This window comes from Pithys albifrons, chromosome 1 (assembly GCF_047495875.1).
Source record: "Pithys albifrons albifrons isolate INPA30051 chromosome 1, PitAlb_v1, whole genome shotgun sequence".
NCBI classification, from domain to species: domain Eukaryota; kingdom Metazoa; phylum Chordata; class Aves; order Passeriformes; family Thamnophilidae; genus Pithys; species Pithys albifrons.
In genome coordinates this window covers 15,881,301-16,025,479 of record NC_092458.1, presented here as the reverse complement: position 1 = coordinate 16,025,479, position 144,179 = coordinate 15,881,301, and the positions used below count along the sequence as shown (strand labels likewise).

Here is a 144,179-nt window from a genome sequence, read left to right as displayed (position 1 = left end):
TTTGCAAAGAAAAACACCAGTGTTTCTCTGTTTTCGTGAACATCCACCCTAAGCCATTCCAAATTAGTTTGAGTGAGTTTAACTGACAGTGCTTCAATGCCTTCAGTGCCTTCAGTACATTTGCTCAAACTATAACAGCAGAGGACTTCATCATCAATGGTAGATCAACTATTGTGAAAATGGGAGTTTGTTGGGTTTTTTTAGTGTAGGAGGCTTTCCCACCCTTATTTACATAATTTTTCTAAGAAGACTAAGATAACTAGAAAATTAAGAGTCCTTTTCCAGAAAGATAGCAGTAAATAAGACAGAATTATGGCAGCATGACAGTTCAGAGATCCCGGACGGAAGACCTTAGAGCAATTATGCAGGGACCCCTCTCATAAAATCAACAAAACCTCCAATAACCAGAGATAACTGTATGAAAATTGCTGGATTTTGAAGACTGTAAAGGTTCTTACTCCATTTATTATTCTTTTGAGAGCCTTGTTTAATCTCTTTTTCTCTTCCCAAGTTTCAATGAAGGGACATCAGAAGGTGAAGCAGTACATGGCATTCTCCTAAAATACTGTTTTCTGGAAGGCTTCATATAAAACAGGCAAGAACTTATTGCTAGCAACAATATCATTAACAATGAACTCTGTTATATTGTTATTCCCCTCACTTTCCCCTCTGTAGCTACGTTCATCTGTGAACTGGCTATTCAAAGGGGAAAATTCATTAGAGTATGCTTTATAGTGCATCCACTGAAATCACAATCATTACTATTCTTGGTAGCAATTTCGGCAATATAAAGCAGGCATCATGCTGACTTACTGTACTCCATTTTGCTTGGGGGTCTATTGTATTATTAAAGCAGTGGAATGTAGTAAAACAACACCTATTTTAATGTTCATATAAAATATTCATCTCTGATGGATAAAGATTTTCATTTTTAATGCACTGCATAACATTCCTTAGTGGCAGAGGTTGTTTGAATTTATTTATATTTTCTCATATGAAAAAATATTTTCTCTTTGGTTTCTGTATAACAAGCAAAACTATTGAGATGGCTGTCACTTCTGTGCTCAATACAGAGTCAAATGTTTATTAATAACAGATACAGTTTTTGTTTCTTAACTGGTGTATTAGAAGTTCTCAGTTCTCAGGTAATGGGGAGGCAACTTAGGTCTATTCTGGAAAAAGATACAGGTATGCACCGCTTCCCAAGAGACTGATTTCTGTAGCAAGGTACATAGAATCATAGAATCATAGAATCGATTGGGTTGGAAAAGACCTCCAAGATCATTGAGTCCAACCCTTGGTCCAACTCTAGTCCATTTACGAGATCATGGCACCCAGCGCCACGTCCAATCTGTGTTTAAAAATCTCTAGGGATGGTGAATCCACCACCTCTCTGGGCAGCCCATTCCAATGCCTGATTACTCTCTCTGTAAACAACTTTTTTTCTGATCTCCAACTTAAATTTCCCCTGGCAGAGCTTAAGCCCATGCCCCCTTGTTCTATTGCTGAGTGCCTGGGAGAAGAGACCAGCCCCCACCTGGCTAGAACTTCCCTTCAGGTAGTTCTAGACAGTGATGAGGTCACCTTTGAGCCTCCTCTTCTCCAGGCTAAACAACCCCAGCTCCCTCAGCCTCTCCCCATAGGGCTTGTGCTCCAGTCCCTTCACCAGCCTTGTTGCTCTTCTCTGGACTCGCTCCAGCACCTCAATATCCTTTCTGGACTGAGGGGCCCAGAACTGAACACAGTACTCAAGGTGTGGCCTCACCAATGCAGAGTACAGGGGAAGGATCACTTCCCTGGTCCTGCTGGCCACGCTGTTTTTGATACAAGCCAGGATCCCATTGGCCTTGTTGGCCACCTGGGCACACTGTTGGCTCATGTTGAGCTTCCTGTCAATTAGTACCCCAAGGTCCCTTTCTGCCTGGCTGCTTTCCAGCCACTCTGTGCCCAGCCTGTAGCGCTGCAGGGGGTTGTTGTGGCCAAAGTGCAGGACCCGGCACTTGGCCTTGTTGAACTTCATCCCATTGGAATCAGCCCATCTACAAGAGATTCTCAGAACCAGGGGACCAAGACTATGCAGCCTCTCAATGGGAATGGAAATGTTGTATTTTTGATGAAAATAGAAATTTAGCTCTTGATCAGAGCCAGAGCTCAGGTTCTCTGAACACAGGGCAAGTAACGAGGTGAGAAGCCCTTCCCTCTATGCGCTTGCAGCTAAGGGCACCCATAGTGCTTCTTTGTCTCACATGGTTTAAGAATGGAATGAGTTAAATAATTCCACCTGACAACTGGACCACAGATGCAGAGAGTCTAGTGAAGGCAATGATACAAATCCTCATACAGAGAAGTATGTGCCCCTTGCAACTCATCCCCTAAATCCTGATCAAGATTTTGGAGCCTTTATGTGTTACAGGCTCCCATTCGTCCAACATCAGACAAATGTTAGGAATCAAATTATTAAGATGTCAAAATGAATTACTGTTTTGTAACCTGTGATTGAGTCAATCAATAATAGAGAGTGACAAGCAAGAACTTAAAGTTAATGCTCATGGAGAAATGTCCTCCTCTGTGTATTCTCTTCGTTTTCTCCACTAGTGTTTTTCATATTTATGTCCTCCCTTTATGTGGTTTTCTCATCTGTGCACCATGAGTGTAGGCTGTGGACATTTCTAGGATGAGACTACCTGTATATGAAACCTAGCAGAGTAGGGTCTAGCAAGGATTTGTAGTTGTAGTGCAAGGAAAATAAACATAATTAATAAAAAGATTTAATTTTATTGAACTTTACAACTTAAGAACCAAGAAAATTATTTCATAGGCTTTTCTGTTTACCAAATGTAGTATAACTATAGATAGATTTTCTTTTTTTGTCATCGATAAGTATATTCCTGCATATGCTGGGATTCTAGAAATATTATGATGGACAGGTTTCTTTTGATTTTTCATGTTATTTAATGTGTTCAACTCAACAGGATAAATGGAACTTTTAAATCCTGCAATATATGTCTAGTTCTTTACATAAAACTAAACATCACACAACTGCACCTAAGGAATTTACAAGGTAAGAGGGAGTTTCAGAAACTTGTTCTGAGATAAAGCTGTCATGTTAGAAAAGAAAGACAGTGCAATGCATACACATGTGGTGGAAATGTGGCAGTATATCTGGAATATGACTTCATAAATACCACTTCTGTATTGACTGGGTGAAAAGCCTTAAAACATCAAAGTATACTTTGGGAGAACATTGTTTCTCTGAAAGAATAACTTAATGAATATGGAGTTTATGTCCTAGAAAACAAAGTCAAGATGAGAGGAAATTCATGATACCTCATAACATACTCAGATCACCTAAGCATTCCTTCTGTTCAAAACAAAACCGATTCCTTTTGAATAGGTTTGATTTGCTATTTACTACCTTTATTCCCTTTCACTATATATTCATCATAGTGGCCATTTCTATTAAAAAAAAAAACAAACTAACAGGGAATAGTCTAGTAACAATATGCTTAATTTGTATTTCATATTTTTTAGTGTCCTTCTTAGACAACATGATTTTGGAAAAAAGGTAGGTGAAGAGCAGGTCAAAACCCCTGGAACAGGCCTGAGCTATGGAGTCTCCTTGGGGGTGATGGCAATATAAATAATAATAAAATGCTAACAATTCTGCCTGCCAGGCTTCCTTCTTTAGGATATTACTGCAGCCCATCAGACTGTTATTTGACCTGCTCAGTGCTTTTTGATTCCCTATTCTGGGAACTACTTTTTCTTTCATACACATTTCTGTCTTTTCATTAAGAGAGACATTAAATGATTGAACAGATTTAATCTTATGTTTGGTCAACAAAAGTCAATGATTGTTGAAGATTTCTTTTTAACTCTTGGTTCATGGAAGCTTCAAATATGTCAAGATATAACCCAACACAAGTTTCCTCTGAAATTTTGGGAAAGTCATACCTTTATTCATTTTCTTAAGTACCATCCACATGCAGTTGTTGTAAAATTTATAATGAGAACCTACCTTAATTAAAACCTTACTGCAACAACAGAGAAACAGTGGGTTTTTCCACCCAGCCAAGTGGAATCTGCACATTCTGTTTTATAATTCAGTTTTTACAGTGCCCTTTCCAGAGGAGACTCTTTTTCCTGTCTGTCTTCGATTATTCCTGGGCTGGTGCCACTATCATGGTCTGCTCTGCAAGACCAAATCTGAGTTTAGGCAACACAAAAGAGCAGGTCCAGCTCCTCAGTCACTCCAGACTTGCATCTGACAGCACTCTGGAAGCACAGACCTTGCACAAGCTGCCAATAAAAGCCAATCTTCCCAACTGCATTCCTTTAAAAGCCACTATTGTTCTCATTCATGACTGAACAACTCTGCCTTCATTTCAAATGAAAAAAAAAATAGTCCAGGCTGCATTGAACAACTTCCAGACATTTCCTCCACCCTCAGAGCATTTCAATCCTATTGTAAGGCTTTTGTGTGTAATAGTCCTGAAATGGAGATGGCTGTTATTATTTTCTCCAATAGGACAAAATCTCTCTGATTAATGCCAGCACAATATTTCTTTAATGTTTTAAAACAAAGTGACTGTAGGTATTAACATGCAGAATTGGAAAAGCAGAGCAGTACTGCATGAAAGGCACAATTTTACTGGCAGACAAATAGATGATGGATTAAATCTGGTGTTACTTCAGCTCCTTCAGTAATGAGCAATTTTCATTGCAATCCCAAATTGTTTTTCTAAGTCACATTCTGGGCTTCAAGACAATGCAAGTGGTTATAAATTATTTTCATTTTGCACAGTGTTATGCTAGAAAAACAATGAGCTCCAGGAAGATGTCATGAATGGAAGTGTTTTTAACATAAAGACATCTAGATAGCTTTTTTCACCTCTTTCTTGAATATATTTCTGAATTTATTGTTTTACTAGAATTACTGCCTAAAAACAAGCTACCAATTTCCAATGTGCTAGAAATCAAAAAAGAGGGCATGTTCCCTATTGAGAAGACATAATGTTCTAAAATACAAAGCAACAGATTTATAGTGAGCTATAAAACAAACATGTGTATATTTTTAATATCTATATTTTTTTTAAAAAAGGTGTAATTTTCCTCAACTGCTTTGATTTTTTCACACAGGTATTTCATAAAAAGAAAAAATAGGGGTGGAGATTATTCATACTATATACAGAGTATCACCAAAGGGGTGAGGGCAGAAAAGACATTTAGTCCCTCTTCAAGCAGTGTCCTCCAGAGCAGATTACTCAAGATTTCATGCAGATGACATTTTAATATTTACAGTGAGAGAGACCACAACCTCTCTGGGCAACCTGTTCCAGTGCTCAGTCACCCACACAGTAAAGAAATTCTTCCTCATATTCAGCTGCAACTTCCTGTGCACCAGTTTTTGCCTCTTGCCTCTTGTCCTATTGCTCAGCACCACCAAGCAGACCCTGACTCCATTCTCTTGACACCCTCCCTTCAGATACTTGCAGACGTTGATGAGGTCCCCTCTCATTGTCTCTTCTTGAGGATTAACAAGCCCAACTGCTTCAGCCTGTACTAATAAAAGAGATGATCCAGTCTCTCAATCATACTTTTGCCTGCTGCTGGACCCACTCCAGGAGCTCCATATCTCTCTTGTCCTGAGGAGCCCAGAACTGGACACAGCACTGCAGATGTGGCCTCATCAGGGCTGAAAAGATGGGCAGGATCACTTCCCTCTATCTGCTGGCAATGCTTTTCCTAATCCACCTCAGGATACCACTGGCCTTCTCAGCCTGAAGGCACATTGCTGGCTCATGGATAGCTTGTTGCCTGATTTTAATTTAGGATTGACAAATATTAAAAAACCTCCAACAAACTGGTTTCTCTGTGGTGAACCAGCAGAGGTGGAAATATCCATGGGCACATCAGATAGACTTTGGTACTTTGCTTTCTATTGGAATAGGGAGCAAAGTACTGATGTTTCCCTTCACTGTGCAAGGGAAAAACTAAGTAGATTCAAATAAAATTATTTTTAAAATCCAACCCAGTAAGTAAGGAAATATTTACAAGAAAATGCTGAAATAGGAATGTGTCTTCAGTTCTGCTTTCTGGTTCTTCAATGTCTTTTACTATGAGGAAAACTTCCTTAAAAAACTGAAGCCTCTGCTAAAGTTGAGTCCAGGCACAGTTCTTCATTAAGAATGGCCCATGGAAGATATAAAGCAATTAAGCTTCTGTTGAGCACACTCCTGTACAGAATTATTCCCTTTGTGCTAAAGCATTGAAAGTCTCCTTCCACTTGGAGGGATTCATACCCAAAGCTCGCATTAAGCTGGGGTGAGAATACTCCTCAAATACCCCAATGAAGCTGCATGTGAACATCCCTTAAAACACACTCTAAGAGGAAGCACAGAGACACAGTGAAGTTGTGAATATAAAGCACACTGATAGAGACACTTAACTGTGAGGCAGGCAGGAGAGTAGTTATTGATTTAGTTTTTGTACCAAAATCCGATTCGTGTTCCCAGCACAGAACACTCCTATGAAAACCAAAGACACCCAAGCAGGAGATCCATACAGCCTTGTGGTGAGCTAATTGAGCTACCCAGATGTAAATGTCAACACTAAGGAATTATTCCTTGTCTTTGGGATATGATTTTGTCCCAAGTAAACAGTGCTTGTCCTGATGAATAGGGCATCTGTCCCAGCTATTTTCTTTTTTTTTTCTCCCCCTTCCAATTACTTGCTTGAAATAACCCCTTTTTATACAAAATGAAACAACTGGCATCTCTGGTATCTAATGCTTTAGTCACTCAGCATTTACATTGAAAGTCATAAAGAAAGACACTCTTGTAGAACAGCTTTCCCCAATAAAAGCAGATATGCTGGACTACATTCCCCATTTGCTTGAGTATTAAAGAATTTTATACATAGTGTAAGTAGCATAAGTTAAAATTACAGGGAAACCCACTACTTTGGGCACAGTCTTATTTAATCTAGATACTCAGAATATATCTCTAAAGCCAGACCCTTGGACAACATGAGCAACAACATACTGATTACTGTGTCCTGCCAGGACAGTGATGGACTAAATGTATGTATGCTGTTTTGGCAGCAGAGGTTACATGCCTATGAGATAAGGTGGCAGTTGAAGGAAAATTTTGTGCATCTGAAGTGCACATGATACTGATGTAAATTCCTTCATGGTAAGGAGGTGCAAGTCACCTGGGGAAATCTGTATGTAGTGGGATAAATAAGATCTGCTAACCTGATCTCTCTGAATGAATAATATAGTAAAGCGTTGTCTATCTCCATCTAAATTTGACATGAAGCATCCTAATTGTTTATATTTAGTGGATTAACAGTGACCTTACCCAAACATCCTCTTTCATAGAATCATAGAATCGATTGGGTTGGAAAAGACCTCCAAGATCATCGAGTCCAACTGTTGATCCAACTCTAGTCCATTTACGAGATCATGGCACTCAGCGCCACGTCCAATCTGTGTTTAAAAATCTCTAGGGATGGTGAATCCACCACCTCTCTGGGCAGCCCATTCCAATGCCTGATTACTCCCTCGGGAAAGAATTTTTTTCTGATATCCAACTTAAATTTCCCCTGGCAGAGCTTAAGCCCGTGCCCCCTTGTCCTATTGCTGAGTGCCTGGGAGAAGAGACCAGCCCCCACCTGGCTAGAACTTCCCTTCAGGTAGTTCTAGACAGTGATGAGGTCACCTTTGAGCCTCCTCTTCTCCAGGCTAAACAACCCCAGCTCCCTCAGCCTCTCCCCATAGGACTTCTGCTCCAGTCCCTTCACCAGCCTTGTTGCTCTTCTCTGGACTCGCTCCAGCACCTCAATATCCTTTCTGGACTGAGGGGCCCAGAACTGAACACAGTACTCAAGGTGTGGCCTCACCAACGCAGAGTACAGGGGAAGGATCACTTCCCTGGTCCTGCTGGCCACGCTGTTTTTGATACAGGCCAGGATCCCATTGGCCTTGTTGGCCACCTGGGCACACTGTTGGCTCATGTTGAGCTTCCTGTCAATTAGTACTCCAAGGTCCCTTTCTGCCTGGCTGCTCTCCAGCCACTCTGTGCCCAGCCTTTAGCGCTGCATGGGGTTGTTGTGGCCAAAGTGCAGGACCCGGCACTTGGCCTTATTGAACTTCATTCCATTGGAATCAGCCCATCTCTCAAGTCTATCCAGATCCCTCTGCAGAGCCCTCCTGCCTTCCAGCAGATCGACACTCCCTCCCAGCTTGGTGTCATCAGCAAATTTGCTGATGATGGACTCAATCCCCTCATCTAAATCATCAATAAAGATGTTAAACAGGACTGGACCCAACACAGACCCCTGGGGAACATCACTGGTGACCGGCCGCCAGCTGGATGCAGCTCCGTTCACCAGCATTCTCTGGGCCTGACCCTCCAGCCAGCTCTTAATCCAGGAGAGGGTACACTTGTCCAGGCCATGGGCTACCAGCTTTTTCAGGAGTATATTATGGGAGACAGTGTCAAAGGCCCTGCTGAAGTCCAGATAGACCACACCCACAGCCTTCCCCTTATCCACCAGGTGGGTCACCTGATCGCAAAAAGAGATCAGGTTGGTCAGACAGGACCTGCCCCTCCTAAACCCATGCTGGCTGGATCTAATCCCTTGTCCACCCTGAAGGTGCTGTGTGATTGCACTCAGGATGAACTGCTCCATAACCCTACCAGGCACGGAGGTCAGGCTGACAGGCCTGTAGTTGCCAGGGTCCTGCTTGCAGTCCTTTTTGTGGATTGGGGTGACATTCGCCAACCTCCAGTCATCTGGGACTACCCCAGAGAGCCAGGACTGTTGGAAGATGATGGAGAGCGGTTTGGCAAGCTCTTCTGCCAGCTCCTTCATCACCCTGGGATGGATCCCATCTGGTCCCAAAGACTTGTTAGGATCCAGCTGGCTCAGTAAGTCAGTCACTATTTCCTCCTGGAATACAGGAGGGCTATTCAGCTCCCTCTCCCTGTCTACCAGCTCCAGAGGCCAGTTGTCTTGAGGGCCACCTGTCTTACTGGTGAAAACTGAGGCAAAGTAGGTGTTAAGTACCTCAGCCTTCTCCTCATCTTCCTTAACTATATTTCCCTTCAAGTCCAACAGAGAATGGAGGTTTTCCTTGCCCCTCCTTTTGTTATTAATGTATTTATAAAAGGACTTTTTGTTATCCCTAACTGAAATAGCCAAATTTACTTCAAATTCCACTTTTCTTTCCCTAATTTTTTTCCTGCATGACCTAGCTCTATCTGTAAATTCTTCATAAGTAGCCAGACCTTTTTTCCATAGTCTGTAAACTTTCTTTTTATCCCTGATTTCTTGCAGAATCTCCCTATTTAACCAAGTTGGCCATCTTCCCTTCTGGCTGGCCTTTCGGTACACTGGGACAGCCTGTTGCTGTGCATTCAAAATTTCCTTCTTAAAACATGTCCTGTCCTCCTGGACCCGCTTGCCTTTAAGGGTTGTTTCCCAGGGTATGCTCTGAATCAGTTCTTTGAATAGGCCAATATCTGCTCTCTGGAAGTCCAAGGTAGAGGTTTTAATGGTGGCTCTCCTTACATCCCTGAGGACTGAAAATTCTATTATTTCATGGTCACTGTGCCCCAGGCGGCCTCCAACCACTACATCATCTACCAGCCCCTGTCTGTTTGTAAACAGTAGGTCTAGCAGGGCCTTCCCCCTGGTAGGCTCATTTACCAGTTGACGAAGGAAATAGTCCTCTCTACACTCCAGGAACCTCCTTGACTGCTTCTTCTCTGCAGTATGAAGCTCCCAGCAGATATCTGGCAGGTTAAAGTCACCCACAAGAACAAGGGCTGGAGATTTTGAGACATCCGCCAGCTGCTTGTAGAACAATTCATCTCCTTCATCACCCTGGCTGGGCGGTCTGTAACAGACTCTCACAAGGATGTCAGCCTTGTTGGCCTTGCCCCTGATTCTGGCCCACAGGCACTCAACCTTGTCACTGCTGACTTCAACTTCAACAGAGTCAAGAGACTCTCTAACATATAAAGCCACCCCTCCACCTCTCCTTCCCTGTCTGTCCTTTCTAAAGAGCTTGTAGCCCCCCATAGCAGCACTCCAGTCATGTGAGTCGTCATACTTTTCCTGCTGCACTATGGCTTCCAACTCCTCTTGTTTGTTTCCCATACTGCGAGCATTGGTGTACATGCACTTCAGCTGGGCCATTGATTTCATTCTCAACTCGGGCTCTATGCCCTTAGGCCTATCTCTGGAGAGCCCAGTTGCCGTCCCTTCCCCCTTCAAACCTAGTTTAAAGCCCTCCTAACCAACCCTCTCGTTATTTCCTTCCCTGTTGCCTGTTTCTCCTCTACAGCTGGGAGCAAGCATCCCTTGGTCTCACAGGACAGTCCACTGGGTCATACTGTGCTCAGCCAGGGCTCCTCATCCCAGTTGAAGCTGAACACACATATCTTAGAGGAGTTAGAAGGCTAAAATATATGGGCAATGGCAAATAAAGATTAGGCACCTGGAAGCAGGGAGAGAGGGAGGAAGCATGTAATAAAATTCCCTTTCCTGCCACCCATGCCCAGCTCTCCTCTAGGTGCTAGAAGGGAATGAAGCTCCTGTTTCTTGTTCTCTTTCTTGTTCTCTTTCTTGTCCTCTTTCTCATTATCTTTCTTTTTCTCATTCTCTTTCTCTATTTATTACTGCCTCCCTTCCTACCTGGACAGATGTCCCCTGGACAATCTTCCAGCAGAGCACCCTTCAGCAGGTCTGAGGACTGATGCTGCCAGGTCACTGGGATCTGTGAGGGACTGGCCTTTTTCTGAAAATCCTGGTGACATGGGGCCAGCCATTCTGTATATAAACCCCTGGAAATTTCTAATGTGTTCAGCATGTGCAAGCTGATTAAGTTCTGACTACAGGGAAACATATAATTGCCTGTATATAGTTGGAGGTAGTAAGAGGAGAAGTTATTAAACATGGTATGAGGGAGTTTATTAGCAGTAATAGGATGGAATTGAGAAAGAAAACACTTGAACATATGGAAAAACTGCCTGACAATGAGATCAACTCTAAGTATGAAAGGCTAGTGTAAGAAAGTGGAGCAAACCACATTTAAAATTAGACTTAACAGTAGAAAATGTTCTATGGGCAACATGCCTGCCTGGCAGAGAGATCTGCAGACCGAACAAGTAAATCTTTCTCTCTGCACACAGCATCCCTGGGTCTGAAAACAAGTTCAACCATAACAGATCCAAAATCCATGATTTGGCTTCATGCTATCACTGCTATGATCAAGGGAAAAATCTTAATATATGTTATGGGCTACTGAAAACTGCAGCTGAGCTGATAGTCATCAAGAAGATGGGGAAAACCAACAAGGGATATGAGGCCATCTTTGCACTTATAAAGGCCAAAGAGCACTTTACAGGATTGTAATATTTATTTTCAGACTTGCCATCTCCTCTGGCTTTGCCTAAAGATTTTGTCATGCATCCAGTATTTTCTGGTGGAAAGGGGGTGAAAGGAAACTAAGGTGTGTGAGATTAAAAAAGAAAGTCCTTAACATTATGTCCAGGGTGTGGAAAGTGCAAGCAATTTATTTGCCTTTCTTCCTTTCAGTGTAAGGGAAAGAGATCTCTCGGGAAAGTCTGGCTTGGTTATTTTTACAGCTACATGACTATTGCTAAACACAGCTTGTAGACACCACCGACTGGAAACACCCACCCACCATCTATGTATTTATTGTGAAACCAAGGCAATTGTAGAAGGCATCAGGGCTGCTGCTATCAAGACAGCTGAGAACACCAGCAATTTGCATATTTTCTCAGCAGCCAGGCGATTCTGCAGCTCCAGATCAGCAGCAGAATCCTGGTTCTCAGCTGATAGTGCATATATGGCACTAAGAAGGCTTGAATTAACTGTCAGCCATTGCCTCAGGACACAAAGATTTTTCCATTCTTCTTTTATTTGCAATCTCTCTGCCTAATCCCACACAGCAGTTTCAGTGAAACCCAATAGGTCACTGGTGAGCTGCTTCCTACAGCTCCTGTTTTCTTCCTCTGCAGACAGTCTCAAATGGAGCAGATAAAACAGGTTTAAATGTCTGACACACAAATACCAGCAAACAGCAGAGGTTTGTGTGGATATAGTAATGGGCATATCAATTTCCATGACTGAATAGTGCTTTTTAGGAAGTTAAACACGGAAATGGCTACAGCTATTGTTGCAATTGGTATTTTTGGAGGGTATTCTGTTTTTAGAATGAGACATTTGTATTTTTGAAAAAAAATTGTCTCTTTGGCTTTATTTTATGCTATATTGCAGTTTTACACCCTCATATATGGACTCTGGGAGTGTTCTTGGCCTCTTGTACAGTTTTAATGATAAATCAAGAGTATTTCACTGTGTAAATGCATGTTCAAATGAGGCAAGTTGAACTATTTCTGTTTCCAACCAGCTGTTCTACCTCAAAGTCCCTAAAAAGCAATTGCATAGTTGAATATAATGTCTTTGATGCTTTTTGATTACAAAATCTTGGCTGAAGCATTCTGAGTTTATATTTATCATCATTATTGTTACAGACTTTGGCAGCATTACACAAGGAAATCAAATAAGGTCATTTTCATTATTTCATCCAAATGATAAACATTCTCATCACATTGTTTGTAGAAAATATTGTAAATACAAATCTATGGGGAGTTGATGGAATGCTTACTAACCACTGTATCCAAAAAACAATTGCAGGTGGATACAAAAAAACATTCAGAAAATGGTCTAAAGAATCAAGAAGCTGTGTAACTTCACTGTTAGTGAAAAAACGCCAATAACATTTGCATTAAACTCAAACATTGTTCTCGAAAATGCTTCTACCAAAATGCTTCTACCAAAATGCACAGTCAAAAGAAAGTCAGGAACTAGTACAAGATTGTGTTTGTTCTTCTGTAAGTGAGCAAAAAGGTCAGTGTGTGTTCACCTCAATTTTTCGAGTTATGTTTTCGGACAGCCTGTAAGTGCAATGCATTTGTCTTTGCTTCCATACAATCTGAAATACTGTTAGGGCTGCAGAGCACATTCATAGAAGGTTGTCTTAGAAGAGTTATTTCAGTTGTCCTGAAGTCTTTGATAATTCAACTCTATCATATTTCTTGCTTTTCACTTTAATATAGGTGGACAGGAACAGAAGCAACATGGTGCCCTATTTTCTGCTGTGCTCCTGTGTCATGTGGTATGAACAAAAGATCAGTTAGAGAAACAGGCTTTGGAAGTCAGGAGTCTTGGATGGCAGGCTGACTTTGACCATTTAATTAGGTGACCTTCAGCAAGTCATTTCATTTTGCACATCAGTTTTCTCTTATGACTATCATTTGTAATACCCAGGACACTGAGATTTCTGGATGGGTGGCACAGTCATTAATTATTTGCATGATTCACATCCGAGTAAACTCATCTGCACTGAATGCAGTACAAAACTGACAAACATATATACAGATTGTAAAATTGTGTGCTAGGGACAGTCACAACAATCCATAACACAAACAACACTAACATTAGCTGTCTTTCATGAATCTTGCAATAGAAAATCCTGAAGGAAGCAGAGCCTTGAAAATGAGGCAAATTGATGAAACATCCATTAAAAATTAATTAGTCACAACAAGTTCCCTGGTCACCAGCAGATTGTTTTGAGAAGTTTCTATGTGGAATATTTGAGGCAAGGCAGCTGTTTCCAGCCACCCCTCTCCACAGTGAACTCTGCATGGAAAGTGTACAGTGAGGATATGTGAAGGCAGTGAGTGCCTGTATGATGTCACTCTGAATGGATCAAACATCTGAGTTTTGTTTTATTTCATAAAGCTTTTTTCATTAACAAAGCCAAATGACTTAGTCTGTTGTCTTAGTCCTTCCCAAAAAAAGGATTATAGCTGTCTAGTTTATTGGGGTTCATTTTTTTCAACTAACATTGCCCATATTTCCTTCTCTTTACTGTATGATAAGACATTAATCTTCATTTTTCTACTAATCGGTCCAAGGGTTTTAACACTTAATACTTTATGCATGGAAAGCAAAAGAACTGTCAGCATGATATAATTAAATTCTCTCTCATTGACCCTTAACATGTTTAACAGCCCCTCTTGCAGTGACATAATTACAGTGAATTGGAAGGAAAGCTTCCAAATTCAGTCAGATCTGAACAGTAACTGTATTCTTCATTCCTGAACCCACAGCTGTTAGCATGGCTGTTGAGATGTATTTAAAGAATCTTCAGAGTTACAACTACATAACCATAACAATATTAGGTGGAAAAGCTGACTTACATCATTGATGATGTTAGATATCAAAGACCTTTCTGCAAAATGTTTGATTTTTCCATTTAGAACACAGAATTTGGGATTTAATAAAAATAATTTAGTAGCTACCTCTCTGCTCTACCTTCTCAAAAACCAAATGTACACAAACAGACATGAGTAAAAAACATTTCTGATTAGAGATACTTAGGGGGCTATCAATGTACCAGGCCACAGGCTTCAGGAAAATTGAATACCATCTCAGGTCATTTAGAGGTAAGATTTAGGAACAGGTATAGAAAAAATTAATTATCAAAGCAAGCTTTAAGCCTGTCTGTCATTCTCACACACAAAGTAAGACAGAATAAAATTGCCTTGGGTCCTGGTAGAGTCCACCCTTCAAGTTTGAGAGAGGGCCATGTGGTATGACTGTCACAGACACCTAAGTGAAGATTTTTCATTTTGCTTGTCGCTTAATGTCAACAGACAGTTTCAAATGGAAAAAAACACCAAACAAGCAAACAAAAAAAAACCAAGTTTTTTTTTACTCAAATATTCTCTTCCATGATGCAAAACTTTAATGCAGTGACAGTTGAGACCATTACACACACTAAAAAATCCCCTGCCAATATTATCATTGAAAATAACTCTGAGAAGACACTGGTTTGCCACCTGCATCCTCTGCAGGTCCATTTTTTGACTATTGATTTACCAGAATTTCCCTCCCTCTCTGAGCAGAACTAAGAATGCACAGCTAATCCACTGACCAAGTGAAAGAGACCTGCATTTTAAGGCACCTCACAGATGAACTAGTGCAGCCACCCTTCTGATTCACACCAGAATGTGTTCTCCATAAAGAAATTCCCTAGGCTTTTCCTACTGATCAAAGTATCATCCAGTGATAACATGGAGCAGAAATGGAAGTTTCTTGGAGGCTGGAGGCAGACAATAGCACTCGAGGTTAACAGATGTTTTTGTTTTATCAGAAAATGATCTCAGCTTCCACCCCCTAAATTTCGCATCAGGAGAAAATCAGACAAAAATCAAACAAAAATCAATGTAGCAGGTATTTGAGGAGTGGGAGGAGAGCCGTGTTTCCTTTAACCTAAGCACAATCAAGAGCTCCAGCCAGCTCTGGCACGTCCATTTCCTCTTGTTGCTCTGAGCTTTTAGGATGGGCAAAACCAATTTTCCTTTGTGTCTTGCTCCACAGTGTGTTCAGGGTCGATTTCTAGGCTGTTATATGCTTCCCCCTCCAGACCTAGGAGTTGGGCCTGGGGCCAGGAGTCCAGCTCATTGTCCAGAAATATGATTCTGATTTGGACTTTGTGATGGGTGAGGGAGCTGTGCTGAGCTTCCTTGGGGAAGAAGGAAGATTGGCCAAAGCCTTTGTAACATAATACAAGTGTAAACCCCAGAGCTGGAGAAAGCATTGCAATAGAAGGAGCTTTGGCCAGCCTCATTTATATCTCTTGCAGCACTCCAGAACTTGCAGCTGTACCAAAACTGTATGTAAGTGTTAATAGATCATCTCTGTGTTCAAAACCATGAAAGGGCACAGGAACTCTTCAACATATGACCTAGAGCAAGTGATTCATGCTCTCCTCACAGCTGTTTGCTTCTCCTTTGGAATAACATTAAAAATATAGAGAGCAAGGAAAAATGCTTTGTGCTGGTATCCTGCTTGTGCATAGTCCTTCCCTTCAAAACTGTTAAGTGTGGAAGGGCACAGAGGCAGGCAAGCTCCCCTTCCATGAGCATAAACTCAATGGGATCTTAGGTGGACACAGCTGTAATTATTTGAGCTGTTTGCACTTCGTTCATTTTCTTGATTGATATATGATTACACAAGTAATCTATTTTTCATTATTTATTCTTTATCCTTTCAGTTTTCTCAAGAAAGGAACAAAAGAACTTTAATAAGTGAAGAAAGGGACACATGGTATTTCCAAAGTCTTTTGTCCTACGGGCTCAGAACTAGAAAGAGGGTAAGTTCCCAAGTATACAACTACAAAATAGGCAAGATGCTGAGAAAGCAGGAATGTGCTTCTCAACTAGACTTGTTTACCTTGCACTGTAATAATCTCTGGTGCGGGGATGGAAAGGAAGACTCCCTGCCAGGCTGCAAAACCCTGAGCTTTGTCTCTCTTTCTCCCTCATTCATTTTTGATCTTATAACATTCCCTAATTTCAAGAAAAGCATAGTCAGAGCTGAGAAAGTAAATGGTGGTCTCTAAACTTCTTCTTTTTTTTTTTTTTTTTGGTTGTTTAGTCACTATTTAGCAAAAGATGACGTAATTGAGAGACTGTGCTTTCATGGTTACCTGTGCCAATCTGTAAGAGAGGATTTGAGGATTTCACTCAACCAGACTGAGACATCTTGTGAGTGTGAGTGTCTGTGTCTGCCTGCCTAAGCTCAAGAAAGGAGAGGAAGTTCATCCCCACTGCTCCATTTAAAAATCTATTTCACAAGTAGCTATAGTAATAGCTAAGTTTTTTTAAGTTACCCACAACATAATAGAATAGTATTCATTAAAAAAGAGAGAGAGGTCTGCAAGGAGAGTACAAACAACTGTGCATTTACAGCCTCCAGAGCCAAAGAAGCCAGGTGTTCCCAGCAGGGCAATCAGCTTTGCTAAAGTGATAGGAGCAGCCCCCAGAGGCAGGAGCCCTGCCTATTGCTGTGCTGCAGAGCTGGGTGACGTGAGACAGGTCTGTTTTCACTTCCCAGCTCCTCTTGGGAGAAGGGGATTTTTCTGCAGAGAGACGTATGCCATAAGAACAAGCCAACTTCTCGGGAGCAACACACTAAAACCACTTCCTTTCTAGGGAGGGTGCTTTTTCATCCAATGAAGATGGGTGCAAGGCAAATGAAATCTGTGTATTCAAGTCCTTTGTCTCATACTTTTTATAATTAATTATGGCTTTGTGACAGCTTCCCTTTACTGCTCCATTGCTCTTTGAGATCTCACCTCTTTCCCCTCACCAGCTGTCAGAGCTCTGCTTTCACACTCTGGCTCTACCTTCCAAGTCTCTTTTTCCTTTCTTCCCCTTGGACTGTGCTTATAGACTCTCATCTCACTAAAATACAATGGAAAAAGACCACTCCTTATTTTGGCTCCTGTATTTATTCTACCATTATAGAAACAGTCTGCTGAGAGGCAGAACAGCCATGTGGGTGTTTGGATTTGCACGTTGCACAGCAAGATGCTTTGACACCTTCACCATGCTCACAAAGATAAAAGTATCAAAGAGTTTTAAGTATTAATTGTACTAATTTAAGTACTAATTTGACTCCGGAAGGTAATTTACAGCGACTATGCTGAATAACCACTAGGAAGGTACTAAGCCTTGACTCAGATTGAAATAGGCAACTCAGGGTACCAGGCTCCCTTCAGTGGTATCTGACAACATGCAAAAATCCAGTGTACTGCAGCCTTGGGAGAATTTTCCTCACTACTCAGATGTTATCTATAGGATACTGTGGAAAGATCAGACTTAAAAAGCTCTGCAGAAGCTCTTTACTGGATCATGGCACTGGTCTAGGTGCAGATGACACATCACACTTTTTTAATTACCACAAATTGGACCTAGATCTAAAAATATTTTGGAATATTAGTAAAGCTTTTTCTTGTCTGTGAAATCATATGATGAAGCATTCTTATGAATCCAATAACTTAAATCACTTTGCCCTTAACTTATTTCCCAGCTGCTTCTCTGTTGGATTATTTAAAGTAAAAAAAAAAACAAAAAACCCCAAAAAACCAACCAACCAACCAACAACAAAAAACCCAACAAAAAACCCCAAACAAAAATCCCGAAACCAAACCAAACAAAAAAAAAATTTTAAAAATTGATTCAGGTTAGTTTTTTTTGTTGTTGTTTTGTGGGTTTTTTCCCCTCCTCGCAGTGCTCTGGTTCTACCCCAAGTACAGGACATTTTTCCCTTCAAAATGCTGGATTTGTACATTCAAAATTAATATTCAGAAACTGTATGTTGTTAAGTGTCTTGGTTTCATCCTGGCTCCGCAGCCTGAGCTGCCCACCCTTTCCCCCCACTCCTCAAAGCAGGGAAAAGGAAGAAAAAAAAACTTGAAAGAAACTGAGCCAAGTCAGTATAAATATATATGCATATTTTCTCTAAATATCTACGATTATATGTTAACTATTTGCACCCATAACAGAGAAAGGTAAAGGAAGGGAAAAAGGGAAGGGGAAAAACAGGGGTGACAAAGAGACAAAACAAAAAGCAATGGCACAAAAACACCCCCGCCCACCCACCAAGCAAACCAGCACAACATAATCCCACCAACCAATCCTAGAAGAAAGCTAGCCCCCTTTCTCACTTGGGCGTCCCACCCAGGTCCTTTCCCCGATCTTCTGCGCAGCTCTGATAAGGGATCAGGAGCAGCTAAAGAACTCCCTGCACTCCACCCTCACCAGAAACTGAAGAGAGGCTAAACTTCCTATCTCCTGTCTCATATATTTCTTTGTCCCGTAGGAGGGGAAAGAATGGGTGAGGAATATCTAGGAGACAAGCCCCTCTCTAGTTACATCTGGTTACTAGGAAAAAGCCTGGATCAAACTATCACTGAATAGCTTAAAGGAGATGGGCTTGAAGATGCAGGAAGAAATTTACATTCTTCATGTGCTTTGAAAGTACTAAACTATTACAAGAGAAATATTTTTTCAAATTTCATGACCATGTTCAAGTAGTAGCCAAATTTTCAGGTGCTGTTACTGTGATGACAAAACTATTTTACAGTTGGTAAATGCAACCTCAAAAGATAGCAGACCAAAGCAACATCAGTCTTCTTAAATCACAACAGAGCTATTTGTATGACTGTGAGTTACCTTAATAGGGAGTCTTTAATGATTACTCAGCTAAACAGCAGCATGGTTTTCCCCTGGAAAAACCTGCAATTGCCACTCTAAGCTAAAATTTCTTAGCAAATACCAGAAGAAACAAACAAATAAAAAGAAAGAAACCCATAAAAGAAAAATTACTTTTGTTTCTCAAAATGGTTCCAGTCAGATATCTCCCAGTTAAATGGACTATGTTTTGTGACATCATCCCCATTGACTCAGTGATGCTGTCATTTGCAGAATCACTATTATTTGCAGGCATAAGTGTCAAAAGATATATATTTAAATAATATATTTTTTTTTCAGACTCAACACAAGAAAGTCTCAAAAGTCATGAGACTCCCTATACTAAGTCCACACTTAAGACCTTAAGTCCTTGATGCCCCAAGTGAGCAGAGACACAGCCCCCCCAGATATTGGGGAAATCTCCTTTTGTCTGAGGACATTTTGACGTTCCTTGGCCATTTGCCTAAATTCTTAGGGCAATCTCCATCTCCTGATTCAGTTATATCACTCAGGAACATTGGGAGGAATCAGAGCACTTGGCGCATGACAGCTGCTGTTCTGGCTACCTCACGGTGCTTGCTGTGCTTTTATTGCAATGTATTATAGTTCTAACATTGTGATGAGCAGTATCAGAAGGCAATGCTTAATGTGTACAAAACATAGAAAGCCAAAAGTGGAATCACTTCTGTATCCAGCAGGACAAAACCACTGAAATGCTTTCAGTAGTGCTGTGGCTCATTTTTAAAGAAAAAAAGCCTACCTTTTTTACAATACACACTGGATTATAAATTCACGCTTTGCATGGAAGGACTTTCTGTGATCCTTCGCTAAATGGCAGTTCATGAGGGAGCAATGCATCCAAATTAACTAAAGAAGAGCCTAAATTCTCATCACTTCAAACAGGAAATGAGAGAGGAAGAGCACTTTGTTTTCCTGCCCATCACTTCAAGATCAATTCTTTTAACTCCAAATTTAGAACTGCTTGGAACTGAGCCTGGTTGGAACAATTGAATGATTAATTATTGTTTAAAAATAAACATGACTATGGAGCACACTCTAAAATACTTCTGTTTTTATTACTTTAATTTTATTTTTTATTTAGAGGAAGAACAAATCTTCCTTTATTCTGGTTTCACCAAAAGGACAAAAAATAACTCAGGCCTGTTAATTAACAGTGGTAAAATGTTTCTTAATTTTGGAATGATTTTTTAAAAATTATTATATAGTATTTCAAAAGTGGATTAAAAACATATGGTGTTATTATAGTATGTACATAAACTGATTGCTAAGTAAACAAGGAGTATATCACAAGAAAGGCATAACTTGGAAATGGCATAAGTCACCTTCTGTTTTCAATTATACATATTCCAGGCCAATTCCCACAGTTTTCAGTGGAGGGAGAAGGAAGATGCACTTTCTGGATTAGCAAAAGCCAAAATATTAAAGGAAATTCCTTTGTACTTGAGGCACCCTGAATGAGCAATGTGGTAGTTATATGTTTGGGGTGCTTGCATGAAGCTAGGTGGGTGCAGGCTGGCCTGTGTCTTTAAAAGCTATGGCACAAATCCATCAGCCAGTCCTAGGAACAGACAGATGTGAGGCTGCTCCAGCCTTTCCCTTGAATGCCTCCCTGACCGAGGTAACGTCTTCTTTTTTGAGAGGTCTTGCTGTGCTTCACTCTGCTTGTGATGAAAGAGCTGGCTGGCAAGCCTGACACCATCATGCTGTGGTTCCTGGACAAGGTTTTTTGTGATGATGCATTCTCTTTCTACCCTCCAGCCTGCTGTATAGGAGCTCCTCAGCATTTATTAACTATCCAGACTGTGTCTGGTGGAAATACAAGCATAAGTGCTACAAGACTTCATTATTTATTAGCTTGTCAAATCACCATGGAAAGAATTGGGTGTAAGTTGGTTTCTGGTAAAACTTCTCTTAACTGATAGAAGTATGTTTTGTACAGCATCCAGTACTCTTTGGATTCAGTGTGTGTTCAGCAAAGTGTGAGCACAACAGTCCTTTGTCCCTCAGTTTGCTAAGAGCTGGGTCCTGCACTGACTTCAAGCCCCTTCCACAATCCACAGAAAGGCCACACTAGACTTCCAGACTTGAGAGAATTGAGGTTGAATGACATGGCCATTACATCTCTGAGGTAAAAGATGCATGAACTACTGGAAACTGTGGTTCTACACATGGAAGTCACTGAGGTTACATTCTTTCTACCATGAGCTGGTTGACAGACAAAATCAGTTTTCTTCCAAATGAAAATCCAAAGCTGTCTGTAGACACAGCAAATCCAGCACCCCCTTCAAACATGACTTTCTTGTCATGAGCAACCAGCTTGCAGCAGCTGACATCAACACAGTCTATTTTGTGATTTCAGACCTCTATTAAGTCCAGAGAGGTTAAATGCTTCCTTCCACAGCATTTGATAAGACAAGGAACTGAACAAATCTCTTTAGCTTGTTATTTCAACTCTCCTGAAGTTTTTTTATTATTATTAGTGGCCATTTGAAAAACTTTAAAACAGAAAGATTAAAACTAAAAGCTTTATTTTTCAATGAGATAGAAAAATAAAACAAAGAGCAGTGTACATTTTATTTTCTCAGCTTTTGAGTACAATTATAAAAATATCATTTGAGATGAATGCAAAATACTATTTTCCATTTTGACTTTAGATGGCTCTGTGTGAGCAGGAGCGCTGAGCCAGATGACCACTGGAGATCCCTTCCAACCTCAACCATCCTGTGCTTTGTGAAAAGGTCAAGTTAAAGTAAAAACTTTTCCTAAGTATTTCCTTCCCCTGCTTCAAATTAATCTACTTAATTTGATCCTTGAAGTCCTGAGTCTCTCTGGTGTAACATAAGGGACCACATATGAGATTCTGATAGAAAACTTTCAAACCCAAGGATATAACACTTCCTCTCCCATTCCTGAGACATTGCTTTTCTTTAGTTCCAAGTACTCTTTCCAACCCTAGAAGCTACATCTGCCTTAAATCAACTACTTCATGTGTGGTGGAATTTTTTTAGTTGGTTTTGGTTTTATTCTTATAGAATGGGATACAGTATCAAAGGAAACAAGTATTGAACATTTTTATTTCACACAGCCCCTTTTCCAATTTGAAAAAATTAAAAGCCCAAGCAAAGAAAGGCACACTGCCTACATGCCGTATGGTGATACAAGACAACAAATGCAATGCAGATATATTTTTTCCCCCTTCTTGCCACAGGTAAACATTTGTTCTGCAGTGTTACATTTCTGTTAGAACATCTTATGGAAAGCAATTTTTTCATTTCACCAAGAGACCCTTTTCCCAGTCTGTTATATACACCCCCACTGACTGACTTCCCACTATTCAAAACATGCAAAATGAGGCAGATGGAACAAGTGACAATAGGAGAAATTGCATTTGATTCTTAAGCTTTGTATCTTTAAGACCTGATTTTAAAGACTTTTAATTTAATCATGTTACTGGAAACCCATTGAAAGAATCTAGCATGATAGGATTTTTTTCTCTCATTTGTCTCTAACTCATTCATAGTCTTTCATGTGACTCAGAATAATGCATTGTTTCAATCTGTAATTTATTGCTGCTATCTCCTGGAACACCTTGAGAAGAAACAGGATCAGAGATTTTTTTTCAATAGAAGAAACAGAAGTGAACTCCACTGAATGTCACCCTCGGGGCAACAGGGAAACAAGCTCGAACATGAGGCAAACACTTCCGAAACAATACAGGAAAATACAGCTATGGATGTCTTTAAAGGGAACTAGCCAAAAAAAAAAGCCAATAAATGCAACAACTTTTTTTGCAATATACAAAACTATTCTGTAACTCAAACCTGGTTTTCAACGTAGTTTGTATTTTGCCTTCCAATACATCATATGGTATATGGCCCTATGCAGAGGAAAAAAAATCCCACACTTTTGGACAACATATGTTCAAAAAGCCAGTGACTGCTTCTATACTCTTCTTGCAGATTTTCTCCTTTTAGTTGCTTGAAGTTATGCCAATCTCAGATCAACCAAAGAGACTTAGAGAGAAAAAAGTTATGGAATGAAACATTTCAAGTAGAATGAAATCTCCACTCAATGTACAGAATACTCTAGAAGCTTATAAACATTACAAAGTAAATGACTCCTCATTTGCATTTTATTGTATTAATTACTACTATTGCTGATAGTATGAAAACAGAAAAAAAATCCTGCCCAAAGACTCATAAAGTTAAGTAAGTTTCAGTATTGCTCATGATTTTGGCACTGGCATGGTAAGAAAGTAAATTTGGTTTTACTGTTTAATCACAATAACAAAAATAATCACTTCACTGTTTGATCATTGAATCTTCTTATATTTGGGAATCTGAAAAATCTTTTCCAAGTCCAATGGAAGTTTGTTCCCTGGGCTGATATGTCTTCTTAATTGTGCTGGTTTGAAGGTGAACCAGCAGGGGAAATGAACTCACCACGAGAGAGATTATAAGTCAGAGCTAAAATTTAATAATAATATTACAATAACAACACTGATACACAAGGGAAATTGCTTTCAACTCACAAAACCCCAGCAGTATAACCCAGTGTCCTGGGGCACAAACCCAAGGGGGTTTGTTTGCCCTTGTGCTGAGACCCCTGTGGCTCCCCCAAGTCCAGAGCAAAAGGAAAAGAAAAACCTGTTGGTGCAGGCGAGGGCTGTGGTCTGGGCGAGAGCGGTGATCTCCTGCTGTCGAGGTCCTGCTGCTGCTCTGGATCCGACGAGAAGGTCCTGAGGTCTTCTTACCCCCCACTTATGTACCCTCAGGGAGCACTCAGTCCCTCCCCCTGGGCGGGGACTCACACAATGGGTGATTAACTCTGGGAGCCAGGGGTTGTTGAGCTGTTGATGGCCCATTAGCAGCTCCGCCCCCCTCAGGCTGGGTGTGAAGTGATAATGGCTCCCTGGGCAGCTGCTGCTAATGGCCCATTGTCCTTGGGGAATGAATAGAGGGGGTGGAATACACAGGTTTGATCACCACCACACAGGGTTAGCTGGTCCCTCCAGCTGAACTAGGACATTATCCACCCCTTATTCCACTCCATCTAGTCATTCCCAAATTAACCCCCTCTTTACCTATACATATATATACACATATATACAATGAAACATTACAAACTCTTCTCGCTCAAAATTAGGTCCCCTTGTGGTACACAACGTGTTTCTCCATCTTTTTGCATTACCCACCAAGTGCAACCAGGTCCTTGAGCAAAGACAATCCCTCGGATGGGTTTGCCTTTGTTTGAGGTGGGACTAACCCAAACAGTCTTTCCTAACATACCTCTCATATGGACCACAGGGACTTTATCTCCATCTACAGTATTCAAGAGTTCTGATTGGGCAGGGCCAGCTCGATTGATGGAGCCCCGGGTGTTGACCAACCAGGTGGCCTTTGCCAAATGCAGCTCCCAGTGTTTGAAAGTTCCCCCACCCAACGCCTTCAAGGTTGTTTTCAGCAGTCCATTACATCGCTCAACTTTCCCGGCAGCTGGAGCATGGTAGGGAATATGATACACCCACTCAATGCCGTGCTCTCTGGCCCAGGTGTCTATGAGGCTGTTCTTGAAGTGGGTGCCGTTGTCAGACTCTATTCTCTCTGGGGTGCCGTGTCTCCACAGGACTTGTTTCTCAAGGCCCAGGATGGTATTCCGGGCAGTGGCGTGAGATACGGGGTATGTCTCCAGCCATCCAGTGGTTGCCTCTACCATGGTCAGCACGTAGCGCTTGCCTTGGCGTGTTTGGGGAAGTGTGATGTAGTCAACTTGCCAGGCTTCCCCATACCTGTATTTCGACCACCGTCCACCATACCATAGAGGCTTCACCCGCTTGGCCTGCTTGATGGCAGCACATGTGTCACAGTCATGGATAACCTGTGAGACACTGTCCATGGTTAGATCCACCCCTCGGTCACGAGCCCATCTGTATGTTGCATCTCTGCCTTGATGACCAGAGGCATCATGGGCCCATCGGGCTAGAAACAATTCACCTTTATGCTGCCAATCCAGATCTACCTGAGAGACTTCAATCTTGGCAGCTCGATCCACCTGCTCGTTGTTACGATGCTCCTCATTAGCCCGGCTCTTGGGTACATGAGCGTCTACGTGACGGACCTTCACACTCAGCTTCTCTACCCGGGCAGCGATGTCCTGCCACATCTCAGCCGCCCAGATGGGTTTCCCTTTGCGCTGCCAGCCGGCCTTTCTCCAGCGCTCCAGCCATCCCCACAGAGCATTGGCCACCATCCACGAGTCAGTGTAAAGGTAGAGTCTTGGCCACTTCTCTCGTTCAGCGATATCCAAAGCCAGCTGAACAGCTTTCAGCTCTGCAACCTGACTTGATCCACCTTGTCCTTCAGTCGCTTCTGCAACTCGACGTGTAGGACTCCATACAGCTGCTTTCCATTTCCGGCTTGTCCCTACAATGCGGCAGGAGCCATCTGTGAAGAGAGCATATCGCTTCTCCTCTTCTGGTAGCTGGTTATATGGTGGGGCCTCCTCAGCTCGTGTCACCTGCTCCTCTTCTTCTTCAGAGGACAATCCAAAACTCTCACCTTCCGGCCAGTTGGTGATGATTTCCAAAATCCCAGGGCGATTAGGATTCCCTATCCGGGTTCGCTGTGTGATCAGAGCAATCCACTTACTCCATGTGGCATCAGTGGCGTGATGGGTAGAAGGAGCTTTTCCTTTGAACATCCAGCCCAACACTGGTAGTCGGGGTGCCAGGATGAGCTGTGCCTCAGTGCCTATCACTTCTGAGGCGGCTCGAACTCCTTCATAAGCTGCCAGGATCTCTTTCTCAGTTGGGGTGTAGCTGGCCTCAGATCCTTTGTATCCCCGGCTCCAGAATCCCAGCGGTCGTCCTCGAGTCTCCCCAGGTACTTTCTGCCAGAGGCTCCAGGATGGGCCATTCTCCCCGGCTGCAGTGTAGAGCACATTCTTCACATCCTGTCCTGTCCTGACTGGCCCAAGGGCTACTGCATGGGTAATCTCCTGTTTAATCTGCTCAAAGGCTTGTTGTTGTTCAGGGCCCCACTGGAAATCATTTTTCTTCCGTGTCACAAGGTAGAGAGGGCTTACAATCTGACTGTACTCAGGGATATGCATCCTCCAAAAGCCCACGGCGCCTAGGAAAGCCTGAGTTTCCTTCTTGCTGGTCGGTGGGGACATAGCTGCTATTTTGTTGATCACCTCTGTTGGAATCTGACGACGCCCGTCTTGCCACTTCACTCCTAGGAACTGAATTTCCTGAGCAGGTCCCTTGACCTTACTTCGTTTAATGGCAAAACCAGCTCTTAGGAGAATCTGGATTATCTTCTTTCCTTTCTCAAAAACCTCCCCTGCTGTGTTCCCCCATACAATGATGTCATCGATGTACTGTAGATGTTCTGGAGCCTCACCCTTTTCCAGTGCAGTCTGGATCAGTCCATGGCAAATGGTGGGACTGTGTTTCCACCCCTGGGGCAGTCGATTCCAGGTGTACTGCACCCCCTTCCAGGTGAAAGCAAACTGCGGCCTGCACTCTGCTGCCAACGGAATGGAGAAAAAGGCATTGGCAATGTCGATGGTGGCATACCACTTGGCTGCCTTGGACTCCAGCTCATACTGAAGCTCCAGCATGTCCGGCACAGCGGCACTCAGGGGGGGTGTGACCTCATTGAGACCACGGTAATCCACCGTCAGCCTCCACTCTCCACTGGACTTTCGTACTGGCCATATGGGGCTATTAAAGGGTGAGTGAGTCTTGCTGACCACCCCTTGGCTCTCCAGCTCACGAATCATCTTGTGTATGGGGGTCACAGAGTCTCGGTCAGTGCGGTATTGCCGACGGTGCACTGTGGCTGTGGCCAGCGGTACCAATTGTTCTTCAACTTTCAGCAGTCCTACAGCAGAAGGGTCCTCTGAGAGGCCAGGCAAGGTGCTCAGCTGTCTGATTTCCTCTGTCTCCACAGCAGCTATGCCAAAGGCCCAACGCAGTCCCTTTGGGTCTTTGAAATATCCATTCCTCAGGTAGTCTATGCCAAGGATACATGGGGCTTCTGGACCAGTCACAATGGGGTGTCTATGCCATTCCTTGCCAGTCAAGCTGACTTCAGCTTCCAGTACAGTCAGCTGTTGGGATCCCCCTGTCACCCCAGAAATAGAGATGGATTCTGCCCCGACGTATCCTGATGGCATCAACGTGCATTGTGCGCCAGTGTCCACTAAAGCTTTGTATTTCTGTGGGTCTGATGAGCCAGGCCACCGAATCCACACAGTCCAATAAACCCGATTGTCCCTCTCCTCTACCTGGCTAGAGGCAGGGCCCCCCTAGTTCTGGTCATGGTATTCACTGCGCTCTCCCTGTGAATATGACCGGGAGGTTCCTTCAAGAGGATCGGGCATAACATCATCATTCCTACACTGTCTGGAGCCTTGCCCACGAGAGACCGGAGCAGCCTTCAACCTTGAAGAATTCCCTGTGTTACTTGTGCCTCTTTGCAATTCACGTACCCGAGCTGCTAAGGAAGAGGTGGGTTTCCCATCCCACTTCCTCATATCTTCTCCATGCTCATGGAGGTAAAACCACAGATTGCCGCGTGGAGTGTACCCTTTCTCCTTAGCTGGAAGACGCCTGCTTCTGATGGCGGAGACTCTTGTTTGTTCTGGAGAGATATGGAAGAGTCCTTCCTTAATCTTCTCTTCCAGTTCAGCCAGTTTTGTTTCCACAGCTGAGACATGGGCTCGTAATGGAGCAGTGACAGTGTCTTCATAAATCCTGAGTTTGCTGACCAGTGCACCCACCTTGTCTTCTCCCTCTCTCCACTGCAATGTTGCAAGGTAGCGAGAATACATTTCTGGCCCAAGTCGTGCAAATTTTAACCACATCTGGGATGTGCACTGGACACCATCTGGACTTTTAGGGAATCTCTCATCCTCTGAAAAGATTATCTCCAGTACGGCTAATTCCCTTAAGCACCGGATACCTTGTTCCATCGTGTTCCACTGTCCTTGCTGTACGTGGAGGTCCTCCTTACAAAGATATCTCTCCCTCACGCTTGACAACAGTCGCCGCCAGAGGCTGAGAGTTTCCTGTCTCTTTCCAATGCCCTGATCAATGACAACATCTCGAGACAGGGATCCCAGCTGCCTTGCCTCACTCCCATCTAGAATTGTATCATTGGCTGCAGCATCCCAGATTCGAAGTAGCCAGGTCAAGATGGACTCATTTGCCTGTCGTGTGAACTCTCTCCGGAGCTCACGCAGCTCTCCCAGGGATAGGGACCGGGTGATTATTTCTGGCTCCATTTCTTCTGCTTGAGATGAAGGTCCTGACTCTTCCTCGTCATGCACTATACGAACTGATTTGGTCTTTGATTTTCTTTTCTGGACAGGGGCAACTGCTATCGGTTTCTGTTGTCCTTCTGGCTCCTCCATGGTTTGTGTGGACATGGCGCTGGTTGATGTATCTCTCTTCCTCTCTAGCTCAGTCATGGTCTGGGTGGACATGGCGCTGGTTGATGTATCTCTCTTCCTCTCTGGCTCAGTCATGGTCTGGGTGGACATGGCGCTAGTTGATGTATCTCTCTTCCTCTCTGGCTCAGTCATGGTCTGGGTGGACATGGCGCTAGTTGATGTATCTCTCTTCCTCTCTGGCTCAGTCATGGTCTGGGTGGACATGGCGCTAGTTGATGTATCTCTCTTCCTCTCTGGCTCAGTCATGGTCTGGGTGGCCATGGTGCCTGTGGATTTGCTCCTTTTCTCCTCCTCCTGATGATGCTGTACCACACCAAGCAGTGTGCGGTAGGCAGTGGCCAGGGCCCAGCAGGTTGCTGTGAGCTGCACATCTCTGGGACTACCACAGCATCTTCCTTTCACATAGCTTAGCATTTTGGCAGGGTCCTGCAGTTGTTCCGGGGTGAATTTCCAGATCATTTGAGGAGAGAAGGTCTCCAAATACTGGCCCATATCTTCCCACTTCCCGTGCCACTCAACATCATCCACTCCCAGGGCAGGCCTCCAGCAAGTCTCCTTAGAGAGCCCAGTTCTGACCCTAAACATGGTGTATACAGTACAGAGGAGACAAAGCAACACTAACAGCACTAACAGTAGGATTATGCTGTCCCTAACATCAAAAGGAAGCTCAATATTTTCAATGATTGTTGTAGCAGAGGTGAAAAGGTGGAAGTAACCATCTCCGCCTGTTTTCCCCACAGTCTGGGTGCTATTTTTAATGAGACCCCAGAGGTAACAACCCAAACCAGGACAGGCAGACCAGACTGAATATACATTCACAATGAAATTCATTGCTTCTGATGTTATGACAACATAAACATAGTATATTAATAAAGCAATTTTGATCCTTCTCCCTGGTATTAAAGAGAGCATCAAAACAGGCACATGGTTCCCCATGTGTCGAAATATGAACAGGCCCAGATACACCATCCACATGAATACATCAAGCAACATGGTAGTCAGGGAGTTTCTGTACCCAAATACACAAAATGAAATTGTAGTTCTGACTTCTCTCTCGTGGCCCCACGTTGGGCGCCAAAAGATGTGCTGGTTTGAAGGTGAACCAGCAGGGGAAATGAACTCACCACGAGAGAGATTATAAGTCAGAGCTAAAATTTAATAATAATATTACAATAACAACACTGATACACAAGGGAAATTGCTTTCAACTCACAATACCCCAGCAGTATAACCCAGTGTCCTGGGGCACAAACCCAAGGGGGTTTGTTTGCCCTTGTGCTGAGACCCCTGTGGCTCCCCCAAGTCCAGAGCAAAAGGAAAAGAAAAACCTGTTGGTGCAGGCGAGGGCTGTGGTCTGGGCGAGAGCGGTGATCTCCTGCTGTCGAGGTCCTGCTGCTGCTCTGGATCCGACGAGAAGGTCCTGAGGTCTTCTTACCCCCCACTTATGTACCCTCAGGGAGCACTCAGTCCCTCCCCTGGGCGGGGACTCACACAATGGGTGATTAACTCTGGGAGCCAGGGGTTGTTGAGCTGTTGATGGCCCATTAGCAGCTCCGCCCCCCTCAGGCTGGGTGTGAAGTGATAATGGCTCCCTGGGCAGCTGCTGCTAATGGCCCATTGTCCTTGGGGAATGAATAGAGGGGGTGGAATACACAGGTTTGATCACCACCACACAGGGTTAGCTGGTCCCTCCAGCTGAACTAGGACATTAATAAAGGCTATTGCACTCCATGAATCCCACCCTTTGGTAAACATTACCTACGAAAATATTTTTACTCTGCAGAAGCCGAGAACTGTCTTGTATTAGCAACCTCCTTTGACATCCATGTGTCAGATATACAAAACAAAACCAGTGAAAAAGCCCCATCTTTCAAAGTTGCAAAGCCTCCTTTGCATGAGAAATGGGACATGGGACATGTCAAACTTCATTTAATACTTCATGTAGATACTGTAACAAAAAAGAAAGAAAAAAAGACAGGGTTAACATTATTAATTCAGCAGTTCTTTTTCCAGTCAGGTCAACATTGCTCTTAGGGTAATAAGCCAGATCTTACACATCTATCAAAGACTTACATTTCAAAGTGACACAAAAGGCATTTCGAATATAAGTGTATGGCAACAACAAACAATCTGTTTTCAGAAGGTAGGTGACCCCAGCGTGTCTCACCTCATCCATTTTTTAATGAAAGCACGCAAATAAAGTCTGATACAAAATGGAGAACAAGCTGTGAGGCATTCACCACAAGCTAGACTGCATTTTTGAGAAATGCCGTGTAGGTATCTCAGCTTCACTCTTGGATATTAGCTAGTGCTGTAGTTACACTTCTTCTACTACATAATTCTTGACATGTGGATGGAAGAGAGAAATGGAAATAAAAACTTCCTCTTTTCATTCATCACAGCTCCCAGTGTTAATCCTCAGCTGAAGAATTAAAATCAGTCTACCTTCCTGGTACCTATTTATTCAGACAATATTACTCTATTTCCAACATTAAATATTTTGTATCCAAAGCTTTCATCCAAATATTTTGTTTTTAAACTGAATGCCCAGATTTTATTTGATAACCAGTACAGTGTATTGAATAACCAAAATTTTAGACAAATTAATATATTAATTTCAAACCTGCCATATTTTGTATGTAATTAATCCACAGCAATATAGAAAAAAAAATAAAATAGGAAATTACAGACAGAATCTACAGTCTCCAAACAGATTTCAGATATTTTCACAATCCAAAAATTCATTATCTCAAAACCAAGGGTCAGCGAGAAAATCTGACTCAAGAGTAATGATTACTCCTGTTTGGATGGCCTGCCTAGAAAATTTATTTTAAAAATAATAATAATAAAAACAATTAAAAGATCTCCCATTCCTCAATGGCCAGACCATGATATTAAAGAACGGATTCAGTCCCCAACAATACTTGTCTACGTGATCCACCACCACACTTTCCTTTTTGCATCAGCAAGATTTTGCTGGAGTCACAGGAGTTCTATGTAAATATTTTAAAATGGATTCAAAATGTGCTGTTTGAATTTTGTGTTATTTTACAGCATGTTGCCATAGTCTTGCTCCCTGGTGGCAAATACCGGCAGGGAGAATAGAAGGGCTTCAGCTACACTTAGCAATTGAAAACTCCTTCTCAGATAAACTAGGCAGAAGCAGTGCTTTTGATCCAAAGTTCAGGTCACAGCAGGGAAACATTTCTCCCTGATCCCTCACTGCTGCTATGGTGGTGATGGCAGTGACACCAGGAGCAAGTGTCACTGCACAGGACTGTACACTGCACTGCAGTGCTGCTCTAAGTCATAGGCCAGTAAGAAAAACCCTAAATCTGAATACATTCAAAATACAAATTTACTTATCTGGAACAGATTAATATTCCTTGATAATGCATTTCAATAAAAACTCCCAGCTCAGTTTTATTAATATGAAGACAAAATAATTTACCTACTTCAATTTACTTACCTGTGCTTATTTTTGCAAAATCTGTTACTAGAATGGGCTTGACCAAAAACTCAGATCAGAATGTTCAGCCATTTAGTTAGCACACATCAAAGGAAACTTTTTATCAGTACAAATAAAAAACAATACAGTAAACAAAACATTCCCAACTGGCATAACATAGCCTACCAGCCCTGCTTCAGTTAAATGGTTTTCATAAACACCTTAATTAAAGAGAGTCCTAAATTCAATAACAATCTTTGTAACTGAGAAGTTAAAATCAGACCAAAGAAGTTACTAGATATTATACACGTTATGGGTTTGGCTAGGTATGGGCCTAAATCTGGGCTTTGGGTTTTGGAGTGGGCCTGAAATTATCAGCTGACTGCTATGGTCAATGATATTCTATACCATATTCCAACATCATCTCAAAGTGTAGGAGCCGGTGTGAGAGTGGTTTGCTCAGTTCCTTCATGGCTGTGGAGCCAGGAAGACGCACTGTGCCATCCCAGGAGGGACGGGAGGCCCAAGCCCAGTACTGACTCACCACCATGTTATCTTAGTGAAGTAAAATGTTCTTAGTTTTTCTCTCTGCTTGGGTCTCTCTCTGGGGAATTGAGTTCTCCAGAGGGATTTGTAGTTAGAATGGTGGGATTTGTGATCGATGAGGAGTCGGGAGTTTTTTTTTGTTATTTCTAACTTGTGTAAGTGTGTGTTATAGTGCAGTTTTCTTTTAATTTTCTCTTTTCTGTATAAATATATATAGTTAGTTGAAGTTTAAACCTGTTTTGAAGGTTTTTTTCTTTCCTCCCTTTTCTTGGCCAGGGGAGAGAGGCCGACACTCTGTACTGGGCAGTTGGCATTTTGCCAGCTCAACCCAAGACAACAAACAATTTGAAATACTCCATATTTTTGGCATTTGCTCACCAAACTTCAGAAACACCAAACAGCTCAGTCTTTTATTTTTGTATCCTAAATCAAAAACTGAGCTGTCTAATATTAGTTATTAACTTCTGAAGAAATGTGGACTCAGAGAAACCTGCCATTGTAAAGATCAGTTTTTCTAAGGCTCAATATTTGCTAAGGTGCTCAGATGCACTCTCACAAAGCTGCTGACACAAAAAATGCTTGGGCCTTCAAGGTGAGAAGACTTAAGTTTAGGCTCTGAAAAAAGCCTGACACTGCAGGCTCCATCAAGCTGCTGTTTCCATGTGAGTTACACCAGTATTGGCACTTGGAGCACAATCACCTCCTCTGCAGTTTACACCTGGGGAGAACAGAAAACTAAGAGGATGAAGACTGTAAAGCACTCTCCTCTGACCAAGAGATTTTAGTATCAAGGATTCTCTAAACTAAACCAATTACTGACTAAAGTTGAAATAACCTCTGGCAGTTACAACTGTCTTCTTGTGTACAATATTGAGAACAACATCAATTATAGCTTAACAGCCAGCATAAACCTAGAACTAGCACAATTCTTCCTACAACATCTAGTGATAGAACAAGTACATGTGCAAGCATGTGCTGGTCAGGCATATTAAGTTATTCCTTGAATTCAAGTCCAACTCAAGCTTATTTGTTTTCACAAAAGAGTTTTCTCTCATTCATTTGCCTTCTTTATTACCAAAGCCCAGAACAGGGACAATATGCTGGTGGCAAGAACTAAAAAAAAAAAATAATCTCTAGTTGGTTAGTTGTTTAAGCTGACAGGTATCTACAATATGTACTCTGATTAAGTGAAGACCAGTACAATAGAGACAGCACATGCATAGCACCTTAGAGCTTCATATACTAGAAGACAGGCCTCCATTCTGGTGTTGTGGGTTACATATCAGTTTTGGGATGTCCCTCAGAGACTTCAGTGGCCTGAATTAGAGATGCAGTAAGAGGTGTTCAACTCTCAACTGCCCTTATTAGCACTGAAACAAATGCAGCAAATCAGACAAAACTACCTTACGTCAAAGTTGGTACAATAGCCACAGTTAATGCTGTAACTTTCACAGAATAATAATTTGCAATATTATTGCACAAAACTGGAAAAAAATATTAGGATACATAAAGAAATTCCTACAATTCAGCTTGCTTAAAGTTTACAGTATTGCTGGTTTCAAGGATAAATATCAAACTTCACATGCATTCATGCACAGTGGATTTTGAAGGGTAGACAAAAAAGGGGTGTGGAAGACAGACTGGAAAGCTAGTCTTCTACTGAGGACAGCAAAAGAGGCTTTTACTTTTCCTGTGAAAAGCTGTCTGAATTCTGAAGCCGAGATTGTAGCAGCTAGCAAGAGTTTGCACATGAAAAATTTTGATATGTGAAATTTGTAAGAATTCACGAAATAATGGGCAGGATCCAGTTGCAAGGGTGCCAGTTGCTATTTCTTATAATATATTGTAACCAGTTAATAGTAGGTCACAGAATCGTGGGTTCTTGTCAAATGCTGTTTTAAGAGTGTTTTGAACTAAAACAGGCTAATGAAGCATGAAGTGAAAAAGATTCGGGAGTAGTGAGTAATGCTATGTGAGTATGGTCCAGCAAAACTTATCTGCCCTCCATGACTGAAAAAGTGTATTTTAAATGGTCTTTACTGGGTAAGATAGAGAGTAACATGTGCAGCCAAAACTCTACCACATGACTGGGATAAGAACAAGATGTTAAACCAAATTCTTTTCACAAACATCCTGCATGTTACCATTCAAAATTTTTGTATGTTCTGAGCAGTTCTTTTGATTCATGTCAAAGACAAGACTAGAAGCTTGCCAGGGCTCATTGCAGTGTTTCTTCACTTTTCATTAGCAGTTTCTCAAAGCACATAACAGGGGTTTACAAGAGAAAAACATCAATGCACAAAACTTAAGAGGCATAAAGAAAAATTCTCTGTTAAAACAATGAACCTTAAACTAGTCCAAACTGCATCCAGTTGGCTCTATGACTACTTAATTATCTCTGCCAGAATAAGATATTTAGTGGGCAAGAAATAAAACAGTGGAACCAGGAGATGTAATTTAACACCACCAGCTAAACAAATTTTGTTAAAAATGGACTTTTCAAGTTTTTGATGGAAGATGAAATAAAGGTTTACTTAGGTGTGCTTGGCATCCTAAGAATAATTTTTGATGCTTGAAGAAACAGATTGAAATGAGTGTTCTGGACAGTGTTCAGGTCATTAAGTTCTGAAAATGTCAATGCAATTAGGGTAATACAATCAAAGTTTAATCAGAAGTCTGAGTTAACACTTTTCATTATGGGTGTGCTACCTGATTTTGAAAATACACTTTTTGGTGCTTCTTCCACACCATCTGAAGTATGTTCCAACACTTGTGTCTTGTTCTGAGAAGACTTAACTCCTGAAAACAAGGAACAGCTGTTTTTTCTACTCCTCTCCTCTCCCTTTCATAATTTTCTTGAATGAACCTCAACCTCTTCTAAACATAAATGGAAGCAAACAAGGTTTAAACATTTAAAAAGATATAAAGGTTTATTAAATGAATCCAAGATTTGACAGGTATTACATAAATTAAACAGCAATAAAGTTTTACTAGGGTTTATGTACAGATCACAGTGATTTTCATTGTGCAATGAGGGCTGACTTTGTAACTTTGAACAGTACTTACACATGTGAGCTACAACAAGCAACCAGCAACATACAACGTTAGTCAAAGTTAACCTTGCAAGTCTAGCAGTTCAAACTGATTATGGAGCACACAAATGCCTGCTATCGCTATCACTACTTACTACACAACAGAGTATTTATAAAGCAGTAAAGGTTTGCCATAGAAAAGTGCAAAACATGGAAAGTCTGTACACAGTACAGTACAAAAAGGAATCATGCTACAGTCATTGAAAGCTGAAAAACAGTTCTATAGCATAGGAAGCATTGCATCACAACTCTTGTGAATGGCAAGCAGATGGACTGAGGAACAGCCACAGCTTAATTGCTTTCAAAACTGCAAAATCCCTGTTCATCCATTTAAACATAGTTTAGTACCTATATTTGATCCATTAACAATGACTTTCTACAGTGGAAGATCACATTTGTTAAAGCTCAGTAGCACACATATTCATTGATCAAGCTAATTTACAGGAAAATTTACAGCATGTTCTTCATTGAAACCATGAAGCATTTATATCATTTGGTTACAAGGCAATTGAGTTTACAATGCAAGTTTATCACTTAAAATCTCAAATCGGGCAATTAAAAATATATTTATATATAAAAAACTCAAAAATAAAGGTTGGTTTTTTTAATGTTTAACATTCTTCTTCACTGACATAGAACACCAAAAGCCTATGGGTTCTTGCCAGACAACAGTCCTTATGCAACAGTCTGTACTCAAGAACACATGTTAACAGAAGCAACCAAAATAAAATGAGCTTCAGAGAATACTCTACTTGAACAGAAAATAAAAAAGTGGTCTAGTCTCCTTAAAAAAAATTCCATGAATCCAGAGTTCTTAGTGCAGTGTGTATCTGCATGAACACTCAGATAGAACTACATTAGTGTGCCACGAAGTCCTGGCAAAGACTTAAAATAAAACAGACTCACTTGTACAAATAAATTAACGGGCAGGTAATAACAGTTCATTAAGTCTAAGATTGTAGAAAAAAATGACTGATCACTTAAAATAATGCTTCAAAAATGTTTTAGTTCTATTTTTTAATTCAGAATCTGAACTAAAAAAATTTGAAAGCAGTTTTGTACTAGAAAGCATATTGACGAGGTCAGTAGTTAGGCGTATATACACATGGCTCTGGAAACAATGGATCAGCATTAGTTATAACATTGTATTCGTTTCTTTAGTCTCTATCATAATGAGTGTCATGCATCCACTGCCAGCAATGGATAAGATTCACAAAATGAAAATCCACCAGCTCCTGTTGTTCAAGCATTCAAAACTTCTAACCAAAATTCAGCTTCATTTCCTCAGCTTTGAAGACTTAAACACAGTGCAGCTTTTATATTTGAAAAACCCCTATTATTTAGCACACTTGCTTGTTGCAGTATGTACATTTTTAAATAAGAAACTGATTTTGTAGTACTCTGATTCCGTAAAATACTGTAAGCTTATACATTACAAAAATTGCTCCCCTTAGACAAAGTAAACTGTGTTTTATGTGCTTAATTTTTTCCAATTGTTTTAGAATAACTATTTCCACAGATACAAATACAATGGGCCATATTCATTTTTTTCGAGAGTAAGGTACTTTTACTAGGATTAAATTATAAATTTCCTATGGATTGTCCTACATTTCATTATACATTCCTACACAGTCTTTATTGAGTGGTAGCTGGGGCCATCAACTTGCATAACATCAGGACAGCTTTGTGATATTCCAGAATCATAATTTTGAAGTATCCCGATTTTGTTACACATCATGCATTTTTGCGAAGAGTTATGCAATCTCTTCAAGTAAGACTTGCTTTATGAAGAAACAACCTAATAGCCTAGAATTTTAGAGCTAAACAAAAGAAACTGGAGGTCACTGTTCCACAACAAGACTCCAGATCTGTCATAAAATTATAAAAATGATGATTTCATTAGTAATTATTAGGACATTTACTCTGTAGGTATTCAGGATTTAGCTCAGAAAAACAAATCTTTGGCCTACATTTCTTATGGCATTTCAGATCAAAAATGTGGAAAATAGCATGTGGGAGAAACTGTCTGTATGATCTACTTAAACAGTATTAGGCAGAGCACCATGAATAGTGGAACTTGAGTGAGCTGATGAGCATTTGGAAAAAAATATTTTTGGTCTAAATATCATAATTTCACTAGAAGTTACCTAAAAAGATAACACCCTAAATAATGTAATTACTTTTTGCAATTGAAGCACTTCATAATCAATTCCCCTATTATTAACACAAGTATCACAATATGTAACATGAAAAAAACCCTCAAAAAATACTCTGACTTGTATACAATCTACCTTCATGTTTATGTGCATTCATATAGATAGATACATACATATGCACATAAAGATATTTGGTGCTACTTTAAATGAAGCAATACTGCAAATATTTCCAAAATACGATGTACTTAAGCTGTTGGAAAGATGTTAGTACAGGATGAAAAAAGAGACTCCTTACATCTAAGGTCTGAACTCTATACACACCAAATCCTGGCAGCAGAGACATTAGGACATTTTTGAAAAAGCAGGAGCAGAAAAATCAGGCTCTACTGTATATTCAGTCTTCAGATATTCTGAAACACCCAGCATTCAACAACAACTATTTCACTAATGAAAAAGGTCTATTATGGCTCATGCCTTACATTTGGAGAAGACAGCAAGCTTGAGACAATTCCTGTAAGAGCCAGCTGGAGCCCTTTTTTCAGTGTGCACTGAATTGCACGTTTGTAGTCAGTCTTCATGTGAGGAATCTCATTTTACACTCAAAATGCTGGCTTGCAAAGAGATATAATTACAACATAATTTCTTAAATTAGCCATTAAGATGCATCTTAACAATAAAACATGCCCTTGTCTTTCTGCTTTCAAGTACTATGGTTGCAAGTGTGAGGCATTGGAAATTTTAGGTACAAATCTCTTTTAAAACATAATTTTTTTTTACAAAGAATTATAAAATGTATATAAGATGATGAAAAACTCATTTATCCTTTTTAAGATTTTTATTCCTAAAGAACTTCTTGAAAAACATTATTTGAAAAATAAAAATCATAGACTCTGCAAAGTACAAAAATTTACATCTTTGCACAATTCCTGTGCTTTAGTTGTATTGTATTCATTATATACATATATACTAATTTGTGCTTTTAATTACACAAGTTTAGTATAAACTTATAAAATTAAGTCTATGAGTTAACTATGCAAAAAGGATCTGGGAATAGCAGGAAACTTAACCATAAGTTAAAAAAAAAATCCTAAAAATACCATTTTAGTGAGTCTGCTTCAGAGCAGACTAACATTATTACAGCTTACTAAACTAATGTCAAATATTTATGGCAAAAATCATTCTTGCCTGCCTCCACCTTTTTAGGTATTTACTATATACTACTATGCACATCTGAATGCAGTATCATTCATAGCCACAAAGAAGATCTTCCTTTACATATGGACTTCATCATTCTTCAGACTTGCTCTTAGCACTTCAATTTTCTTCCTGTTTCTAAAACAAAAAAAAAAAGAACACAAAACACACTGTAGAGTATGTGAATCAAGTAGCAAGTATCAACCTAACACAGTTAAACGACAGAATCCAGGGTACAGAATTAATCTGAAAATCTTATTTTTCTAACTGAAGCCCACATTCTTAATAGAAAAACCTTACAATTAAGAACAATCACATTACCTTACCTGTCAAGTCAACCTAGATACTTCTTTTAGCACACTACTTTAAAATATTTAAGGACAGAAGGATTTAAATATCTCTATGCAAATAACTCTTCACTACTATAGAAAATAAAAGCCTGTGAGATAAATGACCTTTGCCATTCCATAAGCCATTATAAATGAGAAGATGTAATTTCTGCACGGTTCTCACTCCCAGACCTGCAATGTCTTCAAGAGGGCTCCTGAAATTTGGACCTACCTCATATCTATGGTAGATGTTGCTTTCAGAAGTTCTTGAAAATTTCCAGATCTTTAGGGGGTACTGGAGGCGTCTTGTTCCAGTCATCTTCAGGATAAGCTTCAAAATTGGAAGTATCCCCATCATTGGATACTTTGGGTACTATGGGAGGCTAGTCAGGACAAGCAAAACAAAAATGTTAGTACAGTTTCCACAATGAGCTCTCCTCCATCATATTAAAGCAGAAATTCTGTAAAAAATGGATTAAAAAAACGGGGTACAGATTTACAGTTCACATTCTTCCCTAATGATGAATGGCATGAGAAAGAGCAGCTTGCAGAAACACATACACATTCCCACACTTTGTCTATTTTGAAGTTAAATAATGTGGTTAGAAGACACTTAAATACAGATACCTATGTTATTAACACTAGTTCTAGCTGCTTTGCAGACTGATGGCAACTACTGCAAAACATTACTACGACCAAACTTTCGGGTACATCATCATAGCATAATCTGGCACCCTTCTTCCTCACTCCTACCTTCATCTGGTGGCTATGAACAAAAAACAAGTAATCATACTAAGTATGAAAGAGTCTTCATAGCAGTGTGGAAGACTGTCTACCAATTGAAGGAGAGAAGTCTCCTCTTCTCTTCCTTGCTTTTTAATAGATTGCTTTCTTTTAAGGAGGTTGAAATGACAAACTTCTGCGTATCTCACACTACCTACTGTGCTTTTTCCTAACCTAGCAATAAATTCAAGCAGGTAAAGAAATTGCTGCACCATAACTCATTTCACAAGGATGGCTCTAGGAGAAGCTTAATTTCAATGGATCTTTTTTATGAAACCTGAAGGTGCTCAAGATCTGTTTTCTCTTGAGAAGATCTTTCCAATTTCTAGTATTGCCCATCAGTTTCACAGTACCTGTATTTTTAACTTGTCTTATATCTAGCATCAAGATTATTTTACCCTTCTGGTCATAAGCTTTGAGATAAAGCTCCTTTCTTGAACATTTAATTATTTGCAGGGGTTAATGTAGGGCAAACTCCTTTTCTGTTCTTAAGGGATATTAATCTTTCTATCCCCTTCTCAGCAACTAAGAGGTTTAACTATCATCGTGAGTCCAACAGAACACTTCAGAATGAGAAAACCTTACAGATGATCAACAAACTGGCTAATGAAAGTTATACCAGAGACAGAACTATAAAGTACATCAAAATGTTATTCTGCATCTCCTCAAAAAGATAAAAGTCTGGCTTACACTAGCTCGTGAGATCTTATCTGATATTTTGGGCTTCTCAAAATGATGTCATCAGCAGCAGGTTTTCAGTGGGAAAGCAAGGGTCCCTGAGACCCTTGCAACATTCAGCCAAATGCAGAGTTCTACTTTTGCACCTGGCAGTCTCAGTACTCTGTTCAGATGCTTAAGAAAATGTGCACAATCTGCTCTATTCTAGAGAACTGGTGGGCAATGCCTAATGCCCACCCACTCCTTGTAGGCATTTTGACAGGAAAAACAGTTTTGTGAAGTGATACACAAAAAGAAAACAAAAGAAAGAGAAATTATTTTCTCTCTTTTAGCCATTAGTCTTATACTTAAGACCTTATTAGGACCATGCATCAATGAGTCATTGTACAATAGGCAAATTCACACTTTTTACAGGGAAAATGGAGCACCGTGTGCATTATTTCATATTTTCAATCTCCTCATCAGTATGAAATACAATGAGAGAGTGAAAATGAGTTCTGAAGAATAAGCTGCCTCTAGAAATCACCAAGTAAAATTCTGGCCGAACTCACATCCCTGCTCTGAAGTTTACTTAAGAAACATCTTGTCTTCTAAGAACTTAATGTAATCATTTCAAAGATTAAGAAACAAGTTTTGGACTTATAATAATCTGAATGCTACAGTGATGCTACAATGACTATTTTTGAATTTATTTTTTTTTAAAACAAAAATGCCATACAAAGGGTGTCTGGACCTGAGATGCTTGACTGCACATCTAGCAATCAGTTTTTAATATTATTTGTTTGTTATTGATTTGGCAATACAGTAGGTTTGCACAAACTTCAGAATTTAAATACTTATAAAGCAGGTTATCATCCTGTCTGTGTTCTTTGCAGATTTTGGTGAACAGAATTTACAGTAAATAATTTGAAAAATGTGGCTTCCTTACAACACATCTATATAAAACATCAATTGGTTGTAGTAATGATTAAAAATAAAACAAATCTGCACATTTAAAAACAATGTAAACTTATTTAAAGAAAAAAGTCACCTACAGCTTTGTATTAGGACGTTGTTTACAAGAATACGTCAAGAACGTTTTAATCTTTTTTTACAAGAACTCAATTTAAAGGATCTAGCCAGAAATTAAGTGTAAGAAACTAATGGGAAAAAAAGAAAAACAAACATTAATCGGTATTTAATTGACTGCATATGGCAACCTCTGTTACAGAAAAGCACTGCTGTAAGAAATCATGAGTTAGAACTCTAGGGAAGGAAAGAAAAAAGGCGGTTTTACTTCCAAAGGACTTTAAAAAGGATTTTGCAATGTTGATAGCTTTTGCAAACATCTGCCCTGATACAATACCAGAATTCAGTGCTGTTAAAAAGTGTGTTAGAATTACATTCATAAATCCTTCTCTTTCACTTCCCTATTCCTCCTACTTCCATATGCTTTACATTTTGTTAAAGCATTTACCTGAATTGAACCTGGCATGAAAATTTAAAACCCAGAGTAAAATACTTATATAAATGTAAGGGCAAAGAAAAGAAAGAAAAAAAATCAAACCAATGAACTACCAATTCCCTCCATCCCTCCAAATTAAAAAAAACACTAACAAGTAATTACTTATAAAAAATCCTATAACTGAAAACTAAATTTTGCATTAATTGATCAACTTCAACAAACCAAAGCAAGGATTTTTTTACACATTTCGTATATAAACAAAAACACAAATAGACATTTATACAAGTAATTCTGCACTGTAAAAGGGAAATATGCATTTAATTATTGAAGTGTGCATATAGACATGTAGCCATACACGCACAAACACAGAGGCAACAGTCAACAAACCTTCAACAGATCAGCTTTAATAAACAATGACTTCTCCTTGTGATGTCCTATACAGTATTTTGCAGAATATACCTTTAGTCTCCTTTGAGGAACAGCATCCCAATCTATAGACCTGAACCATCGATGTCTCTTCACATCATCTGCTCCATTCTTTAAAGAAAAAAATCAAAATAACTATTTTGTAAGTTACATGTAAGCCAAACCTTGTATTTCATCATAAGAACTGTGGTATCAAAGGAGACTAACAGTCTATAATTTTTTCTTTTTTTCAGGTGATAATCATTACAAGATTTACAGAATAAATTCATTGTCTTAATTCCCTAGCATATCCTGAGTTCCAGCAATAAGACACAAATATTTTTTGTTTGGTTGGTTTTGTATGTTTTTAGCATTCTTCTGACACAATGGAGATCAAGAACCGGCTTTAAAGTATCCAAAAAACCATTCACTGCAGTTCTATTCACTCGTGTTTTCTCCAATATTCTAGACAATGCCTTTTATTCAGAGATACTTTCCAATTCTTACACTAATGAAAAAAATAACTGAGAGTAGACAGTGTCTTAAATAAAAATAATGTCTAGGAAGCACATAGTTTTCTCAAATATTACAGATGTATAGTCCTGACAGCAAGAGCCTCTCAGCACTGTTACAAAAGTAAATAGATTAAAACATTTGTTTTCAGTTTAGATATACAGTTAAAGGTGTATTTGCCTTGCAATGATTACTCTCTCTGGGCTGCCTGTTTTGATTAGGTACATAAGGAACAAAACTATCCCTTTTTATGATTAAGCTTGTTTCAAACACAGACTTGTTCTCAAGGCATTAAGCACCAGGGAAAAACAGCTGGTTCTCTGTTTTAGGCTTGATCACAGCCCTCAAGATCATACCACATATAAATCCACAAAACGAAGCATATCACACATTTATCTTTTCAGATATATCTGGAGTAGGACTCTCCATGCTCATATTCAATGAGACATCAAGGAAAACAATATATCACCTAGTTCCCTCAAAAGAGATCTGAGTGAATGCTTCACCAGAAAATGTACAGTGGAATTTACATCTTTTTTAACCAACTGCAACTATGGAAAAGGATCAGACACAAGTCTGACCAACTGCTCCCACTCCAAAACCCGCTTTTAATTAGAATTGGTTTTGACTTTGACATTTTAGTCAACTGTAGGGGAAAACCCCAAAACAAACCAAAGCAACCACGTTCTAAAAAACACCAAAACCAACATAAAAGCCAGCCAAACACATTTCCTAAAACCTATGTTTGAATAAATCAAGGTTTCCTTTTGTTTTTGTTTTCTTTCAAAACTGTCAAAAGATATAAAGGTTTTTACTGGTCAATAAGTTTTTACATTTTTATCTTTTGAAACCCTGCTCTCCCCACCAAAAAACACTGCAAAGGATTCTGAAGGATAAGAAAAACGTTATTTCCTGGCTTTTCTTACCAGGCTAACTTCATGCCACAAAAAACTCTGAAGGGAAATTCTGGACAGACAGTTATGGAATTTATATCAGTACGTTGCAAAAAACCCACGGATGACTGTGCACCTTTTACCTTCACCTATGTACACCATTCAAGGTGCTTTGGGCATAAAAAGCAAACCTCTAACCTCTCCTGCACAGAGAAATAAAAATGTTAGCTGTCCCTAAAGAAATAGAAGATTACACAAGCTAATTTGGGTATCTGCCACACTTGTAACAACAAGTCAATGCATTAAATTACTCTTCCAGAAGGGCAAATTAACCTACAGTGAGTTTGTGTGTTGTTCTGGCTAGCCTGTTAAAATACTGAGTTAATTCACATGCAGCCGACTTCTCGCTGAACTACCAACCACTGCTACTGCACAGCTGCAGAATCATACAAGCTTTCATCACCATCCATCAATCAATCAGCTCTCATCATCTTGGCATTGTAAGTAGCACCACAGCAGGACAGCTCAGAATTCAGAGGACTGCTCTGCGTTCCTCCTTCACATATCACAGATACAGGTGTTTTCTTAGGTAGGCTGGAGTGCTACACATGATCATATTTTTGACTACTAAACTATTGCCTTCAGAAATCTGTTCAGATTAAGATGAGTAATTCTTCCTGGTCAAAGATGGCTTGACTGTGCTTAATCAGCCCCACCAAGACAATGACCAAACATCATGGTACTACAACAACCCTTACGCACTTGAAAATAATTTTTCAACTTCAGACTTGATTAATGCTCCCTCTGTGCAACTCCAAAGAAAGAATCAAATGAGATGGCACTCTGTTCTATAGGACTTAACACTATGTTTCTGGTCAGTCTAAGTTTTTCAATTAATGAAGGGGGTGGAGGGTGTGGTGTCGTGGTGAGGACAGAGGGAAGCTATCATGAAGAACAGCATTAAGCCAAATAGAAGTACGATTTTCAGAAAAACAGAAATACACAGACTAAGCTTTGCATTTAAGATTACATAACCAAAGTAAACTGTGGGAAAATAAAATTTTCATGTGTATAAAAAGCTACAGAAGAGCTGTTTATATTTCCTACAGTTCTTTCAACCTTGTTCTGTGTTACACCTAACATTTTATACTGACCTTCATATTTCCTAGTCGTCTTGTTCTATCAACCACAAGCAGCTTCTTAATAAGGTCTCTGAAATAAAGAAAATATATTATCTGTTAAACAGAATTAATTTGTATTTGACTGTCATACAAATGTTACAGACATACTTCCCTTTGACCCATTCATTTCCTCCTATTTGAGGACATGTAAGAGGAAACGATAAAAAAGAATAACTTGTTTTAAAAGGAACTCACGGAATTCTTGGAAGTTACTTTTAGACACTTTCAAGAAACAAAGGAAAAAAACCCCTTTCTCTCCTCCTCTGCCCCTTACCAGGTAGAACCATTTCTTTCTTGGTAGTTTTGTATTTTGCTAGGCATTCCATATCTCAAAATAGATTACAAACCTGCTTGCCAGAACACAACTGGAATATATGTAAGAAAAGCAAATAAAGCTGCACCCTCCATTATATGCTAAATATTCAGAGAAACCATAGTCGTATGTAACATCTATAAGATATTAAACTCTTCCATTTTAATAGCAAAATACTTTAAATATTAAGCACAAAACAATTACAACATAAATCAAAAGTATCATAATCTACTGAATTCACTTGATTACTTACAAGTTGGGAGAAAAATATGGCTATTTCTACAAGCAGTTGCTTTATATCTCAAAGATTATATTGCTATTTAATTTTAGAAAAATGGTATTCTTGTCTAATTGCATAAAGTATTAATGACAGGAAAGAACAAAAGTTTAATGATCCTTATTTCTACAATTCCAAACAGGCCTGAAAGATGACATACTGTATGCAATGCAGGGGATCTACAGAGTGTGGCTAATTCTAATTTTTAACTTTACAATAAATTTAAAAAAAATGACAACAGCCTTATTTATGAACATAATGAGACATTTGCCTCTCTCCATCCCTATCCGTAACACCTACCCCAAAATCAAAACAGTATTGTGTCACCTATCCTTGAAATCACAAAAGTGTATGCTTAAAGAATATATGAACTGAGTGAATGTGCTGGGCTGTTCGAAAAGCTGCTGTATTTGGCAGGAATACAATTCTAAAATTCAACTGGAAAAATATTCAATTGCCAGATAAAAGAATAAAAAAGTCCATGCAGAAAGCAATTTTTAAAACTTTCCTGATCATTCCAGACAATCAATATTTGGATTAGATTCAATCACGTGACCCACTCCTTTTACAGTCACCTTTGCAAAAGTATCTCTTTCTAGTTCTTCACAAAGACAACTGTTTCTTGTAGAAGAGGCTACAAGAATGATTATAAGCATATTTTAAAACAGAAGCAGGACTGAAAAGAAATTCAGAAACCCAAAAACTGATTCACAGGGTTTACGGACAAAGATACATCACAGTTTCCTACTCCTGTATAACAAGAAAATATTTCACGGATCACTCTTAGCTTGCTTCAAAAAGTCATCACAGAACAGTTAAGGGATAGGCTTGCACAGTGGTATCATGCTGTTGCTAAAGATACTTGCTGCATTTGACAGAAAAAATATACATTAAACTGAAAAAAAAGATGGTTTAGTTCTTCATTATTATATAGTTTATAAAGATTAACTTAAAAACTACCATGTTAAAGTCAATTCAATAGGTATTTTTTTGTATGTATTTGGGGAATCAAATTCTACATCAAGATCTCTCCACACCATTAGTGCTCCATAATCATTAGTGCTGTAGCAGTAATGTTTGCTAGGAATTTTCCAAAATAGGCTTTGCAAAGAAAAGTTTAAAAAAACCCCAAAATAAAACCAAGAAATATAAAGAAATAACTCATAAACTCATTAGTGGCCAAAGAAATGTGTTATGCATAATTAATGCCTATGCTTTATCAGAAAGGGAATGACAGAAAATTCTGCTCAAAGTCTTTTGGAATTTATAATTGGTTATCATCATCATGGCAGAATTTGTTCTTCAGAAAAGGTATAAACTAACAGTCGAATGTGTCAAGAACTTTACGTAAACAGGACATAGAAAAATGTCAGCCAGTAAGTTTATGTAGTACATATATCGAGGGAGAAAAGTTTACTCAAAGTTGAAAAAAGAAAATAGTTCTGATGCCTCAGAACAGAGTTACACAGAGAGTTAAAGTTCAACTTTTAAAAACACTGTATAGCACTAATACTTCAGACATAGTCTGGATGTGGGAGAACCCAAGAAAATCATCTTTCGTGCTGAGAGGCCAATTTATAGGAAGAAGAGAGAGAAAGCAAATGGGTGAGAAGCAGACTGCCCTCTTAGGACAAAATAATCTTGATACTTGCTTTAAGCTAAAGAGGTAGAGATGTTCCAAGACTATCCAACTCTTCACACTGTGCATTAAAAGAATGATGGAACAAGACAGGTACGTTATGCTAACAACTCACTGTAGAAAACAGGTGAAGCCACAAAAATAGTGTGGACAGCAGGACTAGGGAAGTGGTTGTCCCTCTACACTTGGGCACTGCTGAGGATGTACCTCAAGCACTGTGTCCAGTTCTGGGCCCCTCACCACATGGAAGACATTGAGGTGCTGGAGTGTGTCCAGAGAAGGGCAAAGATGCTGGTGGTGAAGGGTCCAAACAGTACAAGTCCTACAAGGAGTGGCTGAGGAGCTGGGATTCTTTAGCCTGGAGGAAAAGGAGGCTCAGAGGAGACCTTATCACTCTCTACAACTACCTCAATGGAGGTTGTAGCTAAGAAGGGGTCAGCCTCTTCTCCCAGGCAAATAGTGATAGGATGAGAAGACAATGCCTCAAGCTGCACCAGGGGAGTTTCAAGGCGGACATCAGAAAGAAGTTCTTCACTGAAAGGGTGGTTAGGCATTGGAACAGGCTGCCGAGGGAGGGAGTGGAGTCACCATCCCTGGAAGTGTTCAAGAAACAACTGGGGATGTGGCACTTAGCACTGCGGTCTAGCTGACACACTGGTGTTTGGTTAAAGGTTGGACTCGATGACCACAGAGGCCTTTTTGAACCTTAATCATTCTATGATTCTAAGAAATGGATGAGATCATCCAAAACCAACGTGTGAAAAGGTGGGAAGCCCAAGCTAGAATCTCATGAGACTCCTTAAAGGCAAGAGGTTAACGGGAATGAGCTGATAAGAACATACTAAATGAACATATAAGAAAAGCTGTGAAAGAAGTGCATCAGCAATGGTTTTGATTGATATAACCTACAATTAATTGTCAGTCATGTCTAGACTGAAGAGCACAACCTGCATATGCATGCTTACTGTCGTAACTAGAAAACTACGTATCATTGGGCATCTTCTGGACAGTAGAAATCAGTGTTGGTCTGTGAATTTTGAGCACAAACAGAAAATAACAGTATCACTACTTTTAAATACTTTCACCAAGTTAGACCGGTTGCAAGTGATAACAACTTCATTTGAGGTATTCATCTTCTGGTCACAGTGCACAGAATACTATGCAAAATACTTAGTTTTCTTTCCAAGACCAGCTGGGTTAGGAAGAACAAACAATGAGAGTACACTAAACAGGAAACAGCATTGAGATAGTAAGGGAGAACTGTTACAAACAGACACAAATATGAGACACTAATCAGCTTAAGCTGATGCAGACATGCTTGATTACAGTGCACACAATAATTCAATGGAAGCTTAAAAAATCCCCAAACATTCTCAAATTATTATTTTTGCCAAAGAATTCATGAAAGTTTAGAGGAAGTTAGCTGGACAGATTTCATTAGATTTGCCATACAATATTTTATCTATTTACCTACTGGTGGCAGAAAGTAAGTGCCTCTCTAAGGTAACCAGCAAAATACCATGAATGATTCATCTAAGAATATAAGAAAAACTTTCTGTCCTCACTCATCCAATCAATTACTTCTGGTTCTGAGAAGAAACTTCAGGTTTAGAATTGCACTTCCTCTGGTCTAATTATCTCCTCATCTTTCTCCTCTTTACTTTCTTACAGGAACTTGCTATCAATGAGTCTTGTACAAGGTAGAAAAGCAGTTAATATCCCAGAATATGCAGAAAAGTAAGAGTGGGATATTGTCATACAATTGTATCACCAGTTTGAAGTCTACCAAGTTTATTTGAACTGTGAATATAAATGTAATTGAAAGTATCTTCCTAAATGGTATTTCAGAAAATCAGAATCTGGTATCTTGTCTTCTATGAAGAGCCTTTGAAAACAGTGCTTGGGAGGTGTTTAGAATATAAAATATAGCGTTGGGAGTTATGGACTTACTTTACATATAAATCCAAATGCCTTGGGAAATCAATTTTGCCAGCAAGAATCTTCTGATATATACCAAATGGATTGTCATCGAAAAATGGAGGAAACCTATTTTAATACAGAAAATTTTTAGAGGTTAGAAAAAGAAGTTTTTAAAATCATAAGCAGTATTAGGTTATAGCAATTCGCCTCAGAAACAGTTGATTATATCGTTCTTTTTGGTAGGGTACCATGAATCAAATCCTAACTTGAGGAATAACTTAATGCTGCCATTGCAAAACCGTAAACATTGTTGTACACAACATACTGAATGCAGAATTAAAATTTAAATATTACAATAGAACAAAAAAATAGAAAAATTATTACATTAATTCAGTAAAAATATAATTTATAAAACAAATTTTCAGTTTTACAAGTAAAAAATACTTTGCCTTTAACCGTAAACCCCAGGGGTACACTTTCCAAAAGAGCATTACCATTTTTGGTCTTATCCTGTAACTCCAGGCACAACCTTATTCAACAGCTTCTGTCTAAACTGTTAAAGAACCCTCACATAAATACATTGTCCAGTTGAGTTACTTATTGTACTTCTTGAATTCAAGTATATGTTTTGCTAGATAAGGTTTTTGAAAGTGACAAGACTGTTCAGAACTCTCAAAATGTAGCTGCATTTCTATGTGGGACAGATAAAGTACTTATTTCATAATTGTTCCCATGACGATCAGTAAAAATCAAGATGCAATTAAAATCCTACATTACATTTTCTACAAAATTCTTCATGAAGTTATGAGCAAAGAGAGATTGCTCCTTGCCATACAGCTTCAGTAAGAAATCAGAGTGTTCTGTTCTGCTTTCTTTCCTAATACAATACACTACCCTGATCACTGCAAGAGGCTCAGAGTACACCAGCGTGCAACAGTACAGCCAGTGTAGGCAGCTCAGCCAAGTGCCAACATGTTTCTGACTGTCAGTCATGTTTTTAAAATTTAGCACAAGAAACCTCCTAAGGGAATGGAATAAAGAACCACTCATTCACTAATCTCAGTCCCACTTTGCCTTCCATACATGACTGAAGCATCCCTCTTACCATGTTTCTGTCTCAAAAAGCCTACAGAATAAAAAAAAACCAGATTATTGGTGTCAACTATATTAATAACATCCAATCACTATTACAGCTCAATGTTTAAAATATTTTCACATCTCCTTAACATTTTATAATTACTTTCTTAGAGAACTTAACTACATATATACACACACAAGTACAGTGCTAGTGACTTTGGCAATCACTGGTAGCACAAATAGGGTGAAAACAGTTTCTTCACTTCATCTTCTTTGTTTAATTTTACAGTACTCAAACTAGTTTAGAATACAAAAAGTATTATACATTATTTCCATTATGTTTTCAGAAGTACTGATTTCTTAATTATTCAGTTGATGGTCAAATGGATTAGCAGTTTCTTTGACATAGTTTAAAATTTGGCTATGGACAAAATCAAATTCCATTAGAATAGTTAAGTAAAGGTGTCTGTTAACTCATAGTAAAATAAAGTAATAGTTCAAATCATTGAATTATTTCAAATCATTGAAATAATGACAAAACTATCTGGTTAAGGAAAGACTAAAGAACATTTCTTGGTGGTGTTCAGAAAGTCAGAGTAGTTTCATTATGAAAATTTATTTTCCAGGTAACTAGAAAACACAATCTCAGGAAAAATACTTGGATTATTAAAAATTCCTGCTTTGACAGTAAAGAACAAGGAAAATGTGATAGGTATTTAACATGCACAACATTTTTCCACACCACAGAAACTATCATAGAAAGTTTCTTTTTTAATCAGGTAACATTAATGCCATTCACAATTTCCACAGCAAGCTGACAAACCGCACACTCAATTTTCTATTTGTTATTAAATATTACCATCTATAAATGCATAAAGCTATTAGAATTAGACTTTTTGACTATGTATTACAAAAGTGCCAGCTGCAGTAAACAGATTACTGTACACTACTGAGGTGTAAAATCAAGAAGAATAAAAATTGTGTGTAATGTTTTACATATTTACATGTTTAAATTGCTCTTTGCTTTCCCACTTTGAAAATCCAAAATTACTATGTCTAGAACTCTTGAGAGAAATTTAAATCACAATACAATAATTTCATGGCAATACTGCTTAAAGTGTATTTGAACTGCATACAAAATGAGAACTGCTTTGAAAGATTACATAGTTTTCTTAGGGACAAATCAAATAACTTGATTTTGACATTTCTTCTAAATGTCTCTCTTCAACACAGCACAGTTTTAGACAAAACAACAGAAGTACTGTGCTGGAAGCTACCTAATAAATCAACAAAACCCCCCTTGAGCTTTAGACTGTCTTCACAACATAACACAAATACAAACAGCTGCCTTTTTTCCAGCAACTGAAAGGGACCTATATTAAATAGTAATATCTCCATAAATGGGACAACAGCTGCAAACCATTCCTTTTGCTAACTGATGCAAAACAATGGTACTGACATTAGTCTCAAAGATAACAGATAGTCTGAAGAACAGAACTTGTAAAACCTCAAGAGAAAACACACAGGTCTGAGAATATGAAACTGCAGACAAGAACCATTTATACCTAAAATGACAGACCAGCACATCACATACAATCACCAGTCCAAAAAACACCCCAAAACACACAAACCCTTCATTAACAGACCAAATTCAATTAGCCACATATCTGATGACAGCACAATTATGACCTAACATATTTAAGGTTAAATAAAAAGAATATTTTCCTCTATGGCAGATGTTAACAAAACTCATTTACTCAACATAAACGGATCTTCCAAACTCTTTGTATTGACAGATTGTCTATCTTGTTTAGAATAACTCTATGAACTTGTGTTCTGTAAAGATTTCTTCTCCAACCTTGCTTCTCCCTGTTCTTTCCCTTTCCTGTATTTTACTATCTTAAACCTAAATGGGACCTTGCCTTGAATCTAGTATGTGCAGAACTAGAATTACATGGGCCTCTAGAGATTAAAATAGGGAAATAAGACACCATAGAACAGGAAAGTGTGGGTTTGTTTGTTTGTTTTTTGAGAGACCATTTCCTTACGCACACATCTACCAGTTCTTTTCATTGCTTTTGGGTTTCAGAGAGACTAACTTCAGGAAATAACTACCAAATGTCTTAAGTTCACTTACTTGCAGACAGTAACTTGAAGTCAGGTTTTATTCACCTTCAAAAAATTTTGTATTTCGTAAAACTTCTTCGAATTTCAAAGGATAAAGTTACATAAGAATATTTATGCATTAAAAGCCTTGATAGTATAAATACCAAGCCACATCTTGAGTTGTTGGTGAGGAAAGGTGTTTAAAACAGTACCGTCAACAAAAGTGAAAAGCTCATATAACACTAAAAACATCCACCCTGTTTGACAACCTACCTGCCTAAAGGGAACACATACAAGCCATAATTCCTGCCCTGCTCTATCTCATATAAAAAACATTCTAGGTAGTATCAATCTACACTCCCCACCTCAACTTCCACCCCAAAAAAACCAAAACAAAAAACTAGCCACAAACAAAAAACCCCACCCCCCAAAAAAAACAAAACAAAAAACCAACCACAAACAGAAATTCCCACCCCAAAAAAAACCCCAAACCTCAAAACAAAAACACCCCAAACAAACATGCTTGCATGGAGTCCCTAGCCCAGCTTCAGATGATGACTGAATGCTGCTTTTAGTTTTTTAGTGTTGGATGGAGTCCCTATCCAAAGCAGCATTCGATTATAAACAGCAAGTCTACACAAATACTGTAGAAAATACCATGAGAAAAATCACATGCAGCAGACAGCTGCTCTGTCAATCAGCCTATATAAGACCTCAACTGCCTTTTAGAAAAGTGTAATTTATATCTATTGGTTAAAAGTCTCTACAGCCAAAGTGTTCCAGTTAAGCTACCCCTCCTGCCCCTCCCCATCACTGGAATCCAGGTCTCATCCCTTGAGCCAAACAGTGTGATGACAAAGATCCTACACAGGAGTGACTGCAGCTGCTCCCTCTTCATGAAGCCTGTATACCAGTCATACTTCAGTAGAACATACAGCAGCCATACTTCAGCACCCTGCAGTCTTGACAGTCTCTCCAGAAAAGAAATCTTGTTTGATTATCACCTGTACTCAGTATGTTAACTGTGTAAAATAGAACTTTCTATTGCTGCTTTAGTAGAGAGAATACTATCAACATGTAAGTAAGGCACACAAAGAAAAAAGGCCCAATATCCACTTACTGAGACCACACAGACCAGAGTGTCCCACTGAAATTTGTGGCAAGAAGGTAATTCACTCAGACTACAGCTGGGTGACTGCAGCACTTGTGCTCATGTTACAGCACTAGACACTTTTATCTACAGTCTTCCGGCTGTCTAGGACTAACATTAGTGGCAACAAGCCTGCTGGGCATCGCTTGTTCCTTTCATTCCCTCTGAGAAGGATTTCTCTTGACCAGCTTGGGCTGCTTACCTTACAGGGAGATGGAAGAAAGGTGAAGCCTGGACTCTGCACAAATCAGCCTACATAAATAATGACTTTGTATTAGACCATCAGCCAAGCCTGCCTGGGTCAGTCTAGAACTACTGCACATTTTTATGCTTTTCTGTCTACAAATTGCCTTGAGATTCAAAGTCAGTGCATATGCAATCCTTCAGGACATTAAGAAATCAAGCAGTGGGCAGCAATGCTGTCCTACAATAAAGTTTTGATGCTATTGGCTGGACTTCAGATCAATGGATTAGAGTTCTGAAGTGATCATCCATCCATCAGGGGAACTGCTTGATCAGGCCATCTGATGAGCTTGTCCAAACACTGGAAGAGTCACCAAAGTTACTCTGAATTAACAGTTCTGCCTAGAGAAAAAAATGAATAAATCCAAGCAAGGATATTTTTGTTCCGATCACTCTACAGGGCTGCAGATCTAGAATGACAGGCCACAAGAGGAAACCTGACACACATAGGGGCACTGAGGACACTGAGCCAGACACCAGAAAGAAATTCTAAGAACTATGAAACCAAAACGATTAAATATACTGTGTCTTTAGAACCTTTGAAGGCCTTGCTTTCACCTGCATTTGTTCTCTGGCACCAACCACGGCAAAGCCAATTGCCATTAAGTTCCACTCTTATTTGCAAGTACATTCAAACAACTCAGCCAAGGCAAAAAAAACCCAAGGAAAAACATGTATCTGCATGTCTAATACATAAGCAGAATTTCAGATTCTCCCTAAATCAGTTATGCATTGTACTGAAAACAGTATTTTGTTTTTGAAATCAGAGCAAATTAGTAAGACAATTGCATTTATATAACTAACACTAAAAAGTCATAAATGGTTCATTATATTAATGCCAGAAACTCTTCAGTTTGAATTCATATCTTCTGGAAACTCTATCAAGTAAATTACCAAACTTCAAAAGTCGGATTTGAGCAAACTGACCTTTAAAGCTTTTCCCTGTTTTTTTCCTTGTGGTAAAGAAATCCAGTGCTCACTACTCATACAAGTGTATTACTAAAAGCCTTCCTACCTGCCACTATGCATTTTTACAGACTCAAGCTCTCACTGCAAATATTATTTCACTCTGCTAGAAATTAATTACAGAAGTAGTCCTCTTCTTTATCCTTTAAATATTAATGGTTTTATGAAAAAAATCTAAACTTTGACAAAACCTGAATTTTCCAAACATACAAAAAAAGAGCAGCTTTTAAAAAATGTCTTAAGACACAAAAACTCCAAATCAAACCAAACCCCCCAAACCAAAACAAAAAGCAAAACCAACAAACACAAACCCCTAAAACATTCCCTTAACAACAGTGATATATGTTCTTTTTTACAGCTTTGCAATTCCTTTCTTCAAAGGCAGAAATTAAACTGGTGTATCAATAACAAATTTAGCCCAAATTTTATAATCCAAATATTGTAAAGAATCCTGCATTAGTGTATCACATAATATTGCTGTGATAGAGTAATTATCACTTACCCTGACAACATCTCAAATATAAGAATTCCTAGTGCCCACCAATCCACAGCTCTTCCATGGCCTTTACTTTGTATAACTTCTGGTGCAAGGTACTCAGGAGTGCCACACAGAGTCCACGTTCTGTGAGCAAAAGAAGAAAAAAAAATCCACAAAAACAACAAAACCAGATTGAAGTTAAACTGAAGTAACAGTAATAGGAAAAAACAAACACACAAGATGAACCCAACATATACCTAATGTATTTACTAGATATAGAAACAGAGAAATAAGAACGGCCTCTACAAGATCTAAACAGACTGCTTTGATGATGCTCTCCAATTCTCCTGTAACAGAGGTCTTTGGAAATTAAGAAACTCCTTAGCTGCAGAAAATATCCATGCACTGAGTTTCCCATCTCATGGTATGGTATTCTATCCATAAGGCTGTATGTTGCTTTGAAATTACTAACAGTGGTTTTCACCCTGTGAACTGCAGACCCTGGGAGTTCATGGACTACTTCTGACAGACCCAGCAGAAGACAAGCTTATTGGCCTATTCCAGAAAAAGGAAGAACTTTTGTTGAGAAAAAACAAAGGGAAGAAGGGAATTAAAAAAGTAGTAGTCTAAATCAGCAAATAGTTGCACACAAAAGAAAAATTCATATTTCAATCTAAGTAAAGTTTTGCAAATAGTATTGAAATTTAACCTGTTGTCACTTCCACAACACCCCTTAAAAGGAAAACATTTTGTATTTTTAGTTATTTAAAATACTTACAAGGTGTAGCTAAGCAACTCTGAGATATGTAAGCAATACTATTTTTGATATATTTTAAAGTCACCTTTAACCACATCTTTCTATGGCAAGGTTAGGATACAGCAATGCTATGTTGCTAACTAATTGACATGTATATTTTGAATTTCCTAAAGACATTAAATAAATCAAAGCTAAGCGTTTATGTTTACAAACACCATATTACTCCTTGAACAGATGAATATTCTGAAACCATTTCATCCAGAAACGTGAACTCCTCTTTATAAAAATGCCCATGTAGAATTTGCCTGGCTTCACTCCCTTGACTTAGGTTTAAGTTTACATTGGGGAAAAAAATGTGCTTCTGTTTTGATACTTCTTCGATACCAAGTCAGAAGATGAAACTTTGAAAAAGTGCTCACCAATTCAAGAGGAAATGAAATAATGGCACATCACATTTTAAAAACAGTTCTAGTAAGATATGATAAAGAATATAGTCACAAATGGTCACTGCACATGATTTTTAACTTGCACCAAAAACCCCTTTAATTGAGTATTTGTGAGAGCAGGAAGAATCTTCTCCAGTCAAACTGGTAAAATGCTCCTGAACAAATGCATTAAGAAGAGTAGCAATCTCATTTAGAGGTAATACTAACTCAACAACTTCTTTTCTGACACTGCAGGGAGGTGATTGTCCTGTCCTATTCTGTGCTGGTGTGGCCTCACCTTGAGTACTGTGTGCAGTTTTGAGCACCACAATATAAAAAGGACATTATTAGTGTCCAAAGGAGGGTCATGAGGATGGTGAAGGGTTGAAGGGGAAGCCTTACAAGGAACTGATGAGGTCACTCGGTTTGTTCAGCCTGGAGAAGAGAAGATGGAGGAGATCTCACTGCAGCCCTCATAAGGGGAAGCAGAGGGGTAAGTACTGATATATTCAGTCTGGTGACCAGTGACAGGGTTCAATGAAACAGCATGAAGCTGAGTCAGAGGAGGCTGAGGTTGGGTATCAGGAGAACGTTTTACTTCCTAAGAGTGACTGAGCATTGGAACAGGGTCCCCAAGGAAGAGGACACAGTACCAAGCATGACAGAGTTCAAGAAGCACTTGGACAACACTTTCAGGCACGTTGTGTAGACTCTTGGGGATGGTCCTGTGCGGGGCCAAGAGTTGGACTCAATGATCCTGGTGAGTTCCTTCTAACCCAGGATATTCTATGATTCTATAAATTATTTTAAAAAGGGCTTTTAGGAGGTTTTTTCTTGTTTTCCTTTTGTTTGGTTGTTCTTTCTAAGTCTTAGCCTACATTCATAAAAATAAGTAAGATAAAGGAAGAGGAGCTGTACAGTCAGCCAAGGCTTTAAATGAAGAATTATGACTTGAATTTCTTTAAGCCTGATTTTACAACGATGAAAGCTACTATTACTCCAGCTAAACTGTCAGAAAACGTTAGACACAGTGCATCCAGTGTGGTTCATGGTTCTTGAAACTACCTTCATTAGTGTAAATAATACATCTTTAATTTTTATCATAAATTTATCTAAAAAATATAAACTCTTATTTTCCAAATCAAATATACTGAAGAAAATTCTTACTTTCAGTGCTGCTTTACACTACTGCCATCTAGCAGTTGCCCAGATCAGCACCGCGGAATTAAGAAAAACTGCAAAGCTTTGTTCTTTTTTAAAATAATTTTTTTTTCCTCTCCCAAATTTAAGCAGCTGTATGAAAAAAACCCTGACAGTTTTACTGTATTTGGGAAGGAGGAGGCTTTCCTCCTATAATAACGTCATTTACACACACACACAGACACAGACACACACACACAAAAAAAAGAAAAAAAAAATTGACCATGACTTTCAGGACCTACATAATTTGCTGGGGACAATGTAACTGAGTGTTTATTACCATACAGGTTAAAGACCTTTTTATATAAGCAAGTAGGAAACTGCGAATTAAGTAAAGGTCTTCTGTAGACCATGTTTTAATTTACACATCATGTCTTCTTTCTATGAACATATTTGCTGATCCTGAGTGACAGGTTATCTCACAACGTTCGAAAAACATAAACACTTCATGTTTTATTTACACAACATGCACCTATCTATACACATACCCACATACATACATGTAAGATTCATGTGTACAGGTGTTTGTCGTGCATAAAAATGACAAAATTTCTCCTATACTTTTGATTAAATAGCCTATGACATGAACAAAAGAACCTACTGGAGTGCATTAGTGCATAAATGGATGACAACTCTGTGTTGTACAGTGACAAAACCAGTGTTGTGAAAATGACTTCAGCTTGTGCACCACCCAGTGTACTGTTGGAACTACTATGTAGTTCTAATAAAACCAGTAACACAAAAAAAACAAAGCAGACTTGCATAGGTCTACCTGTGCTCTAACTGATAATGTCCTTGCTCCTTCCAGTTTTATGTTCTGTATTTATATTGCCTGTTGCACATTTACAGGGAAATCAGCTATGAGTATAAAACTATCATAGTGGTCTATGATTCAATTCAACACAAACTAATCAACTTCACTTCCCCACTCACACAATATAGGAAAACAAAAACTGAATTAAAACCAGTAGTGATAACTTGCTTTCATGTCCTAAATCACACTTGAACAAATTTACTCATAGTAATTTATCTTCCAGGTTGAAAAATACACTCTCTGATGTGAACTGTCCCCATATTTAACTAAGGGCTACTTCTGTTGTGCCTTAAAGCCACAGAAATCCAAATCAAAAATAACCACTAAGTGGCAGTATCTACATGTCATGAGAAAGTCATGAGAATTTGCATGAAGACATCTTATAAAGACATTGTCCTACTTTCTTATATGGAAATACTGTTACCTCTTTCTGCAAAAAGTTATTTTGATTTAAAAACAAAGTATTAAAAGGAAAGGTCAGCACTGGGACATCTATTTGCTTGGCCAGTGGAAAGTGAATTCAACCAAATGTGTTGATATTAAAACCTTATGGTTTTCAAACAGATTTGCAGACCTTAAAGGTGAACAGAACCAGCTTATCACTAGTTGCTTACTATGCTGTGCCAAGGCAACTCAGCATTGTGTGCATGTAACTCATGAAAAAGCAGCTTTTATGACCTCTATAACACGACTTAATTTTTCACCTTTTACTTTGTAAGGGTCCATTGACTGACTAGCTCTCCCATATCCACTCTCCTTTCAAATTGGTGATGTAGAATTATCCTCACACCCTGAACCGCTTGTTGGAAAAGCAGCACCAAACAGGTACAGAGATGAGTACAGAGGATGAGCACCTATGCAACACAATCAAATACCGTCCACCTCGAGAGATGGCTCAAGGGCATGAGACCAAACCTTGTCACACTGCTTTCTGATATGACAGGCTAGTTTTTATCTCCCTTTTCTCAAATCTCAGTGCTCTTGCTTCCTTTTAAGAACATGCACTATGATCTTGGAAGAGCAGTCCAAACAGAGAGAAGAGAGAAATAACTGTGGGGAAAAAACCTCTACATTATCAAAAAGTTTATATATGCTATTAAGGCTGACAGTAATGTAGAAGTTACAGTTAAATAAATCCAGTTCTGCTGAAGCTGGCCTTATTGTTTCTATCTAGATTTTTGCAGTTTAATTTTAGCAACAGGCTAGTGAACACAGAGTATGCAGTTTTAAAATTTTATGCTCACACTTCAAAAATCTCTAAAAGGAAAGCAGAAGGAAACATGTTATAGAACATTTAGCCATTCAATATGTTTGGAGGATTAATGTACCTATCTTAATATTTACTCATATCACTTTCACCTTTTTACAAGATGATTGCTGAAAACTTCAATACACAAAACCACTCATAAAAAAAATAATTTTTGCTACTGCTGCTTACGTGTGGTATTTCTCCTAGCTAGACCTAAGGGCTAATACTGGTTTCCACTCAGCCATTTCAAGATGATCGTTTCCTTCATATTAAGTGATTTGACATGTTTAAACCATATGGAGTGTTAGATGAAATTTTTTCTTCCAACTGTTTAGCATGCAAAGTGCAATTACTGTAACAAAATCCCACTTACCTATCCACCAGCTTTTTAGCAAATCCAAAGTCGGTAAGCTTGATATGTCCTTCTTTGTCTAGTAATATATTTTCAGGTTTTAAGTCTCTGTAAACTATTTCTTTGGAGTGCAGGTATTCTATTGCACAAATAATTTCCGTAGAGTAAAACAGTCCTGTGCTGTTGTTGAAACGCCCCATGTTGCGCAGGTAACTGAAAAGTTCTCCTCCTGGCACATATTCCATTAACATATATAAAAAACGCTCATCATGGTTGGTCCAAAATCTGTAATAAAAAAATTTATTGAATAAAGAAATTATGTCTCTGATTTGCTTTAGAAGTAAATCTCTGTAAAATGGCCTCTGTTGCCCCAACCACGTACGCAAATAATTTCTGATTCTCAGTCTGCAAATATCCCCAAGAATCCAGCAGGATTATGTAGCAGACATTCAAGTAGCTGACAACCTACAAGGTAAAACAGATAGTTGAGGATGAGAAAGAAAATTAACTGGTAAGACTGTTGATTTGTATAAAATAGGTCTCCACTAAGCACCAAGTAACTGAGTTGATACAATGATACTTACGCACCTTGCATTTATTTAATCAAATATTGCCAAAGTGATTGGGGCAGGGGAGGAATGGGGCAGAACCTGCTTTTGTGAAGACTTTCATGACAATATGTTCAAAACTAGACGTCACAGAGTTGTCCTTCTCTCCTACCCCTTCTTTCCTGGAAATACACAATTCCAGCTAAAGCATCAGATCACAATGCCTGCTCTTGTACAGTATCTTTTACAAAAGCAACAGGAAAGCAAAAATGACAGCAAAACAAGATTCACTTCTGTACCTCAGAATTAAGCTAATAACAAGTACCTTCTATTCCTCAGACTACTGCCTTTAATTTAAGAACTATTATTGTGGTACAGTCATTATTACGGTGCAGTAAAGAACAGGAAAGGAATAAAGAAAATGACTTTAAAGTGACTTTAAAATGCTTCATTACAGAATACAGGAATCTTCACTCCCACATTCTTCTAAACTAAGTTGTTTTTCTTTTATCCACATTAAACAATTCAAATATCACACATCTATATGTAATTTGACACTTCAGAAGAAAGTATCTGGTAACATCCTGAAGAACACTACCATATAAAACAAAAAGCTACCCTTAATTCTACAATAAAAGAATTGTATCCCTATCTATATTGTATCCCTATCTACTTATTGATACCAGAACACAAGTTACTTAAGCTTCTAGTAACTGCTACACAACTGACTAACACACAGGTTTCTCTGTTTTCACTCTTCCTGACAGACCTAATTAGGTGGGGGGTTTTTGTTGGTTTTAGTAGGGTTTATTTTTTTAAAGAATTTATGCATGTACACAGATATATAAATCCTGTTCCCCGTTTTCTATCCATACTTCAATCAGTCTAACCAAATGTACTCACCCTCTCCATCTTGCTTTCCTCCATGCATCTCAAACTCCACATACTATACAACTCATCTTACTGATACTGTGGCACACAGAGGATTTTTCAACACTAGGTGGAAACTAATAACATCATGCTGTTGGAAAAATTAACAATACACCAGAGAAAAAGCCACCTAATGCAGGGTTCATTCCATCTTCCAGATGACGGCTTCTTTTCCCTCTGATACTTTTTTAGCCCTGGGAGAAGACTGCACTCCCTACAGCTAGAGATTAACTAAGGCTAATTTTGTCTAATTTTATGTAAAACTGATTAAGGCAGGTAAATGTGAAAAGAATCTTGGTCAGTAGCCCTGTATCCATGCATGAGAAAATATAAATGGAAATAAAATCTGCAATTATCCAGAGCTTTAGTTATCCCATTAATAGATGTGGGCTTAGATACACACAAGAAGTGTTGTGGTGCTGTGAACTGAAAAGTATGACAGATTCCCTCTTTAACACCTGGATTACTGAGATCATTAGAATTACTGTAATTCCACTAAAAAAAGTATTCTTCATGAAATGTGTTTAAAACACATTTCTCAATAGGTTCCATCATTTAACAACCTCAAATATGGGAATATCAAAGTCCAAGAAGTGCTGCAGTTATTTAAACTCTTTAAAACTGAAGTTTGGAAAAGCACAGTTCACAAAAGTTTTTTCAAAGTAGATACTTGAATCTAATAATATCTTTAGCTAGATACCTACAAGACATACAAGTAGAAATACTTTCATCACATTTCTCACATGAAGAATCATTCTAGAAATCATTTTGACAAGAAAATCCTTTTTCATTAATACTTTCCCTTCTCTTAAGAAAACTTCTCTTCTGCAGTGGGAAAATAAGAGATAGAAAAATTCTTAAAATAAATTACTACTTGAATGTTTAAATTCTGCATCTTGATTTTAAATTCTTCATTCTTCTATAATATATATTTTTATAAATAAATATTTTCTATAATAAAAATTTTTAGTCCAAAATCTATTTTGGTCTAGATTATGTAATAGAAATTATATGCTTGATGTTGGTTAAGTACATAAGAAGTTTAAATGAGACTCTGGAATACTATAACAGCACTTTAGGTATGAGTTTAAAGAATTAAAAAAATACAGGAACTTACAATCTGATCAAAAAAGGGTGGTTGACTTCTTTCAAGACAGACTTTTCATTGTGCACATGTTGCTCTTGCTTCAGCCGAATGACATCAGGAATGCTCATTACCTTCAGTGCAAAGTAACGTTTGCCCATTTTTTCCTTCACCAGATGAACACGTCCAAAAGTACCTGTGCCTGAAAAGTAAAAACATCAACTTACTGTACAAATCAAAAATAATAAAGATAATTTGATAAATTAAAACCTACAGGAACTCAATTTCTGTTAGTTTGCTTTGGTTTTACTCATATTTTCACATATCCATGTGTTTTCACAGAATTCTTGAGATTTCTCAATTTTTAGTGATGATGATATGATAAAAAATAATGGCATTGTGATACTGCAACTCTTTATATAGATACTGGAAGCACTTCTTGGAAAGAAGGGAGAAAGGGTAATGGAGAGGCACACAAAAAAATAGGTATGTAATATGTAAGTTCCAAATGTAACCAATACGGAAAAAGCAAAACTGTTACCAAATGCAGAAGAAAAGCTGGGAAATACTCTCTTAAATGTCAGAGACTAATTTAGATTCTGTGTAGAGAGACAGGCTAAACTCAAAAGTAGCATTCAGCTTACTATACTCACAGTATGTGGAATAAAAGAATAAAATATTAGCACTGACCAATGATGTAATGTTCAACTGTAATGGATTTAATAATCCCTCAACACTACTAACTCTCCATCAAAGTAGTTAAAAATCAATCAAGGCTTAAAATGTAGAAATAGGATCCTAACACAAAGAGTACAAAATACAGAGTCATGATGACAACAACAACCACCAAAAAAGTCATCTCCCAAGGTTTAGTGACTGCAAACAGCTCCAGTCTCCAGTTAGGTGAGATTATTCCCTTAAATGTGACAGAGGTGAAGTGATTCAGTAGGAAAAGGAAGTAATGGGAAAAAAGACTTAAAAGTTGATGACCCTTCCAAAGTGTCAGCATTATATCACTTGGAAACAGTAGCTCTCTGGCACCCTTTTTTGTAGTTACTGTATTACTTTCCCCATTCACTCTTAAAAAGGTAAAACTAAAAAAAAAACATATTGACTTTTAAATAACATATTAGGCATTCCTCTATTCAATACAGTAGTCATTAAAGTTCCTTTTAAGTCCACTGCACTCGAGACAATCAAACATAACTGAACTATTTCTTTTATTTGTAGTGCAGCAGTGTTACTTGAATAGGAACACACATTTCAGCTCATTGGGTGGTTGCTTATTGTTTTTCTGCTCATTAAACGATGTCATGTAGGTTCCATTACAGCAGTACACCAGACACTTTCAGTCCCATTCTTTGACAGAAATATGTGCCACTATAAAGGACGCTTGGCATTCAAACCAAGTGCCTAACCTGGTCATGCTCTCCCCAAAAAAGTAAAAATCTTATACCTGAGCTAATTATCTGTCCTTTCCCTGCACATGCTCTAGAAAGCCAGCCCACAGACCCACTAAAAGTACTATTAACTGGGATGTCGATTCATTTCAGATTTGTTGATCAGTTACAATCAATCTATACTGCCAGACAGTTTCTAAGATGTGTAACAGGGTGCAGGGAGGTGAGTATGTATGTGAAAGGAAACAGATTTTTGAGAGATAGGTAGGGGGGAGAGACCAACAGATGAACTTCTAAAACTATTATTTGGGAAGAAGAGAAAAGACAATTTTTGCCTTTGGTAGGTTCAAGAAACTTGGGAATTTATTTTTCAAATATTTGTTTTCTGTAGTGTATACTCACCTGAAATATTCACATTTTATTTAAGTTTTTCTTTCCAGTCACTTGTACTATTTTTTAAGACTATTGCATTTACTAAAAAATACAACAAAATACTCATTTTACAAACTAGCAATGCCAGCAAACCAGTTTTATGGAAGTTGGAGCTTCACTACCAAAACAGTTTTCAAAGCCAGCTTTCAAGATAAAACTTCTCAGTACACAAACACATCAATGATTACCATTGTCCAAGCTCAAAGATTCTATCCAAGAAGTTTTATGTTCCCACCTGTCCCAAGTTACATTTTCTCTAACCATGAAAACTGTATACAGGTCTTAGGAAAAACCTGCTATTATAGCAAAGTAACCCATCAGGTTACCCTGGAAAATTTATCACGTAATTAAATGCTTTAACAATGTAGTCACATTACATGACTATACACCTGTAAACAACCTTATTTGCTCAGGGATGGGCTTCTGCAGCAAAGAAAAAACCCATCCAAAAAAAAAAAAACAAACCAAAAAAACCCCAAACCCAGAAAATAAAACCCCAACAATGTCAAAAGCTTCCATGCAGAGGCATCTGTTCAAGCTATTTTAAATACTTATTATACATCTACATTGAATGAACAGGGGAAAAAACTTAAATCAGGTGATTTCAGAATTAGGTGCTGAAAATTAAATTCAGAGTAAAAACACTGTGAAGAATACAGTCATATTGCACTCTGAAACTAAAAATGATCCTTCATTTTTGAGACTTTCACATGTGGATTCGGGGAAATTAATAGTCTTAATCCCTTAAGCAAATGTGGGTTTTACATGCATTTTGATACTTGTATGAACAAAGCACTTCCACGGACATATTCAACAGGAAAGTCAGAAGTGAACACATATCTAACTGCTCTTAAGTCTCTAATGATTGTATGTTTCATGACTTGTTCTACTTGTCCTAGAAATTTTTATTTTAGAATGCTTTATTTCTCCTTATGCTATTGGTCTAACTTTACATACTGCTGTTCAGAAATAACAACAGCAATAATAATAGAAATTACAAGTTCCATACATTTTCAAAGAAGAACATGTCAGGGACTTACTTAGTCATAGTTCTAACTTTGAAAACACGGCCTCTTTAAAAATGTCTCTGCCAGGAAGAGCAAAGCCTGGCAGGGCATTACAGAATTGTGGCAAGCACCTAATCTGGAGAGCCTCTGGGAAAACCAGAAGACCACACAGACAGACGAGAACACAGAACCTCCCTAACCAGTTTTATTGTTGAACTGATCACAGGCAGTCTTTTTTCAAACATCTTCTGGCCAATTACAATCAACTATGGAAATAACAACACAATATAGACTAAGAAGCCATCTAACATTTGTTTTCAGACATCTGTCATAATACGAATTTCCTCCTCATCAAGTCTTCTCAGAAAACACATTAGGCCTGTATTAGCTGGCAGTATCCAGACATACACCCACCATCCATCCTTCCATGGGACAAAATGTTAAACCTTTTTTTTTTCATGCTTAGCAAATCTTTAAACAACCAGATAAAGTTTGCATACAAAAAAAGACTATAAATCAAGTATCTCATGTCAAACTTTTGGTCTGGGTCTCCTGCACATACTTTTAGCCACTTCTGCAAACATTTTAAAAATTTTCTTCCTTGCAACTGGGGGAGTAGCAGGAGGAACTGTATGACAGTCAAGGTGGGAGGCTGCAACAAGATGTTCTGATGGTTGTTTAGCACAGTCAAGAAAATTTAACTGTTTTATAGAAACAGATCTTCTTGTGACTAGGTGGAAATGCTCCTCAGATTCAGAGTAAGAAAACAAAATGACTGAAGCACTGAAGTGGCAGTGTGCAAGATGAAGGCCCAGCTGCATACATTTGAGGCAAGGTTTCTGAAAGCAAAAAAAGGCAGGGTTACCAGTCTTCCATCAAAGCACCACTGTCTTCTGTCCTTCAAGGCGACACTAAACTCATGGAACAGTTTTTGTTAATCCTTGTGAAGGGAGTGATCAATTTTTTCGTTGATTACCTCAGAGCTCGGCTGAACAAGCCAACTAAATTCAACCATTTGTGACAGATAAGTAAACACTCCTTAGGATTACCTTAAAATAGAAATATTTCATACTTGCACATTAAGAACAAAAGGAAATATATACTGTTTACAGACTTGCACATTATTTTAGTGAAATTTATTTAATATTTGGTTCAAACCAAGGGAACTTAAGCGATATTGTACCATTCTGGATGACTCTTGGGATCATACACCTAACCCTACTGTCTATTTATTATAGCACATATTATTAGAGTTTTAGAGCAAAAAAAACACCTACAGGAGAAAATTATAGCTCATGAAAACAGCTATTATTAGAAGGTTTGAAAGGCAGATTTGTAGTTTATTTGTGCAAGCCCCTTCTCCCTGCTAAGGCATATGGCAGGTGAAGGTTTCTGGCCACCAGTAACAAAAGCAAGTGAAGAGTGCTTGTGCTATTTACAACATAATTCAGGGTTTTCAGGACTAAATGGGGAAACAGAATAAAACAAGCAAAATGGTAACCACTAATCCAGTATAATCTTTTTACAACAGAAAAATAAATTTTTTGGATCCCATTGCATATTTCATGTGGTTGCAGAGCTTGAAGGAATGCCAGCAATCTTCTCCATTAGGTAACCTTCTCATGTTAAACACACACAAAGGACCAAAAACTGCAGAGGACCAGCTTGCGCTCAATATCAAATGCAAGAAAGGGTATTTTCAGTCTTACAAAAGCTGGATTCCCTAATGCCAAAATACCATAGCCAGTTTCCAGGATTTTACTCTCTTTGAAGCCTGGTAGAAAAGAATAAAGAATGTGGGAACATTTCTGATGCAATTATAGATACTTTTGATGCTAGGAAAACCAATCCTGCAACTTCTGCTCAGCTAAAACAACTGAGTGAGTAGTCATGTAGTGACTACTTTGCTATTAATGTAGGTGACTACTTTAATGCTCAATTTGCCTTTTTATTTGCTCACATTAATTAGGCCCAGCTGTTCCAGCTTCCCATCCTTTTAATCCCCAGCTCTTTCTTAAAACCAAGTTTGCCTTGCTCAGATAGATACCATCTGTTTTAATGAAGAATAAACTAGGTCATGTGAGATCTATAACCCTGAGGCTGCTTTCTGAATCCCCAAAGGGTTGGTCCTGACTTCAACAGATGCCTACAAAAGCCATCAGACGCATTTGCTTTTATTTACAGTTAGGAGAAACATTTCCTACTGTGACACATATTAGTGTGCCACAAGCACAACAGAGTTCAGTTGAGTATCAGAGAGGAACTAAGTGAATTGTATCACATTACAATCTCACTATTGAATGTCAAATTTGTCTGCCATTTAAACTTTGTCTCATTTTGGGATGGAAATTGAACAGCCTAGCTTAGGAAATGGGGGTTGTCAATAATTCTTGACAAAGAAACGGAAGAAGTGGCACAGCAAGGACACCAGCCTACCCCTAAGAGAATCCAAATCTGGAAATCAGAAGATTAACACTTGGGAGATGCAGGGAAACCACAAGGCACAAACAACCGTGGGCTTCTACAACAAAAGATATGGCTGGCACATGAACAGGGGCAACTCAAAATGAGGATAATGATCTTGGACATCACTGTAGCCAAGTTCACATTTTTTAGTAATGTGTGTAACACATTGACTAATGTCAACTGAAAATGCCAAATTCAGTGTCTTCACTGTTCTCCAAGCCAGCTGTGGATTGCTCACTGTAACTCTCAGACCACTGGTCTTATAGTTCTGCATCACTCTAGAGGGTTCAGATCTGAGACAGGAAAATACATCAGAGAAATAATGAAATTTTGAAGAGGTTTTACAAGATGCCTTTTTTCTGCCTGGAACTGCTCATCTCATACTACTGAATATAAGCAGGAAATGTAAAACCACAATTTCTGTAAAGCTTTTGCATATCCTTCAAAGATATGCACTGAAATCAGAGACAGTCTGATTAAAAGAGCTTAAAAGCATAGAAAATAGAAGTGCATGTGCAGTGTTCACCATGTGCAGCTCTGCCAGAGTAGCTTGCTTCTACGATGCTTATTAATCTGTTGTGCTATGATTTAGCTTACACCAAGAATCCCTTGGATACAGAAAACGTCCTTCAACTTAGCAATAATGTGAGATAGTAGATAGCAAGAACTATGCCCACCAGACTCCAGGCAAAATCATCACTTTTCAGATTACCTGTTTCAAAAATGTGCCAGTGGCATACCAATGGTTTTCTCTTAGTTGTTTTGGATTAGACTCATCCCTTGGCAATCAATTTTTCAATTTAAAGTACAGTATCATTACTTTGCTATTGCAGCTCAGTTGAAATAAAAAAGATACTAGCAATGCACGTTCAAAGTACAGCATTTAACTCAAAGGGGCTGCTGGAAAAATTTTTTCAAGATTCCAAAGATTGCCATATTTTCATGTTTCTTCTTACTTGGTATACAAGGAGTCTAAAACAACACACCCATAAAAAAACTACATTTTTGTTACAGTCTCTTTTAAACTTCACACAAAATTTAATATGCCAGGGAATACCAAGAAATTGTGTCAACAACTCTTGTTGTTCACCCATCCACTTAAATTTTTCTGAACTACAAGCCCTATGAACTAAGGACACAGTTCAGAGACAGGTTTCTGATGTCCAGAAAGTACCAATCAACAGAACACTGATCATGCAAGTTCCTTTACAATCTCAGATTTTGGTTTTTTTGACTCACAAATTATATCAGGGTATCTTTAAAAAAAAATAAGCAGAATCCTTCGAAGTTTCTCCTCTATCTTTATTCTTTCTTTCTTTCTTTTGAAGTACCAGGGACCAATAAATAAATGAGACCAGAAAGTCACCAGCCTGCTGGTGATGATAGCTTTAAATCCATTCAATTTCTAAACAACTCTCAGAACACTGAATTTAAATGCATTTCCCACCACAAAACTTTAAAATCCACAATCTTCAGAACAAATATCATAAAACTGGTACTTCCCTACTCGATTCTTCAACTTTTTGCATTCTTACTACGCATTCCCCTACCTGCAACTCATGACACGTTGATAGAAGGAAGATGAACACATGACCAGATGCAAAGCTTTTCCTCCCTACTGAAGACAGCACATTGCAAAGTCATTATTACTCCTACTTTTACGTATTTAGATACTGCACTTCATGTGTAGATAGGTCACAATTGCAAAACTGCTTTTTTATAAAAACAGCTCAAATCCAAGCCTTTAAAGAGGAAGGTCCTTTTCACCTAGAAACTAAGCTTTATACTATTTGCTGAACAAAATTAAGAAGGCCTGTTGAAAAAGCAGATTTTAAATGATGCCAAACACCTGCTAGACATTAAGTGTATCAATCTGTCTTGGCCACATTTAAGAAAAGAAAAAACCTCGGTCTTTTATGTTTTCAAAGACAAGAACAATTAAGCTAAGAATCAAATACCTGTAAGGCTAGCAACAAATGCCAAGCTAGAACACTAAAAAGCACTATTTTTCTCTTTCATCAGATGAGATTTTCAGGTAATCAAAGTGCTGTAGTTTGGAATTTACATTACACAAAGCATTATCAAAAAGTGTCAGGTTTTAATAGTTGGAAAAGAATCTGTAAATTGGAAATTATACCAGCAAGATAGACCATCTCTGGACTTTAAAAAGTTATTTCATTCAAATCCTACTGACAGAATTGCTTCTTTCAGGTAGGGAGAGGTTAAAATAAACACATTAACTGAGAGGAACGTAAATTTTAAAGAGAAGGATTTTTAATCTGTTGGTTTCTTCCAAAGTGATTTCTCAAATAACAAAAGCCAGACAAACAAACACTGTATCTGGCCACCTTCTCTCCATTAATTGGTGCTCAAAATTCCCATCAAGTTTAGAGTAATTCATACTCTAAATCAATTTGTGCTCAAAAGTAATCTTTTATAACTGCTTTAATTATTTTTAAGTGCTTAAAACCACTATGAAACAACTTCCTTATAATGAAAAGTAACAGAAACTGATGGGACACTTAGACTAAAAGTTACTGGGTTTCATTCAAGGGTATTACCAGAAACAAAATGTGTCACAAAGTAAACCAGACTCAGACAAAGAGAAGGAAAATCAACAAGATGAGTAAAATCCTATTCTAGGTATCATAAAATCCCAGATTTCAGGCTACAAGACCCCTACTGATTGTTTAAAAAATGTAATTCAAAAAATGCTATGACAGACACATTTTACAATACAACCCAAAGTGATGAATTCTGCTTTCCCTTCAGATACTGTTTGCTTTTGTGTCTGTGAATGGGTGTGAGTTGTGACTACATAGCTCCTGCTTCTTGAGTTGGGATTAGTACCACACTCAGTATTTTGAATTGGATGTCCCAGAAGCAGTTTACGCCAAAAGGGCCTGACTAATTTTCAGTGTACTTGTGGTAGCACATAAATAATAAATTCCAGTAAATCACTAATATGTAATTTTTCACTTATTCTATTCAGTTAAAGTGATAGAAGTGTTTCCCAGTGATTTTTTTTTCCTCTCCCAAAGAAGGTAAGAAAAAATAAGAATCTATGCATGGACATCTTATATTGGAAAAAAAAAGAGCTCAGTTTTTAAGTACCATTCTCACAATCAATCCAAGTTTTTACCCAAGAGAACATTAAAGCTTTCTCTCTCACCCTGTATCAGTACTTCTATCTTCACCTTCAGCTTCCCTGTTTACAGGAAGCATTTTGGCTAGTTGCTTAACTCAAATTCAGCATGGAGATATTTAGAGATTTTTCACCAAAAAAACCCGTCCCTCCAAAACAACATAGCCCCTCCCCAAACTAAACAGATTGCCATGTCTCAGTCAAGAGCAGACTGAAACCCTTTTCAGGTAACTTCAACTAAAAGAAAACAGCCATTAAGGTCTTAGAAGTTTAAAGCAGCACCTCTATAAAAGATACACTACTGTCCAGGTACTTGAAATATTGTTGGTTGCAACAGCTAAACATATTACGTCCTGTATGTTGTTGTGGAACTATTAACAAAGGTTACCATTACACACAAAGAAAACTGGCCAGCCAAACAACTACAAAACACGGCTGTGCCCAAACCTCATGTATTCAGCTCAGAAAAATAAATAAATATAAAATTTTGATGACTGAGAAACAAACACAAATGCAATAATCCCTGAAGGATTTGAAGAGTCTCTTAGTTCCACAGAAGTCAATACTACATTGAGTCTGATAAAAATCAGATTCATGCAGCAGCATGGATCAAAACTTTAGCAGTCCCCTCTGAATCAGGTAAGCCTAAAGAGGAGTATTTAATCTAACACCTGATTTGCTACTTTCCTGGTCAACCCAGAAATGCATCTCTACACACTTGTAGGACTTGTATATAATCAGCATCTTTTTGTCTGTCTTGAAAGTCAGGTCTTCAGAAAGAACTACTTGCTGCACGTCAGTCCCATATCAATGCATAGCAAGCACAAGGCTTAATATTCTTCTGTCCTTTCGAAAAGCAAACAAAAAAAATCTTGTTAAAGTACAAAGGTTTCTTTTTGCTGATCGAATGTAATAAAAGCCACATTGTTTGTACTTGACCGATTTCCTCCTTCACCAGTGCTGGACAGAAGCCTTTGAAGGACTAGTACCTCTTATAATACATCCCTTTCAATTACATTTCCATTTCCATCTTCACTTCCTTTAGCAGTGCTAAGGGAGAAACAAGTTAAGAGCGACATTTTACTCAGTGCACAAAACCTGTCATTTTAAATACTTTTCAAACAGGTTATCTATTCATTACTTAATACGGTCTTTCTACAATGCTTTTAAAATATAAGACTGAAGAGTAAATTATGTTGAAGATCTTCTGGATGAAGACAGATCTAAGACTTACACTGGATTTCAATGCTCTCAGCACATTTTAGTTCTCCCCTGATTGAGCTAAATAGCTAAAAACAAAAAATAAATAGCTAAATCTGAAATAGCTAAACATACAATTAATAGAAAACTGTTCTAAGATTACCTTTTCCCAGGTATTTAGTGTTACCGAATAATTAATTACAGAAGGCCCTAGTCCACAAACATACTTGCATATTTACATACACATATACCATCAAAATTGAAACTCAACTAGAAAGACCAGGCTCAAAACTAAATACATTAATATTCAGAAAGCAAAATGAAACTAAAGTTCAGTGGCAGACAATACCTATTTTCCATTCTCTTTTCCAAACAGACTTTAGATTTCCTTTTTTAAATTTTAAACTGACCGAGACCTAACTCAAGCTATGGAAAAAAAAAACCCCTAACCAAAGAACAATTCTCATGGACATTCCCATGAAGACAAAGCCTGACCACTGAGTAGTAGTTGAAGACCTCGAAGCATCAGAAAGTTCATTCTTCACACCTTAGGACTGATATTTTTGTAAAATGACAAACTGGAGTTCTTTCTACTTTCAAAAGATAAATGACTACTACAAAGCACCACACAGCTCTGCCCTCTCTTTATGGCTGAACCTTGAAAGATATAATCCATGTATGCTCTGAAAGGCTGCCATTGTTGGCCTATTGCAATTTATGGTGGAAACATAAAAAAGTGTTTTCACAATACAAAAACATCAACGTACCAATGTTGCAGGCTAAGGGAGTACAAGCTGTTACTGACCAACTTGTTTGAACCCCAAACACAAGGCGAGAGACAGAATTTCTCCAGACACCTCGAGTTGGAACATCCTCAGTTATTACACAGCTCACCTTTGGATCAGCCAGGTGGAATCCCCTGCAAGTCAACAGAGGAGAAAAAGGCACTTCTATACTCAATAGAGTGGGTTTACACATCCAATTTATGAACACAAAAGTACCAATTTCCCTCTGTTGATTCCACACACGTAGGTTTGATAGTCATTTACACCACCTAGGTCTACTACCAGACAGAAGAATCCAGCCTCAAAGTTCCATGGTCTGGTTACTGCACATGGAATTATATACTAATTTCTGTAAGGAAGTATACATTTGTGAGGTTTAAAAAACAATTGGTGGCAACTCACTGAATTCTTCCTACATCATGAAAACTATGCCAAATGACACCTGTGATTCGCAATCTTCAGCACTGTTACCTGAATATAACTTACTGGTACAGTGTCACAAATGTGCTATTGTCAGCTCATTCACCTAGCAATTTTTTTAAAAATCCTGATAATAGTTAAACATTACATAGAAGAAAGGATACAGTTTGTACAAATAACCACAGCCCAAACCACATCTGATTGGTAAGCTTGAATTTAACTGTATGGTGTGTAATTTTACATATTATTCAAGTTTATACGGCACAATATTCTTGGGAGGTAATTAAAACTCTTGTAATGTTACTCACACTTCAGCTGCTATCCTGACAAAAAGAGAAAAATATTTCTGATACCACTAAGACCTTTCCTAGAGTTTCTATATAGTTTAATCTTCATATTGAATGGGTTGTACTGAGTACTAGAGATTTTCTTATAATATGTACAAAGGACTTAAGAGTTGTAACTGTAGCAAAATGAATACCTTCCCAAAAGACTCAAATAATACCTTTGCATCTCTAAGTTATGAGCAGTGTGCTGTGCCACTATAACCCTGTATTCTATCTTCTGTAAACAAAGATTTACAAAACAAAATCAAGCTACAAGCCAGTAAGAATCTTCTCTTAAAACATTATCTCAACCTGGAAAATGCACTGCAAATTTATTTATTTTTCTTTAAGGGTTGATATAGTGAGAATTCATGAGTGGAACAAAGTATTCCTCAAAGGGAAGGCTTTGTTTATATTCATAATGCAGCATCAACTGATACTCCTGAGAGACTCCAGAAAAATAATGCATTACATATCTAGAATTTATTTCACGTGTTCATTACCTTTCCAAATTCTCACACAGTATACCTCACAAAAACTGGTGTAACTCTGTAGAAGGTGACAAAATCACAGCTGTTTGGCACTAGTATAGACATCATAATATTCTCCACATAAAGAACTATTATGCAAGAAAGCGGAATTAAGTCTACAATATCCAAATAAAGTTATATCTGATAGGGAACTGGAACAAATACACAAACACGGTAAGTTTCAAAATCCCAGTCTCCACCAAATTCCATTCTCAAATTTTAGAAACAAATCTCTGTAGTGGCCAAGAACTGCATTACTATTAGAAATAAAGGCTAAAATATTATTTGTATTAATACCTAATGTTACTGAAGACACGCCAATGGCAATTGAACCATTTTGTTAAGTGTAAACACTTAAAAGACAATCAAATTTTTCATGCTACTCAGGATTGCATGCACCACTCACTGGGGGTTTTTTCTACAATGCAGAAAAATAAGTCTAAACATAAATTCTGTTCTAACTTCAGCCTGCTATGCGACTGAAACACAGAGTGGATGCATTAGTTTCATCTACTTTTACTATGCAGTTTCTTAGCAGGAAAGAAAAGCCACTCTGCTAATTTTCCACAGTTCCAACTGCCCTAGTTTTATGCACACACTTTCCTTTCCCTCCTATCTCAGAGCTGGGATCCAATCTCTCTCCCCATTATTGTACCTCTGAGTATCATGCCCATAAAACCGATCCAAGCCAACAAAATAAGACTCTAAATAGAATGCTGTACATAATTGACATTATTTAAATGCACAAAAGTGAGCCACAACAAGAACATTTGAGAATTTATGAAAAAATAAACCCAAACAACCCTGATTTTCAAAGTGACTCATAAAGAAACTAACTGTACAAGAGAAAACAGAAAGGAAGAGCTGAACGGGTCACTACAGTCGATACTAAAATTTCAGAGGCTACCGCACAAATCATAACAATATCATTAATTTTGCAACAGTAAGGGTAGACTTTTTGACTGACACCTGATGGCATTTCTGTGGTGGACAGTATTTCTGTACAATCTTTTTTTTCCCTTAACCATGAAGTCACACAAAGGAACATTTTTTTAACAAAATTTGTGTTAAATACAATTCACAAATTTCATACATGGAAAACAATGTGGAAAGATGCAAAATGTCACAAACAGGCAAGGATATAAGGTGAACTCCCTACACAATAAATTTTTTCCCATAAAAAGGCAAGATTGACATACAAGATTATAGAAACAAATCTCATTTGCAATGACTAGCAGCTGCTCCTGAATAAATACATTTAAAGAGCAAATACGTATGTATAATAAAGCATTTCTCAGATTTGAAATTATTCATATTATTTCACAATATGAAACTGACAATCCTTCATATAGTCACATGAAGAGGAAAGAGAAGGATAAGGTTGAAAATTCAAGACGAATGATATAGGAAATAAAATACCATGCAGTACATATTTCCAATCATACATAGGTAAAAGGCATTTAAAATTCCCAAAAGAATGCTTGCTTTAGACATTTGGGCACAATTTAGCTTCCCTCAATTCATGTTTAGCAAGGTGCAAAATTCGCTCTACGTTTCCAAGCTAGGCTTGTTACTTCTTGGATTATTGAAGTCAAAATGCAGGTAGGTGATTTCAAACTCATTTTATGTTATTTGATAGCCAGCTTTTTTGGAATGGTCAACTTAATATAAAACAGTATGTGTAGTGTGAGAAAATATAAACCTGCACTGAAGAACACCATCACATCACTTCCATTGGTGGCACAGTATATGTGACTTTAAATTGCATATAATTTTCAAAATGCAGATCTCCAGTGCCATTTCTGAAGGCAATTGTGTTCAAGTTTATTATTTCTAAATTGTTTAAAAGAGGGGGGGTTTGTTCATTTAAGAAGAGACTGGATGTGGCACTTAGACAAGGTGGTATTAGGTCACAGGCTGGACTCGATGGTTTCCGAGGTATTTTCCAACCTAGCTGATTCTGTCTCAAATATTATCAGTCAATTCAAGGACTGGTTGCAATAAAATAAAATACCAATTCACCTCATCCTCATGAACAATACCATATCAATCCAGAAGGAAGGAAACAGTAGGCACATACACGAGCTTGTAGCCTACACAAATCTTTCTGTAAGACCTGAGAACTTGTCATAAAATCTGAAAAGTCTTCACATGCTGTCAAATAAATTTTGTTCAGTTTTTAAATGCACTGAAAAAGGACCATGTAACTCTTCAAATGTATTGAATTTGGGCTGACAAAATCTCACCCTTACTAATGACCCAGTGTTCAAGACTCCTGTCACATTGCAGAATCTCACACTAACAATTAATTGGATTCATTCAATTGCATTAACCCAATGGTGACTAAGCACAAGGTAGTACAGTGGCAAATCACTTAAGATCTGTACACCAGAAAAGTCAATTGAGATGTTAAAAATTGCATTTCAGGACAACTGTTTGGACAATATACTGACTCTAATACACATAGCTGTCCACTCTCAGTGGAATGGCTAATGCAAAGAATGACTGGAATGGAAAATGAGCTTTAAACATAAAATAACACAACACTCACAAAAAAACACGTCCATTACCTGTGACAGTCAAAAGCATCAGGAGATAAGAACCTAGAGATCTAAAACTGATCAGTCCATAATCAGCGTTACGTAGTTACACCCCTTCTCACAAAACTCTACTCTAGACATGATAGTTTAACATTTACATATAGTGTATTTAGAATACTGACAGAAATCAACTATCACCACTAAGGATTTATGAATTGCTCTGTTCCATAGACCACGAGGAGTTATTTCCCAGTTCTTAACTCATAATACTCTGTATGGTCATAAAGAGTATCAAGTACATATTATACAGTAGTAATAATAGTGAAGACTAGCAGATAGGTCTTAGTAATAGAAGCAAAATCTTCAACCCATCCTATCATAATTACAGTTACAATCTAGTCAGCCATACAGAGCCTTTTTTAAGCCCACAGTGTTCTAACTTTCCAGTCACTGAAAGCAGTCAGTCAGTCATCAATTCTTGAGGATTTTCATGGATGAAAAAGCTGGACAAGACCTGGAAAAGCATGCTTGCAACCCAGGTGGTCACCCACATCCTGGGCTGCATCAAAAGGAGCGTGGCTGGCCGGTCGAGGGAGGTGAGACTCCACCTGGAGCGCTGCATGGCAGCAGTAGGGTCTTAAGCACGAGAAAGATGCAGACCTGTTAGAATGGGTCCAAAGAAGGGACACAAAGATCATCTGAGGGCTGAAGCACCTCTCATACGAAGACAGGATTAGAGAGCAGGGGTTGTTCATTCTGAAGAAGGCAAGGCTCCATGGATAACTTACTGCAGCCTTCCAGCACTTAAAGGGGGCCTGCAAGAAAAAGCTACTTTGTACACAGGCAGATAGTGACAGACAAGAGGGAATAGCTTCAAACTAGAAGTGGTTTAGATTAGATGCTAGGTTAGATTATTCAGAGAAGTTGTGGATGCCTGATTCCTAGAGGTGTTCAAGGCCATGCTGGTTGGGACTTTGAGCAATCTGGTCTAGTGGAAAGTGTCCCTGCCCACAGCAGAGGGGTGGAACGAGACAGTCTTTAAGGTCCCTTTCAACCAAAAGCATTCTTTGATTCTATGAATACTCAAAACTTGAAAATAAAACCAAGTTCTCTTTTTTCATCAGAATCAACTTTTTTTTTCAGATTTTTCTGTTATTTCACTCTATCTTATGTATGCCTTCATCATACATCAAATTTCTTAACAACACATACCTATATAAGTAGGTAGATAAGTATATAATATAGGTATACATATACACCCATTTACACCAACTCAGGTTAATTTATTTTGATGTTTACTGCCATAGTTGCTACTCACTTCTACTCCCTTCAATTTTCTCATGGCATACAATCTCTGAATTATCTGAACCTCGCCTGATATGTTTAAAAACAGGATCACAGTCTGTAGTAAAGGGAGCAATGAATAGCAAATCCAACACTACTTTGATAGGATAGATTAAATTACAGCCAACTGAATTCATGAGCTATAGTTCACACTCCAAGAGTACTTGACGTGCCCTTTGCAGACTCTTTCTCCAAAACTGAAACATCATTGCTGAGGCTCACTCGCTTTATAGCTGATATAGCACACAGCTCAACAGAAATATATTTTAAATTGTATTCTGTTTAAAGAAAAAGCATTTCAATATCATTATATTCAGGATTTACACTTAAACAGACAGTACACAAGCTCAGGGGTGCTAAAATTAGAAGGCAGGGACAGATGTAAGGACCAGAAAAACACATAAAAAAAAATCTATCTGAGGCTGGTTCATCGATTCATATTTAACTCAAATCAGTTATAACTGAAAGCTACTGGTATCTGTTGGTTACAGGTGAAGCATGTGAAGTTTTCAGTAGCAAAGACAAATGGCATATTTCTGTCCTGAAGACAGACTGAAAAAGCCAAACAAGAAATACTGGACATATTTACAGTTACTGCAGGTTGTTTCATTCATATGCTTGCACATTTCCAGGAACAAGTAGCAATTTCAGAAGACAGGACAGAGACTGATGAAACTATTATTTCATATATAAGAGGTCCTCACACATCACTGATGGAAGAAGAATGTAGCATTGCACTATTAAAAATATACCTCCCTACAAGGTACCAGAAGAAAGCTGCATCAATGACTAATACCATACTTCTTGACATAAAAATTAAATGCTATCCTTTGTAGTATTTGCCAGTACACAAGTTAAGTATCAACAATGTTTGGACTCCATAAGCAACTATTTTCACTGTAGTGTCCTTTTCAGTCAAGTTTACCACGTGCTTGAGTCTTTAAAATGAGGTCTGTGTACAACACGCAAAACTCTCTAGAAATGACTGTATTGTAAATTATTCAAAGCCTTCCACCCCCTCAAAAAAAGTATTTGTCTTGCTTATAAAACTTAACTATGCTATGGACTGTTCTCCAAAGCAAAGTAATCAAATACTACAGTTTTTCTCCTTCTCTCAGCCTCCCACAAGCGGCCGAGCATTTCCAGATGGCTTTTTTTTTCTTTTCTGTTACTACAATCATTGATTAATGTTATATCTAGCATCACATTTCAGAGGAGGCCAAGCAATGAAGTTGTGTTTGTTCTCAAACAGTGCAGCTCCTAACATCTCCATCAAAAATGAAAGACAATCCACCTAGAAATCTCAACTATCACAGGAGTTCTGAATCTCTCCCTACCTATTACACCCAATTGCCAACAGATTTTTTTTCTCTCCCAGAAGTATTTTAAATGCCAAAAAATACATGAAGATTAGAGAGAGGTTTATCAATGTATTTTATTACAGGACATAAACTGGCAATATTTCATGGAAGAGAGCCCAACTTGAAGATATCAGAGAAACCATTAAAAAAGCCATAACTGGCTTATTTCCACAAGAAGTAGAGGACATTGCACACTCAGTATCAACTAGCAGAAACTACACGTTCAGATATACTTACCAAATCAAGCACAAGTAATACCTGTTTCTTCACACACAATCATTTAAAATACCCAACTGTTCTCCTGGTTAGACTTTTCACTCTGTTCAACTTGTTTTTTCTCTGAAAAGAAACAATTATCCAGGAAAGACAAACCTGCTTAAACAAAATGGAAGCCTCTCAAAACAGCATTGTCCCCTTATTCTACTTTTTCCAACATAATCTTTAGCAGGAACTCCAACATTCTGAACCAAAGGTCCAGCCTCACCAGTGCATTCACCTCCATTACTGCCTGTCAGCCTCCTCTTACTTCATTTACTTTGCTAAGTCCCCATTTCACTAAGAATCCTCTTTTTTTAAATTGCAATAGCAACTATGCAAAAAAAAGAGTCAGTAGAACTCGAATATTTAAAACCAACATAGTGATGTGAACCCTTGTCTCTAAACACAGCATCGAAGCATTTCACTTCCAATTAGGGTAAGGATTTAAAGAGAAAATTATATTGCAGGCTTTTATCACCCAGGTACACTCCTAGAAAACTCTGAAAAGCAGTGTGCAACAGGCATACTCTAACCTATGAAATCAATAACTATGAAACCAATCCCTGCTCTAAGTTAGGTGGGTTTACCTGCAGACCTGTAAAAAAAAAATAAAAGACTACTGAGACACTGGCTAGTTAGTCACAAAGCCAGTTGCCTTCCTCATTTCCTGTTTTACAATGTTGCCTCTATTTATGATTAGCATGTACAGCAAGCTCTTCTTGACAGATCAAGACCTCACTGATAAGTAACATCACTTGCAGACAGCCCAATTCATACACATTTCATGTTCTGAAGTATTTAAAAAGCATTGTTTTCACAGAAGTACCCCAAATTAAACAAACCAGGCTGTGTACTCTGTGTAATACACAATCAACAGTACAGTAGGGGCATTGAAAAATTTAGGCCTATGGAAGAACCAAGGCAGCAAAAAAATCATCTCCGCTGATACCAAAATAAATTTTTTAGCCTACAGTAAGTCCAGTGGTGCAGATTGTATGTATGGCCAAACTTCGCGAACGAAGATTTGGGAAGGGCTGTCCCCACGTGGGTGTCCCTTCCAGCCTGCGCAGTGCATTTTTTAGGTGAGGCTCAGCGTGCACAGAACTGGCCCCACCGTTTCAGTCCTGAGGTTCATCTGCCACGGCCGAGCAAGCTTGGACAGTGACAGTGAAGTCCTCAGGACTAGAACCTACAGCACCCAGCATTTCCCAGGAGGTCTCCCATCCAAATACTAATCCGGGGCTGACCCTGCTTAGCTTCTGAGATCTGACAGGATCGGATGTCAGGGAGGCATTTAACTGCCCTAGTGGTGCAGATAAAGAGTTGAGATAATGCTTGAAAACCCTTCACTGAGACATTTAGAACAAAGTTTATTAAATACTTAAAATTGATAGATCTCATAGGCCTTACAGCATCACCAATGGATATGCTGCAATTTGTATCTACTTTTCAAAGTAAGAAGGATAATATATATTAAACTGAATTGAAAAAAAAGAATTAAAAAAACCTTTTTTCCCCCCACAGAAGAAATAAATTTTCTTGTCTTTGAAAATATTTTGCCTTAGCTTTGATGTTAGTTCTTTTCTTCAGATTCTTTTAATTCTGTTCTCAGTTACTTTTGTCTTCTTTTTAATAGTTCTGTCTTGTAGGACAAACTGTCTTTCTCACAGCTTCTTCCCAGATGCCATTTGCAGCAGGAAAAAAAAAGTAACAACCAACTTTAATCAAGAACAATCCAAAAACAGATCCAAGGAACCACTGCTACTCACTGTAAAAATGCTACAAGAAATGTAAAAAGCTTTCAAACAGAATAATTTGAATTAAGGTGCAATACTGGGGAAAATCTTGGAAAGGTTTTTAAATGTATCATAACCCAAATTACATTATTTCCAAATATATTAATGAATGACTAATTTTTACATTTAGTGCTGCTAATGTAAATTGATTTTAGGTGAACTGAACTATGTCAGTCACTAAAAAACAAGGAAGAACAATATTGCTGATTCAGCGCAGATTCTAAATTCGCCACTTCTGAGCATGACAACTGCGTGCCTTAAATAAAGACATACTGCCAAAATTTTTATAGGCCTTTGAAAGTCACAGAAGTCAGGCAGAGTTTAGTGGCTTCAGAACCCACATTCAACATAAAACATGCAATGACAAACATTTTGATTAAAGAGGGGACAAGAATCCCAGTTTAGAAACAAGACTGACCAGCAGCTATCCTCATTGTTTGCTCTTCAGAGACAGACAATGAATTACCCACTAATCTTCCTGACAACAAACTAAAATTTTACAATGTATACTCTGAAGCTATTTTTGGCAGGCCACACAAATTAAAACCATACAGGCTATCATCTCCTGCACCCAGGAGCATAGGAAGCCAGTGCCCAGCTGGAGGTGGGAGAAGAAGTCTGAGGCTAGAAGTCTGTCATCAATTTTGGGGCAGGTGGCTAAAGGAGTCTGTTATTATAATACCCAGAAGTTTAATATAAACACAGGTAGTCACCAGTCTCTTCATTTTTATATCTGCCATCCATACAGCTATTACAGTGCATCCTCATGAGTAGATCAGCAAAGTAAAAATCTTACATCCAGTTTAGCCTGTTTTGGAAGACTGTGGAGGGACAGCTCTCTTAATATTTACCTTAATCACTTTAGAGCATTTAATTTACTGACTGGAGCAATACCTGAGAGGCATAAAAAGCAGTGCTAACTAGACACTTCGTTTCCATCCAGAGAGCACCCTGCACCTTCAACGATAATAGTGTCATTACTGTAAATACTTCAGACTGCACACAGTCTTCACATTCTCCAACACACAGAAAAAATACTTAAGCAAATGCCAAGAACACTGTGCAAGGAACTAAATTTTAATGAAGAACCATATCAAAACTCACAAAAAAATACAGCATAGTAGACACCTTAAACGGTGGTCATTTTACATGATTTTGGTATGAAACCATTATCTCCCTTGTAAGAATAATATAAAGAAGAAAATAGCAAACAAGACAACAGCCAAACAAAACCAACAGAATCCCAAACCATGGCACCTTTGTCTGCTTTCCTCTTGTACTAGAAAATGTTCTATAATTGCCCTTTCCAGGCAAAATAATGTATTGCTTTGCTAGCTTTAGTGCTTTTTAAAAACATGCACAAGACAATATCAAGTGTTGGCATAAGGGCTATGAAATATACTGCAAGCCAGACCTATACAACCAATCTACTTTTACTTTGGTATTAAATAAGCACTTCCTGAAAAACACTACCAAGGCCAGAAAAATCAGATACTTCGGGAATGATTCCACCAACCAGAACAACTCAGACAAGTCTTAACACTCCACCACCATCAGTAGAACACAGAAATATGTTATACCATGCAGTTTAATCACACAGGAAGGATACATCCTTCATTAAATTTAATGTGCTTCAGTTATACACACACAATAGCAATTTGTCTGATATGAAACGTATCAAAGCAGACCAACTGATTCCCTGGAGAAAAATGACAACACATTTACACAAAAGTTGCTGTCAATCAATGAACAGTCTAGCAAGCAACTACTCCAAGCTGAGATGGAAGTGAAGAAAGTCAGCAGAAGGAAAAGGGCAGTCAAGTTTAACGTCTTCATGACCAAATCTTAGAGACTGACATCTTTGATCCACCCTTCAGTATTAAAAATAAGGATAAAAGGTATGTATGTCATGTAATAAACTGAACCACTGCTCTAGTGTGAAGTGCCAACAGTGCATTTCACAAGGTAAACATTCTTTGCAAAGAATGTTGCATCACATAACTCTCCCTTCTTCATTAAAAACCCCCAAACACACTTGTTCATTCATTTGAAAGACAGTCTTCCTATGGGAAAGCAGAAACAGTCTGATTTTGAGAACTGCTCCTCCCTAGCACCTGAATATCTCAGGTGCACACTAACACACAGTACTCAGCAAAATATTACTTACCAACTTCTTTGAAGTTGCTAAAAATCCCAGTAAAATGTTGCAGAGATAGAAGGATGCTTTTCCCAAGTAACAATAACATGTAAACTACTTCTGAGTAGTACAAGCTAATACCGAAAATGTTTTACATTGATAAGTACCAATAGTAAGGGAATTATAGTTTAACCTAAATTAATTTGGGTAAAAACAGCTCATAGCAGGACAAGACTTTGCAAGGTAAACAGAAGTTCCCATCTTTTACTTCACAAACAATTCACCTTTCATTGCTCCTTAAGTTTTCAGGATATAAAAGCCAAAATATCAAAGCATCAATCTCCAAAAAGCTGTTCTACCTACAAACAGTCCAGACAAGCAAACTCAAGAACTTAAACATAGAAAAAGGTGAGTCAAGCCCTAAGAGCCCATATGCTGTCAACCACCAGTACTTTAAGTTTCTGCTTCTTCTATTTGAAAGAAAAAAAATAGTTCAAATTGATACTTCTCTTCAAGTTTCCTATCTTCTTCAATTTGGGCTGACACACAACACAGGAATTTTTCAAAAGTATTTTCATGTGGAATATTAGTTTTATTTAAGCATAAACTTGGCAGGAGAAAGGTATGGAGTTAGGTGCTTTTGACTTTGTAGGAGAGTTTTGCATGATTCTTATTTCTGAAATATTAGCACTAGTTGGATTCCAGATTTTTTGATTATTTGCATTGCAAAAGGCATCTCTGAGCTACTTATAGGACTTAACAAACCACTTCTCCAGAAGCATATGCGAGTGTAAAATCCTATTCTATAACATACTGTTACATTCACATCATCAGAGAAAGAATATTGCATTTCTTTCTGCAATCATTTAAGTATCTAAATTAGATTCAGAGAAAAGAAACAGGTGACAGGCAAACCTCAAGACTGATTTTAAACACTGAAGACAGAAAAGCAGAAATGTGAACTTCCTATTTTCATGTGTTCAGACTTCTTCAATACTCTCTCACTCTTCTGACCACTCCGAGAGATAAAAGAGAATACTTGTTTCAATCCATTTTTTCCAGTCTAATGAGAACAAGAATATTTTGAGAAAGGACCTGTTGCTGCCTACTCCACAATAAACATCATGCTACTGAAATTCACCTAAACAGTGGATAACAGGAAAAGCAAGAGAAAAAAGCTGAGTCACACCTGGTCATTTTCTCTCTAGAACGTCAGCTATAACAATAATAAGGATTTATTTTGGGACAAGTGTCATTTTGTGGGAGTGAAAAATGAAGTAAGACATACAGAGAGTGAAAACAAAGTCCAAGTCATTAGCTTTATGACTAAAGCCTCAAAGATGTACAAACGTAATGGTGAATTCAGGTCACCATTACAGTCACCACATTCAGATCATGTTTTCTTTCAAAACGTGGTATTAAGAACATTGCCAAGTAAAATCATGGATTATTATTTATAATTTTAGTATCAAGAAAAGGTGACAAAACAAGGAAAAAATGCTCACACGTCCCTTAGAATATTTTAAAATAGGTGAGGACTTTGGTGGTGAAACCAAAATAACACTTGGCACGAAAGTGAAACACCAGCATTCTTTGCTTGTAAAGAACCTGGCTACTCTGTGGCAGAATTTCTTACCTAGACAATGCTCGGGGAAGATAGTAATGTCCTATACAGGAGCCAGTTCCTTCCTACAGCATTAGACTACTGTTCTGCTGATATAATGACATTTGGAATTTATTTGGCTAGCAACTCTTGTATGTGAACACAGTGAAACTAAGTATTTGAAAATATGTTGCACCTCATTTTTCCCATGAACTTTTCTAAATTTTCCCATGCTTATAAAAATGGAAATACTGGCTTGCCCCATTTTTTATTCTGCATTTGTTTAGTGTAAAGCTCTTTATGGGAACAGTAGTTTAAAAGAATCTTTTTGCATGAAAATACTGTTATTAAAATATTTCAATCAAGTAGATTTAGAAAACTAAATTTACATTGAGAAAGACTACTATGGAATTCACTGCACGTTGAAAAGTGAATTCTTACAGGGGAGAGAGGGCAAGAATAAGTTGGTCACCTTTCTCCTCCTGGTGTTCTTTCCTATTACCATACATTTCAATTGGGAATGTAACATTCCTTCTCCCAACTTCACCTACACAAAAATGAAGAAGTATCTTCTGGTTTTCCTATACTTATTATTCTTGTTTACCTGAATTACTGTTTCATTATGGCATAATTAAAAATTTAATATCTCCACTTCAGGATACATCTCAGGTGTCCAACTGCAGGCACTCTGGCTACTGGAATGGGAAGGTTGCTCATGCTAAATGCTCACCAAGATCAAGCATAATTCAGAATCTATGCCACTACTTTTCACAGACTACCTCTTCCACTGACCAGACCTACAAGAAGTTTGAAATGGGTTCAGATAAGCACAAGTGGGCCATGAGCTTTCAGAAGTTAAGTTTCAGTGAACAAGGCGGTCATGGCATATAAATTTTTGCTTCTGTGCAGCACAAAACTAACTAAATCTTGGCACAACTGAGTATGTAAATTCACTGAGATTCACAAAGTATTTCAGCCTGGCCTGAGCAGCAGTTTCTGAGTGTGCTGAGCAAACATCTGTATTTCAACCTCGTTTGAAAGGAAAATTAATTCAAAACAAGATGGGGATAACCAGGCACCTTCAATAGCTCCAGAGCAGAAGCATTCACCTTTCATGTAAGATGACTAGTTAAAAGTCTCATATGCTTCAAAGGTTCAAAGACACATCTTCAACCCCTCAGGAAGTACCCGTAAAGAAATATTTTTCCTGTTTAACTTCTCTTAATGCCAGAAACCAGCATGCACCCCAGACCTACACCCTCCCCAAACCCTTAACTTCAACTAAATATTAGAGCACTTTCCTCAAAAGCACACTTGTACTCTAGACTCTGCCTTTTAACAAAGGGCCCATAAACACCAAACCAAAGGCTGAATCCTGGGATGTTGGGGGGAGATAGATGTCCTCTGAATCATTATGCTAAACTTTATTTCCCTTCTGTTCTTCCCTCCTTCAGAGTAAGTTCTTTGCTAAACCAGGCACAGTATTCCAACAGAAATCACAGAGAACACATGCAATCCAACCTGCGTTATGGTTATCAAGTTAACAGAGAGATTTTAATCCTCTTGGAATATAAAGGATAATTACAACAGTAGTTACTGTATTCAAAGCAGATACTGCACTCAACTTTTTTTTTTTTTACATGTACTTTATTCTATCATCCAAGACAACTGGCCTAAAGTCATGGATGACCACAATCTCATAGACACCAATATAATTTTGTTACCTAAAACACTACTCATAAACAGCTCTAAGAGCATGGAGCTCACCTCCCTATTTTGGCACCTTTTCAAGTCGATAGTTTCCAAGGCCCTAACTATTTCTAAGCCTGGGTATATCCATAAGCAAAAGTGATAGTAGTAAATCAGATACCAGAACTTCCTGCTTGGTAATTTCTCAGTACTCTCCTTCCCCTCCACAAACATCTCCAAGTATTTCAGATAGAGCACACAGCTTTTGAGAACATCAGCAAAAAGAAAATGATTATTCTTATCAGAGCAGTCAGTTAAACTGCAGACAAGTCTAAATTGCTTTAGTGAAACTGATGACAATCTCATCTATTTGTGCAGGGAGATCAAAAAGGAAGATAGGGTTATACTGACTTAAACCACTGCTAGAAAGAATTGTAGATACACTCTTTCGGAAGATGTGATATAAACCTACAGTGTACTTAACTAACTTAATTAAAAACGGTTTAAGTCAAGCAAAAAAGAGTTTTTCAAGGTAAATTACACACCTACATATTACCCAAGAGTATTCTGCACTGATTTAACTTGGAGCTCATTTAACTCAAGAATGCAATGTAGCATGTTAGTAGGTGCATACAGACCAGCCCAACCACAGGCAGACTTACAGGCTCAGATCTCACATGCACCACATTACCAGGGCACTGCATCTTTTATAAACTCGGCCACTCAGAGGCAGATACAATTGTGTTCAGTTTCAGTATCACTTTGAGGCAGTATTGCTTCCTGGTCAGGAAGGAGATCCTGTCTGTCACAGACTTCTACTGAGGTGCACAGGCATGTCATAAATTCATTTTTAAAACAACTTAGAGGAAGCCAGCTCAATCAGTTTCTTTGACAAGGTAAGTATTTATCTGTGTGTATTTATCTATGCACATTTTGATACCCTTCCAGTATAGCATTTTGTCTTCCTTCTCCCTACAGAACGACCAATGTGACAGTTCAAAATAGATGCAAAGAATGGTCATCTTCTCAAACAGAGCTATTTGAGAAAAAAAAACCAAAAAAACCCAAAAAGAACCACAATCAAGCTGGGGAAGACAGAAGAGGAAGGGAGACTAAGTATTCTGTCAGTGCCCTCACAGGCAGCTACCTGCTCATTTCACGTTTTATTCCCTTCTCTGGATCATCATATCAAGCAGTCTCACTTTATTAAGTCTCTTTCCATACCTTGTAGAATCACAACTTTACTCTTCCCTAACCTCTAAAGGAGCATCCTAAAGAACATTCCAAAAATGGTATACTGTTTCCACATTTCTTTATTTGCCTCACGAATATTTCCATGATTCCTGTGCTTTCTTTAAGAATTACTATTTTTCGACAATTTATGTTTCACTTGAAGTCTTAATCATCTGTGATGACAGTTGTATCCACAGCAACTGGTCATGATGTAATGAACAAGATCAACCACTTCTGAAGGAAAAAAAAATATCCCAAATCTTACAAGTCATCCCAAAATGATCTTAAATTAACTCCTCAATAAAATGTCAGTTCACATTTCAAATTGGGAAATTATCTCAAAAAACAATGTACTTGAAGAGAAGACAGCGTGCTCTTCATTGATAACAACATTCTTAGGCCTTTCCAACTCCATTTTTGAAGACCTATTAAACCATCAACTTCACTTAGAAAGGGTTTCTATCGCACCTTTTTGGCTAAAAGCTTAGAAGAAGTTAAAATTTACAGCACTTACTGGAATAAATCTATCCAAAATAATTTCACAGTCCTGTGAAGAAAAAAATTAACAAAACTTTCATGCAGAGGAGCATACAAGCTTTCAAATGGGGTGCAGAAACGTCTGTAACTATATGACTATATGTTCAAACGCAATGCACACACAGATACACGAACACAATGAACATCATCACTGATGTCTGAAATGCTAGTTTCATTAAGCACATGCATTTACTCTGCAATGCTGCTGATTACAGGTAGCTTTCAGGAAGTGTGGTACATATGAGATGAGACCTTACCTTCTACCAAAATTCTACACACGCAAAGCGTCTTTGCATTAATATTCAAGGCAGCAGTCTTGGGTGTTTGACATACACTCAGCTGTGCTCAGTTAACCTGTTTGATCTCCTCACTGGCCTTACAGCTACATTTAAATGATGAATTTTTTATTATGATACAGGTAAGTGAAGTTAAACCAGATAAACCAGGTTTTACACCAAAAGATCTTTCAGCTTCAGCAGTGGCTGTCCCCACCTCAGACAGGCCAAACCCGGTTACAGACTCGCTCTGCCGCGATCCCGCAGCACCGGGAGCAGACAATGCCAAGCGCCTCCCGACCGCGTCCCCCCGGCCCCTCCAGCCCCCGCAGGCGCCCGAGATGCCGCAACCCCGGCCGGCGGTGGGCGCGGAGGCAGACAGAGGCGCGGACCGGGGCGGGGGCACACAGCGAAAAAGGGAGAAAAAAAATAAGAAAAAAAAAGAGGCGCTGGGGAAGGGGGCAGCCGGCTCTTAGGGCACCTCCTCCCGCCGGGCACGGCCGCAGGCAGGCAGCTCCTTTGTTCCACCCCTTTCCCTACTCACCCACGGTGGCCAGGGTCTCCAGGTCCTCCAGCTTGTAGGCGGCGGGCTCGGGCGCGGCGAGCGAGCCGGGACCGGCGGGGCTGGGAGCCGGGGCGGGGGGCTGAGGCGCGGCCACCCCCGCCGCCGCCGCCGCCTCGCCGCCACTCTTCGCCCCCATTTTGGCCTTGGCGGCGCTGAAGGCGTCCATGGGGCCGAGCGGGCGCCCCGCAGCCGCTCAGCGCATGGAGAAGGGCGAGAGGAAGGGGGAAGAGAGGGAGCGGCGGGGACGCAAAGTTTCAGTCTTCAGCAGAGGGGGTGGCTGCTCCCCGGGGCTGGAGCCCGCTGCCGCCTTTGAGCAAGCACGGAGCCCTTCAGCATCGCGGTCACAGCCGCCGCGCCACCCGCCGGTGCCCGCAACAGGGACCGCCGCGCAGACAATGGCGAGGGTGCGCCCGGCTCTGCCGCGCTGTGCCGAGCCGCGCCGCGCCACACGCGGGGCGGAGGGGCGGGGTTTGCCGCTGCCGCTGCGGCTCCGTCCCGCGGAGGGCTGGCGGGGCGGGGCGGCGCGGGGCGGGGCCGGAGGGAGACGCGGCCCCGGCAGCGGGAGCTGGGAGTGCGAGCGCGGAGCTCACCCCCTCCGCGGGCAGGACTCGGGGCCGTGCGGCAGCGCACCTGTACTCCACTCGTCCTTCCCCGGCCCCGCGTCTCGCCGCGGGCAGCGCTGCGGTGTGGCGTGCGAAGGCGGTGCCGAGGAGCGCCGGCGGCTGCCGCGCCTGCCCCCGCGGTCCTTCAGCACTGCCGGGGCGAGGGGGAACGTCCCGTCCGCTCCCCGCAGAAAGTTAAAAATGAGCGATTGGGCTCCTGCAAAGCGGCATCCGCGCCCAGCTGGCTGCACAGCAACAGCTTTGTGGTTCCCCAGCGTGGGAGCGCGGGTGCGAGTAACTGGGCTGTTCCAGGGTCCACGAGTGTCCCTCATCCGCACGTCTCGAAGGGTTTCTTTCTCTCGCCTTATTTTACTGCCCATTTGCAAGCAGTTGCGGGTACTGCATCGGGCACAGCCCCTCCGCGCCGCCTGCTCCATCCCGCGGGATATGGGTGTGGCTGGGGATGCTGGCGGGAGTGCGGGATGCGCTCGGCTGAGCCGAGGAGGCTCTCACCTCACGTAGCAGCAGCAGCCGAGAACAGAATATAGCTCCTTCCGCAGCGGCCAAGAAGCTGTTGACGATTATGCTGGAAGACAGGGAAAATTGGTGTGTGAGCCAAGTCACTGCCAAGCGTACGTGACAAAATTGGGAAGGAAATCCTAATTTTTTCCACGCCTTGTTCTGGTCCAGTTTTACCACCTTCACAGTTCCTACCCTATGCTCCAGTGAGCAGGATATCCACATAGCTGATGCGTAAATCAAGTCACACTGGTGGCTTTTTTGGCATCTCCTTTTTAAAAAATGTGACAACATGGGAATATAAAGCCTATTAGTTTCTTCGTGGAGTAGATTTAATATTCATGAGAAATAACTGTATACAAAAAACGAATGCAAATATATAAGTTATTTATAAGAATTACAAATTTATGTACATCTGTCCTGAGTTTTAAGACATCCTTGCAGTGTAATTTATAGTTATACTCAGAGAACATAACATGCATTTTTATCTTCTGGCTTGTTGACATGAAGGGTTATGACTAATTTGGAAAAACGTTAGGTCATCTCTGTTTCCTGTCAGCCTGTGAAAAGAGTCACCAGTCAAGAAGGATGACATCACTTTTGCTACAGAATTTCAAATTTCATTTGTGAACTCTGCTATGCAAGTTTTGCACTTCTATTTGGCTTTACTACTTTCCTTTATTTCCTTTTGTGCTTCTTCACTGTGTGTGGCCAGGCACTGAAACTGGTTGCTCAGGGAGGTTGTGGAGTCTTTCTCACTGGACATACTCAAGAACTTCCTGGATGCAATTCTGTGCAATGTGCTCTAGGATGACCCTGCTTGAGCAAGTAGGTTGGACCACGTGTCCCACTGTGGTCCCTTCCAACCTTATCCCTTCTGTGACTATGTTTTGTACATTGTATACAAGAATTACTGTGATTAAGGCCTTGAACTAATTATTTTAAAGATTCCTTAAATTGAAATTATAAATGTTCTGGTAAGCTGTAAATTTAATTCCTGTTTGATCAAAAGATGAGCAAGCCAACAAAGGTCTCTTAACAATAACAGAAAATTTGTTTAAGATAAAAAATTGAAAAATAAACCTTTATGCATTGAAGAAATCTCAGTATATATAAAAATGTAACTTTATCAGCCAAATAATTGCAAATTGAGAAAAAAAGGTATAAGCTGTTGTGATCATTATTTTCAAGAGAGAGTACCTTAACTTCAGTCTGTCCAGGAAAAGTAGTATTTGGTCTTCCTGTAACATTTTTTTTAAGAAAAAATAAGAAATCATTCACTGCTCAGATGTTAAAAGGGACATAAAGTACTTTACAGAAGGTATTGATTTTTTTCAACTGATATTTCCATTTATGTTACAAACTTCACCTAATGATTAAATTACTTGGATTCAGGAACTTAAAGGTTCCTTTTAATGAGCTGCCTACTGTCATGCTTTGGTGGCCTGTAGAACAGCCCTCATTCAAAAAGGCGGTAATTCAGCAAGGTTCCTAAGCACACGATTAGCTCCATTTGATGCAGTGTCTGTTCTTAAGATTAAAATAGCTTCTTTCCTTGGCATCCAAAGCATTTGCTAGTTGTAATTGTAGCAATGTAATTGCAATGTTTATATATAGAATGTCAACATATTATTAGTGTGCTTTGCCACCTCTGTACAACCTACTTAGAATTTATCTTACAGATACTGATTATTATTCACAATCCTTCAGGGAAAGAAAATGCCATTCTTTCTACATATAACAAGATTGAGAATCAAAACTTCTAACTTCATAAATTGCAAATGGAAGTAGAGCTGGCCACTGGGTTGCAATAGTGGATATGAAACATAGTTTCTTACCCAATTTGGACACAATTCATAGGCAAGTCTGCAGCCCTGTACTCCTTTTTTCTTGCATTTTTGCCCCTATTCTAGCTTGAAATGTGAACTTTTGGTTGAGGTACTTTTTGAATAATTTTAGCCTTTCCCTTATTCTCAATAATTCATAGTTCTCAATCTTTTTTGCTTTCTCCACACATTCATTAGGTACCTACAGCCAGGTTCCTTTATCTTAAAGTAGAGTTTACTGCCTAATGTTTCCATTCCTTTACTTTACAGATGCTTAGACCACAGGTTAGCTCTATTTTAATTTTCCCTTATAAGTACCAGATGTTACTGATGACTCATTCCAAAAGGACAGTGAGTGCCTTACTAAAAGAGATTTTATTTAAAATGCAAAAAAATAGAGAACAGTAGTTTAAATCATTTTCTCAATAGTCATGATTTTAGGTGAGGGTTTATTCTTCCATTTTAGCTACAAAAAATTGCTCAATGTATAAACTCAGAACTTTGAGGCTCCAAAAGGGTACCAGATGTCAAGTTTGTCACTTCATGCTGCCTCTTATGTTAGGCCATTTGCCAAACTTCAGCATTTGTAGCCATACTGGTAGTTCAGTGATTCTTTGGGTCCTAAATTGCTAACCTTATGGCCATTCCTTCCTTTCTGTTTATTTATTGGTTTTCTATTTCCCCTCAGGAAACCTTTAGTTAACAATATTAAACTAAGGGAAAGGATTACAAATTTTTACTTATCAATGACTTGATATAGCAGATATTTGCTCTGTAATTTTGAGGGGATACTGTGGTACACATATCGTGTGAATGGAATATGATTTAAGCACCTAACTCTCTGGGAAAGGAATCAGTCATTTAAATGTCTCCATGACTGCAGACAAAAGAGTCTTTCCTGTCCTCTGAGCAGGTTTGCGTTTGTCTACCTGAAAGCCTGCTTATGTCTTTCCTGCAAATATATGATTTTCCTTACAAATCTTGTTAAAGCATATCTTTACCATCACTGTCATAGTAAAACCACTACAACAAGTTTGCTACAGAACCTGTTCAAACCTGTAGGGAGGAAATGGAGGAGTCCTTCAAAGGTGGTTATTACTAATAAATAGCTCTGTATCGTCTCCTTTAGTCACATTACGTATAGTGCCTAAAACGTGGGACTGCTCTGACGAGGAAGAATAACTAGCAAAGACAATTAGTACTGCTATGTGTTTTTCATTTGTTTTGTTTTGCTAAAGAAGGTCCTGATCAGGCAAGTCCTATGAAGTAAACCAGCACTCTTTCGTGCAAGAATTCCCGGCCTGTGACAAAGGAAGGGGGAAGTTGTTCCACCCATCTGAAGCAGTTTCTTCATAGTATGGAAATGCGACTATTTGTATAATGAACAAATCACACATCATATGAATCTTTCTACATATCCATAAAGCAACTATCACACTTTTATTTGAATATGATTATATTTAACGTTTTTTTAAATGCATTCAAGTTATGTTAAGTGTAGTGGCTGTATCTAAATGAGAATTTAAACACCAAGAGTATAATGTAGTTGCCTACATTCAAAACCTTAATTCTGTTGAGTCTTGCTGAGTGGATGTCTCGCTTCGGAAATGCATCATTGTAGCCAGTTCAAACATGGAAATGCTCTTACTAGGGTGTCTACGCTTCTGCCCAGTCTGAGCAAGTTTGTGCCTAGCTTCTGCCAAAACTAGATTGAGATCTGGAAACAAGATGGTGCTTTGCCTACTTTTGCAGAGGAACTTGTTCTGTTAAGTATTCTGAAAGTATATCTCACATATATGCAAAACTGCTCCCCTCACAGAATTAAGTCATGGCCAACCTTTTTAAAAAAATGTTACAGGAATGCTGTGTTATCCAATAGGGAACCCTGAAACAGCATTGCACTGGACAAGCTCTTCAAAGACAGGTGGTCATATTTTCTTCAGTTCAAGGATCGAATAAAGTAGCAATGCACTAAGACATCTTTTTGTTGTTCTTTTCCCCAAACTCCTAGTTATGTATATTGACACTAGCACATCTCATTTTGAATACTCAGGATATCATGCAGATTAAAGCTGTCACCCAGCCAAAGGGATATCCAGAATTCTTGGTCTTAGTTTTATGAAAGGAGTTCTCATTCCAGCCTCCCTTCTTTAAATTACTGAAGGCAACTGCAGGACATATTCACCCATACTGTGCATTCCTACTTCATAAACACTCCATTTTTACTATGCCCATAAAATGAGGAGTTTGCTGCATTGCTCTGTGGAATGCTGCAAAAGTTTTATAAATTAAATATAATATGCATCATATTTATTTATACAATTGTAACTACAGTGTGTTTTTACAAATTTTTCCAAGCTTCTGTAAAGTTTAATATAAAATAATGAATTCCACAAATGATTAAATTGATTCAAGCTTTATCATTTTTTTTTAAATTTTTGTAGCATGACATGCATTATGTGAACTTTCTAGCATTCAGGGTAGTCAGAATAATGAATCCCATCTGTTGCTACTAGCTTCAGGGAATTAAGCCATCTCAGTTAGATAAAAGTAAAATTTCTGTGATAAAACATTTCCCCCCCTGTATTTAGGATATTTAAAAGACTTTTAAAGTTAAAATGCATATGGCTTTTTAAAGACACACACATCTAATGCATAAACAGAATATAACTTAATTTTAATAAATTTTAATTCAATATTCTTGAAATTCTATTTGATTTCATATTAGTGTCTTCATATCCAAGACTAAGGATTTGCTGAGGAAAAAGAAATAGCAAAATCTTCCTTTAGTCACAAGCATCAAAGTGAGAATGATGTCAGGCTTAAGTGTCCATCGGATCTTCATTGATTTAGTGTCAAGTTTTCCCCATGTCACAGTTTATCTGGGCTCCAGGCTTAGAAAGTTGTGGTTCATTTTAACCTGATCCAAATCCAGGCTGCCACGATTCTGCCGTGTTCCTCCTCTCATATCAGCAGTCCCACCCACACCCTTGCTTTTGCATTTGATGTTCAGGGAGCTTCTTGATAAGCCAGTTCAGGAATTAGTTCAGGGATTAATTTATTAAATAAAGTTATTAGGTTTTCTAGTCAAATCACTTCCCCAAACCCTTGCCATGAGCAAGGTTTCCCCAAGTAGCTGCTGGGAATTCTGAGCCAGACTGCACTTCTAATCAAGGTGGCTCAAATTTTTCCACCACTTTTTTTTGTTTATGCCCTTGCTGTCCATCCCATTGTCCCTTGAAAAAAAGAAAAAATTCAGCATGTTGAATACTTCGTCGATGTACATGGTTGCAGGTGAGGTTAGTGTTTTCCATTAATAGCTTTTAAAGTGGCTTTCATTCAGAAGGCTTTTCCAGCCTAAATGATTCTCTGTTCTGCAAGAGTAAGTCACTTCACAGTGCCATTGAGGCTGGCTATAAAATCAGAGGAAGGAGACAGGCACTTTGTTTAGATTGTCAGAATTTCTGGTATCCCATATGCCTTTTTTTCTCTAGCTCTGTCAGGAAATATGCAGTTAAATTTCACTCAAGTTGGCTCCAGGCAAAAGGCTGGCAGTCTCTTTCTCATCTCTGTAGCACTTAATCAGCTAAGCAAAATCTGACTTTTTTTACTTGAAGTTTAGGCAAATCTCTCCCAATTATTACAGTTTATCTCTAAAATAAAGATGGCATTGCATCCCCTGAAGTTTTACAGATAATATAAAAATATGGTTTGTAAATATTTATATTCATGGTTAAATCTAGTAAAATGTTATTTGTTCATTGTAAACAAAGTGCTTGCATGCATGATAGCTACATCTTTAAAATTGGAATGAAACTATGAAAAGAAAGGACATTATCAGTCGAATCCAGCAACATTAATTATGCCTTTATTGTCCATAACTGCTATCTTCTTCTGTGAAGTAATATATTCTTAATCTTCTCTTAATAAAATTATTATAAATAAATTAAATCCTTAATGTCACACTTACTGCTTTAATACTTCAAGCTGGCCTAATTTATACTTTTATCTTTTACTATAAATTAAAATCCTTAAGGAAACATGAGTTAAAGCAGATAGAAAAGCCTTCAAAATGCTTCTACCGATACTCTTACAATCTAATTTCTCCTGAAGGCGAAGAAATAGATTTTAGACTTCTTAGAACTAATGTTTTTACTCTTACATATGATGTAAAATTTATGTATGATATTCAAAGTCTTTTTCTGCTAAACAAATATGTTTTGCTGAACAAATATAAAGTGATTTATTTTGTATACAGTTCAGTTCATGAACTGTTCATTACATGAGAGCCATTGCAGACTCATTAAGCAAGGTATTTAAGCAGGTACTTCATTTCTGTTAGCTTTAAGCAAGTGCCTAGATTCTGTTATAGCCAATGGAACTAGTCACAAAATGCAATGTTTCAATAACTGTACGAGTTTACATGGATACTTAAAGTCATACATGTACTTATGCATTTATGTGCTTTTATGAATAGGAGCATAAACTGAAAGAATGAAACTGTTCAAGCAATGAAACTGAAAAGGAATCAAATTTCAAAAATAAAATGAAAATACATTTTTCTTAGGCATCTTGCTTATTTAACTGTGAACTTCAGGAAAAAAAAAGAAAATTTTAGGAAGAGTCAAGTTAATATATGATCATTATAGGTTATACCCAAGCATATATAATGATTAGCTGAAGAGGACCATTGATCATCAAGGGCTTTAGATGTGAATTAATTTTGTGCTATCACATGTTTTTTTACTTTATGGTGCCTTTATTGTTTTGTCATTGTATATTGCTTTGATGTAGTATAAAATCTGTGAAGTAGTCAAATATATAATGCAGTGAATGTTAGGCAATACAGAATATGAATGTAGCTGAGTTCAGCAACGTATGAACAGTTCAATAGTTCATTGATTTTGCAAAATAACTAATTACATAACTCCTCTACTATACTTAGTAGCTGATCTCTGGCCTTTGAGTCAACTTTGTGTGTATTGGAAGGCAGTGGATCATTTCTCTACACAGTTGGAGTGGATCACTCATTCATAGTTCTGTTAAGGATGAAAACTTTTAGAAACCCATGTTTCGGTAATCAATTGTTCTTCTATCCAGGTTTCAGACTGATGTAATTTTACAAAATTTATAGAGATGAAGTTAGGATTACTTAATTAAGTGTAAAATCCAACAGTTCAAATTCAAGTTTATAGCATTTCAGGGGATAGGTTACTGCATTCAACTGATGCACTGTCCACGCAGTTCCCTGCGAGTCTGAGGAGAATGAAGAAGACAGTGGCTTGAATCAGAGGAAAAATGCATTTAGGAAGAAGAGAGGCTTTAAGTAATATAAAAACAATTGCAAGCATTCTTTACTACCTTTGAGTTTAGTATATGTAGGGATCAGATTTTATCCATCATGAGGTAGAGAAGTTATCTTATCATTAACAAATTCACTTTCGCAAAGTTTATAGCCAGTGTTTTGTAAAATTTCTCAACATATTTTTGCCATGATTATTTCTCATCATCCACTCATCTGCTTTTCATAGGCATAGGGATATTTCTGTGATGACAGAGACTTGTATCAAATATAACCTACATACACTTGAGATTGGTTGGTTTGTTTGCTGTGATTAGCTAGTAATGAGATATTCCAAGTATTGAAAAAAATGGTTGCTTAGATACTTAGTGAAAATGAACATGAATCTTGCACTTTCTGATGTCCAAGATTAGTGGATAATATAATAAAAATTATTAATTTTGTAAAAGAATGAGTAATTTTGGGGAGTCTCAGATTACAGGAAAAGAATCTTTGTTGATGTTTCCTTCCATTTTAGTAAATTTAACAGTAAGTATTATGTGCTTATTTGCATTTCCTATTATGTATATTATATATATGAATATGATAATTTTAATTTGTATTAACAGTCACTGTGATTATTGTAACTTGGAATCCAGTTTTTAACATTACCATTTCGACATGTGCTATATTTTCCCTGCCGTTAATATAGGCAAATCTTGTATTACTTAAAGTTTGTCTGAAATGTTGTGGATGTCCTTTTGCATGCATGTGAACATTCCTTTTATGCAGAAGGCTCTCACTGGTTCTGTAGCTTTTTTTCCTCTTTTGTAATATTTGCAAGGAAACGACACTGCAGGTAGAATAGATGGTTAGGAGATTGTACTGGAACTGCAGGTAACCTTTTGTAGCTGCTGCTGTCCTTTATTATAATGTCAGAGGCAATCCTGCTCATGTTGAAAATGAGTTCTGCCATTGGTTTCACTGGACTCACCATTTGGGGCATGGAGATGACTGCTAATCAAGCACATCACAGAGCAAGAGACTATTTAGTTTTCTTATTCTCTCTCGTAAGTTTTCTATTGGAAAGAATTGTGAGGTTTTGTTTTCAGTCATAGCTTGTCTCTTTAACAGTTTCCAGCTGCTCCAGATGGGCTTCAAAAGGTAAACACTTGGGTCCATAGCTTCTGTTGAATATCGTGCTTCTCTCTCTAGCCATGCTTGAGAAGGGAACACAACACTTCCTTAGAACCCCTGTTCCTTCTGATCTGATACTGAAATACTGACATAGTTCTCTCAGATATGCTCATACAAGTCTGCAACTTATTAACTAGAACTAGAAGAGGGAAAAATGTGGAAGAGGAAAACTACCATAATAATGCTTTTTCTGCACTTAATTCAGAAATGATTATTTTTTTAATTTAATAAAATAATTTTCATTTTGAACTGCTCTATTTTCTTTCTTTCTCTTTCCTGGATATGTGTCCTGAAAGCCACACAGATGTATACCATTTATGTTACTAAAAAAACTCTGACTACATATTTTTATTAAAAAAACCCAAAACAAACTCTATTTTTAACTTGAGCTACGTTTAACTACATGATAGGCCCTGTGACATGGTGATAAGGTTTTCATCTGTGTTTGGTTACTCCTTCTTTGTGACTGTTATTCTTCAGATAATTTACTGCCTTAACCACTTTATCAGTGGTGCTGCTTTCATGTTACAAGAAGCTGTTCTCCTTGTGTTTATATACTGTGGGCTTCTTATCTACTTCTGTTTTTACACACCCTTTCATCAGACAGCCAAGCAGTCTCCTTGCTCAGATCAAGGTTCATATCTCCCAATGACACCTTATACAGCTGAGAAGGTTACTACTCAAAAATTAGTAGAAAACTCTGCCAGATGGTTTCACCTTTTTCACATATGCCATTAAAAAGATAATCAAATTCATTGTAGGGAAGTATGTGAAAAATTAGAAGTGTAAAGGATAAGTAATAGCAAACATATAGGACAAGCAGAAGAGAGTTTTGTGTTGGAAAAGCAAGTGCCACGCAGGGTGGGCAGCGCAGTGGGAGTCAGGGCCGCACTTCCAGGTGGCACTGCTAAGGAGTAGGTCTGCTGAGGATTTCCGAGCCCTGAAAAAACCCTTTTGAATGAGAGTGTTCGTAGGATTTCCTTCTTCAGCTTCCTTCTTAATGTTCAGCAGGTAGAAGAGCAGATTTACATTTCACTGGGGGCTGAGAAACCCAGCCTGTAGAAACTGCTAAAGAGAGAAATTCATTTGAACATAGCATGGCTCATAACATGACTTTCCTGGTCAGCTCTGTCCATTTTGAAGACCAGAGGTGAAATGGGCAATAAAAGCACATATGGTAGCACATGAATATATGAATCTGATTCCAAACTTAATGGGAGAAAGTTGAAGATCCTTAGCAATGATTTTGCTGGGTTCACTAATTGTTTTTACTATCTACATTTGAGCAGCAGAAAATTACTGTAATTCAGAAAGAAAGGTAGGTAAGGAGATAGTGGTGAAAATATAGAAATGCTTCCCTAAAAGTGCAGAGCTACAAGTTTTAGGGTATAGGTTACTACAGGAACACCTGATGAGGTGGTTCTGAGTGAGCATATACTCTTTAGGCTGGACAGCTTCCCACATGATTTTTGTGTCAGTGATAATATCTGACTGTGCAACCTATGCCTCCAGTGGATTTCACATATGAAGAGAGAAGATCTTAATGAAGGAACATGCATGAGGTTTTCAAAAGTTAGGAATTTAAAAGCTGAAAATATAAAATCATATTATGATGGTGTTACAGATAGTAGAGTAGCAAGGCTAAATTGGAAGATTGAGACATGAAACGTTTCTGCAGGTTCATTCAGTACTCTTCTACTGTGTTATTTGGGGTGCAGTAACTTTTACATGACCACTGGTAGATTTTTTATTCATTATAAATATTCAAGATCTTTAACAGCATAATGCACTGTTTTACTAAAATTGTTTCAGTTTTGCTATTTGATGGAAAAAGAACAGCCAAAAGATGACTTGTGCATTTGAGAAGAAATGTGAAAGTACTTGGTGATATTGTCTCTGAGACTCAGTGAGAAGTGGTTTTCACTAGCTGATTTGAAAAGCACTAATAGCATTTAATGGCAATGTTATGAATAGTGCATTTCTTAATCTCATTACATCATGAATGATTTTTAATTCTTAAAAATCAGAAATTGTTTGCTGAACACAACTTTAATACTTGTTCAAAGTTGTTGGGTTGGGTTTTTTTTTTTTTTTGATACAAAGGTTTTAGCTTTAGATAAGGTATCAAATGTTGACAATTTAATCTTCTCAGCTATGCTCAGGGGTTTTGAGAAGAATAAAATCTTTAATGAATTTTAATAGAATCAGATGGCAGCTTGAAGTTTTTACTGGATAAGTCCATTTAAAAAGTATTTCTTAGTTACTTCTTATTTTATTAAAATAATTATATGTGTGTTTTGGTTCAAGTGTTATATGATTTGAAGTCAGTAAGACTAAAGGAAATGTTTAAGTGCCTTGTCGACTAACAAAAAACTAAGCACATACTTAACTTTGTGCTTTACTAGATTGAAACCCATCTAATTCAAAAATTTTCTCCAGTTGTGATGAGAGTAGGATGAAATAAGAAAACAAACAAAAAAACCCTACCTTTGATCTCATTGAACCATTTAAAATATAGACTTGGCTCTCTAGGAACCTATTGTACCAAATCAGGCCAATTCAGCAGCATGAAGCCTCAAACCACATATTCTTATTACATGTAACACTAATTTCACTGGGTGTGAAATTATTTTTTGCTAATCCAAAAAGCATGAAATAAGCTCTGTGTGAGAAATACCTCATAGAAATAAAGTGCTACACTGATAGTTTCTGACAGTGGGTAATGATTTGAGAGAGGGAAAAGGTCTTCTCATGATACAGACTTGCTGAAAACTAAAAAATTCACTTTCCAGTACTTCTTTAGCACACGAATTTATTATTTTCTGAAGATGTACTAAATTTAAATTTCATAAAGCGGTAAGATCATTGAAAGTGAAACTATGAATGGAAAGTAAATACAATATCAGAAATATAAAACTTTGTGGTATTATACATTTGCTGAAAATATGAATTAATTTCTTGCCAAAGGAACCTTAAAGTGCAGTGCAGAAATAAAAGACTAGCAAATGATACAACATTGACATGTAGATATGAATATGTCTATGCTAAGGCCTTCCAAATAATTAAAATTAATTTTATTAGTTCACACATGTTAGTACAATCTCAAGACCTGGGTCCCCCCTTATTACAGAAGTAATGGAAGTTGTCACTGGAAGAGGTTATGCAGTAGGCATGTCAAGCTAAAACAGCAATGGTAAAAATATCCTGAAAAGATTATTTTTTGCATGAGATGAAGATATGCCTCAGTTCTGAGAAGTGTTTCTGCTGAAGCTGTGACAATCAGTCCAGGCCATGAGAATACCTATTCTGTCGTGAAGTCTGCTAAGGTCTAAGTAGGAAATTATTATTAGATGGGGAAAACTACATGACCTTTGGAGCCCTTCAAGACCTCTTGCAATAGACCACAGAAAGATTTCTGGTGATTTCTGTGTGCCTTTGTTTAGCAAAGTTTTATGTCATTACAATAAAGTGTTCTTATCAATGCTTTTCTGAGAATTTTATATGTGCCTCCAAAAACTCAAATTATTAACTTAAATACTTTAGATTTTGCTTTTGTAAAATGTAAACATGAGCATAAAGCAGTATACCACTTATTTCAGTCTATTTCAGTATTCTTGTTTTTATCTAAGTGTATGCTACTGAAAATAAGACATTATCTCAGTAGTTCATTTACCCAACTCAGGGAACTTTAGATTAGAATCACAATTTATATTGCCAGGTTTTAGTTTGACTCAAAATCTTTCAAATTTAAACCAAACATTATTTAAGGGTCTAATCTTTCTTCACCATGATGTATCTTTTTTCCTCTTTTAGAAATTTCATAGAAAGTTGAATTGTTTCACTGTTTGCATTTTTAAAACAGGCACATTTATTCAATATAGCAAGTGGATTTCTTAAAAAAAAATTCATTTCTGTGAGTGCAGGGGAATGGCCTCGGGTTTATTTTCCCTCTTCAAAATTCTCTTTGTTTCTCCCTGAAGGACTCTGTTACTTCTGTGCCATAACAAGAAGAAAGAATGACCACTGCTAACTACACTACTGTGAAATCAGTTGCAGAGCCCAGTGCACGGAGTGAGGAACTAGTTGTCATCCATGAGTGAGTGTAAGTGAGAGAAGGCAAGGACAACTGTGCAAGGCATAGCTAAGAATTCACCTTTGAGATGCAAATTAGTAGTATACAAAATCAAGATGAAAATGCAGGTGTCTTATCATCTCAGCCATCAGGGTAAAATGAGATTCGGGCCAAACTAAGTAGTCCTCTGCTAATTGTTTCTTTTTTCCCTCACTCCCTTGCACTTGTCCTCTCAGTTGCACAACCATCCAGTGAACAGTCCTGGCAGAGATAATGCCATGGAAAGAGAAGGTTTTTTGCAACCTTACCAGTACCTTGGTTTGAGGCACCACACATCAAAAACAGCTCTCCTAGAAAAATGGAAAAGGTGTTCAGGAAAAGAGGATGTACATGAGCCACATGCGATGATGCCACAGCTGAAGAAACTCACACAAGGTAATGACCTCACTGACATATTTTTGTCATACTACATCTTGCCATTGATTTGCTATAGAATAAAGTGGAGTAAGAATACTTGTCTTTCCTCCTGAATCTAGATATAATCTAAAGCTGTTTTATAAGACCACTATTCTTAAAAACAGAACATTTATTTATCTACAGTTAATTATGAAATTGGTTGCTGTACTTAAGAAATAATCTTATCTAAATGAATGAGAATAGCGAGAAAAGACACAAAGATAGTGCAACAAGTCTTTTGTGTTTTCTAGCATTCTTAAGACTAGAAGAAGTCTTAAGACTGCATACACAGGTGAATTTTAAACTGTTATCCTTGCCTATAAAGTCCATGGTTTTATTCCAAGTGATTTCTTGTGTATTCCTATTTCTTTTACATTCCTACAGGACATGAACTACCTTTTATAACATAGATGTGTCTTTTGCTGTTGTCTTTTTTTTTTCTTCTTCTTCTTATTTTAGCCTTATTGTCAAAAGTATTTGTGAAGAACCCGTCTTCATACAGTTGAAAAAGAAATCCGACATTTTAATGTTTTTCGTGCTGTAGGCTTATTACTGCAGTATGTCATTAGAGCCAAATTTAACCCAAGATCTTGCAAATCTTGACTTCTTTTTATTATTTATAGTTGTTGCTACCTTCGTTTGAAACACATTGTCACAAATATTGGACAGATCCGTATATGAATTTCTCAATAGTTACTATCAAAGTGATATTACCTTTTCTGGGGTTTTGCCATTTTTTATTCCTTTTCCCATTATTTCACATTTCTGTTTTTTCTGTCTTTAGCAGTATCTTTTATTCTGTAATTGCATCTCACCATTTATAACAGAATATTATATGCGGGAAATCTGCCATGGTGTTGGTTTGAGGACTAGACCCTGTGCTACCATACAATACACCTGAACTAAACTGTGTTATGTTTTGCGCTTTGTCATGAAATATTTAACATTTCTATTTCTCCATATTTCTCCATATCTTTCATCTATTTTATCATTCTGGAATACAGACAGTTTGTTCTGGAGCTCTCACTACTTCTTGTTGTTTAGTAACCTACTAAACTACTTATCCTGCATTCTATATAATTTTCAGTTCTGCAAAACTTTAATATTTCTGGCATATCTCACTCATTCTCATTCACAACTGTCTCCTTCTGTTTTAATTTATTTCACCTTCTGTAGCAGCATTTGTATCTGTTTATGTCATGCATATGTCCATTTAAAATGTATTGATGTAATGCTACTGATTCAATATTTTACTTGTTTTGCAGGAATATATATATTTAACATAGTCCTTCTCTGTCCTCCTCATCTATTTCACATATACTTACTTTATCAACTGAAACTTTATTTTTTTCAAAATTTTTTCCAAAAATTCTCTTTGAGTGATTAATGGGCTGATTAATTATTGCTATAATTGATGATAAATGAGCACAAATTAAATACAGCAGCTGGACTTCCCTTAAAAGGATAGCAAATTAGGAAAATTTAGAATTTGTTATCACAGTGAAAGATGGAAGAGAGCCCGTAGTTATCCTTAATGGAAGTTTTGGAAGCAGTGAAGACACACGAGTGCTCAGCTGTCAGGGCTTTTTAACTGCAATGCAATGATGGCTAGTTCAGCAATGCTGCTTCTGTGTTGTACCAGGTATCCATTTCCATCTCTGGCCTTACTGTGCTCTTCACAGCAATATCGGAGTCACCTCACTGCTAAGCTTTGTTTGACAAAAGACCGTGGAGAAAAGCCCTGCAGAGAAGGTGTGAAAAATGAAGGGAATAGTTTCAGGCTTCCTCATCTTATTTTCATATTGAAAACAGCTCTGGTTTTTGATTCCTGCATCACAGCTCTAGAAAATGGGCTACTCAATAATTATTTCTTCTTCTCTCTGTGATTACTCTGACCAGGACATTTCTGTACCACCTTAAGGAGGCTGGATGATGCCAGAGGGGCAACTAAGCCACTCTTCAGCACTGCAGGGGGAAGAAATGTTCATGCCAGGTCTCCTCCCTGGTTAACTCTCAAAAGAAATCAGGCAGTTCTAGAGTTTCAGAAGTAATGGAAGATTCACAGATCAAATGATATATGTCTTAATTCCATAAGTGCTCTTCACAGTTCATTAGAACTGCTAATGGAAAAGCAGCATTCACCTTTTATGTAAGATTGTCTGACACAACTTCCATAGGGCTAAGCAGCACTGGACAGTTTAATCTTGTCTAGCAAATTCCCAGGTCCTTATTCATAAGAGAATGAAACATGCTATGTCAAATTGCTCACTCAAGAACAAGTCTTTTGATATTTTTTGGCATTTATAATTAGAACTTAAAAGTGAAGCTGGTTTAGGCAGTTGCAAGAATATGTTCCACACTCTTTCCATATTATTGCTAGTTAGATGTTCTTTACCCCAAACTTTATTCTTTTTACTAGCTTTTAGCTTTTACATTCTTCTAATTACATTCTGCTGAGTATGCTCTGTTCCATTACCTCTTTTGCTCTTTTGTTCTTCCTGTTAGAGACTCTCAATTAACTTTTAAGGGCCTTGTTATTATAAAGCAGCATACTTTTTAATAACTTACATAGTTTATGTCATACTCTGTCACCATATTTCTACTCTTCAGATGAATTTTTATTTCCATACAGTCCACACTGATGTTTTCTTAAAAATATTCCCACACTAAGGTCACAACTACAGGGTCCAACAGCAATGACATGCTTACCTGGTACAACATAGAAGCAGCATTGCTGCACTAGCCATCATTGCATTGCAGTTAAAAAGCTCTGAAAGCTGAGCACTTGTGTGTCTTCACTGCTTCCAAAACTCCCATTAAGGATAACTACGGGCTGTCTTTCATCTTTCACCGCGATAACAAATTCTAACTTTTTCCTTATTTGCTACCCTTTTAAGGGAAGTCCAGCTGCTGTATTTAATTTGTGCTCATTTATCATCAATCATAGCAATAATTAATCAACCCATTAATGCCTCAAAGAGAGTTTTGGATTGCAGTAGAAAGCAGACATGGAAAAATGGAATGGATATGAGAGTGGCTGTACAAATGTTCTCCTCTATTGCCCAGAACTTGTCTGCTCTTTTAGTTTTCCCAGGAAATAAGCTACCATTCTTTTAGCATAATTATACTAAAATACTGCTTTATGGTAAATTTTTTTCTGAGGATTACTTTTAAGGCTGGCTGTACTTAAGACTGAAAGTTTATTTTTGGTTCCTGAATTAAAGTATGAGTTTTGTTAATGCTCAGTGTCTGTTAGTTTTGCCCAAGACAGTTGCTACATACCCTACCAAATCAGAAAATCATACTATTGGTCTCCCTATGTGGACATAGGAGCCCAATTTTGTATTTGGTTGAATTAGAAAGTCTCACACATTTTTTTTTACATTTTCAGAAAGGATTCACATTGGTTTTAAATTTTAAGGATGTGATCTCATTTGAAATGACAGTGTCCTGTACATTGCTCATCAGAATTAATTAAGAGTGACAATCACAAAAAAGCCATGTGTCTGTCATATTCCTTAGTCTTTCACATTTTCTCTGAATTGTCCTTTCTTTCAAATTAGAGAAAATAATACATACATTTTTATCATCATGATTATTCAATAAATCATGAATAGTATTTTCTACTAAATCATGTGCTCATAAGCTACTTAGTGGGGTTTTCTGTTAAAAAATATTACTTAGATACCTTATTTTTCATTATTTTAGAGAGGTGGATAAATAATGCAAAATATTTAATTATATTTATATCTATGTTTGATCATGTATACAGTTCTAGGACATGGTAGACCTTTAATTTATGTACTTGTTGCCAGATGATTCCATGGTCCTTAGCATTCTTTCACATTGCTACTATAATTAGTCACCAATGTAATCTAAAGCATAATAATAACATATAAATTCCCTACTAATTACACTGTAATCTACTATTTGTTGATTAGAAGAGCATGGGATGAGTATTTCTACTATTATTAATCTCAATTTTCATGATAATTATAGGGCTGTTATAGATTTTTCTTGTTTACTTGCTTGGCTATGCAGTGCGGCCTTTTGTTGTGTTAATAGAATACTGCCTTTTTTTTTTTGTGTTCATCCATTTTAATCCATGCTCAGCCAGCTTCTCCTTACATGCACTTCTAGCCTGCGTTGCTCCTGGGCTGGTACACATGCAGGTCACTACAACAGATCATTCTTTGTTTTCCCTGAAAAGTACCCAGGCAAGTTTTGAAGCTTCAGGATCTAAGTCAACGTTTATGTGAAATAGTTACAATGCTCATGTAACTTGATGCTCAGTTTAAATATAGGGTGAAACCCTGCCCATGCTGAAGGAAAAATACAGAGAACTGTTGTTCTGTGGAGCAAGAATCTACACATACCTGCTCTGAAGTTGAGGAGGAGGTAGTGTGGTTGGATACTTGGGTGAAGATGAAAGAGAAAAATAAGGTTAATTTAATAGTAAGGGTTTACTATAAACTGCCAAACAGAAGGAGTAGGTGTGGATGAGGCTATTTTTGTGTATCTGTGTAATGTGTCAAAATAGCAGGGTTGTGGGAGATGGTTTTAATTAAGTTTGTATCTTTGAAACAGTAATTTTGCTTTTCACATAAGGAATAACAGCTAGTCTGATGGACACAATATTTTTATTTGAATAAATTGTTAGTAGTAGCAGTTTCAGGTGTGATTCTAACTAGCCAGAAAATACCACTTGAAAATTGAAAGACAGGAGACATGTTGCTGTAAATGATTGTGATGTATTTGGAATTATAAGAAGAGGTGTGATGTATTTGGTATTATAAGAAGAGGATGCATGTATGGAAGAGGAAGATAAAGACAGACAGAAGTACATTTCAGCAAGGGAGACTTAGCAAATTCAAAATGTTGCTAGGTACAGTCTCATAGGAAGACAGAATAAAAGAAGGATAACTATCAGGGTAGAAAACTATAACTTTTAATTAAAGAATTAATTAAATTTAGGAACAGCAAAATTTCTCAATACAAAAAAAGAGATAATAAATATGATAAATAGGAGAAATTAGGTGAAGATAGTAAGATGAAATCCAATAAAGAAAAATGCGTATTAAGGCACAAAGGGTTAAAAAAAAGCAAACCAAACCTCAACAAATAAAAAATGAGGAATCACTCCTTAGGCAGAAGAATTGGAGAAAAGGATTTTGGAGAGATTGCATATAGCAACATAATAAATGTAAATCAACAGTTTGATGTGGTTAAAAACAAATCAGATCTCTTTCTAGGGGGTATCAGCAGCTGTGTTATGCATAAAACAGATAGTAATTGTTCTGCTTTTTTTTTTTTCCAGATCTAGTGAGGCCTCAGCAGAAATGATGTGTCTAATTTTAGGAATTACTGTCTATGAATGATAGAAGCAAGTTAGAATGAGTTCAGAGTAGTGCTAGAAATGCCAAAGGATTTAGACAGTATGATCTATGAGGACGATTGACTTAGCTTAGTTCAGAAAAATAAGACTGCTAAAGGTAAATTTTCCAGTATATACATGCTGTTAAAGAGTAGTTTTCACCTATTTTCCATGTCCGCCAGAGGATAAGGACAACACTGGCTGAATGTGCAACATGAAAGGCTTAAAAAATAATTTGAAAAACATTGATAATTAATAACAGGAACAAGTTGCCTAGTGGAAAAATAGTATTTCCATTGCTGGAGGCTTTGCAAGAGAGAGTAGGAAAGCATCTATCAATGGTCTAGCCTGCTTCAGTAGAGAGTGGTGGACTCGGTAACTTTTTTGTTCTTATTCCATTCTAATATTTCCAGATTTTGTTTTTCTTTTAATTAATAGCAGTGAAACCTTGGACTTTGGAGAATATTTTAGCCCCTGAGTTGAAGAGAGACAGGTTTTCATGAAAACAGTTGGAAATCTGATCATTAGAGCCTTCCTTATCTTAAATATTTTCAACGTATAAAAAAATTTACTTACAGGTCCCTATCAAATCAATGTCAGTCATTTATTATAGAGATGTCATCACTCAAGCATTAGCCATGTACAGTGGAAGCCACCAGCAGATAACCAGTGTTATAATGAATACAATGATCTAATTGTTGCTTTGCTCTGAATTATTAGAAAAAATTATAGTTCCACACAGTGGAGATCTTTATGAAATTAGTGAAACATTAATGTATTCTAATTATATAAGATGTGAAAGATTGCATTGAGATACATACTTAGAATAGGATTCACATAACTTCTAATATGTAGAAGAAAGCATTAGGGATATTTATTTTTATGGTAAATAACTGAGACTCTTTAAAAAAAACACATTGATTAGTACTGGGTTGTGAAAGGAACAGGAAGTGTATCCTTAAATTGCTGTAAACTCAATTTCTTACAGGCAACTCAATCCATATGTATGGTTGATGGTTTAGGTACAATAGCAATATTCAGAATGTGCCTTCTGTTTGAACATTTGCTCATGAAAATGGAGGTGGTTCACTGTGCTAAGTTTTCCTTTTGCTGTCCCTTTCAAAATCCAGCCTTTATAGGTTTTGGAGAACTGCCATATACAAGCACAAGGTAGATTTCTTAGATTTCATCAGTGAAAAACTTAAGATTATATCACAGGAAAAATAAGGGCACTCCCATCACTGCCCAGACACTACAGATGATGCATTTACCACCTAAAATTAGGCTTACGACATACAAAGCCGTTTAGTCTTAAAATTCTGTAGAGTTCATGAAGAGAGAGATATTCTAAATTAGTCCTCTTCTCTGATAATTTCACAAAAATCTCTCTGTTTACCTGCCTCAAATACAGAGGTGGAAAATCCTGGGATGTCAGCTGGAAGCAAAGGAGGGGGCTGTGATACAGAGCTCAGCAGAACTGGGCCAGAGCAGGGAGGAACGCAAGCTTGGCAGCCAGAATCCTCAGGAACAAATCGGGTTATTAGTTAAGTATTGAAGCAAGACAGACAAACTGGGAGGGAGATGCTGAAAGAGGGAAAGCATCATTATGCAGTCAAGAAGAATGGAAAATGGAAATATAGGTAACACATGGGGAAAATCCTGGTGTGGAAAAAAATGGAAAGTAATTGGAAAAGATTTCAAAAGACTCTGTGACCTCAGTCATGTGCTCCTTTTCAGAAATTAGAGTTGAAGTAGACACACTCGAGTGACGCAGCCTTCTAGTGATGATATATGCAGATCATCACCATGATACAACAGTTTCTAGTTTATTTTGTTTTACTTCAGTTTACATTTTAGAAAATGCAGACAGAGAGGAGCACACTAAGGAAATACAAAGTTTCCAAGTATTAAAAATTACGATGTGATTGCATTACCTTTATTTGCATGATCACAGGAGCTGGTCCCATGGGCCTGGTCTTGTTATAGAGGCAATTATCACAGTGCCTTAAGTTTCATTTTCACTGCAGCTGGAGGCTTTGAAAAATTACTGTATCTCTTTCTATTAAATAAACACCATCTACGCCATCTACACTCTGTACTGCAATTATTCCCTGAATATAGTGAAAGAATAATGAATATGTAATAACATCTATGCTACTCCAGATGATACAGTGGCAGTCTGAATCAAGGTGGCACATGTGACCTTAATTTAATTGCTGGGTCTTTTTTGACAGCTTGATTTTGCCCATTGAGTTCTTCTAGTCTGGGCTGTTCTTTGCCTTGACCTTTTGGCAGTCTAAAATAGCCTGTGAAAAGTATGAATTATCATGACTAAATATCTCTCTGCAATCGAACTGCGTTTGTTTTTTTTTTATGTCAAAGAGGAAAATTTGCTTTTAAAAGCTGCTTTCTCATCCAGGTTTCACTGGAGCACTTTGTCTGGCAGAGTAATTTTGCCTTGCTGCCTGGTTTGTACTGTTCTTGCAGCTTTATTGCTGTAGTCACAGAATTTTTTCTAGTTACACTTGAGATATTCATTTTGATTGTAACCAGAAAATCAGTGGCAAATTTTATTCTTATAAGCAGTTCATGAATGCAAAGCAGATTTTTTTTTATTCAACTGTGTTCTTTATTCTTTATTTTTCCTTGGTCTGCCCTCCTAGCATCATGGGAGTGAGAAGCAATCTATTAGTACTTTTAGGGGGAAAATGTCCCTCATTATATCCCCCTCAGTAAAAAAAAAAAAAAAAAGCAAAAAACCAAAAAAAACCACAAACTGAAAAAAATGTCATTGTTTGAAGGAAGAAGTAGCAGAAATTAATGAAAATTTCCTTTAAAATTTAAGAACAAGTAGAATGTAAGACTATGGATGAGGAAAATTAAATGAAAGAAATCTAGTGAAAAGATGGAGGTGTCTCATGAAGAAAGGAGAAAAAAGGGAATAGAACAGTCTGTCTAATATCTGGAGGCCTCAACTTTTGTAGCAGGCAACAATACCTTTTCCTGAACATTTCTTGCACACACATGTTGGGGAAAATCTGTGATGACATGTCCTTGGAGCAGTTGTGACAATACAGGTAAATCAGAAACAGAGTCTAGCAAAAAAAGAACTGTTCTCTGGAAGCTCTATAAAGCCATCTTCTCCAAGATGCGTTGCCTTCCTCTTTCATCTGAACATCTTTCTGCCCTCTGGGACTGTAAATGTAATGCAGAAGTCTGTTCTCATCATGACCTAGTCCTTCATTTAGTGGTGACTATATTTAGCTTGTAAACTACTTTGCTCAATTTACCCAACATAACTATTAGAGTTGCAAAGGATGTGCAAGGGCAAATGATCAAAATACTCTGTGTAATGCAATTTCACTTCTACATGTAAAAAAAAAAAAGGAAAAAATATTGAATAGTGCCAGAATAATTTATCTACTGAAAGAAAGCAACTGGAAGTACTGTTTTGACAAAACACAACTGAACAGGAAACAAACAAACAGAATCTGACTTGCTAATTATCATTACTAAAAAACTGTTAGTGATTTGTCTGTGTGCCAAATGCTGCTTTCAGAGGGTAGGGTACACTTTATTCTACATTGCTTATTCTCTCCTTTTCTCCCTCTTTTCCTTATGTTAACCAAATGAAACCAAATTATTTCCAAAAAGGCAACAGCACATGTTTTTGTAAGGAAAACTGTTTCTGGCTTTCCTTTTTTTTTCTCCCACCGGCATAGAGTAACGTATTCATTCAACTGTTTCTGAAGAAAGTATATATTTGTCAGAAAACATAAAGGTGACTGTGGCAGATTCATTGTATGCTTCAGTGTTCACTGCATAGGGAGATAGGAAGATTTACATGTTGTCTCTCTGGACCCAGCAATAACCTCTTCTTCAGGTAGTATCTATCCATGGATATCGCTGATAATTTAGATACTATAGGTAAAGATGCCTTCTGACACACATTACACCTGAATTGTATGGTAGGCACCATGAAATTAAATACCTGGTTGACTCAGTGTGCTTTGTTTCCTGTTTTCCACTCCTTGTTGAATAGGTTCCTTTGGTATTACATTTATGCTAAATATAATTTCATTAAATTCAGCAACACAAGGCATTTGAAAAGCTATGAAAAAACTGAAGGTTTTCAGGTAGAGAAAGGATAATTGGGTCCTTGGGCAACTAAAAGAGCATAAAAATGTTTGGTTTTCAATATCAAAGGGCCAGTTAGATTTGGAAGAGACATATTTCTTTATTTCATGTGTTTGCTGGCCATGTTTTAAACATGTAGTGAAATACGTGAATGTCTTTAACCTCACACAGAAAACATTTGTCAAAAGATATAGGTACATCCAGTGTGGGACATTACCTGGTAGAGTAAGTAGTGGAATCATTGAATTGTCACCAGACTTCAGCAATAACATCCTGCCAGGAAATACAAGACAATTTATTGTTATTTCAAGCCATCATTCCAGACTGTAAATTCAGAGAGAGATCACTGCATTGATTGCACAGTCATTTTATGTTTTACAGCACTGGGACTAGAGGCATTTCAAATATAAATCATGAATCTGTAAGATGGCAGTTTAAAAAAAAGCATCAGACATAGTGCAACAATGTGCTCAAATCTGTAATCATATTCTACACTCTCCCTGGCTGTGAGACCTAGGCAAAGTGGATAGGATATATATGGCAGACATCACCCTTGGCTTTATGGGAACAATAGAAAAATGAATATAATTATGACTGGTCTCTCAGGTCCTAATGAAACTGTGGATCTTGTGGCTAATTATTGTCAAGGCCGCTGATGACTTTTTGAATAAAACAAATAATGTTTTGAAAAGCTTCTTTACATTTGGACAGTGCTTTGGCAACCAGAATCCACATGTGCAATATCAGACACTTGGCTCAGGAGAGGCCCTGTGACCTCAGGAACTGGTGATCAGGTTTGTTACTTGTCTGTGCATGGATCTAATTAACTGGTGTTAAATGTACAAACTTGACATTTTAGAGCTGCTTTTTTTATTTATTCCTGATTTTGCACTTCTCTATGGTATGATTGTGCTCTGGTGGATCAAAACAATAGTAGTGGTGAAGTATCAACTGACTTTTTCACGCCATTCATTTTCTGCAACCAGGAGAGAGCAGACCAATATATGAAAGCTTATTATCACCACTGACTACTCCTGAAATTATATGGCTTGTAGAATGGTAACTTATGTTTTTAAACAATATTTAATAGTTAGATATAAATGATGCTAAATCTTTTATTGGTATCTGTTTCTTATAAGTAGAGTAGAGGCAGCATGTATCAAGCTGGAAGGAATTTTGGTCTGGGAACCCCTGAAGTGTTGTGCACTTGCAGGCTTGGAGCAAAATAAAATCAATGCTGATAGCTAATAGCAAAGAACAGGAGGCACTGTGTTTTGTTGCATAAGGCATGTCATTGTCACCCTTTCTGTCCTTTTGTGCTTTAAAAGAGGACAAAGTGATCTGCTTCCACATCTTTGCCAGACTGGTTCTTCTGGCCAAGGCAGAGGAAGGAGGGAGCCAGTTCCTGACCTTTATTTTTACATCCGTTTCTTTGTGACAAGGCTCTGACTGTTTTCACTATTAGCTTTAAATAAGCTTCATGAGGGAGAAAACCACCTTATATTCTGACCTCTATATCTTTTATAGGATTGCTGTAACTTAAGTTATGGTGTTAAGTTCATGACTTAAAAGAGGAAAGACTGGCAATCTCAGAAGCACATGTCAGAATTCAGAATGAAGATATGTTATTATTAGATATTTTTGTATTCTTTTAACTACAAGTATGAGGACAATGTTTACGTTAAAAGACTTATCAGTGCCAACAAAAGCAAGGCTTGCCTCCCTAACAATAGGAGCCCTGTTATTACATCTTGATGAGTGCTAGGAGAAAAATGTCTCCCTGCTGCCATTGCTCAATTGGGCTGGAACAAGCAGTGTGAAAGCAAAACATGAAACTCATCACAGCTTGTCTATTAATGTGACTGTATCAAGAAAATGGGGACTTTTTTTGCAGCCTGTGACACAGAAATACTTCAACATCTCTGGTTATTGTTAAAGAACTGTCATTGCCATGGTAGCCTGGCTCCAATAGACTGCTGTCCAGAGAATGTTAGCCGTGACGGGTTAATACAAAATAAAGGAGATGGAAAATAGAAAACAAGATGAAAGAAATGAAAGTAATTAGACAGCACAAATGGTGCTGAGCCTCTTTCCAAAAATAACAGATTTAACATTTCTTACTAGCAAGAACAGACGTATCTTAGTGACATTGGCTTTGTGGTAGGAGAAATATAAATAGAAGCAAGCAGTTGTGAAAGCAGTTGAAAGGAGAACTAGAAAACACATCAAAGACCTTGGAATCACTTAATCTGATTACAAAGAAGTAGAAACCTCAACATTAATAATAATGTTAATATTCTCAAAATTAATTAACAAAATGGAAATAATTAAGATGAGCTAGGAAACAGGTATCCTCACTAGTCTCAACCTCATTTGGTTAGAAGAGTTTTCGTTGATTTTTTAAAAAATTTTTAAATTGTTTAACAAATTATGAAAGCCGAAAGGACAGACGGACTTAACTGACTTTCTTTCTTCCTTTTTCTGGTGTAGACTGTAAACTAGTTGTCTGCTTTCTCATTTGGATCACCTCTTTGCGGATTGGAAAATGGTGTGAAAACCTCCTTCATTTTCACACAATCTCACAGAACATGCTGAATTGAAAGGGACCCACAAGTATCATGGACTTTTACTCCTGGCCCTGCACAGGACCATCCCCAAGAGTCGCACCATGTGCCCGAGAGCATTGTCCGAATGCTTCTTGAACTCTGGCAGGCTTGGTGCTGTGACCACTTCCCTGTTCCAGTGCCCAACCACCCTCTGGGTGAAGAAGTTTTTTCTAATATCCAACCTAAACCTCTCCTGACACAACTTCAGGCCATTCCCTCAGGTTCTGTCACTGGTCACCACAGAGAAGAGATTAATGCCTACTCCTCCTCTTACCCTCATGAGGAAGTTGCAACTGCAGTGAAGTCTCCACTCAGTCTTCTCTTCTCCAGGCTGAACAGACCAAGTGACCTCAGAAGCTCCTCATATGGCTTCCCCACCAGGCCCTTCACCATCTTCATTGGCCTCCTTTGGACACTCTTGAATAGTTTAATGTCTTTCTTATATTGTGATGCCCAAAATTTCCCACAATATTCAAGGTTAGGCTGCCTCAGTGCAGAGAAGAGCAAGACAATCCCCTCCCTTGACCAGCTGGCAATGCTGTGCCTGATGCCCCCCAGGACATGGTTGGCCCTCCTGGCTGCCAGGGCACTGCTGACTCAGATTAAACTTGCTATCCACCAGGACCCAAGGTCCCTTTCCATGGCATTGCTTTCCAGCATCTCATTCCCCAATCTGTCCATACATCCAGGGTTGCCCCATTCCAGGTGCAGAATCCAGCATTTTTCCTTGGTGAATTTCATATGGTGATTGCCCATTCATCTGGATTGCATCATTGTAGTTCTATTTGGGAAAAAAAAGGGGAACATGAGGGATGATGGTAGACACTATGCAGAGTATTATTTTTAGATCCCTTGTTTGTTTTGGCACAGTTCAAAACTGAGAGTCGTAGTTGGATGTCAACCAGCTCTTTGAAATTTTTGATGAGATTTAAATCTGATGAATCCCACCCTTAAAACAGGTAGTCTGAGGTTTGATGCAAATAAAAAACCCACTTAGAGCTGACATGCTTTTGGCTTTTTTGGTCATAGATTACTTCGGCACAAAAGCAGATGGCTCCAATATACTAATTAAGTTGTAAGGAGAGTGTTCAACTGGTCGACATTTGTGGATCTAGGTGTGGTATGTTCAGAGGAGGTATGGTTTTGGGTTTTTCTAAGGTACTCTTGGGGTTTGCATTAATAAATTATTAAAAATAAAGAATGATGGGTACAACAGTTTTTAATGCAAGAAATCCAGCCTCTTTGCCAACAATAAACTTCTTTGTAATATTTAAAAGGACTACATTAAAAAAAAAGGAGAACCTACTAAGTAGTATTAAAAACCCTATATGAAAATGTAGGAAAAAAAAAGATACCTGCCCCAAAACACACTGTAGAAAGAAGTATTAATTGAAATTGCAAAGCAAGGAATGCAGACGTTCAGTGGATGAAAACTCACCATAGAAAAACAGCTCCAGTTTTCCCTGGTGACAAAGGAGCAACAGACAAACAACCTTAGACAGAAGTGAAACCTAATATAAGGGGTGTCCTCTATAGATTATGTTGCAGAGAACCCACACTGTTTTACCATAACCTGGATTTACTGAGAGTCAATCAAGGACCAGCCTAAGGGCATGTAAGGGCTCCTGCATTCTCTAAAGCTCCTCAGACAGAGCTGAAGACAGTTTCTCATGGCTAGAAATGGGGGACAAATGCAAGTGCTTGCAATTGTACAGAGATTAGAAAAATTAAATATTGATTAGTTAAAATTATCATCTACTTGCAATCTGGAAAATTGTAGTAACATAACCCAGGAAAAGGTCCAAGATTTTCCATTTAAAGTGCTGTTTGAGATAGACAAAAGGAAACAGGCAAATGGAGGCTCTGTATGTTTCTGCTTGGGTGATCCTCGTAGTACATCTTATTCTGGATTTGCTGTGCCTTCTAAATGCTCCAACTAGAGTAGCATTTACACTTTGTGCTGTGTGAGTGAAGCAGCTAAAATTTGCTGCTGGGGTAGGCCTATGTGTTCAGAAGGCAAAACTTTCAGGTTTTGTGCTCTGCTTCCTGTCTTTCCATAGGAAAAAATACAGGTGACAGGGAAATCAGTGCAACAAGTTGATGCTTAGTAAGTTACTATTCATTTGAATGAAATGGAACAATTAGCCTCAACAGTGTCATTTGCATTTTGCCTCATTCACCCTGTAGTCTAAAGTACTGAAATTAGTTTTGCTAAAATGAAGTACAACAGCACTGCTAGGATATAATACTTTACACTTTCACATATGGTTCCTAAGCAATTTTCAACTGCAAATAGTGCAGTCTTCACTATACCAAATTGCATTTTCAAAGTAAGGTAAATAGTGCTCATGGACATCTTTCACAGTTGTTGCCTTCTAATAGAGCTGCAGTATAGAAGACAGCCCACTTACAGTAAATATCTTGCTGATCAGATTATGTCCACTGTATCCAAATGGATCTTTTTTTCTACTCAGAGAAATGTTTGAAGTATGACTTCTAAACCAAGTGACAAGCACTTTAACAAAAAAACCAGAACCAAAACCAAAAAAAACAAACTAAACCCAAACAACAAACAAACAATAGACCCCCAATCCCCAACTAATTTCTTTTAGACTTTTGTCTCCTGTTTCCATTGCTAGAAATAGTCATTCTGCAGCAATACATGAAAAGCCACCTTTCATTCAGGGGATTATCGATTCAAATCCACTTGCGAATTTCTAAGCCATTTTCCTGTTAAAAACTATTCTGGCCATGTAATCGCATTAGTTGTTGACCAGCTTCTATCTGGGCAAAGCAGAATGTCATGATTGATGCAGAAACTTGGCATATGCTAGCTCTGGCCAAAGAGCATTTCTAAATGGATTATCCACAGAACAGCTCTTGATACAGGATCACAGAGGCATCCAGAGCTGAGTTCATCCATCTCTATACCTAATGCTTTTTCATGGCTATTCAGTGGTGAATTACTGAAAAGTATTTTGTAGAGCTATTCTCCATCTCTTGTGTATGTGTTTTGGCTCTAGCTTTTCTCTATAGATTTACAGTGGATCTGCTATACCACCAGATATTCGTTTTTAGGTCTAACTGTTATTGCAAAGATTAAGGCAAGGAGATCTAAGAAACAGCATATTTAAAATATATAAGCATTTATGCAAAATATACTTACATATTAAAAAAATAGAGACAAAGTTGAATTCATGATTCTTTGTAGATTGTCGCATAGAAAATATATGCACAGTTTAGGCTAACCCACATCAAAGACACAAGATAGATCAGTTTATGGTTATCCTGTTAAGATATGAGGGTGACTGTTTCACTATATACATCTTTCCATGCAGTATTCCTTCCAGTTTAGTACCAGAATAAACTCTGTTAGCATATATTTACATATTCTGATACACCTCTCCCAGCCTATCTCTAACATTGCTTTGTAACATCAACACTTCCAGAGGGACAGAATCCTGATGGCATCAGCCATATTGTCTAATTTTCACATTAGTGGCTTACATTTGAGAACATCTCTTTTAGGGTTCTCCGTTAGTAGAGTTTTACCTGTGGTCTTCATGTGGGTTAACCTAACTTACGTCTTGATCCCAGCAGTGTAGATACATTCACTTCATGGGCCACACTTGGAAATATAATGAGAGCACTCCACCAGCTCAAAATGACTTGCACTTCAGAAGTGAGACATGAGGAGAGTCCTTGTTATTCAAAGGAATGCTAGCAGGAATCGGGATGCAGCCTGACAGAATGGATGACCTGCAAATGAAGAGAAAAAGAGCAGTCCAGGAGAACTTAGGGAGCAGAGTAGCAGGCATACAGAACATAGCAGACACATAAGGGCAGTGTTCTGCCAGGGTCTTGGCATTAGATCTGTTTTGAGAGAAGTGTGCGAGAAGAAGGGAATTTTTAGTTCCTTTAGAAGTTTCCTTATTGAAAGAGCCTTTATTATGCTAACTCTGTGATCACTGCTCTCTAAAAAATTACCCAAAGAATGTATTTGGAATTAGCCAGTGAACTTTGTTCTGTGTTGCCAGCATGTTTTGTTTGAACTTCATGCACGAACATGCCCATTTCTCAATATAACACCTTCAATTTTCTTTCTCTTCTCATGTAATTCTGCAGCTGCTTGGGAGAAAAAGCAAAAAGAGCCATTTAGTCTTGACACTTATGAATACCTTTTTCATCAGAAGGAGAAAAACCCCTCAATGATAGGATACTTAGTCTGTGTTTAAGTCATTCAAGCATTTGAATAGATCTTGTACTAAAAATAGTATGAAAACTAGAATGTGTTTATGTGAATAATTTACTTTACTCTGCATGTATAAAAAAGAGAACACTTAAGTCACGGATTTTACAAGAATAAAAAACTGATTTTCCATCCAACTTTGCACTGACTCTAAATATTTCTAAATTTATAATTGGCATGAGATTCAGAGAACAAAATTAGGTGAAAGGATGAGAGAAACTTGACTCATGCAGTAATGTGGTTTTTCAAGGTTCAGCATGTGGATACTCTGGCAGGCAGAATTGGATTAAGTTTGTCTTTGGAAATGTGTTCCAAAGTATTCTGAAAACATTTGTGCTACAATGTAGTACAAATCCAACTAATTCTGAAACAGATGATAAACATGATTAACTTTGTAGTAGAAGCTATTCAGAAAGCGTAAGGTGAAAACTGTTGCCATCGTGTTGAATGAGAAGGGGATAATATCACTGTAATGGGTATTTTTGTATTAGGGTATGTCATAAGGGTGGTAATTAAATAGTCCATGATGAAATTGAATATGCCTGTTATGGCAACATGTTGTTTCAGAAATAAATTCCCTTTCATCATTGTCTTTACATACACATGGATAATCTGTAGATAAAGTTCCCTTCTGTCCCTTTCAAAATGACCATGCAAAAAACAAGTTTTTCTCTATTTCCTGGATCAAGAACATATTTTATCCCCCAAATTACCTTTTATATGAGTGTTCCTTTTTAAAAATTTATTATTATGCATTATTTCTGTTTTCTTATACTATGCACACAAATAGACAGATGGGCAATTCAAACAAAAATAGCCTCCATTTAAGTAATGACTGTGAATCTGAGTTAGACTATCCTAGTTATTTTTCGGGGGGGGGGAATATATATAATATATATATTAACAAATAAATACATATAAATATAAATATAAAAAAGTATAAATATATAGGAACTATTCTTGCAGATTACAGGTAGTATAATGAAATGATCTCTTTAGCTCAGAGGAACATGGATTTCAAGGTGCCCTTGTGGTACTGGAGACCAATTTTGTAATGAGTATGCTATTATATAGTTCTAGATAAAAAGAGCTGATTATGAGATTTCACTCTTCTCAGTACCTGGGAAAATAACAGTTTTGCCTCATGTGGTCAAATCCTTCCACTCTTTACTACAGAGAGATTTTCCTTTAAAGTATCTATTCATCTCTTAAGTTTGTATCACAGGGAGTTAAGTACTCTCTATATAAATAGAAAAATAAGAATAAAGCAAATACCAATAACAACTTCGACTGTTTTTCTTTGCCATGAGTTATAGTTCAATAACAGATAGTAAATAAATAATTGTAGATTCAGAGAGGTTAAGAACATGAGGCCAGACCTGCTGCCTAGGGACCCTCTGTAGACTCCCCCTGTTAAGCCATTCTAACCTTCCTGGATGAAGCGACAGCAACCTCACCCACTGTAGAACTTCACTGATTTAGGACTTCCAGAGTCCCCTTTCATTCTACATCCATTTACGCTTATATCTATGTATGTATATGTATTTCTTAAAAGTTCATCTTGAAAAATGGGAAACCTAATGATCAGACTTTTCATATTTCCACATTTTCAATGATGCATATATTCCGGACATTTATAATTAAAACAGTTGGGGTTTTTTTGTTTGTTTGTTTCATTTTGATTTGATTTTCTTGTTGTTGCTGCTTCTGTATTTGCTCCTCTCTGCTGGTTGATTAGAATACTGTGCTAATAAATAATCATGTACTTTTGCTGATGATTCTTTCTAACTATTTCTAGCTTTGAGGATGGTGCTGTCTATGTTCAGTCATGCAAGAGCGCAGACAAGGACATTTTGGCCACATAGTTCAAAAGACTATTTCAAAGAAGTTATAGTTGAGGACTTAAATGTGTAGCACAGGGATTCCTCATACAAAATTCATTGCTTAGACAATACTAGTATAACTCCTGAGCTCTGTAACAGGAATGTCATAAGACCCTCCTTAAAACTTTTGTGTGTAACAGGAATCATCCCAAGCTGTTCAATAGTTTTTGCATGCAGCCTTATGTCAAGCTTGTAATTTATCCCTTTTTTCTAGTTGTGTTTTGGTGAAAGGGACAGGATTTATGGTAGAGGGAAGACTTGATTTTTAGATTGTAAGATTTTAGCCTGCTGACTTGGCCATCACAGAGAAAGATATTCAAAGGGAAGAATTGATGCTTTTGCGGCAATGTGAAGTCCTTGGGTAGAAGGGGACTGCTTCATTATTATGTCACCTCTTATGAGAGAATATTTGATTTACAGTACTTCTTTAAATTGCTGTTTGGCACAGAAACAATTGAATATAGCAGCATTCCATGTTGGTAAAAAAAAAATGGAATAAAAATTCATTGTCAGAGAATAAGAGATAAAAACAAAGTCCCAGAGAAGAAAAAACAGTGATGAAGGTAGTCTACTTTAACTTCAATTTTCTGCCTGTATGTGCAATATGATACTGTTTCTCATTAAATAAACACAGAGCAGTATTTCTAAACAAGGCAAATCTTAATTCTGTTTTATTACAAAGTTAAATGCAGACATCTTCTACCTCACTCTTTCCTCACTCCTTTTGCCATTCCTGCCTTAAATAAATAGTGCTAGACAAATGTTACATCTCTGCAAGATACTGGTTGTAGCAACCTTGGTATGCACAAACTGAAAGAGTAATAATATATCCATGTTTTTAGGGATTGAATAAAAACTCTGATTACCTTTTTTTACATTGAAAGCATTGAAAAACAGCATTGCAATTTAAAAGCCAAATTCTTTAAGAAAATAAAAGGTGAGATTTGAGACTGCAACAATCGATTTTGCCTGATAGGTAAAACAAAGCACTTGTTGCACTTACTGTCCTTCATCAGCAGTCTGAACCTCCAAGGACACATATTAGATGATGTTGCATAAGTGATGTTGCATTATTTTGGCTGTTGCAATAAAAAAGGATAGCCTCAGTCTAATATTTAGGTCTGAATGTCCATGTTGTTTGAAATTTAACCTAAGATTATACATGTTGTTGCATTCAGTAAGGGACAGCTACATTCCAATCAGATATTTCAGTTACAGTGGCAGGGTGTTACTGTTTATTTGGTGCCATCAATCCTGCATTCTTGTTTGATCTTTCTCTGAAAGTATTTAAGACAAATATTTCATACTGTTATTCTTTATTTTGAAATACAGCAAAATCTGATACTAGACAATTTTGAGTTCTACTATCCTTATGGCTGAATTGAGATATTATGATCTCTAAAGATAAAAACAAAAATATACCAAAACCAAAATTACAGCAAACCAAATGAACAAACCAACCAAAAAACCCCAACCACCCCAAACCCACAAACCCACCAAACAAACAAAAAAGGGAAGGTTGTATTTGGAGCTGTTCATGTTCAGGAGGGAATCACCTACTCACAAGCAATGAAAATGAATACTGACAGTCTCACTACCCGTCACTAATCTTGTGGTAGCCTTCTGGCAGCAGCCAGCAATATCAGTTTAATGAGTTTGAATTGCATAAATAAGGAGAGAATTTGTAAACTTGACCCTTGCCAAGGGACCAAGAAGTAATAAGCTGTGATGGCTATGTTAAATGAAGTTGTCAGTGGCAAGGCCATCTTAGTCCAAACAAACGTTTCAAAGGAAGAGATGTAATAAAATTTCCACACCTTTCCTGCTTCTAGGCATGCACATATTTTGTAGCAATTTTGTAGGAAATTAATATTGAATATTCTTGAGTTTACCTCTACTTGACTACTCTTTCTTCTTTTCAATGCTCCTGAAATCTTCAGTGAAATTTGTATGAAGGAAGAACAAATATCCACTTGACCCATTCAAGTATGTAATGTGATGCATAGTCATGCCAGTGCCTGCTCTATTTTGCAGTCTTCTGTGCTTTGAAGTAGGTTTTGTTTTTCATTTGGCACAGTGGCAACACAACTCCTCACAGCTGTTAAACATTTTCATGGCAATGCATATTATTATGGACCCATAGTCTGTGACTTATATGCATGACAGATGTTTTTTAAAAATCCTCATTCAGTAGGATTTTATCTTCTTGACACAACAGAACACCTCTATCCATGTACAGTAGGTATAAACATTACTAACATTTTAATGAAAAATGGACTTTGCATAGTAACCTTATTTTTTCTTTTAAACACTAAAAAAATTTGCCTTTTTTAATGTTCTGAAAAATTTTATATTCTGTTCTGTTGACTTTCTGTTCCTTCTGCACAATTCCCACATGATTTAGTATGGAGATGCATTATTTAGTATAGGATTCTTAAACCATCCCACAAAATTTTCTGTCTGAGACAGTTATCTAATAAAACTTAATTGATTTAATAACTGCTACAAAGTATGTTTAGTATTAATAGAAATATATATATATTAATTTCTAATATATTTAATCACTTTTTTTTGTAAGGCACAGTACACTAGAGAGTAAACAAACCACTAGAGAGTAAACAAACAAATAGATTGATTTATTTATAAACAGTGAAATCCAAAACAAACACCTAAATAAAACAATGATTAATTATTCCCTTCCACATATTCCAAGAAGCTCCCATAGGAATATATGAAGCTGGGAGGCATGTAAATGATCGCTTGGGTTTTCTATTTGTTGGTTTGCTTTGTAGTCAAAATCTCATTTCAGCCTCTGTGCTGCTCCAATGGAACCTTCTGTGTTTCTATTTTTTTAATGGAAGCTAAAAAGTGGCCTTCTTACTTCAAAATACTTTTCAACTAACCTACTCCTACAAACTACCCCTCCTAAATCTGTTCAGCTGTTCTTGTGATAATATGTAAAATATTTTTCTTAGGAGGTACTTTAAAATAATTGATATGGCCTGTTTATGACTGGAGCTGTATTTCAGGAACTATAAAATCCCACAAACAGACCTTTGAGAGGAAACAATTCTCACAATTATAGTACCTTTCTTTTTGTTTACTGGATATTAATTTAAGTCCTTTGCCTTGTGCATACTTTAATAATTGGGGACATTAAAACTAAATATTTCAGCAGCAGAAATATATATCCATACTGCTGTCTGAGAGAAATATGTGCAGCCGTGATTAGTTTTGTTTGCTCATCCATGAAGCTTCGCAGATTTGAAATATGCAAATACTTTGCACTTATGTAGACACAATGCAGCTTACACTTCCTCAACATACTGGTGTGTAAGGAAAATGAATCTACAATACTAGTGAAGATATAATTCATTTTCCTTAAATAAAAAAGCCCCAAACATTGGGTAGCTGTGTACAGTATGCAATTATATATGCAGTAGACCAAATAGCTATTAATACCATTAAAACAGGAAGACATAAAATGTGTTCTACCTGAATAAGCAACTAGTTGCAACAGCTTCATAGATGAGGAAATACTTGAAGAATATGCAACCAATATTTTGTTATGTTTGTCCCTTTTTTCTTATCTGCATAATTTAAGTGTTTGTCACTATAAGAGCTTGAAAAAAATAATGAGACAGCCTCCTAATAAACTAGCAGAAACTCATATATTTGGATAACATGTTTGCCTATCATGTATCTTTGAGGAGATTAAGAGATGAGTTATTTACACATTTGGAGTGCCACATGTAGACTTTTGTGGATTATTTTTCACAACGTGACTCTATGTTCATGAAACTAAAATTCCTTTTTACTTTGGCCTAGTTAACTAGTTTGGCAATTAAATGCCACCCTGACACCTGATCCAATCAGATCTTGGAAGTTAAGCAAGGTCAGGCCCAGTTAGTACTTGGATGGGAGACCTCCTGGGAATATCGGGGGCTGTAGGTTCTAGTCCTGAGGACTTTGCTGTCACAGTCCAAGCTCGCTTGGCTGTGGCAGATGACCCTTAGGAGTTAAATGGTGGGGCCAAATCCATGCACACTGTGCCTCACCTAAAAAATCTACTGCACAGGCTTGAAGGACACACCCGTGGGGGTAGAGCCCTTCCCAAATCTTCGTTCATGAAACCTAACCATAATGATGATGAATTAACTAGTTTAAAACTACTTTCATACGGAGGAGATACAAGCACACCATTTTGTATTGCTGAAACACCATACCCATTTTTTGCCAATAGCAGCGGTCATCCCTGATGCTGTCCACCAGAAAGTTTGTAGGAATATACCTGTAATTATAGATCGTTACACTGTCATTTTCCCTTCTCTATTTATGACTCTTTAGAACTAAATATGGAGCACATCAACACCAGACTTCACAGGGAAGCTGTAAAAAAACAGTTTAAAAGTTAGAAAAGCCCAAATCGTGTTTCTTTTTAAAGGTAGCCTGGATATAATAGTACATTTTGAGACCAACTGGAAATATATTAACACTGAAGTAACAAGGAAAAGTGCCTATAGAAATGTTTGTAATGCATATCTTCCATAGAACATACTCTGCTATATAAAAAACTCCACAGGTGCTGTACATACATTCTTCCACGCATTTTTCAGATATAATCTGAGAAACTTGAAAGAAATTTTAAGTTATAAATTCATTTAATAGATACAAGTGTTACTGTACTGCAGAACAGTTTGCTGGGCACTTGACAGAAGACTTTTCTTACTAGTGGCTGTGAGTATCTGTGTAGTCAGTTGTGGTTGCCATAAATGGCAAAATTGTTTGCACTGATGTTCAAGGTATCTTATTTATACCCGAAGGTATAACAATTCAGTCAAATAGGGGCTATGAACTCTTCCATTCACAATGCATAAACTATACTTTGTGGCTAAAAGAAGTAATGCAGATGGAGCAGTGACTGGTTCCGCATAAGTTTTCATAGCCAACTCCAAGAGTTAGCAAGATCTGGCACTTACTCCTTACCTCCCATCAGTGGGAGTGAAGTGATAGAGGGTAATAAAACATTTGAGAAAAAAATGTATTTCACAAGCAGCATAGTTCTTTAGAGAAATAGTTTATTAAGAGCTAGTCTCCCAGTTATATTTCATATCGGTGCCATATGTAAATTTTCAGAGTACAGGTCCTGATTAACCACTGGGACATTATGTTTGATCAGTAAAAGTCTAGTTAAAATGCTAAATTCTCTGTACATATAAACATATAAGTCATAAATATAAATTACTTATATTCCTATTGTTTTATTTTGGTAGTGGTCAGAAAGGAAGAGATTATTTTTCATTATAGAGATTAGTATTTATTGTATTCTTTCCCCTGATTGATGAAAACTGATGCTGTGATTCCCAAGGCTGTATAAAAAATGACAGGACTTACTTGCACTGGCACTGCAAAATAAGCACATTGATTTCAGTATTTATATGTGTGTGTGATACTTTTCATAACTTATACCTTCTATAAAACCCATTTATTTGACATGTGAGAAGCTGGTTTTCTCAGACTGCACAGAGACATCTCAGAGTGCATTTAGTGAAGAAAGAACAAAGAACAGAGGTAGAATGACAAATAGATTTAGTCAATTTAAGTGATTAGTGTAATTAAAATGTAATATAGGTTTTTTATTATGAATAATAATAGAGTGATCAAGAAGAAATATTTGTGAAGAAAATTAATTACTCTTATCTCTTGGTTATATAGTTGTCCAGCTATTACACAGAGGTGAGGTGTGTTCCCTCTTAGTCAATTCTATATTTGGGTTGCTGGACACTTCCCTAGAAGAAGACATCACTGTCAAAAGACAAGAATCTCACACCTCATCTGAATACAATAACCACTAGGGTATTAGAAAAGCTGGATGGTGACATGCATGCCTAAATGACATCTTCCTTCTGCTTACAAAGCATGACCCCTTGCTATTTTTGGGGCAAAGACCAAGACATGACTGTTTTGAATTCCCCAAATGTGATGGGGTTAACATGTCCTACCAGGCAGCTTCAGGCAGTTTCCTTGTTAGTGTTTCCTTGTCTGTGTGCATAAATGCTGAAGTGCCCTATCAGACATATTTAGCTTTATCTATGTGTTGTGTCCTAACTATGTATGAAGTCTTGACTATAGGGGTGACTATGGATACATTCAGGCTTTGTCCCTTCTCTGGAGTGTAGGACACACATAGAGACTGGCCCATGTCTAAACCAGTATTGAGCTTTCCTAGTGACTAACTCAGAAAGCATAAAGAGAGGCAATTAGGATGATTTGCAATGTTAAAAAGCACCAAAAAGTCCTGCACGTTTAACAGCATTAACAGGCAGATGTCAATGGTTTGCGTATTTACAATAGTTGTCTACAACTTAGTGCAGACATTTAAACATTGACCCAAGGCTGAAACAGGTTTGAGCTAATCTTTGTGATACACAAAGTTGAATTGAGACTTCTCAGGGGTCTTGTTCATGCGTATAAATATCTGAAGGGAGGTTATAAGACAGAACTAGTCCCTTTTCAGCGGTGCCCTGTGATAGGGAAAGAGGCAATGGGCACAATATGAAACACAGGAGGTGTCCTCTGAACATCAGGAAACACTTTTCACTGTGATGGTGACTGAGTATTGGCACAGACTCATAGGTTGTAGAGTCTTCATCCTTGAAGATACTTAAAGTTTTCTGGATGTATTCCTGGGTGTGGCCCAACTCTAGGTGGCCCTACTTGAGCAGAGGGGTTGTACCAGGTAACCACAATATGTCCCTTTTAACCCCAACCATTCTGTGACTGTGACCACATAATGAGTGTTTTCTCTACAGGATTTTAGAGTTATGGCTTCTTTCACTGATGCATTGTTACAGAGATCGATATCTAGTTCTTAAATACTGTGGGGTAGGAGGAACTACTACCCGAAAATATGTACATGGCACTATTTTTATCTTATAATTTAAATATAGATTTAATCTCAACACTTGGCTGGGTTTCTCAAGCAGCAATTTATCTGCTAAGTAGTGCAATCATTGGAACTAAACATGCTGTGCAAGTTGGAACAGGAATTAGGACAGGAAATGGGATGGAGCTTTCCCATTCTGAAGGTGTAGCAAAAATATTATTTTACAACTAGTAAATTCTAAATTAATGATTTTTCTAGTCTACATTTTTTTAATTCATTATTTAAAAAAATCCTACACTAAATTCTTATACATATTTGTGTTGTATGACTTGAGCTTTAATTAACTGTACATCATTGGCAGAAATGTGTTAATGCTAATCTATGGGAGTGTCACTGTGAAACTAGTATTTGACTATTATTGAGTTGCAAACATGGAACATCATCTCTATATTGCAAATGTCTGTGGGTTTTGCATATAAATATATGACAGTTAAATTGTATTGTATATTTACATCCCTCAAACAGTTTTTTAATTTTTTTTAAAAGTATTTTCTCTACTGAATGCCCTGATCTCAAATACTCTGCAATTTCCTTGAAATGTCTTTGGTCTTAAATTGCTTGCTTATTTTCTTGTTCCTAATTCTGTTTTGCCATTAAAGTAAATGAATTATGACTGTTTTCTTCAACAAGGATCAGCTGCACAGTCTTTTCTTAAAAATGCCAGTAAACAGCACAGATCTATCCCACTGAAGGTACAGACAGACCTTGCTAAGCAGAGGACATGGCAAGGTAAAAAATGTCATTCCACATAAACCTTACTCCCTGGGTTTTTTTGTAAATATATCAATTTTAGTAATGCGGAACACAGTTTCTTCCAGCCATAATTTTTCATTACTATGTGTTGTAATCTTATGTTTTGTGATGACTGCAATACTCTGATTTTAAGAGAGCATATGACTTTCTAAACCATGTTTGCTGGCTTTAGTGAAGTTATTTACAACTCTGCAACAAGACCACAAAATTATAATTCTATTTGAGTGGCATTTAGCATCCTACCCTACCTGCTTCAAAGAGGCATAAGTGATCACATAGGAATAGAATTAAATACATTAGGTGATTAAGAAAATCACAGAATATTCACTATTTCTACTTAAACAAAACATAAAAAATATGTGGAGAGGAAAAATAAAGCCACTGTGAAATTTTAAAAAAGTTCTGTTATGTATAAAATTTCTTCCTAATAATCAAAAATTTACAGTAGTGATTTCAATAGTATTAGGGCAGATTTTCTCTCTATGCACTTTCTGCATACATACACTCACAGGCCTACATGTGCACACCTGTCTGGGAATCTGAGGAAAATACAGTCTATGACAAGGTGTACTGATCATATGACAGAGGCTCAGAGGAACACAGTTGTTCCAGTGTATAGGAATGCACTAGAAAACAATGTTCCTTATTACAGTTCAAAATGTGACCAAGCATCAGACTCCCCTGAAACACACAAGGTTTTTAGGGTTTGCTGAATTACTGTACAGTTAAGTTACTCCTGTGCAGCTGGGCTCATGGGTGAGTGTGATGTGTGTTTGTATGGGCATGTGCTTTACACAAAATGTGATGCAACACTGAAAAATAGAAGAACCCTGCATCAAAAGTCACACAGAATAGCGTTGGTGTTTCTACCATGAACCTCATGCAAAATTACATGGTTCAACAGTGGGAGCATTTCAAAACTTTTGGCTATGGTTTGGCATACCTGTTAATGAGATCCAAAGAAAAAACCTCCATGTTTCTGTTTGGGGTTTCTTTTGTTGTGTGGGGTTTGGGTTTTTTTGGTTTTTTTTTGTTTGCTTGTTCATTTTTGAGGTTTTTTGAGAGGGAGGAGTTGTTTGTTGGGGAGAGGTGTTTGTTTTGGTTTGGTTTTGAACACATAAGACTGGTTTTCACAGAGGCAAAAAAATAGAGTTGCAAAACTGTCATTGGACATGCAAGATTTTCAGTTTATGTGAAAATATATAATGATGTAAAAGAAAATTAATATCTCTTGTTTCCCAAGAATAACATAACTTCAAGCAGTTAACTTTTGCCTGTATTTGCTGCAAGGGAAGGAGGTGCAATGATGTAGTGACAAAATTATTTCTGCATAGGGTGTGCTGTGGAGACATAACGGGTAATGTACAGTGAGGTGAGAACAGAGCTGCTGCAGGTGTGCAGCTTTGCAAGGTGCTAATTAGAAAGCAGGTGAACAGAAGTAAGGAGCAGAGTTAGTGCTTATGGAGGTAATGGGGAAGGAAGTTACCTTGCAAACTCCAAGTCTTGTAATTCACAGTAATAAAAGGGTCCTGAGTCCTCTGTTTTACCTGAGTTAGCCACAGCTGAAAAAATTGAGGTCAGAGTACACGTTCAGTTATAGATCTTAGAAAACCAGCAATACCTACTGTGTTATAAAATCCTGACAAGAAACAGGGCAAAATTTGTCTTTTTAACTCACACTTGTTAGATTTTAAAATCTGTTGTGGGAAAGGAAACCCTAACAAAGATAAAGAGATTGTTTTTCAAAATATGTGCAATAGGCTGTGTAAGTTTAAACTGTCATTTGAATGCCAGCTGCTGAAGAAACCCAACCTGGTATTTCATGGTGGAAAAAAATTGTTAATTCTGTTATTAGGAAGGCAAAATAGAAAGACAATTTCTCCCATACTTCAAGTCTAAAATAAATGTTTCCACCAAGACAATAAATCCAGATTCCAAGCATTTTTATGATCCAGTAATCAAACAGAAATTGTAATTGACCAATAAATTTTGATTGTCTGAAAATAGATAATTCTATTTTTTTGCCATTTATATTGTGTAGAAATAAAATCGACCAATTAAAAATCACATTCAAAATCAGAAAAGTGAACTTTTTCTTGAAGATATGAATTATGAACTATAAAGCAAAAAAACCTGTGGAACTATGACATTATGTCTTCTTTTGAAACTTCATGTTTGTCAGCATCTGTTATGCTTTTCCAGAGATCATTTTTTAAAAGAATGTTATCACTGTACTTTTATGAGTAGACAAAGTGTATTCTTTGTAGATAGTATTATCACATTCAGCCTCTATAAAAGGAGTGGTGAAGGCAATCAAACAAAAGTAAATGAAATAAATTATTTAGTCTTTTTTCATAAAAATTCTATGGAGTAATATAACGTATTATATTTTGAAAAAAAATGTGTATGTTGCTGTCAAAAGAATTTGATTTATTCAGAAACATGTGTAGCTTGGTTATGTTTGAATGTTTCAGGTAATTACTTTGTGTGGACTCTTTGTTCATTTCCCAAATTACAGTGCTTACTTTTGATTAGCTACTTACATAAGCTCTTCAAATATGGACTATATTGGTTTCAGTACCTAAACTTGATGAATATAACTTTTTCAGATGAAAGTCTTTTTATTCTTGCTACACTTCAATTAAATAGTAAAAGTAACTCTATTTTCTAAGTGAATAAGTGAGGCCTGGAAGATTTCGGTTCCAAAACACAGAAATCAATTTAAGGATAAGTGAGTAGTGGAACAGCTTTTCAAGAGAAATCAAGGAATTTCTTTAATGAGCTATGTATTAAAGCTGGTCAAGCAGGTGACAATATCAAGGAAACATCTGGAAGTAATGCTATAGATATAGATTTTTTTTTTAAGTAGAGAAAGGCATATTCTGAGATGTCATAAATCCCTGGTAATTTTCATAAGGTTATTTTTAGTTCAGCGATTTAGGCAGCTGACAGAGATTAAATGAGATTTTAACAGCAGATAATGAAATACCTTTCAGAATCTGGGTATATATGATTCATACAAAGTCACAGAGGAGGCACCTGGAAAAGCAAGGTATTGAGCAGCAGGCTCCTGAGGCCTAGATTAATGCTCACTCCATTGAACAGCCTTTTCTCCTTCAGGTGAGTTAACAGAACTGGTCATGTTTCTAATTAGAGGGACATTAAATCTTTACTTTGTGATTGCATAACTGTACATTTCACCTTCAAGGTCTTTTGTGTAAAAACTTGAAATAAAACCCTATGAAAATTTTGTCTATTAAATCCATATATAGTTAGAGTGTGATTCATATACATGCCGCAAGTGATCTCAAAAGATCCTGGTTGAGGTAAACTCATATTTAAGGGACAATTATTTTCCAGGTGATTTCCAATTGTACTAAATAATAGCATTAACAGTACATTATGATAACATGGAGTTTTGCACCACAGGACCTCACAGAGTCAATGCTAATTAGTTAGTTGAGTGATAATTCTAAGAAAACCAAGGCAGAGTTTGGTGCTTAGTGTTAAAACCAGCAGAACTACATAGTAACCAGAAACATGAATATGGCCCAGAAAGCAGAAAATTCTACTTCAACAAGTATTGCAATCAATGGATAGACAACTGTGAAACCCCAAGTCTTTCTACTAACTCCCAGGGAAATTCAGGATCATGCAAAACTGAGTTTTCTTTCTAGCATTGACTGAATCACAAGAGCAACAGTTTGGGGGTTTTTACTGCTTTGTAAAAGACTTTTCCTCATAGCCATTAGCATGATTGCATACAGAAGCAAGGCAGAGCTGCCCTGAACTCAGAGAATGTCCCTGAAGTCAGTGTCAGTTGTGTGTGTTCCACAAAACAGGGGCTTGATTCAGAACTCTCCTAAGCCAATGAAAAGAGCGTTAAATATAAGATCTTTAATCAAGACCTATTTTCTAAAATCAGGAACGTTCCATACCTCTTTTGAGAACAGACATTTTCTTCTTGCTTTAGGAATTTAAAACAGAGTGATTTTGGTGTAAATGCATGTGTATCCATAAAGGCTACAGAAATTGGTCATTAATAATGGTATTTGATCGTGCAATGATTTAAAGGGAATTAAAATGTAATAAATTGAAAAAAAAATTGCAAAGGTCGGACACACGAACCACCAGAACTAGTTCTTCTTGTGCTCTTGAACCTTCTGTATTTTAAAGATACAATAATTTTGTGAAGAAAAATCAAGCCAGCCCCAATGATATGTAAGTAATTTTTATAAAACGTGATAAATGAATCAACCATACAAATGCAGTGGTCTTCCTGCTAGGGCAAATTTCTCATGCTGAAACTCACTGGAGATTTCCACTCTGTGGAGCCACAGTTCTTCTTTCTCTGATAACACAGTAGGGATTAATAAATTGTATTCCACTGCCGTTATTTAATCATATGATAGCTACCATTTATTTGTACACCTTGTGAACTTTCAAAAAAGTGACGTTTTTAATTCCTATCCATGCAACCAGTATCATGTGTCATTTTATAATATGTGAAGGTTAAGTGTTTCTCTTGTACTTAAATTTCAGCCTCTCAGGAGTGTATGTGTGTTTGCATATGTCTTTAAAAAGGTGAGAATGAAATACTGTAGGTTGTTTAGTTTTTAATGGCTTAACAATTGAAGAGAAACAAAGAACCGTGTTGCAGAGATCCATCCAGGTGGTCAAGCAGCTGAATGGGAATTGTATATGTTGTAAAGTTTGGACAAATTTGCACTCTGTTCCTAGAGGAGGGTCAATATTGTGTAGCATTCCTTCTGGTTGGGATCAGAATGCATACCTCTGATCTAAATTACTGTTCAGTTCTTAAAAGTAATGTACCATGCAGTAGTAGAGCCTTTGGTTAGTGTGGTAATAAAAAGAAGCTTAATTGGAAATTCTTGAGAACTTGAATGTACTGTATGTTATTAGCCTGGGGTAGGTCATTCTCACCTCTATTAGTTTTCTAACTGATAGAACACATTTACATTCTACAATCTCTCTAAGTTGAGGATATGTTTCCACCTCTCTTCCCCTGTTATTTTCCTCAATAGCCCTCCACTTTTTTTCTGGCTCCAGTAAAACAGGCTGATGTAACAATTTGGTATGTATTGCTTAAAACTACTTCCATTGTCTCTAGATAGGTTGGCTGCCAGTTCAAATGGATTTGTTGAAACAGCATGCTTTTACCAGGCTACACTTGCTTCTTCTCTTAGCAACAAGAGGTTCTGATGTTAGCAGGCTTATTTTGGAAAGCTCTGCTCTATTCAGAGTGGGATCATAGCACCCCAAGGGCTTAAGTCAAACAGAATCCTCCTAGAGACAAAGCAAAGATTTTTACTTTAAAATATAAATAAATCTGTAAAAAAGATAAATAAATCTGTAAATAAGGTAAATAAATGCTAAGTGTAACAATGAATATGCACTAATGGCTCAAATATCCTCTTTGCTATTCATTTACACTGGTTCCTTAAAATCAAAGTTGTATAAACAAGCTAATAACATTGAGAAGCCTGTATCTGATATAAAGCAGTCTATGTCATAAAAATCAGTAGGAGATTCTGGTAAAAATATAATAGAACATTTGTAGAAAAATAATTAATTGTTAAAAAAAGTGGAAAACTTTATATTGCCACTTTACTGATCTCCTTTTCCCCTTGAGAATCAAGTGAGTAAGCTTTTCTTTGTAAAAAATGTTTATATAATGGACAAAGCTAGAAATATAGATAAAAATTCCTGAGAATTCTCAGCCTGGGAAAGATGACAAGGGCTTTCAAAGCTTGTTCTGTGGGTCTCAGTGGGGCAAGGAGAATTTACCTATAAAAGCAAAGAGGTGAGAATAAATCTTAATAATAAGGGACAGAAATAGTACCCCTTTCAGTGTGATTTGAGTGTGAATATTCACACACTTAAATCTAAGCACTTGCCTCACTGTTTTGCTGGACTAGAGAAGCTGAGGAAAGCCTTGAGTAGCTGAGAACTGGCAGGGTGTACATGAAGAAAACCATTCATATTGCATGTCTGAAGCTGTGCTTTGGCTGCATCTCTAGATTTCATAGATATTATTTCTGACTCAGTCTTAATAATGACTCTGACCATCAGTATGGCTGTCCCTCGGGCCTGGCTTTAATCACTCTTAGAAGAACAGTACACTTCAGTGCCTACTGACTTCAGCAGGGCTTGAGAGCACTGAGCATTTTAAAAGTAGGCACAGTATCATGAAAGACCAAACAGTGCTTGTGCAAGAAGTCATTCCACAGAACTGGAAAGAAGTTGTTATTCTTTGGGAACAGGAGTTTGACATAATCAAATTTTGTCTCTGAGGGGGCATCAAATGTGTTTCCCTTTTATCTCCAGACTGTGAATACATAAGCAGCAGTAGAGGGACAGCAGACTTTATAAAACCTTAAGAACTTTATACTTACAGGACAAATACTGCCGTGGAGGAGACTAACAGTCATTGTCAGCAAACAAGGCAAATTATTCAAGGGGAAAATCCCTCTGAGCTAACTCTTTAAAAATAATCCTTTTAAGATTTAGGGTTACTTTTGTTTTACTTAGTTTCTTAGACTGTATTCAAAAGAAAGTTGTTTTAGAATAAAATAGGTATTTCCAGGGATTTTAATGTGTGAGCTACTTCACAAAACTACAGCTCCAGCTGCTGGCAGATTTTTCTGGATTTTCTCAGCCATAAGAGTAGGAGAAAACATGTAAGTGAAAGAGCCCTAAGAAAATCATCCTTTTCCACATAGAAAAAAACCCCACAAAAATAGTAATAAATGTTCCTAATTTTTCCTATACTCCCATGTGTTTAGAGACCATCCAATTCCCTTTCCAAGGCCAGTCTAACATTGCATAGCCAATGGATCAACAGGATGCATTACTAGCACAACACAAATCACAGGCTTGGTGGATACACTGAGTCACAATGCTGATGTGCACAAGGTATTTCTATGACTAATGTAGATGGCGTTAAAGTCTCCTGATTTGTCTTTGTGCCTGACTGCCAAGATGAATGAGTGGATGGCAGGTTTAAAACTGAAAGATAAAACAAAGCTTCTAATTTGGATAGAACTCCTTGCTTTTATTGTCTTTTGACAAAATAAAAATGTAAATAAATTCTTGCATATCGGAAGACTGGAGTAATGACACCTGTACAAATGATAAACCAAACCCACAATTAAATCACAGAAGTCATTAAGATAACAAGAGCAGTGACAAGGAATAAAATGCCTTCCTTGAGGAATAAATTAGCATATAATATTGTGAGATCCTGAAATTCTCTAATTTTTAGGCCAGGTTCTGCAGTATACGACTCTGTAGAGAGTGACTGCCTAGTGGATCTGACATTATGGAAGATATGAAGTTTTCTTTTAGGAGTCTGCAGGCATTTATAGTATCATTTTCTCATGAAAGTATTATAAACACTAGCAAAACAGTCGGAGAAATTTTAGAGGCAGCTCAAAATGTATGAGTAAGAGGGATCACTGTGCAAGTGTAATGTCAAGGATCATATTTGAGAAACTGAGTAAGTCAATGCTTTTCTCTTCAAACTGACCATATATGTCTGATGTAACAGAAAAGCCCATGAAACCTGCTGATAAAACAGTAGCTCTGGAACTAGTGCTTATACACACACACACACACACACACACACACACACAAAAAAAAACCAAACCAACCAACCAAAAAAATCCCCAACCCCCAAAACAACAATGAAAGCCACAACCCACAAAACAAAACCTAACCCCCCAAATATTGCAGGCTGTGGTTTCACAGCACCTATCTGTTGTGAGTGCTCATTGATCCAGAAAAGAAACTGCAGTTGTTTTCCTCTGAGATTGCTTTTTAGTTAGCAGCACATGAGTCTGGACCTTTGCAGAAGCACTGTCTGTGCCAGTCTAGATGTTGTAGGACTCTACTGTGAGGCTATGGGGCTCACACCCTGCTGGTGACTCACATGAAAATCAGGGTAATGAGATCTAATGAAATTTCCTTTTTTCCTGATTTTGTGGGGTGTTAATCCTACAATTTTCAAATACTGGCTAGATTAAATTAATAATTAATGGTCATAAATTAAGCTTGAAAGATTAGGAAATATCAGAATAACAGCTGCTTGAGTAACGTTCTTTTGAGCCTCTCAGACACTTGTGGTATGACTTAGTCTTTAATTACATGATCAAATACTATTTTTCAACTGTAACCCTGCCTCATTTAGTTAATAGGTCATCCCAGTTACAAGCATGGTCCCAGCTTGTATAGTTAAGGATACTGATAGCTTGCACATGGAACCATAGTTCCTCATACCTTAGTTCTCTATATGTAAATTTGGTATAATAATAGTATGCTGTCTCACTGGTGTGTTGTGAAAATAACTTAATTGGTGTTTGTGCATTGCTTAGTGACTACAGAAGGCTACAGGAAAGCCCAGGAGGAAAATAATAATTTTGTATCTAGGGAAAACCTTGAGTCACATGCATTATATAGGGTGTGGAACACATTTTGGACAATGAATAACAAACAAAATTTGGAAAGACAACAGATCAGCAGTGGCATCAGGTATCACATGTTGGCTGCACCTGATTTTGGCAGGTGAGTGCATCTTGACTCATCTACTTGGAAGGCAGAGGAAAGGAGCGAGCAGAAGCACAAAAAGTAACACAGTTCAGACAGCATAGTGAAAAAGACAGACATTTATTGGAGAGAGGAAAAAAGAGTATATGGCCAGGGAAATAAAAGCTGCAGTGTAGTCCAAATTTGCACAGAATTCATTACTTTGCCATTCAATAGTTTTAAGTGCTAGAGCTTATAACCTAACCACACTACTCAAAACATATATAGCTACTTTTAAATGTATATGCTTACTTAGATTCCATCTACTCAAAGAAACATCCTAACTGCTCTAGATTCTGCTTTGCCAATCCTTAAATAAACAGCCATGAAATATGAACTTCATTCCACAGAAACCACTGATAAACGCAAGCATTCAAGATTTGTATCATAATCCATCCCTGCTAACGGAGACCTAGCTGGTCTTGCATCAGTCTGTGCAGTTTCTCAGTTAAGTCTTTAGTCAATCATGCTCATGAGACAGCTGATGAAAGAAAGCCTCTGCAAAAGATGAAAAGCCCTGCAAAAGATTAGGCTGTCAAACTGAGACATCTTCATGAATATAACTGGCAGGGTTGTTTCAGATGAGTCTCATTTTTAGGAAGTTCAGGATTGGAGAAGACAAAACAAATCCCTAAATATTCACTTGGGTTTTTTTCAGAAATCCAGAGGAAAAGTCAAGTGTCGTATCAAAAATAACAGCCAAAAATTCTCAAAATAAATTATGACAAGGCAAGCAGTTTATTTTGGTACCACTTTTAGGTATCAGTTGGAGAGAAAACCTAGTCCAACAGCACATATGTAGTTCCATAGAATAAATTATACTTCTCAGTCTAGAAATGTAAAATAAATGTATTATAGCTACAAATTCCCTATTGTAAAGAAACTGGTCAAACCTCATTGATATTTTGGTCAAGAAAGCAAACTTCTGCAGCTGTCATGTGTTTTGATAGTGGTTGGAATTTAAAACAAAGAAAAATCTCTGCAAATATTAAAAGCTTTGTAAAAAAGATAGGGTCATAGGCCAATAACAAGCTGAAAGCAAGATAAAAATTGTCAATATGTTTCAAAGCATTATAAATTGCACCTTCATTCTGTGTTTTTATGTAACATGTATTTAACTACATTGAGTCCTACCTTCATGGTGAGAAACACCTAAGGTGAGTATCTAAAAGGTTAGAGCTTTACTTCATCCTCTCATTATATTTCTGTCCAAGTCTATCGGGAATTCTATACTTTCCATCACATTTTGCATTTGTCATACAAGAACCGTAGTAAATTAGTTACTTAGAAATGAAAGTTTAAGATCACCTATTAAAGGTGATTTTATAATTATTTGTAGCAAAGCAACCATGTTATGCCGTGAACATCATTTGCAATGCTGTGAGTGGCTGAAGGAGATCCAGGTGACAGTATTTTCTCTTATTCTGTACCAGAGCCTACATCTACTCCATTGTGTTTCTTTGTTGTCAAAGAAGTAAATTCCATATTTGACAAGGCTATTTGTCATCTACAAATACAGATCCTAGGATTAGTTTTTTTAAGAGAAAAAAACACCAGAACTAAACAAAAAAGGAAACATGTATTTTTCCTCCCTCTGTTTTGTAGCAAAGAGGAAAGAGTCATTGTGATGCTGCTCTAGCTTTGCCTCTGTGTCTAGCAAGCATTGCAGCATAGCACAAAAGTTAGGGTTTCTCTTGTCCTCACTGTGTCTCTGGCCCTTCTCCCACTCTCCAGAAAATGGGAACAGCAAAGTTGAAGAGGAATTCCCTGCTGTGGCAACATCTGAGATGTGAGTGGGGTGAGGATGACTGCAGGAGAGAGTAAAGCTGGATGAAAACCACTTAAAGCTCTGGGGAGCCAGGCTGGGGGACTCTAGCCAAGGCAAAGGGAGAAGCAGTGTCAGAAAAGAGTGGTTCTTTAAGGGGCAGTTCTCCCAGCAGGAGTCATAGCCTCAGATCCTCATAGCAATACAGTGGCCAACATCAGTTTCCCAACACAAGACAGCCAAGGAGACACCTCTGTGTTGTGTTTCTGCCAGTTTGTCTGTCTGCTTCTGCCCAAAGATGGTGCTGCACCCTGAGCCTCCCTTGAATTACAGGAAGGATGAATAGTGAAAAGTTTTGGTTGTGTCTTTTTTTGTTCTTTTTTTTTTTCCCTTCCCCTCTCTGCTTTTAAGGCAATAGATTTTAAGCAAATTTTAGTTTTGTTTCACATCTCACATCTGAGTTTCACTTCTAATTTCTAAACTTCTATCAATAAAAAGGCAGAAGGCAGGCAAAAAATAACAAGAGCAACCCATAGTTTAATAAAATCATCAAATCATTCACATTCTAAAAAAACCCAACAAAACCACCACCACCACGACCACGAAAAACAAAACTCCCCAGTCTTTTGAATTATCTGTATTAACTCTTCTCTTTTGCTATGTATTTAGCTTACTATTGTGTTTCAGAAAGAAAATAAATTTTTCAGGTATTACATAGTGGGGTTAAATTCACATTACTGCCATTTCAAAGGAAGTATGTTTACTGGCTGAGGTGGAGGGGATTTCAAGTTTCAGTTATTAGATCTCAGAAGCTCAAATTTCCTCCCCAAGCAGATTAAGCTATAGATCAACATTTAGTAAGCCAAAATACACTTGGAAGAACACCTGTTCATTCACACGTACAAGCTGTATTTGAAGTTTGGAACCTGTAGCATGGGTACTAGAGGATGCATGTGGAAATTCAAATCAGAGTGCCGGAGAGGAGATTCTGGTACAAGAGAAATAAATGGCAAAAAACCCAAAACCCAACCAACCAACAAACAAAAAAACCAAAAAAAACAAACATCAAAAAACCCAAAAACTTTAAACTTCAATATCTTACACAAATCTCATCACCTTTATTTTTTCCTACACTTTTCCAGCTGTTTGTTTGCATTTTTCTTCAACTACAAGGAACTGGAAAGTTACATCATGCCATGGTTTTCTTACCCAAGTAAAGTACATTGACATAAATCGAACTTTCTCCATTCTCCCCACCATTAAATGGGAAGAATAAACTTTTTTCTCTCAAGTGTTCAATTAACTAATTTTTTTTCAGAATGTCAAATGATTCCTCTCTGAAATCCCATTTCTGACAGCAATATTTTCCCTACTTTTCTACCTGTTCTTTCTTCCATCTCTGTTTTCTCTGACTTGACACTGCAGAGAAGAGGCACATATACTACAGAGGAAGAGATTCCCAAGGTCCTCAATGTCATCAATGGTGAGGTTAGTTCTGTGTTAGAGTTTAAGGAGTGAAGAGTATAAGGAGTTACTTCACTTCTCTAAAAAGAAGTATCCATAAGGGCTATAGTTGGACTATCTGGATAAGAAAATTGAGAAGAAAAAGTCCTCTCCAGCCTGAATCTCCACTCCCTCCTTGTGATAACTGAAATATAAGCATTGTCCCAAACACATATCCTTCCTTAAATCCTCTGCATTTTATGCAGCTTCTTCTCTCCTCTCTCTCTTCCAAGATTTTTTTATGGATATTCTGTGCTCTCGTGGGCTGCAAGTCACCATATTTGCTTCTCTGCTTTTGGAAACAAACCATCAAAGCTTACCTTGGTAAACCCTTAAAAATATAGACCTAGACCTCGCTAAACAAAATTACTCCTTGTGAGACTGGTTCTGAAAAAGGATGGAGAAAAATATTCTATCGTCTGTTTTTTATTCCATAAGAGACTCCCTTTCCCCTTTTCCTTTCTTCCTTTTTCCTTTTCTTGTTTTCCTTTCCTATTTTCTCCTTTCCTTTTACCATTTTTCCTTTTACTTTTTCCCTTCTCCCTTTCCTTTGATTTTGAATTTTTTTTCATGCTCTCATATAACCATTCTCATCTCAGAGCTCTCATGAGACATTACAGCTTTGTCTTTTTTACTCCCACAAGAATCATTAGAAACTTGATTGGCCCAACATGTATGAAAATAGAGACTTACCAGTAATTTGCATGAAATACTCTCACAAGCTCACCCAAAGCAGGGAGACTGAATTGGCTTTCCACATGTTTTTATGGCTGATTATAAAGGAGCCTTAGCCTGCTAGTTCTGCTGGGTATATCAAATGTGTTTCTATATCTTTCCTGACAATTTGTAAGTGTTTCTAGCTCTCAACAGTAAAAACATTAATAGAAGGGAACATATGTAATATGATACAGTGCTCCTCTACTGATGATAGCATTTTCCTCTCTGTTACCAAAAGAATTGCTCTGAAAGTGAATTTTTACAGTGAATAGAAATTACATTCTCCAAAGGCATCAGAAGCAAAAAATGCTTTATAAAAATATAATGGAAAAATATTAATAAAACAAATGAAACCACTCTTAGCAGCGCTTTGGCAGATTTGTGCAAAACTTAATCACTTTTTTTTTATTTTTTGTTTCAATAAAAAGTATATTTATGGCTTCAGAAAATATTTTTAACAAAATATCCTAGTGCATATTTTCCAAAAGCAAAGCATTTAAATGAAAAGTATAGAAATATTTTGCAGATGTATTCATAAAGTTTTCCTATTTCTATTTCTGACAGATTGAAACTGAATTAAAAAAAATCATAGAGCTTGTTTGTTTAAAAATAAATTTTCTCATTCAACAATTGATTTATATTATTCAGCCAGTTCTACCAAAAAGTTAATGAGAATACTGGGATAGAGTGTTGACATGGTGCTAAGACACATTTTTGAAATCCCTATCACCTCCTCCAACTATAAGTGAAATAAACAATACAAAGCTAACTGAACAGTCTTAGTTCAAAGAGAAAACAAAAATAAAAATAAATATTTTCAGTTAGACCAGACTTTATTTTGTTCTGAATTCTTTTACAATAACTTTTAAAAAAGAACTGAAATAACACAAATAAACCCCAGGAACTACAAGTGAAATGTTTCAGCCCCTCACAATTCACCCGGCTTCTGCTGTGGTCCCAAATCTATGAATAAACATTTCAGTCCTTCCTTCCTTCCTTCCTTCTTTCCTTCTTTCTCTCTCTCTTTCTGTTACTCTTTCACTCTCTCTTTTTCTTTCTTCTTCTTTCTTTCCTTTATTTTTCCTTTTTTCCTTTCTCCCTCCCTCCCTTCCTTCCTGTCCATCTCTCTTATACATTAAATGTAATATTCCTAACAAAGCTATATAGTTTCAAACAGCACTCACATGCACAGATGACTCTTAAATCTTTCCCCTAGCAACCTCTACTCAGGTAAGCACTGGGGGGAAAGCCCATGGGTTGTAACCTGAGACCTGTCCTGCTCCACATGAAGAGCACAAGACTCCACTGCATCTGGCCTCCCAGACCTCTCTCTCAGCTCACCAGAGTTCTTGTGTCATCAGATTTGCAGCACAGTTGAGCCCAGTACTGCACAGAGAGAAAAAAATAATGGCAGAAGACCAGAATGAAGGATTTAATCGGATGAAGGAAAGAGATGCATGAAAGGCAGGCATGAGGGGGACGGTAGTGAACCAGCAGAATGGCCTGACTGCAGGAGATACCCACCAAGGACAGGGCAAGAGCTGTTCACCCCTTCTGGATCCTACAAAACCCATACTCGATATATAGAAATTTAAGAATTTCTCTTGGCAGAGATAAGCTAAATCCAGTCACGTGATCAGTGAGGATTCAGGTTGTTGTCCCCCAGCACTTATGGATGAGCAGTAAGTGAAACAGCAAGTCACTAGCTCCAACCATGCTGACAGCACATGCTGAAAGAGCATCTGCTTTGATATGTAAAGTTTGAGTTGTTCAAAAGCTCAAACTGCTGACATGAGAAAGAGGAAGAAGAGGATCCACTAAAAGACCT

General features: G+C 37.7%; 1 protein-coding gene across 1 annotated transcript; it reads right to left on the bottom strand.

Annotated features, from left to right (window-relative positions):
* Positions 1-35,519: 35,519 nt before the first annotated feature.
* PRKX (protein kinase cAMP-dependent X-linked catalytic subunit) lies at positions 35,520-90,301 on the bottom strand. Its single transcript, XM_071566410.1, has 9 exons — positions 89,841-90,301; positions 62,846-63,014; positions 60,272-60,535; positions 55,478-55,597; positions 49,464-49,559; positions 45,258-45,315; positions 42,752-42,829; positions 39,620-39,770; positions 35,520-39,196 (listed from the first exon to the last, which is right to left on the bottom strand). The coding sequence occupies exons 1-8, from the start codon at positions 90,025-90,027 to the stop codon at positions 39,645-39,647; spliced, it is 1,098 nt and encodes a 365-aa protein (XP_071422511.1). The 5' UTR covers positions 90,028-90,301; the 3' UTR covers positions 35,520-39,196; positions 39,620-39,644.
* Positions 90,302-144,179: the final 53,878 nt, after the last annotated feature.

Coding starts and splice junctions, on each gene's coding strand:
- PRKX (XM_071566410.1), bottom strand. CDS start 90,027: ATGGACGCCTTCAGCGCCGCCAAGGCCAAAATGGGGGCGAAGAGTGGC. Junction 63,015..89,840: donor GGAGACCCTGGCCACCGTGG/GTGAGTAGGGAA, acceptor TTTACTTTTCAG/GCACAGGTACTTTTGGACGT. Junction 39,771..42,751: donor TTCCTCAAAGGAGACTAAAG/GTATATTCTGCA, acceptor TGTCCTGACTAG/CCTCCCATAGTACCCAAAGT.